The sequence below is a fragment of the Muscardinus avellanarius genome, assembly GCF_963383645.1.
Source record: "Muscardinus avellanarius genome assembly, chromosome: 11".
NCBI classification, from domain to species: domain Eukaryota; kingdom Metazoa; phylum Chordata; class Mammalia; order Rodentia; family Gliridae; genus Muscardinus; species Muscardinus avellanarius.
The window spans coordinates 7,170,167-7,294,882 of NC_137797.1; the positions used below are offsets into that span (position 1 = coordinate 7,170,167).

Consider the following 124,716-nt stretch of genomic DNA (forward strand, 5'->3'; position numbering starts at 1 on the left):
GTAACAAAGTCTGTCAGTAAAATCCAGTTTATGTGGGAGTAAAACAGTACATTAAAGTTGTAGAGTTGAAGTATACTGAAGTCAGGACCTTCATAGAGTTTGGTTACATTGTACTCAGGCTGGATAGCTTTTCAGTTTTAGACTCTCAAAGTCTTCCCCCTCCTGGGGGTGGAACCCTGGGCTTCCTGCAGGCCAAGCAGGTACTCCAGAGCTAATCCTCAGCCCTCTGAAGTTCTCTAATACGCATGGTGCCTGCAGTCTGAGTGAAAGGTCCTCGTGAGCACCCACAATCAGTTCTTCCTGCATTAGAGCTATGCTGTTTTGCAGGTCATGCACAGGACCCAGCAGGAAACACTACATAATATGAGTTGTCGGTATATCTGTGGCTTATTATCTGATGCCTCTTCGTGTGGAATTAAGAGAAAACAGCTACTGGGGAAAATAGCCTTATTGCAGTTTGTACGTGTAAGCTGTTTTATGAGAAAGCGTAGAAGTTCCTTGGAACACTTGACTATCGTCTTAGTGGGAAGATGGTTTTGATGTCACATCCCTGAACGTGGTATTAGGTCCTCATTTTCGATAACTGATGTTTATAGATGCTGCTGTAGCATGGGAGGTACAGTGGTGGGCAAGATAGAGAAGGCGCCTGCTCTGGAAACAGTCTATAAACAATAAGAATGCGGGTTGGTAATGATATCTATAAAGAGAAGAAAAACACGACAGTGACTCTGAGAGGTGCTTTAGATTGGTCTCAAAGACGTTCCCTGTTCTGAAGTCTTTTCTGCCAGCAGAGAAGTTAAATTTGATCTGTGGAATTAATGAAAATAGCATTAAAGTAAATAGTTTGCTTTAGCTCTGAATCTCTGGAGAAGGTAACCCAAGGATGGAAGTGGGCTGGTAGACATCTTCTCTGTTTATGTAGTTACGGTTTGTGGACAGGGACCTGGTCAAAAGAGCCTAGGGGGAGCCCGGCGTGGTGTAATCTCAGCCTTTGGGAGGCTGAGACAGGAGGAAAAAAAAGGGCTTAAGGGGAACCATTAGTGGTGCCTTGTAAAAGGGTAAGAATAAGGAATATTGTCTCCTTTTAAACAGCTGTCTTGATTAAAAAATGCAGAGGTGTGTTATAAAATTGACGAGTATTAGATAATGTAAGAAACATCCTTTGTATGTTTCTCTCCTGGTACTAAAGAGTGAATCCAGGGGCATTCTACCTCCAAGCTCCACCACCAAGCCCAGTTTTATTTTTATTTTATTTATTTATGTTTATTTATTTATTTTTGGTACTGGGGTTGGAACCCAGGGGCATTCTACCTTTGAGCTATGCTCTCAACCCTATTTTTTATTCTTTATTTTGAAAGAGGACCTCACTGAGTTGCAAAGGGCCTCACTAAGTAGTAGCTCAGGCTGTCTGCAAACCACGATTCCCCTGTCTCAGCCTCCCAAATGCTGGGATTACAAGTGTGCCCCACCACACTGGGCTTATTTTTATTTTTGAAACAGTGTCTTGCTAGGTTGGTGATAGTTTTATTTGCTGAGGCTGGACTTGAACCTGTGATCCTCTTGTCTCAGCCTCCCAAGTACTGGGATTACAAGCGTGTGCCACCATGCCTGGTTTAGTGACATAATCTTGTAGGCATTGCTCCAAATAGAGGCTCCCAGGTGACGGAGTGGAGCGTGAGTGGGAGGATGTTGAGGAAAGCAAGGGTATCTCTAAAAGCAGAGGCTCTGGTAGGGGAGGGAGCAGTGCGGGTCAGACGGGGTTGGTTGACTGTAGCTTGGAGGGTTCGTCCTCTGTCTTTCCCGCCAGCTGGCATCCAGCATGCCTTCTCTCACCCTTCCCATGCTCTGATTATAGAATTTTAGAGCCGGAAGAACCTTAGCAATTGTCTAGTCTAACCCTTTGGCTTTACAACTCAGGAAAGTCACTGAGGGGGTGGTGTCTTTGCTAAAGTAGGACCGAGGTGGAGCCCTGCTCTTTGCCAGCTGGGCTAGCATTCTTTCCACAGCACCCCCTGCTCCCACCAGAGCCTTGAAGTTGACGGTGGCTCTTGAGTGTCAAAGGAAGGACACTTCTAGGTTCTAATGTACTTTGGAAATAAAAAAAAAGCTCGAGTAGTTTCAATCTTAAGAAATCAAGAGAGAGACAGCAGGGACATCAATATAAAGCAGAGTGTGGACAAAGAAAATTGTGCCCCTGTTACTCTTCACAGAGATGTTGGCTTCTGAGGCCCCAGTAGGTTCTCCCATCCTGATTATGTCGTCTACAATGGATGGCATGGAGAAACTTCCTCCGTTATCTTCAGCAGTTGTTGTTCAGTTAGATTGAGGACTTTGAGATGTGAGGGCAACTTCTGATATGTGGTTAAAATTGGGTTCTAGAATTCAAAAGAGTTAAGGTCCCATCAGGCTTAAGTTCTTTTCCTACAGACTTCAGCTTTAGGGAAGTCCTGATTTCACCTCTACGATTAGAAGTGCCCAGAGAGCTGGGCGTGGTGGCGCACACTTGTAACCCCAGCATTCGGGAGGCTGAGACCGGCGAATGGCAGTTCGCGCACAGCCTCCCCTACTTAGTGAGGCCCTCTGCGACTCAGTGAGACGCTGTTACCAAGTGAAGAATAAAAAATAGAAAAATAGGGCTGGGGGTGTAGCTTGGAGGTAGAACGCTCTTGGGCTCCATCCCCAGTACTGCAAACAAACAAAAAAAGTGCCAGAGCACAAAGCATTACTTTGGGGGCCTGAAATGTTCACAGTGTCTGACGAGAGTCAGGTTCTTGAGAAGAGCAGGAGTGTCCCGAGGCATTCTCTGAGGTAGTGCTGTGGTGGCCGGTACCTGGGGACGGGTGCCGTATGCCTTGGGTAGTAGTGTCAGCGTGCTTGCTGTGGAAAGGCACCTACCTCATGGGGCAGCCGGGCTCGGGAGGAAGAGGTGCACCTTCATCCGCACTACATCACTGCTTGGCAGTGGCCTTGGGCATCTTGCCTGAACCATAGATGCGTCTCCTCATCTGTAAAATGGAGATAAAACTTCTTGGGCTGTTGGGAAAGGAATTCTAGTAGCAGTATAGAAAGGAATTCTAGTATATGCTGGCGCACTGTGGGTGGTGCTCAGAGTTGGCTGTCCATTAACACACACTCCATGTTGAGCTGTGTACTGCCAAGATGTGGGATTAAAACAGGGCTGCTTCCTATCGATCCTATTGATTTTTATGTCCTTAAATATCTGTTCAGTAGAGAAGGGCAATTAAACAAGGCCATCAGAAGTGCTCTGCAGGGGAGTACGTGGTGCCATCAGGTGTGTCACTGGAGGCTTTCCAGGAGAGGACTGTGTGCGTCCTTCTCCAGCCCCTTCTCTCTCTTGTCTCTTCTTACCTCTGGTTTCCCGCCCTGCTTCTGAACATTGACCCCTGGTGAGCTCTGGACCCTTTTTGTCAGCGTATGTGCTCCCTGGGTGAGCTCAGGCACCTGGGCTTCTGCAGTTGTTCCTAAGCTGGGGATGGCCACAGCGTGCCTCCCTCTCAGCTCCTACATCTCCTTTCTGTCAGCTGCTTAGAATTCTCACTGGTATCTTGAGCATCAGAAATCCAAAACTGACTGCTCTTCACGAATTCTTTCTCCATTTGTCCCCTTCTCCATAAATGGCGCAGCCACCAGTCCAACTTCTGGAGTCAGAACCCTTCTTTTCTCTCACTACCCTTGAGTCTATCACCAGGCCATCAGTACTGTTTTCATTTGACCTCCATAATGGGCGTGGAGGTGCACTGGGTATAATCCCAGGACTTGGGAGGCTGAGACAGGAGGATTGCAGGTTTATAGCAATCCTCGGTTACTTAGTGAGGCCCTCCGCAAATTAGACCTTATTTCAAAATCAAGAATAAAGAACAGGGCTGGGGGTGTAGCTCAGAGCTGGAATGCCCCTGGGTTCCTCCCCTAGTACTGCAAAGCAAAACAAAACAGAACCTTTGTAATGACATTCTTTAATGTTTACTGCCACTCTCCTGAGCTACCCTCCTTTCCTACTGGGACGCTGGGGTGGCCTCTCAACAGGGCCTCCCCAAGTCGGCCTCTTTTCCACTTTGCCCAGAGCAGTCCAGACTCACCTGAAGAGAATCTTATTCTTTCTTGTGCTGCACAAGGCCCTGAATAACCTGGCCCTTGTTAACGCGGACCACCTTCTCTACTTCTGCTCACTGTCCGCCAGATGCCTCCAGTTCTCTGGAGGTGCCAAGCCTTTTCCCACTTCAGGGACCTTTTTATATGCTACTTTCTCTCTTCAGAGCAGTGTAGCCAGCCCAGCCTTTTCTCGTCAGAGTGTTGAGTGAATAAATACCAGGGTAGCAGCTAAGGTGATAGGGTGAGAAGTGTCCTTGGAATGCGTCTACAAAGTTTAAATCAATCTCTCTCTCTCTCTCTCTCTCTCTCTCTCTCTCTCTCTCTCTCTCTCACACACACACACACACACACACACACACACACGTATAAATTGCTGAAAGAATGTGAGTTTGGTTGTGTCTAGGTGGAGTTATTCAAGCAGAACACCTAAGGGCTAGGCAGCTGAACTGATACCCTGCTGGTGGGAGTATGAAATGATTTAACCACTTTGGAAAACTGTTTGACAGTTACTTAAAGCATTGAATATACATCTCCTCCATGACCTGGTGTTTTTCCTTTAGGTCTTTATGCAGGATAACTGAAAATATGCACAAGTAAGCCTTATACAAGGAGCTTCATAGCAGTTGTATTCCTAGAATCCAAGCTCTGAGGCAGTCCAGATGCCTGTCAGCGGGAGAATGAGGAAAGGAAAGGCTCTGCAAGCAGGGAAGGTTGCTCAGCAAGAAAGTAGCCACCCGCCGTGTAGGACGGTTTCATCTTATTTATAAGACATCCTACAATAGGCAATGCTGCTTCTTGCGGGGAAGGGGACTCGCTGGGAAGGGGACTGAAGGTAACTTTCTAGGGTGATGGGAAAGTTTGGGTCCTAATAGGCATTCATCAAAACCAATTCAATTATATGTTGTATGAATTGTACTATTTGTGAGACCTAAAAACTACCTAGAATTATCCTGGATTTGAAAATATATTCTGCATTTGTTCCCTCCCATCTCAAGCACCCCCTTCTCTGGACTGTTTTTTTTTTTTGTGGTCCCGGGGTTCCTGGAAGCCCTTCTACCTCCGGGCTACACTCCCAGACCTATTTTATACTTTTTATGTGGAAACAGGGTCTCTTAAGCCAGCGCGGCTGGCTTCGAACCTACGCGATCCTCCTGTCTCTGCTTCCCAAGCGCAGGGATTACAAGCGTGCGCCACCACACCTGGCTGGACTGTTTATTTTCCACTGTTTTTCCTACTCTTTTGTCCTCCCAAATCGTTATTTCCCACTTATCAATTGAAATGATTTTTAAGAAATTCAAATTGTATTATAGCAGTTGCTTTCCTAAAATGTTCCAGGGGCTTTCTCTTTATTGTGGTCAACAAGGTCCCATCTGACTCAGCCTCCGTCTAAGCCCATCTGGCCTGGTCCCTTGTTCCCTGAATTCTGTTCTTCTCTCTGTTTCTTGATCTCCCCAAGTTCATTTCTACCTTTTCTTATTTATTTATTTATTTATTTATTTATTTATTTATTTTGCGGGTCTGGGGATGGAACATAGAGGCATTCTCTGAGCTACACCCCCTGTCCTATTTTTAATTTTTTTTTTTTTTGAGACAGGGTCTCACTAAGTAGTGGAGGGCCTCATTAAGTAGCTGAGGCTGTCCGCGAACTGCAGTCCTCCAGTTTCAGCCTCCTGAATGTGAGCGTGCACCACCACGCCCGGCTTCATTTCTACCTTTTCACGTGGCTTCTTCCTCTGCCTGGCACACGCTGCCTCTCCCATCTTACTCATTTCTGTTTATTATTAAGGTTCCGTTTAAATGTAACCTCCTTGAAAAGGTTTTTCTTCCACTTCCTAGGTGTTGTTTTGTTTTATATTTCTGTGGTGGTGGTACTGGGCATTGGACCAGAGGCATTCTACCTCTGAGCCACATCTCCAGCCTGATTATTTCTTATTTGGAAACATATTGCTGAGAACCTCACTAAATTGCTAAGACTGACCTTGAACCTGTGATCCTCCTGTTTGAGCCTCCCAAGTACTCCAGTACAGGGATTACAGATGTGCCCACCACACCCTGCTCACCCTCCGGTTTAAAGTAGTTCCCGTCCATTACCCACCCTTGTGCTCTAGGTTTTATCACCATCTGAAATCATCTTGTCCTTTTATTGTACTGTTTACCCATGTCCTCTAATTTAACTTGAGAAGTCTTGATCACGTGTGTGTGTGTGTGTGTGTGCGCGCGCGCGTGTGTGCACACTACTGGTGATTAAACCACCCAGGGACATTCTACCTCTGAGCTATACCTCCAGCCGGATTTTATTCTTTTATTTTAAAACAGGGTCTTACTAGGTTGCAAAGACCCTCACATTTTGGTGAGGCTGGCCTTGAACCTGCGATCCTGCTGTCTCAGCCTTCCAGTGCTGGGGTTACACGTGTGTGCCACCCTCGTGCTCACTTCTGCACACTTCCTGACGCACTGGCCAGGCGGGTTGACTTGAGCAGAGCCGCTGCTGAGGGTGGCGGTTGTGGGGTGAGCGCTGTTGCTGGCGCAGCAGGGGCGGGAGTCCAGGAGAGTCAGGACTCCTGTGGAGGCCAGGTGGTAGTGTGCCGTTTGCTGGCGTAGAGAGCACGGTGGAGAGAAGACCTGGTGGGTACACATGGGATTCAGCTCAGAGCTTGTTTGAGATGCTTGTAAGGCATCGCGTCTGGTCGTTTGGGAGAAGGAACTGCGCTGTACGTTACGACTTGGCGGCCAGGCCTGGTGGCACACACCAGCCCCGGACTTGGAGGTGCGAGAAGAGGCTTGCAGGGTCGCAGCCAGCCTTGGCAAATTAAAATAAAAAGAACGGGGGGTACAGCTCAGAGGTAGTATGACTCTAGGTTCTTTCCCCAGTACCAAAAAAAAGCACTTGGAGTAATTGCAGCCTCGGGAAACGAGCTTGCTCTTGGGCGAGTAGAGTATGAGAACATAGAGAAATGACCGCGCGGTTTCCTGCCTGAGCAGCCGCCATCCAGCTACTCGTGGGACTTAGATCTAGCTCCGTCCTTGGGAGGGTTGGTAGTTCCAACGTGCCCTCACCCCAGTGCTCTTGCTGCTCATGGTGACAAGTGTTCAGGAGCGCAGGGCAGTCCTCTGAAGACTGTGAGCATTTAAGGGAGCAGGAGGAAAACCCAGAGAGGAAAGAGGGTGGTAGATAAGAAATGGCAGCTGAGGGGAGAGGGCATCATCTAGGGTGAGGCGGTAACCTAAGCCAGGTCGTCAGGTACTATGAGAGACCGTGGACACGGAAAGGCTGGCATCAAAGCATCCTCAAATTTGGTAGCTAAGGAAAAATTAAAAAGAACTTCAGGGAGACTCTAGGGTCAAAAAAAGATTACTTAAAAATATATGTGAGAAACTCAAGCTTGTTTAAATCCTGAGGGGAAGGAGCCGGCACAGAGGACTGTTGGAGATGGAAGAGGGGCATTGCATCCGGGACCTTCTTGGAGAACCCGGGTTCCGGGCCGGGCGATCCAGGGCAACTGGCTTAGTCTTAGGAGTTTCTCCCTGTGTGCAGGCGGAAATGGCTGGGGGAGCCCTGCGCCCAGACGCCCTGCTCCGTGTGTGAAGGGAGCTCTGCTGAGGGAGGAGGGGGAGGCAGGGAGCTGGAGGTTTGAACAATGTGAAAACTGCTATGGCAGCAGAATTGCAGGAGAAATTACAAAGTTAAGATGAGCTTTGTACGTCCTGAGATTTTGGAGAAACTGATCATTGTTACCATTCTTTGTCTGGTTTTGGTTTCGGTGATTTGGACTCAGCTTTTCCTGCTTGTTCCGGCAATTTATCCCTTGTTCATGCACCTGCCACCCCCATTTATTAGCTTGGTGACTTTTAGGTTCCTGAGCCCTCATGTTTCAGCCAACACTTTTGTGGCATTCACTCTCAGGTGTTTGCACTGTTGCTTGTTGTATCAAGACAGGTGGGGTGAGGGTCCTTCCTCCCTCTGTGCTGGGCTGCCGAGGGCAGCGGGGTATCCCGGAGCCGAGGGTTCAGGTCCAAACTGAGTCTTTCTCATCCCAGCGCCAGCCAGAGAAACTCTTTGTCTTCTCTTTGTTGTCTCTTAGGTACCCAGATTTTTTTCTGCAATAATCCTTCTAGGATATTTTCAAACACCACGTCACTAGGCTCTGAGGTCGGGGCTATTCTAGTTTATTTTGTAGCCCCAGCATCAGTGGACCAAGAGTGGATGGACTTTATTGCCTGCGAGCTCTGCCCTGGAATTACCTGCCGTCCTCCTCTGTCTTCAACCGTATCGCAGTTAGTGCAGGTCGCACCATCGTTGAACAGGAGGCATCTGCGTCACCACAAGTGTGTGTAGTCCTGATGGCCCTCGTGCCGTGTTTATGTCTTTGTGAGTGTGTGAGGTACTGGGGGTAGAACCCAGGATATGGTACCTCTGAGCCACACCCCTAGCCCTCTCTTTTACATGGAAACAGGGTCTCACTAAGTTGCCGAGGGCCTCACAAGGTGTTGAGGCTGGCTGCGAGCCTGTGGTCTTCCTGTCTCAGCCCCCTAAATAACGAGATTACAGGCGATTACAGGCGTGCGCCACCACGCCCAGGTATCCTTTTGTCTTTATGCTCCTTCATAAAGTAGCTGTTAAAGGAATGTTGAATTTGGGTTTGTTGTAAAAAACACACCATGTGTTCCTAAGAGTAACAGAAATAAATTAAGAATGTGAAAAAATCCAGAGGAAATATAAGCTAAACCACTGAGCTAATTTAGCCTGATAATGTACTCTAAGCAATGAGTTGGTGGGAATCTTGGTCTTAGTATCCCGGTACAGTAAGAGCAGTGGCAAGCTGGGTGATGTGGTGCACACCTGTAATCTCAGTACTTGGGAGGCTGAGACAGGAGGATCATAAGTTTGAGGCCAACCTCAACAACTTGTCAAGACCCTGTTTCAGAATAAAAAAAGAAGATATGTGTGGTGAATGCCTGTAATTCCAGTACTCTGAGGCTGAGACAGGAGTATTGCAGGTTCAAGGCCACTCTCAGCAATTTAGCAAGACCCTGTTTCAAAATAAAATAACTGTATGTGATGGTGCATACCTGTAATTTCAGTGCTTAGGAGGCTGAGACAGGAGGATTGCAGGTTTGAGGACAGCCTCAACAATGTACTGAGACTGTTGGCAACATAGTGAGACCTATATCAAAATAAAAAATAAAAATGGCTAGGGGTAGCCAGGCATGGTGGCGCATGCTTGTAATCCCAGCATTTGGGAGGCTGAGACAGGAGGATCACGGTTCGCGGACAGCCTCAGTTACTTAGTGAGGCCTTTGCAACTCAGTGAGACCCTGTTTTCAAATAAAGAATAAAAAATGGGTCTGGGGTTGTAGCTTGGAGGTAAAATGCCCCTGGATTCCATCTCCAGCACCACACACACACAAAAATGGCTAGGGGTGTAGCTCAGAGATAGAATGTCTCTGGGTTCCATCCTTGGTGCCACAAAAATAACAAATTAATAAATACAAAAAAATAGGGCTTGGGGTCTAGCTCATAGGTACAGTGCCTTTGGGCTCAACCCCTTGCTCCAAAATTAATGAAGTTAAAAATAAAATAGGGCTGCAGTATAGCTTGGAGGCCATCATCCCCAGCTTTCTTTCTTCTTTTTAAAATTAACCAAATCTCACCAGGTGTAGCACAGCCCTATTATCCCAGTACTTGGATAGCAGGTTCGAGGCCAGCCTCAGCAACTTAGTGAGATCCTCTACAACTTTCAAAATAAAAGAATAAAATCATTCTTTAATAAGCCAGGTGTGGTGGTGCACGCATGTAATCCCAGCATTTGGGAGGCCGAGACCGGAGGATCATGGTTCCGGACAGCCTCAGCTACTTAGTTGAGGCCCTCTGCGACTTAGTGAGACCCTGTCTCAAAATAAAGAATTAAAAATATAGGACAGGGGTGTAGCTCGGAGGTCGAATGCCCCAGGTTCCATCCCCAGACCCCTCCCCCCCCCCAAAAAAAAGAAAAAGACAATGGCAGCTAAGTGATGTGGTCCACACCTGTAATCCTAGTACTTGAGAGGCTGAGACATGATCGCAGGTTTGAGGTCAACCTCAGCAACTTAGACCTTATTTCAAAGCAACAAATAAGGGCTGGGGTGTAGCTTGCCAGCTACCCAGGTAGGATGCCCCTGGGTTCAATCTCTAGGGCTCTCATCTTCTGGTTGAAGAAGACTTTGTGGAAGAAGGCTTAAAGTTTAGCATGCTCCATAGGAGGAACTCAAAGGGTATTGCAACCTGCGCCAGTTACCAAACGTCTTAGAACAATTCAGAGCCTGCTGCAGTGGCTGGCACCTGCGTGTCCAAAGGTTGGCTTTCCCTAAAGACAAGTGATACAGGCCAAATGGAGCCTATGAGAATGGGACAGCAGAGAAAACCAAAAGAAACAAAACACTACCTCAGCCATGGCTTCTAAGTATCAGGACAGGAACAAGAAATGGAAAACAAAAACAAAAGCTTTCACTTTCCCTAGTGTCTGGGAGTCAGTCAGGGGAAATCAGCATTTTACCAATCTCTACAGGATCTATCTGTGGGGCTGTAGTGGTGGTATAGCCTCCTAGCTGGGGCCAGGAAAGAGCAGATGCTCCTGATCATGGCGGCTGTAGAGGAGGGCGCTTTGGGTGGGCCTTGCAGGAGGGAGAGAGCCCAGTGGGAAGCGTGGAGGTGGAGCGTTCCAGAGGTCCTTCCGAGCCGCGGCTGATGCCGAGCCCTGTGGGGCATCTCTATAATCTCAGTGCTTGGGGTGCAAAGACAGGATTGCAGGTTAGAGAACACCCTCAGCAGTGTATAAAAGCTGGGTGTGGTGGTGTAGGCCTGTAATCCCAGTACCTGGGGGGCTGAGACAGGAAGTTCACAAGTTCCCATCCAGTCTCTGCAACTTAGTGAGATCCTGTTTCAAGATTAAAAAAAGTAGCTGGGCGTGGTGGCACACGCTTGTAATCCCCACGCTTGGGAGGCGGAGACAGGAGGATCAGGCAGATTCGAAGCCAGCCGTGCTGGCTTAAGAGACCCTGTTCCCAAATAAAAGTATATTAAAAAAAAAAAGGTCTGGGAGTGTAGCTCGGAAGTAGAAGGGTTTCCAGGAACCCCAGTACCACCAAAAAAAAAAGATTAAAAAAATATAGGGCTAGGGGTGTAAGTCAGAGGTAGAATGCCCCTGGATTCAATTCTAGTACCCCCAAAGATATAAACAGGGTAGGTAGGGTATGTAGATCAGAGGTAGAGCACCCCGGTTCATTCCCCAATAATACCCCCCACACAAAACCAAGGCACAGACGTATGTGGCATACTACACAGCCCAGCTTGGGCTTTGGCACAGGGTCCCCGCAGTGCCAGGGAGGAGGAGGTGGAAAGGGAGTGGCAGGGGCAGCACAGGAGCGAGAGGGAAGCTCGGCCATGGCCTTTGGCCTGGGCTCCTGTGTCCGCTTCTGTGAGGAGAGGCATGACCTAATCTATGCATGAGCGAATTGTTCTGTGAGGACGGCAAGAACCAAATGATAATCATCTTTCCTTCCTTCTGTTCTGGTTTTCCCCATTTCCAAAACCTTAGTTTGCAGAAGAACAATCTGTAAAATGTAACAATTTAAATAAAATGGACTTGAAGGAGATTTTGGCATCAATCTGTTTTGATACCAAAATAAGCAAAGATATATTATTTACCTAAAGCTTAAATAATAGAAGTTTTACATAAAAACCCAAAGCAATAGGCAGCCTAAATAATTGACAAATATTAATAATTTCTATAAAAGCTAAGAGGTAATGATATCTTCACTCTTTAGCCAAGAAAGCTGAATCATGGGCATGGTAGCACACTTGTAATCCCTGTACTTGGGAGCTAAGACAGGAGCATCACAGGTTTGCAGCCAGCCTCAGCAACTCACGAGGCCCTCTGCAAAGACCCTTTCAAAATAAAACATAAAGTCAGGCTGGGTGTATAGCTTAAAGGTAGTATGCCCCTGAGTTCAATCCTCAGTACTACAAAGAAGCAGAAAATGGAATCATAGAGAGGTTGGATGGCGTGTCCAGGGTACCCAGCGGGTAACGGCCAGCATTTGGAGCTAGGCACGTGCTCTGGACCGTGCCCCAACCTGGACTTGGTGCAGTTCTGTTGGTTAGAACAGCTGAGGATAACTTGCAGAGTAAGACTGGCCCCTTGGAGGAAAAGAGCTGCCTGGCATTTAGAGCGAAGCCTAGGAGCGGACGTCCGAGGACCTGCCGGGCAGGCACCCAGCACTCATGGCAGCCCACATCGAGGACTGTGCGCGTACTCACAGCTCAGCAAATACTGGACTGGCGCACACTGACTGCCATCTCTCCAAGGGACGTACTGTGGAAGACTGACAGAGAGAGAGGGAGAAAGGGAGAAAGATTTGTTGATGCTTTGGTTTTTCATATGCCTATATTTAAGGTATAAGCCTTGAAAATGTTATTAAAGAATTGGAACTGAATTCTAATTTAGTAGCTAGCATTCATTTAATTCTTTATAGAAGTTTTTTTTGTACTGGGTATTTTTTTTGTTTTGTTTTGTTTTGTTTTGTTTTTGGTGGTACTGGGGGTGGAACCCAGAGACTTTCTACCTCCGGGCTATACTCCCAGACCCATTTTATATTTTATTTGGAAACAGGGTCTCACTAAGTTGCTGAGAGCCTCACTAAGTAGCTGAGGCTGGCTTCGAACCTGTGCGATCGTCCTGTCTCAGCCTCCCAAGCGCAGGGATTACAGGCGTGCGCCACCACGCCCAGCTCTTGTACTGGGTATTGAACCTAGGGCCATTCTACCTCCAAGCTGTATCCCCGGCCCTATTTTGCTTTTTGTTTTGAAACAGGGTCTTACTAATTTGATGAGAGCCTAAGTTGCTGAGGCTGGCCATGAACCTGCAGTCCTCCTGTCTCAGCCTCCCAGATACTGAGGTTACAAAGGTGTGCTACCATGCTTGGCTTAGAAAAGTTTAATAAGCATTTTTTTTTTAAACAGACTAAGCACTATCTGGACTCCCTTTTGTTTTTAGTGTTTTGGTTTCTTTCCTTCACCAGTATTCTTGCTCTTTAATACTGGCCCATATCCATCTTGCTCAAGATGCTTTTGCTAGTGAGTGGTCCATAGGAAGTGCCTTCCAGGAACCCAGTGGTGTGTAACTCGGAGTGTCTGCTGTTGTGCGTGCTGGCGCACGCTTGTTATCCCAATACTTGGGAGGCCGAGACAGAAGGATCACAGGTTTGCGGCCAGGCTCAGCAACTTAGTGAGGCCCAACAAAACTCAGTGAGACCCTGTTTCAAAATAAAGAATGAAAATTAGGGCTGGGGGTGTAGCTCAGAGGTACAATGCCCCTGGGTTCCATCCCCAGTACTGCAAAAAAAAAAAAAAAGTCTCTGCTAATGTAAAGTCACAGCATTGATCATATAGAAGTCATGTATCTGATTTCATCAGCAAATTAATAAGTGAGGTTAGAATGCTGGAATTACAGGTGTGCACCACTACGCCCAGCTTTTTTTATTTTGAAACAGGGTCTCAATAAGTTATTGAGGCTGGCTGCAAACCTGTGATCGATCCTCTTGATTCAGCCTCCCAAGTACTGGGATTATAAGTACTGGAATTATGACTGGCTTAAAATAGTTATATTTGATGAGCTGGGCATGGTGGTGCACGCTTGTAATCCCAGTGCTTGGGAGGCTGAGACAAAGAGGATTGCACATGTTTGAAGCCAGCCTCAGCTACTGAGTGAGGCTCTCAGCAACTCAGTGAGACCCTGTTTCCAAATAAAATATAAAATAGGTCTGGGGGTATACCCCAGAAGTAGAAGAGCCTCTGGGTTCCACCCCCAGTACCACACACACACACGTTATATTTGCTGAAATAGTTATACACAAAAATAATTGTATATATTAAAGAAAAGCCATGAATTGTGTGCCATCATGCCCAGCTTCTCCAGTTTCTGTTGTATGTCTCCCCAAGACATACAGCTGGCTCTCTGTGGTTGGTTCTGCATCTACCAATTAACCAATCCAGATAAAAAGTTTTTTTAAAATTGCATCTGTAGCTGGGCGTGGTGGCGCACGCTGGTAATCCCAGTACTTGTGAAGCTGAGACAGAAGCCTCGCAGGCTTGCCGCCAGCTTCAGCTAACTTCCTGAGGTCCTCCACAACTTAGACCCTGCTTCAAAAGAAAGAATAAGAAAAGAGTGCTGAGGATGTAGCTCAGAGGTAGAATGCCCTGAATTCAATCTCCAGTACTGCACAAAAAAAAAAAAAGTATTTGTACTGAACATGTGTTGTGCACACTTTTTTTCTTTCTCCCCAAATAATACAGCACGTTTGCATGGCATCTACACTGTACGAGGTGTCATAAGCAATCTAGAGACAACTTAAAGTTTACTGAAGAACGTGTGTAGGTTATATCAACTCCGTGCCATCTTATGTAAGGGACTAGAGCACCCACAGATTTTATATCCTTGGGCTCCTGGAGCCAGTGTCTGACAGCTGTGTCCCAGACGTGTCCACTTCCCGTTTGTGGCTCATGGCTCAGGTCTTTTGCCACATTCACCATCCCCCAAGACTGCTACCTTTCAAGGCCTTCTCTAGGTGTGCTTTCTTCATGAAACTGAACATTTTTTTAAGTTTTTTATTAACAATTAAGTATTTCCATACTTAATTGGAATTTTCTTGCACACACTTCCCACTTTTTTCCCCAGCCCAATTTTTACTTAGTATTATATCTTTATGTGTATGTGGTACTGGGGATTGAACCCTGTACAGTCCTATGTCCAAGATACACCCCCGGCCTTTTTTACTTTTTGTTTTGAAACGGGGTCTGACTAGGTTTCTGAGGCTGGTCTCCAACCTTGGAGCCTCCTGTCTCAGCCTCCCAAGTAGTGGGATTGTAGGTGCGCACCAGCACGCCTGCCCGCCTGCCGTTTCGCGTGCCCCTGCTGTCCTTCCTGTCTCAGTCCTCTTTGAGAACAAGATTCGGTGTTACCATCTGAATCTTCTGCGGTACATTAAGCACCTGAGCAAACTGCATAGTCTTTGAAGAAGAAAAGAACATGTGTAAAAACTGATAAAATGAAAGAAGTTTATAGGGGTCTCACATTTTGAAGAGGACAGAAAACTGGATGGGGAAATAATTAGGTAAAGAGTCCACAGTGCTTAAGAGGCAGAGACGGAAGCAGTGAACGTCAAGTCCAGCCTTAGCAGTATAGTGAGCTGGCAACTTAGAAAGTTCACAGATTTTTAAAGGAAGCTGGGGTTGGGGTATAGCTCTGATGTAGAAGCTCCTAGGTTCAATCCTCAGCATAAATTAAAAATAAAAATGGAGCCAGGCTTGTAGTGTGTGCCTGACTTGTACTTGTGAGGCTGAGACAGGAAGATGGCAGGTTGACAGGCAGCCTTAGCAACTTGGCGAGGCCTTCTACGACTTAGTGAGACCCTGTTTCAAAGTAAAAATAAAATAGGGCTGAGTGTATCTCCCTATGCAGGGCCTCTTGGCCATTCCTGAGGATCAGTAAATGCCCCAGGTCCTGCTGCTTGCAGGACTCGTTTTTTCCAGGGCCTTGACTCGGTAATTCATAATATCTTGTCAGTTCTTAATTTTTATATTTATTTATTTACTTCCTTTTTGTGGTACTGGGGATGAAACCCAGAGGCTTTCTACCTCCAGGCTACACTCCCAGACCTATTTTTATTTTATTTGGAAACAGGGTCTCACTGAGTTGCTGAGAGCCTCACTAAGTAGCTGAGGCTGGCTTCGATCCTGCGCGATCCTCCTGTCTCAGCCTCCCAAGAGCGGGGATTACAAGCATGCGCCACCACGCCCGGCTAGTTTTTGATATTTTTTTAAAAACATAGTTTGCTGAGTTTTTTTTTTTTATCAAATTATTGGAAGTAGAAAATGAGCTCTTATTTTCAGACTCATGTTATTCTAACATTAACTTCAAAACAAGTGGCTATAAACCAGGTGTGGTGGCACAGGCTTTTTTTTTTTTTTTTTTGTGGTACTGAGGGTGGAACCCAGAGGCTTTCTACCTCCGGGCTATACTCCCAGACCTATTTTCTATTTTATTTGGAAACAGGGTCTCACTAAGTTGCTGAGAGCCTCACTAAGTAGCTGAGGCTGGCTTTGAACCTGTGTGATCCTCCTGTCTCAGCCTCCCAAGCGCTGAGATTACAGGCGTGCGCCACCACACCCGGCTGGCACAGGCTTTCAGACTCAGTACTTAGGAGGCTGAGAGGAGAATCCCAGGTTCGAGGACAGCCTGAGCAAGTAGTAAGACTCTCATTGACCTAGCAAGACCCAAGACTCTGTTTCAAAATACAAATGAAATAGGGCTGACGGTGTATCTCTTGAGGCAGAATGCTCCTGAGTTCAATCCCTAGTACCAAAAAATAAATAAATAAATAAATAAATAAATAAATAAATAAATAGTGACCATAAGGTGAGAGAGATTAAACTAGATCTCATTTAGACCTCAGGATGACAGTAGAAGCCAGCTGACCTAGTCAGGCAGACCATGTGTGTGTGGTGTTCATTGGTACCAGAAGTCTGATTTGGGTTGTTTTCTACCAAGTACTGGGGATTGAACCCAGGGTCTTGCACATGCTATATGTGTTTCACCATAAATTATAAATCCTTATTCCTTTTTAAATTTTACTTTGAGGCTGGGCATGGTGGCGCACGCTTGTAATCCCCGCGCTTGAGAGGCGAAGACAGGAGGATCGTGCAGGTTCGAAGCCAGCCTCGCTGGCTTAAGAGACCCTGTTTCCAAATTTAAAAACAATATAGAAATAGGTCTGGGAGTGTAGCTCTAAGGTAAAAGGGCTTCCAGGAACCCCAGTACCACCAAAAAAAAAATTTTTTTTTTTTTTTACTTTGAGACGAGGCCTAGCTAAGTTGTCCAGGCTAGCCTCTGATTTGTTATCTTCTTTGGTGGCTGAGATTACAGGGTGTTTGCCAACTTCATGCCAGTGATCAGAGAAGGAAGAGAAAGTCTTGCGTGAGGCCTGAGTGGGCTCTGACAGCTGGGCCGCTGCTCCTCTCCGGGAGGGGAAGGACAGGGCTCTGGCAGTGGCTCTTGCCATGTAGAGTTAGAATGTATACAGTTACCTTTTTTTTTATTGTGAATTAGTAGCCTGATGAGGATTTGGCCCTGCTTTTTTTTTTTAACGAATGGACTGTAGATCCTAGGGTATAAGAGCTTTTTCACTTGAGAATGACATAAGAATGAACTGTTACAGAGGCTTATGTTTATTATCTTTTTAGGATTTGTTTTACGGTTTTGTTTGATTGATTATAGCTAGCCTACTTTCTAATCTTTTTCCTTCTTGCTTGTCTTTTGCCAGTTTTGTTGTTGGTTCCAGTGTTTACCGAGGAAAGGGGAAGTGGGTGAGAGTACTGCCTATTGGTAATTTTAATTTACATGGTACTTAGCAGTTCAGATAAAATGTGGGACATATCTGTGAGGTAGCAAAGTAACTTAATTTCTGCAAGTGAGAAAAGTGGGACTTGTAGATTCAGTAACTTGTCCAGGTCACAGAACAAGTGGCAAAACTAGGAAGCGTTTAAACTTAGGTTTCCTGATTCTAAATATAGTACTTTTTCCAATGCATCATCCAGGAGAATCAATAGAAAACAAGTATAATAGGGAAAGCAATTGTACCTTGCTAAAATAAAAGTGCGTTTTTGTACATTTTGTTTACTTAAATAAAAATTCTGTTTCCAGATGATTTTTTTTTTTTTTTTTTTTTTTTTTTTTTTGCAGTATTAGGGGTGGAACCCAGGTACATTCTACCTCCAAGCTACATCAACAGTCCTATTTTTTTTTTCAGTACTAGGAATGAAACTCAGGGGCATTCGACCTCCAGGCTATACCCCCTTCCCTATTTTTTATTCTTTGTTTTGAAACAGGGTCTCACTGAGTTGCAAAGAGCCTCACTAAGTAGCTGAGGCTGTTCGTGAACTATAATCCTCCTTGTCTCAGCCTCCCAAATGCTGGGATTACAAGTGTGCATCACCATGCCCAGCTCCCATCCCTATTTTGTATTCTTTATTTTTGAAACAGGGTCTCACTGAGTTGCCAAGGGCCTCACTAAGTAGCTGGCTGCATCTGCGGACTGTGATTCTCCTGTCTCAGTTTGAAATCCCAAATGCTGGGACTACAAGTGTGTGCCACCACACCTGGCTTCCAGGTGGTTTTTTATTTTATTTATTTATGTATGTATTTATTTAGTGTGGTACTGGGGGTGGAACCCAGGGGCTTTTCTACCTCCAGGCTATACTCCCAGACCTATTTTCTATTTTATTTGGAAACAGGGTCTCACAAAGTTGCTGAGAGCCTCACTAAGGAGCTGAGGCTGGCTTCGAACCTGTGCAACCCTCCTGTCTCAGCCTCCCAAGCGCGGGGATTACAGCGTGCATCACCACACCTGGCTCCCAAGTGATTTTTGTTTTGTTTTGGTTTTTGTTGGTACTGGGGTTCCTGGAAACCCTTCTACCTCCAGGCTACACTCCCAGACACCTATTTTTTATATTTTTATTTGGAAACAGGGTCTCTTAAACCAGTGAGGCTGGCTTCAAACATGCGCAATCCTCCTGTCTCCGCCTCCCAAGCCCGGGATTACAAGCCTGCGCCACCACGCCCGGCCCAAGTGATTTTTTTAAACCTGCTTTTGTTTGTTTGTTTGGTGACACTGGGGATTGAACCCAGGGGCATTCTCTTCTACCTTTGAGCTACAGGAGGGCCTTGCTTTGTTGCTGAGGCTGGCTGTGAGCATGCAGTTCTCCTGTGTCTCAGCTTCCCAAGACCAGGGATTACAGGTGTGCACCACCATGCCTGCCTTGGTCTCTTAAAGCCATTAATTTGACAGGTAAGAGCAGCGCGGGGCTTCCCAGGACATCACATCATCAGAGGCGACCTCAGTTGAGGGCAGAGCCTTATGTCACTGCTCCTCACATCTCTTGGAAAAGACAGCAACACTGTCAGGAGTTCCCTGGCCGCTGTGTGTTACATTTATACTTGGTGCCTCCTTGCTCTGCTCATGCCCTAGCCCAGATGAGAACCCAAAATAGGGCCTAGAAGGAAGGCTATTCAGAGACGTCAGGGCGCTGCAGCCACCGGCCTTTGTGTTTCTTTAGTGTCTTCGAGTGCTAGGTTAATTTGTTGATTCTTGGTTCTCTACTTGGGCACTCAGAGGTGACTATTTTTTTCTTAGTTTGGAATTAGAGTTTTCATTTGTGCGACATGTTTGAAAAAAATCCTTTGAACTTACAGGTGTGGACTTCTGTGTTTTTCAGTTTTAAGTAAGAAGCTCAGTCTGTAGAAGCATGGCTAGATATTTAGAGATATTCCTAAAAGACTTAGACCTAGCACGTTGATTCTCCACATTTTGGAGATGAGGTGAGTTAGAAGCAACAGTGGGGGTTTAGAGCGAGTCCGCTCAGCTTCGCTTTCCCTAGCTCCTGTGTTCACAGGAGCTAATCATCCAGGAGTCTGCCTCCCATGTCGCCATCCTCAGCCATACGGAGAGGACCCCATAAACTGTAAAAAGGGCCATTGGTTTTTATCTGAAGTGGACTAGACCCATAGAACTCGGCTCTGCCTTTTGCTTCATTTGACAGGTTGACCTATGGTGTTGGTGCCTCCAATAAAACCAAGTCTGACTGCTTTGGTTGACGGCCTTTCTCATTGCTATGCCCAGGGAGGCCAAGGACATAGTAAAATTGGTTTGTCCTTCCCGTATTTCCTTTCTGAGGTTGCTAGCCAGTGTTTTTGTTTTACAGTGTGTTATTTGTTTGAATTCCAACTTCTTTTCATAAATTCAGATGTGATCAGTTGGTATTAAAAGAGCTTTATGAATTCTAAACGTTTCTGATTCACTGGTTCTATATATTTCCATATTTGACTATGTAAAGTAACTTAATTTTTTTCTTTTTTTTTTTTTTGGAGGTACTGGGGGTGGAACCCAGAGGCTTTCTACCTCTGGGCTACACTCCCAGACCTTTTTTATATTTTATTTGGAAACAGGGTCTCACTAAGTTGCTGAGAGCCTAAGTAGCTGAGGCTGACTTTGAACCTGTGTTATCCTCCTGTCTCAGCCTCCCAAGCGCTGGGATTACAAGCGTGCGCCACCATGTCCGGCAAAAGCAACGTAATATTTTTACATTTTGTTGAGCTAAACCTAGGTGTTTTCTTTGGGAAGTAATTTTAAACCTCTTAAAAGCTTTTAAAAAGCCTTTTGATTGTCATTGTTTATACTTTTTATTGTAAATTAAGCAGTTTTTATTTATCAGAAGTGGTGATTCATTATGTTCAGCCACTTTTGAAAAAGGCAGAAATTTTTTGCCTTTCCTTTTCAGTGGGAAGAGAGACTTGAAGCAGATAATGGGGAAGAGATGATTAATTTCCTTCACAGATTAACATTTGGTTGTCCTGTGTGTGTGAGTGTGCACACATGTACATGGAACTAAGTCCGTGGGATTGAGCCCAGGCCTTATGCATGCTAAACTTGGCTTTAGGACCGGGCTGATCGCCCTCTATCTTAGAGGTATACCTGTATACCCCAGCCCTAAACTTTTGGTCTTCATCTATTTTCTTTAGTCATAGGAGAATTTATATTGTCAACCTAATTCACCCATTGAGTGCTTGCTGTGTGTGTGGCCGTAGGAGAAGCAAGGCCCCACACTGGGGGGAAAGGAGAGGGATAGCTGACAATTCTTGACCGTGGTTTGTGGTTTAGGAAGGTATTGGAGGGAGAGTGGGATTTGCTCTGAATGGTGTGCCAGCAAAGCCAGCATTATTCAGGCAGAAGGGCAGCTGGGGAGACACAAAGCTCAGCAGGCGCAGTAGAGGCTTGGGGCACTGTGTGTTAGACCTGGGCTTCATCCCAGTCTGTTTTCTGTGTAAACTTGCAAAAGTTAACTGTCGTGCTCGCTCGCTCCTCTCACGCACTCCGCGCTCTCTCTCCTCTCTCCCTCTCCGCCCCCCCCCATACTGGGGCATTGTATCTCTGAGCTACACCCCAGACCTGTTTTATTTTTTATTTTGAAATGGGGTCTTGCTGAGTTACTTAGGTTGTCTTCGAACCTGTAATCCTCTTGTCTCAGCCTCCCAAGTGCCAGGATTACAGGTATGCGCCACTGGACCCAGCTGTGAATGTTACTAAGCTTTCTGAGTATCAGTTCCTCATCTGCAGAATAGCTAATTTTTAAGATTAAATGAAACTATAAGATACTGCCTCACACACTTTAGGCACTTAACTAACTAGTTGCAGTTTGGGCATGGTGGCGCACATGCTTCTAATCCTAGTACTTGGGAGGCTGAGACAGGAGGCCACAGGTTCGCTGCCAGCCTCGGCTGCTTAGGACATTCTACAACTTAGTGAGACCCTGTTTTAAAACAAAGAATAAAAATAGAACTGGGAGTGTAGTTCAGAGGCAGAATGCTGCCGTGTTCCATCCCTAGTGCTGCAAAAAAAAGTTGCAGTTATTGTGTAATTATGTAAATTCCTTTTAAACTTTATTTGTTGTCTTAAAATTAGTATGCTGGTGTTAAGCCAGCTTCTCAAAGGTGAGTGACTTACGTAGCCCTCACCCGCACAAGTGTCTAACGTCATACTCACCTGTTTCTGGGGTCACACTTCCTTTCCTCCTTCCTCGTTTAACTTCCTTTCATGCTCCTTTTTTGACTTCTTTTACTCCTTCAGCCTCTGACCTTGTTCAGAGAGTGAAACATGGCAGTGTGAGGGGTTTCCACTGGCCGAATCCGGGAAGCGAGTCCGCCTGTTGTAAGTGCAGAGGCAGTGATGGGTGAAGAGCACCACCGTTTGGCAGCCATCACAGAGATGATGGGTTCTTGTGGCATCATATGTTGGCTGTCGGTGGATATTTGATAGAGGACAAGATATTGGCAAATTCTTAGAATTTCTCCAACCAAGTATTTGTTAGGAAGAAGGAAATGGAAGCATTGCAGTGAAGAAACCTCTTAGATGTGGACTTGACCAGTAAAAACGTGATTAACACCACCAGTGGTGGGATGGATTTTCTTCAGTCTCCTCCTGAGGCTGTGTGCCAGGAAGAAAAAACACAGCATCGTGTCGGGACTACTTCTAGGAAAACACTGTATGGCCCAGGTCTGTTCCTGAGGAAATATAGACTTAATCTCAGGCCAAGGATTTCCCCACAGAATGAAAGAACACATTCCAGCAGGTACTTGGAAGTCAGGTTCAGAGACTGAGGAGCTGCTGCAGGTAGACAGGCACTGATAGAGATGGGGTACCTGGACCAGAAAGGTAAAAGAGACGTTGTTGGGGCAATTGACAGAATTTACAAGCGGTCTGTGGGTTATTTTGGTTAAATGCATTATCATACGTGTTGGTTTTTTGATATGGAGACTTGTTTACTGGTTATAAATGAGAGTATTGAAGCAGGCCTGGTGGCACACACCTGTAATCCTAGTACTTGGGAGGCTGAGACAGGAGGATCTCAGGCTTGAGGCCAGTCTTAGCAACGTGGCAAGGCCTGTTTGAAAATAAAAGGGGCTGGGATGGGTGCAGCTTGGAGGTAGAATGTGCCTGTGTTCAGTTCCCAGGATGGGTGGGTGGGTGGGTGGGTGGGTGGATGGGTGGAAGAAGAGTATTCTTATTTGTGGAACTATTCAGTGGAGTGTTTAGGGCGATAGGGCTGTGTGTCTTCCGTCTGCTCTTGGAGGGGATCAGGGAAATGCGTAGTGGCATTGGGCAGGTGATGGAGCAAGTGACGTAAACCGCTGGCGGGTAATGTCACTGAAGGGCATGTGAGCATCTCCAAATATTTTTCTACTACTGTGTACATTTGAAATCACTGTTGTGGCACCAGGGCCTCCTGCGTTCTAGGCATCTAGGCAGGCGGTCTCCCACTGCGCTCCGTCTCCAGCCCCCCCAGTACTAGAGGCTGAACTCGGGACATTCTACTTCTGAGTGACACCCCAGCCTATTCGTTTTGAGTCAGGGTTTCACTGGATTGCGGAGACTCTTGCGCTGACCCTGCTCTCTCAACACTGGGTCACAGGCCTGTGTCTGTCATCACAGCTGGCTTCTTGCTTCTCTCACCTTTTAAGTTTGTTTTGAGACAGGATCTCACCAAGTTGCCCAGCCTGGGTGTCCCATGTCCCTGGGTTTACAGGTGTGCACAGCACGCACATGCTAGTACTGCTTTATTTTGACTGGGACCCTGTTAGAGTTTATAAACTAATCCGGGGAGACGTGATACTAGCACTTTTTGTTTAGCTACATTGTGTGTTCTTTGAATTTGTTTTATTTTAAGCTCTTTCTTTGGGCCCTTCAGTAAGTTTATAATTTTCACCATTTAGCTTTTGCCCACTTCTATTTCGGATTAGTCCATAGTATCTTGAATTTTAATTCAGATTTACATTTGAATGAATTATAAAATGAAGCAGAGCTGGGCATGGTGGTGCATACTTGTATCTCAGTATTTGGGATGCTGAGACAGGAGGATCGCAGGTTTGAGACCAGCTTTGGCAACTTAGTGAGACCCTGTTTCAAAATAAAAAATAAAAAATAGAGCTGGGGTTGTAGGTTGGGGGTAGAATGTCCCTGGGTTCTATCCCCAGTACTGCAAAAATAAAAATAAAATTGGGCTCAGGTATAGCTCTGAGGTAGAATGTCCTGGGTTCAGTTCCCAATATCATCAACCCCCCCCACACATTTGGCTTATAAGCAGTGACACTAATTGCTATCTGTGATCCTTTTGTCTGTAAAGACTTAGAAATCACATACTCATGATCTTTAAATAAGCAGATTGAATGACATCTCAAAAGCCATGAGACTCAACAGTTAATGAATCCTGCAATGAGCCCAGCCAGCCCTTGAGATGCCATTGCCCCACCCTTCTGGGCACTGATCTGTCATCCTGAGCTGATGCGGTCATCTTAAGTGATCTTGGGGTGCCCCTGAACAAAAGACGGGTAGCCATTGAGTGGCACAGGGCCAGGATTGACCATGCAGACTGTCTAGGAGCAGATTTATGGCCCTTTCCTGCAGAGTTACAGAGGCATGTAGTTGATGGGATGCTTCAGCCTGTTGGCTGGGATTATGTCTAAAAATAGACCTGCCTGATGTGAAGTGGAAGTTAGCTGTTTTTAGGTCTGATTCAGAAAAATGGCTCTGAGCCAGTGATTCTGTGTGTACACCTGCTTGGGCACCTCGGTGTCTAAGTGCCTGTGGTGTTGGCTCCTGGTCCATGGAGCAGTGGCTCTCCCTGGCAAGTTCTCCCCTTCCCTCCCTCCTTCTGGGCTTGTGGGGTTTCTATACTTCGTTTTCTTCCCCTTGAGCAGAGAAGCTACCGAGGTAGTATAAAGTCACTAGTGTAAGTGTAAGGAGTGTAATTCTGTGTGTGTCTGTGTGCATGCGTTTTACTGGTGTTTGGCCCCAGGGATATTCTACCTTTGAGCTATGTCTCTGGACCTATTTTATTTTTATTTGAAAACAGAGTCTCACTAGGTTGATGAGAGACTGTACTTGCTGAGGCTGGCTGTGGTCCTCCTGTCTCAGCCTCCCAAGCACTGGGATTGCGAGCATGTTCCATCACGCCCAGCTTTTTAAGAGGTGTAATATCTATCTATCTATTTATTACTCGGGGGCATTTGACCTCTGAGCTACACCCCTGCCCTAGTTTTTATTCTTTAATTTGAAGCAGGGTCTCACTGAATTGCAAAGACCTCACTAAGTAGCTGAGGCTGTCCGTGAACCACAATCTTCCAGTCTCAGCCTCCCAAATGCTGGGATTATAAGCGTGCCCCACCATGCCTGGCTTTTATTTTTTTAGTTTTGGTGGTACTGGGGGTGGAACCCCGGGGGCTTTTTACCTCCAGGCTATACTCTCAGACCTATTTTTTATAATTTATTTGGAAACAGAGTCTCACTAAGTTGCTGAGAGCCTCACTAAGTAGCTGAGGCTGGCTTTGAACCTGTGCGATCCTCCTGTCTCAGCCTCCCAAACACTGGGATTACAAGCATGTGCCATGGCCCACACCCAGGTTTAAGAGGAGTTATTTTATTTTATTTATTTATTTTTTTGATGGTACTGGGGTTCCTGGAAGCCCTTCTACCTCTGGGCTACACTCCCAAACCTATTTTCTGTATTTTTGAAACAGGGTCTCTTAAGCCAGCGCGGCTGGCTTCGATCCTCCTGCCTCTGCCTCCCAAGCGCAGGGATTACAAGTGTGCGCCACCACGCCCGGCCTAAGGGGAGTTATTTTTAAATACAGGTAATAATGAGAGAGAGGGGGGAAATAAGTATGTAGGTAGGTAACCCAGGTGTGCTCTCCCACTGATCTACATCCCTACCCCTTTTTATTTTTATTTTTTATTTTTTTATTTTTATTTTTTTTTGTGTGGGTCTGGGGATGGAACCCAGGGACATTCAGCCTCCAAGCTACACCCCTGCCCTATTTTTTATTCTTTTATTGAAGCCAGGTCTCACTGAGTGGCAGAGGGCCTCACTAAGTAGCTGAGGCTGTCTTTGAACCGCGATCCTTTGGTCTCGGCCTCCCGAATGCTGGGATGACAAGCGTGCGCCACCACGCCCGGCTTTATTTTTAATTTGGAGGCAAGATCTCACCAAGTTGCTATGGTTGGCCTCGGAACTGCGCTCCTCCTACACCTCAGCCTCTTTGAGTTGCACCCGCTGCCTGGCAGGTTAATGAAAAATTTTAAGAGATTATTTTCTACACAAACACTAATGTAAATAGAAATGAAAAGAGAGAAAAATGCACCCACAGTTCTGCCACTGTGGACAATGAAAGGTTTTTGCGTTTTTCACTTTATCCCTTTGGCCTGGGTCTCAGTGAATGCTGAATTTGCAGATAGCTGGAGTCCTAGTGCAGGTGTGAGGCACGCGCTGCCCTTGCTCGTCTGACCTTACCTGTATTTACATGATGTTAGAGTCTGCGGTCATTTTTAATGTCCGTGGGCTGTTTCTTTGGATAGATACAGCATAATTTGCTTGGTCATTTTCAAGTGACACATTGTTGCCATTTTTCCCCTTGTAGAGATCACTGAAGCATTCCATTGATACCTTGTTTTTTGTTTGGATGGTTTGAGATTTTATTAGCAATTTGCTATTGCAAAGAGTTGTAATACTTTTTGCTGCTTGTTATTTCTTTTGTAGTACCTTCAGCCCAGTCTCACCAGATGAGATGTCATCTCATAAATGTATTTGGAAAATTTCGTGGCTATAAGTTCATGCCTTCACTTTCCTCACTGCATGTGTTTGGTCCTGGTTGAACATGGGGATATTTTTGGAGCTCACACAGCTGTGGATGGATTTTGACCCTTAGAGAGCAAACTTCTGGTGAATGCAGCATTCGGGTGGGTTTCTCTTCCTAGACGAGAATGGATGAGAGCACTGGCAGAGTGTGTTCCTTAAGCTGCCTTCAGGCTTCTGCACTCCCAGCACAGGAAGCGTGAAGCACCATCAGCACATCGCCGTGCGCCCGCGCGCGTGTGTGTTTACCGGCAACTGAACCCGGGGGCATTCTATCTCTGAACTATACCCCAGCCTTATTTCACTTTTTATTTTGAAACAAGGTCTCACTAAGTTGTGGAGAGCTTTGCATTGCTGAGGCTGGCTGAGAACCTGTGCTCCTCCTATCTCAGCCTCCCATGTACTGGGGTTGCAAGCATACGACACCAAACCTGGCCACCACATCATCTTATTTTAAAGGCCTAATTGTATTGGGACACTTGAGGGGCACTGAAGAAAGGCTAAGTTCTGCCATGTACAAGCAGGACATAGAATGTGTAATATCAAGTCACCGGCAGATCTGTGTCCCTGGTGTACTTAGTTTACACATACCCACACAAAACAAATGATAGAAATATATCTAGGTACACACAGGTCAACCCAACTCCAGTAAATATCAAGATCCCTCCCTCCCTCCCTCCCTTCCTCCCTCCCTCCCTCCCTCCCTTCCTCCCTCCCTCCCTCCCTCCCTTCCTCCCTCCCTCCCTCCCTTTCCAGGTCTGAGGATGGAACCCAGGGGCATTCAACCTCTGAGCTACACTCCCTATTTTTGAAACAGGTTCACACTGCACTGCAGAGGACCTCACTTAAGTAGCTGAGGCTGTCCGCGAACCGCGATCCTCTGGTCTCAGCCTCCCTAATGCTGGGATCACATGCGTGCCCGCCACGCCCGGCTGAGATTTCTTTCTAAAATGCCTTAGATAGACATGGTGGTGCACACTTGTAATTCTAGTACTTGGGAGGCTGATGCAGGAGGATTGCTGGTTCAAGATTAACCTCAGCAACTTAGTGAGGGCCTCTACCGCTTAGTGAGAGACCTTGTTTCAAAATAAAAAAAATAGGGCTGGGGATGTAGCTCAGAAGTAGAACACCCCCAGGATTTTTTTTATCCTAATTACCCCCCCTTAAAAAAATGCTTCAGTCTGTAAGAGTAGCAGCTCTGTCTTGCTGCTGTCTTGAGGAGATCTGTCAGAGTACAAGCTGGCTTCTGGGGTGGGAACATCATAGCCATCTTTGTACCTACCGTGAATGTCTTGCTTATTTAACTTATATGAGACGCATTTTCCAGAGGGCTGTGCGGACGCGGCTTAGATCATGGTGAGGACTGAACGCGTTAGGTTTATGTAAAACACTTGGTACAGAGTGCATGTAGTACGAGTTAAGCGTGTAAAATACAAGCCATAGCCACAGTCATTATAGTCTGACCAAGTTTTGTCACAACTTTCAGAAACATGGATTTCAGTGTTCCTCGCTCAATTTGTGGCACGGTAAAAGAAAAGATCATGGGCTTCAGACTTCAGCTTCAATGTGTCCTAGAAGTGTCACCTTTGGAAAACGACATAATTTATCAGGGACCCCCCCCATCCATTAATTAAGACATGTAAAACCAGACAGCATGATGTACAGAAGTTTACTTAATAAGTGGTAATTATTATGTCAGTAGTTTATACCTTAAATATTGGTTATAGATAAATGCATTTTAATACTAGGTTTGTTTTTGCTAAGCAAAGTAAAGCCATTGAATTCTCTGCTTTAAGGAAGACTTATAGAGAAGATCGTATTTCAGCAGCTCTTATGATTCTGAGGACTGTGTGACCCCGTATCAGGAAGGACCTAGGGTGCTTCAGAGAAGGCTCCAAGGTGAGGGCAGCGGCACAGAGGAGCCTGAGCAGGCTTCTCGGGAAGGGTGGGAGGAATGAGCGGGGTAGGGGCTGTTGTGAGAGGCTGGCACTCAGCGTGGCTGGTGAAGGGAAGCTCTTTAGTGCGTGCCTGGTGCTGGAATACAGAACTCTGAGAGGTGTTCTTCTAGGCCGGAAAGATGAAGATGGCCGTGACAGGAGGAGAGGAAAAGGGCAGATACAGGAAGGAGGAGTATGATCAGACAGCGTTCTAGATCAGAGTTAAGCGACGCCCTTGGGCTTGTTCTGGAGCTCTGGCTTAGGATGCTTGTGATTTTTCTTGAGGATAGAAAACTGGGCAGTTGAAGAACAGCATTCTCTGCCATTGAAAGTGGATTGGTGATTACCTGAGATAAACACACTTGTCTTTTTGTGTGTGTGGTACTGGAGATTGAGCCCAGCCGAGCTATACCCCCAGCCCTATTTTTTATTTTTATTTTGAAGCAGGGTTTCACTAGGTTGATGAGAGTCTCACTACTTGCTGAGGCTGTCCTTGAACCTGTGATCCTTCTATCTTAGCCTCCCAAATACTAGGATTAAAGGCGTGTGCCACCATGCCTGACTCACTCATAATAGAAATTTTTCCCACTGCAGCACTGCTCAGAGTCGTTGTGTACAGAAATGACTGGTCTGTCTCCCCATTTCTACTAAAGAGGACTGGAGGCCCTACCTTCTGTTTCTGTCTGGCCATGAAAACCCTTCCTGCGGAGTTCTGAGTCCTGCAGACCCAATCCCTCTGCACCCCTGGTTCAGAGCCTACCTCCCGCTGTTTGCTTCTGTTTTTTGTATCCCTTCCAATTTTGAACCTTGGGCGTTTCTTGCAGCTTGGCCGTGCACTTTGTTTGACATTTCTAGGTATTGTGTAGAGGGAAGAGTTTTGGTCCCTGTTGTATGCCATATTGTATGGAATGGAAGTCTCTCATCCCCCAAGCGATAATAGTTTACTCTGAAATCCTAGGAATGAGAGAACTTTATCAGTGAGGCTCCCAGTAGAAAACAGATGGCACATCCAAACCGGTAACTTGAGCTTTTAATTGTATCATTGAGAGTTCTTTCAGGAAAAGGGAAGCTTTGTATTCCAGGTACAAGGGTTTTGATACAGGAATTAAAGGTTGCCCCAGCCTTGGAACCACCAGGAATGGGGCGGTCAGTCAAGCTGCTCTTGTGGCCTCATGCTGAAGCACCACCGTGGGTGTGCTCATGAGCCCTGGGGAAGGCGGGCCGCTGTCTGCCCAGCTGACTCCAGGGAATAGCCCAGTCTTCCTGTCTGCAGAGGACAGCACGGGAGGGAACAGTCTTGATGTTGAGCTGCCAACAGTACAGAAAACTTTTTCTTTTAATGTGTGGTTCTGGAGATTGAACCGAGAACATTCTACTTCTGAGCCCCCCCCCAGCCCTATTTGATTTTGATTTTGATTTTGACATGGGGGTCTCACCAAGTTGATGAGAGTCTCACCACTTGCTGAGGCTGGTCTCACCCTGTGATCTTCCAGTCTCAGCCTCCCAAGTACTGGGATTATAGGCATGCGGCACATGCTCAGCTGGAAGATTGATGGTAAGGGGACTGCTGGCAAAGGGTGAGGCAGAGTTGAGAATGAGCAGGGAAAGCGGAGCCTGTGGCCTGGCAGTGGCAGGGAGCCGCTGCTGCTTCCCAGGCTCGGGGGCAGTGAGGAAGGTGGTTCTTGGAATCAGGAGGAGGTGGCCAACGCTCAGCCTGCTGAACAGCTGACAGTCCAGCCTTCAGTAGAAAGTCTCCACCTGCCTCGGCAAGGGCAGAACCCGGAAAGCAAATCTGTCCAGCTGTTCTCAAACCGAGCCAGGAGCCTGAGGTCCTCTCCACAGGGCACAGCGTAGGTTAGAGGTGGGTGGGAAGTGAGTCTGGGGGGCGGCAGAATATCCCCCACACAGAGGCCACAATCAAAAGCATATAGGTGGTTAATTTCTTGAGAATTGAAACATATCTTTGAGCGGGAGGGGGTGTACTGGGGATTGAACCCAGAGATGTTCTACCTCTGAGCTACACCCCAGCCCCATGTTGTTTTCTGTTTGGAAATAGGTTGCTAAGGTAAGGGCCTTGCTGAGGCTGGCCTCAAACTTAAAATTCTCCTATCTCATCCACCCAAGTATGGGGATTACAGGCATGTTCCACCATGTCTGGCAGGATTTTTTATTTTTTTTATATTTTTATTTTATTTTATTGGTGCTACTGGGGGTAGAACCCAGGGGCTTTTCTACTTCTGGGCTATACTCCCAAACCTATTTTATACTTTATTTGGAAACAGGGTCTCACTAAGTTCCTGAGAGTTTCACTAAGTAGCTGAGGCTGGCTTCGAACCTGTGAGATCCTCTTGTCTCAGCTTCCCAAGCACTGGTATTACAAGCGTGCGCCACCATGTCCAGCTTTAAGGCTGGTCTTGAACCTGCGATCTTCCTTTCAGCCTCCCAAGTACCACCATGCTTGTCTTGAAGCACTATTTTTTTTTTTTCAGTACTTAGGATGGAACCCCAGGGGCATTATACCTCCAAGCCTTTTTTTTTTTTTTTTTTTCCTGTTTCCTTTATTAGGAAACAGAGTCTTGCTGAGTTGAGGAAGGCCTCACTAAGTAGCTGAGGCTGGCTGCGAACCTGCGGTCCTGTCTCATCCTCCCAAGTACTGGAATTACAAGCGTGCGCCACCACACTCGGTTTGAAGCACTTTTAAAGCCAGGAAAGGGGAATCGTAAGAATGTCAGTGATAAAATTTGCAACAAAAGAGGACTTGGAAAGAGGAGAGGAACTTTCTTGAGGCCAATTTGGATAACTTTGGGGAGAAGAAAACGGATGTGGGAGTGGGGCAGTGTTGGACATGTGAAGGCAGAGTATGAAGTAAGTGACTCTTGCTCTGCTCGGCCTCCTGGCAGGTGGAAAGCCGCCACAGCTGGACGCTTGGCCCGTGGACTCGGATGCACGGGCTCCAAGTGCCGGGCCACACTTACTGCCCCGCAGGCCTGTGCAGAGCACGCAGAAAGATGGGCATAAGTGCGAAGACCAGGGAGGGAGCGGAGAGGAAGTGTCTGTGAGCCTTTTCGAGTGTGTATGGAAACTCCCTAAGGGCGACTGGCAGCCTCTGAGGTGTCAGGCTTCCTTTACTACTTTATATTCAAACCATGTAGGAGTGTTAATCATAATGCTTTAAAACAGATCACACTAACGCTTTTTAAAAAGTGATGGGATAGTATTGAGATGATTTCTACTATTAGCTTATTTTATATGCTAATGGTAAAATTAAAAATATTCCAGGTTTAGCCGGGCATGGTGGTGCATGCATGTAATCCCCACGCTTGGGAGGCTGAGACAGGAGGATCGCGCAGGTTCGAAGCCAGCCTCAGCTACTTAGTGAGGCTCTCAGCAACCTAGTGAGACCCTGTTTCCAAATAAAATAGAAAATAGATCTGGGAGTACAGCTGGAGTTAGGAAGCCTCTGGGTTCCACCCTCAGTACCACCAAAAAAAAAAAAAAAAAAAATTCCAGGTTTGTGTTCTGTTGCTGGTATATTTGACTTCTAATTGCTTTACTTGGAACTCCTAAAGATGAACCTCCACCAACCATACGCTACTCATACTTCATGTGTACTAAGAGTGCTTAGTTTTATTGGACTCTGCAAAAGGCATTGCGTATTGATCCCCCATCTAGTCCATGAACTATAATAATAGGAAGAAGGGCATCGTCCAGGATGGGGAATGCACAGGGAAGGGCTGAGGACAGACCTGAGGACGAATTGCTCCCACAGGACTCGCAGTAACCGGCCGCCCCAGGGCCCCAGTGTCTAAAGTGGTCTTTAGTGCACAGGCCCCTGTTTAGGAGTGATATGGAGCAAGCAGCACCGTTGTTTATACAGCCAGGCCTCCCAAAACCTGATTTATTCATAGAAGAATTATTGAACAACACATAAAATATTCATAGAGAAATTCTAGAGGCAGCTTCTCATTCTGTCAGCTGTCAGATTTAGTGTTTTTGCTCCATTCTAGCCCCCATTCAGCCTTTTTTAAATATATAATCTAGAGAAGACCACCAGCAGTAAGAACTAGTAGACGTGCTACAGCCAACAGGACAGATAATGCACGTGGGCAGAATTGTTCTCAACAGTCCTAGAAATGACAGGAGGCAGAAAACCAGCCAGAACAGCCTTAGAGGTCTTGTGAGGCCGGCCGCTCACTCTCAGGCCACCCCAGGGCACAGTGGCGTCTGCTGCTTTCTGTGTGGAAGGCCCCCTGGGGGTGTAGTACTAAGATCGTGGGCCACGGGAACTCACGCTGGCCACTCAGCCGTGCTGCCCTAGGGGCTGTGTGAATTCCGTGCCTCAGTCCCCTCATCTATAAAATGGGGTTATTATTGTTGTGAGGATGTTACCATGTGTGAGAGCTGAAATACTGCCAAGCATTATAATGAGCACTTGAGTAGCTATTAAATAACTGTTTATATAAGTAGCACTAAATTATATTATATATTAGTTATATTAGTAGCTGTTTAGTAGCCCAGCACATTCAGCAGTCCATTATAGAGACATCTGAAAAGGATGAAAAGCAGTTTTCTTTAGGCTCTGACAGTTTTGTATGTGAATGTTTAAAGGTGGATTTGGGTCATGTGACTTAGGAAACATCAAAGAAATCGCCCTGCCTAAGTGTTGCAGATGTAAGATGTTTCAGGAAGAAGCACCTCAGCCTTTCAGAGGCTGGCCTTACTGATGATCCGCTGTGGCCGTGTGTGCGCTGAGGTCTTCCCTTATTTCTCATGTCGGCCCAGGTTGGGTTTCCCTTAGAACTGGATGCGGAGGCAAATCTTCAACATGTTAGCTCTGCTGTCATCACTATTACTATTATTGCTGTTATTCTGAAGATTGAACTTAGGGGCATTCTCCCTCTGAGCTATATTCCCAGCCCTTTTTATTTTTAAAGAAGATCTTGCTAAGTTTTAGCACACTGGCCGTGGATCTTCCGTCCTCCTGTTTCAGACTCCCGAGCCCTGGGCTGGCGGGCATGCGCCACAGTGCCCAGCTCAGCTCTCCTTTTTGATCATGTTCTATTTTTCTCTTCCTGCAATTTCCTTCTTTCACCCCATCATCATCTCAGAATTAGTGAGTTCTAGCCTAAGTCTCTAAGGCCAAGATCTTATGCCATGTAGTCATTCATACAGAATACCTGCCACATGCTCCTGTTTTAATGACATGAAAATTACAGCAATGATCAGGCCGACTCTGTCCTTAGGAATTTATATTCTAGTCGGGGAAAACAGCAAATTAGTATATGTGCATCTATTGGGAAAAGTATTGGTGGGGGGATAAAATAGGGGAGGAAGATGATCCTGGAAAAGGGTAGGGTAGGGTAGTGTGTGTGTACACGTATGTACGTATGTATGTACATACTGTACATACTAGAGATGGAACCCAAGGATGTTCTACCTTCAAGTTATAGCCCTAGCCTTTTTTTTTTTTTTTTTGGTGGTACTGGGGTTCCTGGAAGCCCTTCTACCTCCGGGCTACACTCCCAGACCTATTTTATATTTTTGAAACAGGGTTTTTTACACCAGCGCAGCTGGCTTCAAACCTGTGCAATCCTCCTGTCTCAGCCTCCCAAGCTCTGGGATTACAAGCGTGCACCACCACGCCCGGCTATTTTTTTTTTTTTAAAGTGATCTCACTAAGTCATTGATGGCTTCTCTAAATTGCTAAGGCTGACCTTGAACCTGCAATCATCCTGTCTCAGCCTCCCAAGTCCTCAGATTACATGTATGCATCACCATGTCTGGCTGAGCTAGCTGTTTCCAGTAGGATGGTCAGGAAGTTCTTGCCAATCAGGTGACACCTGCCCCGGTGACTAGGAAGAGGCAAGAAAGACAACCCATGAGGCTGGGGGAGAGCACGGCAGGCGCGGCAGATGACCTGTGTGGAAGTGTGGTGGTCCAGTCCAGGAGCAAGGATGATGAATCTGACTTACTTTCAAAAGAATCAGCGACTTCTCCTGCAGCCAACTATTTCAGCTTCCCTTGAAAGAGACGAGGAAACTAGCTTCATAAACCATTGTAAGAAGACTGGCTATTAGGACCTGTCTGCTAGCTCATATGTGTTTCATAACTTTTCAAACAATTTGATTTTTAAAGTCATTTAGAGTAGTATGACCTTGTCCCGTTCGTCTCTAGGAGGAGACAAGTCTAGGCAAAAGGAAAATTAAAATTAGCTGTCAGTTAACTGTTTGGGAGTGATGTATTAGCAGAGGTAATGCAAAGTGCTGGCCCAGCCAGATAACTCCGACAAGAGTCCGGGCCCTGGGCTTTAGATTCTTTTCTTTCTTTTTGTTGTCCTCCCAAGTGATTGTCCCAGTTCCTTCTTCCATAGTGATAACTTTGTGAATGGTTTGTCAAAAGATAAATAACATGGTTAAAGGTGTTAGAACTTCTTGTAAATCTCCAAAAGAGTCTGGACAAATAGTCACTTCCACTGTCTAGCTTAAGTCTGGTTCTTTGTACCTGGAGACTGAGGGTGGGTGGTTGAGGAAGACTGCTTTGGACATAATCATGTGTCAAGAAGAGGCTGACCCCGGAGTTTGTGGGGAATCCATGCAGTGGTAAGGACTGCACGTCTTTGGGTCGCCAGTCCTCGTAGGTAGTTGGTATTGTAATAAAGTGCAGTAATGCTCATTTGGACATGAGGAGCTGGCTCTAGTTCACAGCCAGGTCTCAGTCGGGGGACGGAAATGGGCAACTAGCAGAGTGACTACTTACTGAGACTCAGTTCATTGATCAGCCTAATACATGAAAGCATAGAAACAAAACTGGTTTCTCACCCTTCCCCACCATAACGGAGACTAGTTTAAAATTTTGTTTTTCTTTGACAGCAATAATGGCCCCAGATTTAACCCAGTTGAATCTGGGGACTCGTTTGTGTAAGAATGAAATTCTTCTTTTAAAATTATGTTGAGCCGGGCGTGGTGGCGCACGCTTGTAGTCCCAGCACTTGGGAGGCTGAGACAGGAGGATCGTGGTTTGTGGACAACCTCAGCTACTTAATGAGGCCCTTCGCAACTCAGTGAGACCCTGTTTCAAAATAAAGAATAAAAAAAATAGGGCTGGGGGTGGAACTTGGAGGTAGAATGCCCCTGGGTTCTGATCCCAGTACTGCCAAAAAAAAACAAAAAAAAAAAAACTTAGCGTTTTTGTTTTTCTTTCATTCTACCACAAACTCCTTGTTTCATTCTTGAGGCCATTTCTTTGCTTATTTTGCATTATTAAAAATGGGTAGTATAAGAAAAAAGGAGGTAAAATTCATCTGGGCATCTCAGTTGGCTTGGACTTGACTTTGTTTGCGCCAGGGCGATACATTTCAGTTTCTGTCTTCTCTTTGCAGGAGGGCTGCTGGCCTGCCGCAGTGCTGCTGAGCAGTATGCAGTCCTTTCGGGAGCAAAGCAGTTACCACGGGAACCAGCAGAGCTACCCACAGGAGGTGCACGGCTCCTCCCGAATAGAAGAGTTCAGCCCTCGTCAGGCCCAGATGTTCCAGAGTTTTGGGGGTGCAGGTGGCAGCAGTGGCAGCAGTGGCAGCAGCAGTGGTGGCGGACGACGAGGAGCAGCGGCTGCTGCAGCAGCAATGGCTAGTGAGACCTCTGGCCATCAAGGCTACCAGGGTTTCAGGAAAGAGGCTGGAGATTTTTACTACATGGCAGGCAACAAAGACCCCGTGGCAACAGGAACCCCACAGCCTCCTCAGCGAAGGCCTTCTGGGCCTGTGCAGAGCTACGGCCCCCCCCAGGGGAGCAGCTTTGGCAGTCAGTACGGGAGTGAAGGTCATGTGGGCCAGTTTCAAGCACAGCACTCTGCCCTTGGTGGTGTGTCTCATTATCAGCAGGATTACACAGGGCCCTTCTCTCCTGGGAGTGCTCAGTACCAACAGCAGGCTTCCAGCCAACAGCAGCAGCAGCAAGTACAGCAGTTGAGACAACAGCTTTACCAATCCCATCAGCCTCTGCCACAAGCCTCTGGGCAGCCCGCCTCCAGCTCGTCCCATCTACAACCAATGCAGAGGCCCTCAACACTGCCATCCTCTGCTGCTGGTTACCAGATAAGAGTGGGTCAATTTGGCCAGCACTACCAGTCTTCTGCTTCCTCCTCTTCTTCCTCCTCCTTCCCTTCTCCACAGCGTTTCAGCCAGTCTGGACAGAGCTATGATGGCAGTTACAGTGTGAATGCTGGATCCCAGTATGAAGGGCACAATGTAGGTTCTAATGCACAGGCTTATGGAACACAATCAAATTACAGCTATCAGCCCCAGTCTATGAAAAATTTTGAACAGGCAAAGATTCCACAAGGAACTCAGCAGGGGCAGGGCCAGCAGCAGCAGCAGCAGCCGCAGCAGCAGCAGCAGCAGCAGCAGCCGCAGCAGCCACAGCAGCAGCAGCACCCCTCTCAGCATGTGATGCAGTATCCCAACGCTGCCGCCAAGCTGCCCCTGCAGAGCCAGGTGGGGCAATACACCCAGCCCGAGGTTCCTGTGAGGTCCCCCATGCAGTTTCACCAGAACTTCAGCCCCATCTCCAACCCTTCCCCAGCCGCCTCTGTGGTCCAGTCTCCAAGCTGTAGTTCTACTCCATCTCCTCTCATGCAGGGCGGGGAGAGTCTCCAGTGTGGGCAAGGCAGTGTGCCCATGGGTTCCAGAAACCGAATTTTACAGCTGATGCCTCAGCTCAGTCCGACCCCATCGATGCTGCCCAGTCCTAACTCTCAGGCTGCAGGCTTCAAAGGGTTTGGGCTAGAAGGAGTGCCGGAGAAGCGGCTGACGGATCCGGGCTTGAGTAGTCTGAGTGCCCTGAGCACTCAGGTGGCCAATCTTCCTAATACTGTCCAGCACATGCTACTTTCTGATGCCTTGACACCTCAGAAGAAGACCTCCAAGAGGCCCTCCTCATCATCTAAGAAAACAGATAGCTGCACAAACTCCGAGGGCTCCTCCCAGCCTGAGGAGCAGCTGAAGTCCCCCATGGCAGAGTCATTGGATGGAGGCTGCTCCAGCAGTTCAGAGGATCAGGGTGAGAGAGTGCGGCAGCTGAGTGGCCAGAGCACCAGCTCCGACACCACCTACAAGGGCGGGGCCTTGGAGAAAGCCGGCTCGTCACCCGCACAGGGTGCTCAGAATGAGCCCCCCAGGCTCAGTGCCAGTCCTGCAGCTAGAGACGAGGCAGCCTCTCCAGGCGCTAAGGACGCAGCACTGTCATCTGAGGGGAACCCAAAAGTCAATGAGAAGACAATTGGGGTTATTGTCTCCAGGGAAGCCATGACAGGGCGTGCAGACAAGTCCGGTGGACAAGACAAAGGCTCCCAAGAGGATGACCCTGCAGCCACCCAGAGGCCACCTAGCAACAGCGGAGCAAAGGAGGCCGGTCAAACACCACTTCCACAACCAGAGCCTCCAGGGGGAGGGAGCAAAGGAAACAAGAATGGCGATAACAGCTCCAGCCACAATGGCGAGGGGGATGGCCAGAGCGGCCACTCCGCACCGGGCTCTGGGTTCACAGGCAGGACTGAGTCGAGCAAGTCTCCTGGAAGCCTGCGCTATAGTTACAAAGAGAGTTTTGGGTCAGCTGTGCCACGGAATGTCAGTGGCTTTCCTCAGTATCCTACAGGGCAAGAGAAGGGGGATTTCACTGGGCACGGGGAACGGAAGGGTAGAAACGAGAAGTTCCCCAGCCTCCTGCAGGAAGTGCTTCAGGGCTACCACCACCACCCCGACAGGAGATACTCCAGGAGCGCTCAGGAACACCCAGGGACGGCCGGGGGCCTGGAAGGATCTTCGAGGCCCAATGTCTTAGTCAGTCAAACCAATGAATTAGCCAGCAGGGGCCTTCTGAACAAAAGCATTGGGTCCCTGTTAGAAAACCCCCACTGGGGCCCTTGGGAAAGGAAGTCAAGCAGCACAGCCCCTGAAATGAAACAGATCAATTTGGCTGACTATCCAATTCCCAGAAAGTTTGAAATAGAGCCTCCGTCATCAGCCCATGAGCCCGGAGGCTCCCTCTCTGAAAGGAGATCAGTGATCTGTGATATTTCTCCACTAAGACAGATAGTCAGGGACCCGGGGCCTCACTCATTGGGACATATGGGTGCTGACACCAGAATTGGGAGGAACGAACGTCTCAACCCAAGTTTAAGCCAGTCGGTCATTCTTCCTGGTGGGCTGGTGTCCATGGAAACAAAGCTGAAGTCCCAGGCTGGGCAGATAAAAGAAGAAGACTTCGCACAGTCCAGATCTCAAGCTAGCTTCAACAACAAGAAGTCTGGGGACCACTGCCATCCTGCTAGCATCAAGCATGAGTCCTCCCGTGGCAATGCCAGCCCTGGAGCAGCAACCCAGGATTCCCTTTCAGACTATGGCCCGCAAGACAGCAGACCCACACCAATGCGGCGGGTTCCTGGCAGAGCTGGCAGTCGGGAGGCTATGAGGGGTCGGTCCCCTTCTCAGTATCATGACTTTGCAGAAAAGTTGAAAATGTCTCCTGGGAGGAGCAGAGGCCCAGGGGGAGACCCTCATCACATGAACCCACACATGACCTTTTCAGAGAGGGCAAACAGGAGTTTACATGCTCCATTTTCTCCCAACTCAGAAAGCCTGGCCTCAGCCTATCACGCAAACACTAGAGCTCATGCTTACGGGGACCCGAACGCAGGTTTGAATTCTCAGCTCCATTATAAGAGACAGATATACCAGCAGCAGCAGGAGGAGTACAAAGATTGGAGCAGTTCTGCTCAGGGAGTCATTGCTGCATCACAGCACAGGCAGGAGGGGCCGCGGAAGAGCCCACGGCAGCAGCAGTTTCTTGACAGAGTACGGAGCCCTCTGAAAAATGACAAAGATGGTATGATGTACGGCCCACCAGTAGGGACTTACCATGATCCCAGTGCTCAGGAAGCTGGGCGCTGTCTCATGTCTAGTGATGGCCTGCCCAACAAAGGCATGGAATTGAAGCATGGGTCCCAGAAGTTACAAGAGTCTTGTTGGGATCTTTCTCGGCAAACTTCTCCAGCCAAGAGCAGTTGTCCTCCGGGAATGTCCAATCAGAAAAGATACGGGCCACCGCATGGACCTGATGGACATGGACTAGCTGAGTCTACACAGTCATCCAAACCTGGTGATGTGATGTTAAGGCTTCCAGGTCAAGAGGATCATTCTTCTCAAAACCCCTTAATCATGCGAAGACGTGTTCGTTCTTTTATCTCTCCCATTCCCAGTAAGAGACAGTCACAGGATGTAAAGAACAGTAATGCTGATGATAAAGGGCGGCTCCTTCACCCTTCAAAAGAAGGCGCCGATAAAGCATTTAATTCCTACGCCCACCTTTCTCACAGTCAGGACATCAAGTCTGTCCCTAAGAGAGAGTCCTCCAAGGAATTTCCAGGCACAGATAATAGAAACTGCCCTGCTGTTGCCCTCACGAGCCCAGCTAAGACCAAAATACTGCCCCCACGGAAAGGAAGGGGGTTGAAATTGGAAGCTATAGTTCAGAAGATCACTTCCCCAAATATTAGGAGGAGTGCCTCGGCAAACAGTGCCGAGGCCGGGGGAGACACCGTCACTCTGGATGACATCCTGTCTCTGAAGAGTGGTCCTCCAGACGGCGGGACCATGGCTGCTCAGGAGGCCGAGATGGAGAAGAGAAAGGGCGAGGTGGCATCTGACCTAGTCAGTCCAACCAACAAGGAGTCAAATGTTGAAAAGCCTCTTCCGAGGCCTTCAGAAGAATGGCGTGGCACTGGGGATGACAAAGTCAAGGCGGAAACGCACCCAGAAATGGTTACTGCTGGAAAGGAACCCCCTGGTGCCATGACATCCGCAACCTCACAGAAGCCTGGCAGTAACCAAGGGAGACCAGATGGTTCCCTGGGCGGGGCGGCACCTTTACTCTTTCCTGACTCAAAGAATGTAGCTCCAGGGGGCATATTGGCCCCTGAGGCCAACCCCAAGGCTGAAGAGAAAGAGAATGATACAGTGACAATTTCACCCAAACAAGAGAGTTTCCCCCCAAAGGGGTATTTCCCATCAGGAAAGAAGAAGGGGAGACCCATTGGTAGTGTGAATAAGCAAAAGAAGCAGCAGCAGCAGCAGCAGCCACCACCCCCGCCCCCCCAGCCCCCTCAGATACCAGAAGGTTCTGCAGATGGGGAGCCTAAGCCAAAAAAGCAGAGGCAAAGGAGGGAGAGGAGGAAACCTGGCGCCCAGCCACGGAAGCGGAAGACCAAGCAAGCAGTTCCCATCGTGGAGCCCCAGGAGCCCGAGATCAAGCTGAAATATGCTTCCCAGCCACTGGATAAAACCGATGCCAAGAACAAGTCTTTTTTCCCTTATATCCACGTAGTAAATAAGTGTGAACTAGGAGCCGTTTGTACAATCATCAATGCTGAAGAGGAGGAACAGACCAAATTGGTGAGGGGTCGGAAAGGTCAGAGGTCTCTGACCCCGCCTCCCAGCAGCACCGAAAGCAAGGTGCTCCCAGCTTCATCCTTTATGCTGCAGGGACCAGTGGTGACAGAGTCTTCTGTTATGGGGCACTTGGTCTGCTGTCTCTGTGGCAAATGGGCCAGTTACCGGAACATGGGTGACCTCTTTGGACCCTTTTATCCCCAAGATTATGCAGCCACTCTCCCGAAGAACCCGCCTCCTAAGAGGGCCACGGAAACGCAGAGCAAAGTCAAAGTACGGCACAAAAGCGCTTCGAATGGCTCCAAGACGGACACTGAGGAGGAGGAGGAGCAGCAGCAGAAGGAGCAGAGGAGCCTGGCCGCGCACCCCAGGTTCAAGCGGCGCCACCGCTCGGAAGACTGTGGCGGAGGCCCTCGGTCCCTGTCCCGGGGACTCCCCTGTAAAAAAGCAGCCTCTGAGGGCAGCAGTGAAAAGACTGCTTTGGACGCAAAGCCCTCCATGCCCACCACGTCAGAAGGTGGCCCCGAGCTGGAGTTACAAATCCCTGAACTACCTCTTGACAGCAATGAATTTTGGGTCCACGAGGGTTGTATTCTCTGGGCCAATGGAATCTACCTGGTCTGCGGCAGGCTGTATGGCCTGCAGGAAGCGCTGGAAATAGCTAGAGAGATGGTGAGTAGGAGGAATCTCTTACCAGCTTGGGGTTTTGTTACTTTACTTTGGTTCTGAATCTTCTACTAATCTTTATTCTTGCATGTACGAGCTCCTAGGCCCAAATGATGGACAGAAAACAGTGAGTAGTTTGCAAGATTTGTTTAGCGTTTATTTTCATCATGAACACATGTGCACAGATTACGAAGTCGTGCCCGTGGCTCTAGAGGGGCCCTGCTCTAACCCTCCTCAACCCTGATTGGCTTTGAACAGTGCAGCTCCTGGAAGTTGCTGCCTCTGCTAGTTTCTTCTGTTTCTGAATATAGCCTTTTACTGCCATCTGTAAGACCCAGAGTACTATGGTTATATTCCCTCTCTTCTAAAATATTTCGTTGCTCTAGGCTTACTAATTCCTGTTTTCATGTGCTTTTTCTTGAGGTACATCTTCCTGATCACATTTTTCAATTTGGATATTGATTCTCTAAGTGTTTTATAACTCATCCCGGGACAACTCAGCATCGTCACTTACTCTGCTGTTGAGTACTTTGTCCCTCGTCCCTCTGTCTTCCTCTTCTTAAAATATATCTTCATTTAGAAAGGGAGTGCATCATCCCTCAGCAGTTTGCTGAGAAAGATCCCTGGGTGACGTGTGTGTTGATCCTCTCTGTGGCTGTGTCTTTATTCCACTCTCATGCTTAATTGAGGACTGGCTAAGTTTGGGATTCTGATTTGCAGTAGTCTTCTCTCAGTATCTTGGATTGATAGCTCCTGAGCATCTCAGGCTTCAGCAAGTTGGGAAGGTTGTTCCAGTTTCCGGGCGTTTTGAGAGTGCTCTGTTTTCTCTTCTGGAAGGCTTGATCTCCTTTGCCCTGGAGTTTGAAATCTCGGCGATGGGCCTTGAGTAGATCTCTCCATCCGTCAGGCTGGCCACTCAGATCTTTCCATCTGTATGCGTGCATCTTTGAGCTTAGGAAGTTTGTCCTCAGTTATTTCTTCTTCGATAAATTTTTCCCTCTGTTTCTTCTCATTTTCTGTAATTCCTATTAGTAAGGAATGTACTTCCTGGATTTTTCCTCTGGCTTCTTCCATTCTGTGTTCCATGTTTTTGTCCTTGTTTCTTTAATTTCTCCATGCTTTCTACAACTTTATCATCTAACCTTTTATTTCCTTGTTTTGATTTCTGATATTTTTAAGAGCTTTTTCTTCCCTGAATGTACTGATTTTTAAAAAAGAGTCCGTTTGAGCCAGGGGTGGTGGCACGTGCTTGTAATCTCAGCATTCGGGAGGCTGAGACCGGAGGATCGCGGTTTGTGGACAGCCTCAGCTACTTAGTGAGGCCCTCTGCAACTCAGTGAGACCCTGTTTCAAAATAAAAATACAAAGTAGGGCAGGGGGTGTAGCTCAGAGGTTGAATGCCCCTGGGTTTCATCCCCAGACACACACACACACACACACACACACACACACACACACACACACAAGAATCAGTTTGGTCTATGGCCTTATGGTTATAATTATCTTTGAGCACATCATAAATTCTTCTTTAAGCTAGACATGGTGGTGCACACTTATAATCCCAGTACTTAGGAAGATGAGACAGGAGGATCGTGGGTCCACAGCCTCAGCTACTTAGTGAGCCCTCCACAACTTAGACTCGGTTTCAAAATAAAGAGTAAAAAATAGGGATGAGGGTGCAGCTCAACAGTATAATGCCCCGGGTTCAATCCCCAGTAACACACGCACGCACGCGCGCACAGAGAAAAGTTCTTTTTTTTTTTTTTTAAACTTTAAATCCTTTTATCTATTTCCTGTTTCCCCCTTTCTTGAGTTAGAGTTCCTTCAGAATGCTTGGCTATCCTTGGCCATCCATTCAGATTTTTAGGAAACAAAGAGATGCTAAAAAATAATTATTCCAAGTTATATGTTAAGTGTGAGTCTGACCTGTTGGGCTGAGGTCCTCTCTGTAGAAGGCAGCGTATCAGTATCTACAGATCTTTCCTCTGAGGTCAATTTTCCCAGAGAAAATTCTTGCGCTCTCCTGTGTAGAGGCGTCACGCTCTAGAGCCAGGTGGAGAAAGGGAAGGTCAGGCTGGCAGTGGGATGCGGTCCCTTCTCTCAGTGTGCAAACTTTGGTGTCCTCCTGCTTGTTTTCAGGATGCCCCGTTCCCCTATGGCAGGCAAACTGTTATTGGGGTGTGAGTTGGACTGAGTTGAGCATCTGATTCCTATTATAAACTGAGCGAAGTTGAGCATGGTGGCACACGCTTGTAATCCCAGCATTTGGGAGGCTGAGACAGGAGGATCTGGGTTTGCGAACAGCCTCAGTTACTTAGACCCTCTGCAACTCAGTGAGACTCTCTTTCCAAATAAAGAATAAAAACTAGGACTGGGGGTGTAGCTCAGATGTAGAATGTCCCTGGTTTCCATCCCCAGTGCCGCAAAAAAAAAAAAAAAAAAAAAAAACCACAGCTGAGCAAATGCGTCCTTCCTTCCAGCCACGTCTTACACCCTTTCTTGAGGCCGGGCCTTCCGAGGCCCTGTCCTTCATGGAGGGGCCTGCAGTGTGGTGACAGCTACACTGTACCTTATCCCTGCTTCTACAGCCCACGAAGCACTCTTCCTCTGGCCTCTTTTCAGCTTCCAGAATTCAGTATCTCTTCTCCCGTTCTTCATGAATCTTACAAGTGTCTCCCCCCTTTTTTTATGGGAAGGAAACATAAATTTATGTATAGACAGTCATATTTAACCGAAGAGACATTTTTATTCTCAATATCTAAAACGTGCTTGACGAATAAGTAAATGACTTTCAGTCATAGTTAATTAAGGATTTTATTTATTTGTTTGTTTATTTTGGTAGACTGGGGGTGGAACCCAGGGGCTTTCTACCTCCGGGCTATGCTCCCAGACCTATTTTTTTATATTTTATGGAAACAGGGTCTCACTAAGTTGCCGAGAGCCTCACTAAGTAGCTGAGGCTGGCTTCCAACCTGCGCGATCCTCCTGTCTCAGCCTCCCAAGCGCGGGGATTACAAGCGTGCGCCACCATGCCCGGCTGTTAATAAGGATTTTAAAGTGAAATATATTTCATGTATAGTGTGAAATGAGAATATTCTCATTCACTCACAGAGGAGCTTGCCCTTCCCTCTTTCTCTCTCCATGGGCTTTTTGTTTTCTTCTTCTCCCTCTCTCTGTTATTAATGTCACTCTGAAATAGCCAGTTTGAAATACATGTACTTCCTCTAATAAGTTTAAACACAATGATTTTTATTTTGTAGGGGTGGGGGAGGTACTGAAGATTGAACTCAGGGCCTCACCTATACTAGACAAGCACTCTGCCTACCACTAAGCCACACCCCCAGCCCCACAGTGATATTTTAAAATACAAGATCTGCTGAGCATGGAGGCGCACGCTTGTAATCCTAACATTTGGGAGTTTGAGACAGGAGGATCGCAGTTCGAGGACAGCCTCAGCTACTTAGTGAAGTCCTTTGCAACTCAGTGAGACCCTTTTCAAAATGAAGAATAAAACAGGGCTAGGAGTGTAGGTGGAAGGCCCCTGGTTTCCATCCTCAGTCCCACTAAATTAAATATATATATATTCTTATTCATATTCCTAGCTGGGTGTGGTGGCGCACACCTGTAATCCCAGTACTTGGGAGACTGAGACAGGAGGATCACGGGTTCAGGGTCAGCCTCAGCAAGTAACGTGGCGCTCATCATCTAGAGTACAAGATCCTAAAGGGGTGTAACGTTTAAGAACCTGAAGCACAGAGTTTTTTAAATAGTCAAATGTGAGCACTCAGGGATTCTCAAACCAGCTTTTTTCTGACATTTACAGTATGCGTTAGATTTGCTTGTTTTATTTGTTGCTTTTTGATGTATGTGCCCATCTGCACGTGTTTGCTTTGTCTCAACATTTAATGTTAATATCTTTCAGTGTAATTTTTGTGTAAAGTGTTGAGCACTCTATAGCAATAATTGGTAACAAGTATTCAGGCTAAATCTTGCCTAGCAAATCCCCAGACCTCATGTCTCTTCACATCTGGCTGACGAGAAATGCACCCTCTGAGCCAGGTGTGGTGGCACGTGCCTAAAATCCTAGTACTTGGCAGGCTAAGGAGGATTGCAGGTGCAGGGACAGCCTTGGCAATTTAGTGAGGCTCAGCAACCTATTGAGACCCTGTTTCCAAATAGATAAAATTGTCTGGGGTGGAGGTGGAGGTAGAATGCCTCTGGGTTCAGTTCCCAGTACCACATAGGCATGCACAGCGGCACCCTGTAACGATACAGCCCCTCAGCCACACCTCCCCTGAAAGGGCAGTGAGGAGGGAGTCGGTAGTGCCCGCCAGGTGTCTGTCTCTTCAGTAAGTGACTGTTTAGTCTACTGTGCATCAGATTTGATCCTAGAGTGATCTGGGATGTTGTCGTTGGAACAGATGTACCAAATACGACAAATTATTCTCTTTCTTAAGCCCTTGAGCCCCCTTTCACTGACTGAATGGTTAAAATAACCAAGCACTTAACAAATATTGAAAGTAATTTCTACCGGGCATGGTGGCGCACGCTTGTAATCCCCGCGCTTGGGAGCCTGAGACAGGAGGATCGCGCTGGTTCGGAGCCAGCCTCACTGGCTTAAGAGACCCTATTTCCACATTAAAAAAAAAAAAAAAGTAAAAAATAGGAGTGTATCCCGGAGGTAGAAGGGCTTCTACCTTTGGTGGAAACCCAGTACCACCAAAAAGAAAGAAAGAAGAAAGTAATTTCTGCTTTTAAAAACACTAGTTGAGCCGGGCGTGGTGGCGCACGCTTGTAATCCCCGCGCTTGGGAGGCGGAGACAGGAGGATCGCGCAGGTTCGAAGCCAGCCGCGCGCGCTGGCTTAGGAGACCCTGTTTCCAAAAATGAAAATGTAAAAATAGGTCTGGGAGTGTAGCCCGGAGGTAGAAGGGCTTCCAGGAACCCCAGTACCACCAAAAAAAAAAAAAAAAAAAAAACACTAGTTGAGGCCAGGCGAGGTGGAGCACACTTTTAATCCCAGCATTGGGGAGGCAGAGACCAGGGGATCGTGGTTCACAGCCAGCCTCAGCTACTTAGCGAGGCCCTTCACAACTCAGTGAGACCCTGTTTCAAAACATTAAAAAAGACTAAAAAGTAGGACTGGGAGTGTAGCTCAGAGGTAGAATGCCCCAGTACCGCAAAAACAAACAAACAAAAAACACTAGTTGAAGCCAGGTGTGGTGGCACACACTGTAATCCCAGCATTTGGGAGTTCAAGACAGGAGGATCATAGTTTGAGGACAGCCTCAGCTACTTGGTGAGACCCTTTGGAACTCAGTTAGACGTTTCAAAATAAAGAATAAAAAATAGAGCTGGGGGTGTAGCTCAGAGTTAGAATGCCCCTGGGTTCCATCCCCAGTACCACTACTTGAAGCCAGGCATGGTGGCTTGTGCTTGTAATCCCAGTACTTGGGAATCTGAGCCAGGAGGATCACAGGTGTGCAAACAGCCTCAGCTACTTAGTGAGGCCCTCCACAACTTACACCCTGTTTCAAAATAAAGAAAAAATAGGACTGGGGGTATAATTCCCCTAGGTTCAGTCCCCAGTACCCAAGGCCAGGGAATAGGAGGAAGGGAGGGGAACACTAGTTGCAGCCAGGCATGGTGGTGCACGCTTGTAATCCCAGTACTTGGGAGACTAAAACAGGAGGATTCAGGTTCAAAATCGGCCTCAGCAACTTGGCAAGACCCTGACTCCAAGTAAAAAATAAATAGGTCTGGGAGTATAGCCCAGAGGTGGAGGGCCTTTAGGTTCCGTCCTCAGTGCCCCCCCCCACACACACACACATTATTTGTAGTCATGACTGTTTCAGAAGTGCTTCAGATTAATCATATTCTCTGCCCGGGATGTAGCTCAGTGGCAAAGCGCCTGTTTTGCAGGTGCTGCGCTCTGGGCTTGATCCTCTGTTCCAAAATGACAAAAGAACCCCATATTCTCTAAGGGATTAAAATATTGTAATGTCTTCTTTAAGGCAAATGACAAATTTTAATCAGGTGTGGTAGCTTACACCTATAACCCCAAGTACCAGGAAATTTAGGCAGAAGGATTGTAAGGTCAAGGCAAGCAACCCTGTCTCAAAATATAAGTAAAAAGGGCTGGGAGCTGGGTGTGGTGGCACACACTTTTAATCTCAGTACTTGGGAGGACTTGGGAGGCTGAGACAGGAGGATTGCAGGTTCACAGCCAGCCTCAGCTACTTAGGCCCTCCACAACTTAGTGAGACCCTGTTTCAAAATAAAGAATACAAAATAGGGTTGTGGTATATCAGAGGTAGAATGCCCTGGTTTTCACCCCCAGTTCCACATACAAATTTTTAAAAAGGGGGTCTGGAGTAGTGTAGCTCAGTGGTAGAATGGTTATGTTCATGTCCTTGAGGATTAAAGTCCCAGTTTAAAACAAACAAAAAACTGGTAATTTTGACCCTGCATGTTTCTAAATAGAGGCTCTAAAATTAGATTTTGAGGCTCTGCCAAAAATCAGGGGCTGCACATTCCACCGTCTTCTGTAATCGCACTAACAGTTTACCAGTGTTATGTCTCGTACTGCAGCTTTTAGCTTATTTCCTTTCCCTTTCATCGATCCTCTTCTGTTTATTTTAAATTTCTAAGAATAGAATACTAGCTTTATATTTGGAACTTAATTTTTCAAAATACTTGCAAATCTGTTTTATTCTTGCAAGTCACTAAGTGAAATAGAAAGGGAAAAGATACAGTTTCGTTACTCTAGAATAAGAGATAACTTACTGGCTTTTATGCACATGCTAGTTAGTATAGCTGTATGATACACTGATTTTTAAATGGCTTATAAAAATTATGCTTTTTAGCTCCTTGAGCTGATATTTCACTATGACTGCAAGATCCTTTTCTGTTTTATTTATCTAGCTTTTCTTTTCTTTTTCTTTCTTTACTTCCTTTCTTTCTTTCTTTCTTTTTTTTTTTTTTTTGGTCTGGGGATGGAACCCAGGGGCATTTGACCTTCGAACTACACCCTCTGCCCTATTTTGTATTCTTTATTTTGAAACAGGGTCTCACTGAGTTGCAGAGGGCCTCACTAAGTAGCCTCCCAAATGCTGGAATTACAAGCGTGCGTCACCACACCCGGCTTATCTAGCTTTTCTTAATATATTCAAGAACAAATTAAAATTACACTTAAGTTGCCTTTTCTTTAATAAATGTTTCAGTTTGTGAAGGCCACTTTGAATCTTGTTATCTTAGGTTTTAGCATATACATTTAATTTTGCTCTTTGTTTAATGAGCATGTTCTCAATCCTCTCATAAAAGCTGAGGCCACATATATTTCATTAGAAATCCATTTTGGCCTGTATATTTATCAGGTGTCTTGACAAGTGTGATATCACTTGTCCTTATATCACCACATTGATAGCATTGATAGATAACAGAATAACATGAGTCCTTGTGAGCTCCTCTCCCTGTGTCACACTAGTCTGAAAACCAGAATGTTCCTGTATTAAAAAATGGCCTTTGCAGCCAGGCGTGGTGGCGCACGCTTGTAATTCCAGCATTCGGGAGGCCAAGACCAGAGGATCGCGGTTCGCGGACAGCCTCAGCTACTTAGACCCTTTGCAACTCAGTAAGACCCGGTTTCAAAATAAAGACTCAAAAGTAGGGCAGGGGGTGTAGCTCGGAGATAGAATGCCCCTGGGTTCCATCCTCAGACCCGCAAAAAAAAAAAAAAAAAAGGCCTGTGCTCCTCCCCTCTTTACAGGTGGGAACTATGCGTGTGCCCATTCTTGCAGTGCCCCCTTTGCCGCTTTCTCCCTTGGCCTCTGTTTATCTGCCTTGGTAAAATTGTGTATGTGACTTGACAGTGCCCGCTGACATGAGTGGTTACAGAGGTCCTTGTCTCTGTATAGCTCATGTATAGAGAGATCGTGCCTGGGGTGTGTAGGACTGAGAGTTCGTGGTATCATGGCAGAAGACCCAGATCTGTAGCCATGGATCCCTTGGGGTTGCACACCCCAGGTTGCCCTACAGATGGGAGAGCTGCCTGCTCTTATTTCCCCCCTCCCAAATCTAGTTTTGCCAACTCCCTTGGGGAATTTTTAATCTTTTTTTTTTACCCCACAGTGTTTAAATTTTGAATCAGTGTATATTAAAGATCATATCTTTCAGTACTCCCACCCTGCACACTTAAGCCTCCATGATGGCTCCTGCTCTGTACCTTCTCCCTAGTCCGCACTCCTCTCCTCCATTTGTCGCTCCGCCCCAGCCTGTTTCCATCAGCCACTTGGTCTTTCTTATCTCGGCTCATATTCTGTCCCAGCCCATCCACATAACGTACTGTCTAAAGGCCAACACAAGACCTGCGCGTCTATCTGTTCCCATGGCTCTGAGCACGCGCCTAAAGCTCTAATGATCTCATTGCCTGTTTGCCGCAACACTGTGTGGTATCTCCTTATATCTCTACGTTGATAGCACTGATACTCTACTTCTTCCAAAGAGTTCATTTTTCTTTCGTGTGTGTGTGTGTGTGTGTGTGTGTGTGTGTGTGTGTGTCGGGGAGTACTAGGGAGTGAATAATCCAGGGCATTCTACCTCCAAGCCCTCCAGCCCTATTTCTTCTTCTTTTTTTGTTTTTTCTACGGGTCTGGGGATGGAACCCAGGGGCATTCAACCTCCGAGCTACACCCCCTGCCCTATATTTTATTCTTTATTTTGAAACAGGGTCTCACTAAGTTGGAGGGCCTCACTAAGTAGCTGAGGCTGTCCGCGAACTGTGAGCCTCCGGTCTCATCTCCCGAATGCGGGGATGACAAGCGTGCCCACCGCGCCCCGCTTCCCTAAACCTCTTGAGGAAGCTTTGCAAGGAGGCTCATGGCAGATAGTTGGACCAAAGGTAGCTCCCCTCCTCCCAGGCTGCGTCAGGGGGCCCAGGCAGACCTGGGGCGACCTGGGAAGGTCTCAAGGGGGCAGAGCAGGGGCATAAAGCCAGGCTCCGTCCTCCCAGGAACCTCTCCCGATCCCAGATTCTTTATTTTGAAACAGGGTATCACTAAGTTGCAGATGGCTCACTAAGTAGCTGAGGACAGCCTGGAACCTGTGATCCTCCTGTCTCAGCCTCCCAAGTACCATGCCTGGCTAGGAGTTTTGTTTTTCTGAGTTCTAAGGAACTTTAGGTGGAATTTTATTGTGTATGTTACAGAATAAGAGTAAATCATGGCTCTAATTGAAAGACTTAATTTTTCTTCAATCTACTTTTTTTCAGTACTAGGGATAGAATACAGGGGCATTCTACCTCCCAAGCAAAACCCCAGGTCCTCTTTTTTTATTCTTCATTTTGAAACAGGGTATCCCTGAGTTGCAAAGGGCCTCACTAAGTAGCTGAGGCTGACTGCGAACCCTGATCCTCCTGTCTCAGCCTCCCGAATACTGGGATCAAGAGCGTGCACCCCCACTCCCGCTTGCAATCTATTTCTTAACGTGAGCAGATGATGGAGGGAGTGTTATAGCTGATTCTGAAGTAAGACTTCACTGAATGTAGTGACGCTCTCCTGTAATCCCAGCACGCAGGAGGCTGAGACTGCAGGTTCACAGGTTTGAGGACAACTTCACTCTCATCTGTAAAATATGCAAACTTGTAGCGCCTCCTTAGAAGGGGGTTGTCTTGAACATTGACTCCCTCTTTGGGACTGGGATTTTAGCTCAGTAGGATACTTGCCTGGCATGTACATAGCCCTGGGCTTGCTCCTCAGGGCTGCCCTTGTGTTTGGGACATTTCAGCAGTTGATTTAAAAGAAATATGGGCCCTGGGCTAGTGCCTGCCCTCGCGTGGCGCAGGCGCTTCCACTGTATTTCCAGTAGGTCGGGGCTCAAGTTACTTTAGCGTGCTTTAACAGGTCTTCCCAGGAATGGCCAGAACTTAATCTCTAATAGGAAATTTGTCTGCATATGTAATAAAAAATTTTCTTCTTGGTGGTGGGGGCAGGGTAAGGTATTTCAGGTGCAATATTAATCTAGGTCTTATGAAATAGCATCTGACAATAGAAACACTCTCAGGAATTACATTCTTCAAAGGAGAGGAGGCAAAAGGAAGGGAATAAAATATTTAGCTTTGCACATTAAGTAAAAGCTTTAAGCCTGAGGGTGTAGCTCAGTGGTAAAGCACCTGCTTAGCATGTGCGAGAATTGGGTTCCATCTTTAACACCCCTCAAAAAAAATTAATAGTCAAGCCAGTCGTGGTGGCACACTCTTGTAATCCCAGCATTTGGAAGCTGAGACAGGAAGATTGGGGTTCGCGGCCAGCCTCAGCTACTTAGTGAGACCCTTTGCAACTTAGACCCTGTTTCAAAATAAAGAATAAAAAATAGGGCTGGGGGTGTAGCTTGGAGGTAGAATGCCCCTGGGTTCCATCCCCAGTACTGCCAAAAAAAAAAAAAAAAAAAGCCTTGTGAGTTGGCACATTTGGGGTATTGATTACATTAAGCCAAGGTAAAGAGTCTACCTGATAATAAAAGGTGTTTGTTTTATGGTACTAAGGGTTGAACCCAGGGCAGTCTACCTCTGAGCTACATTCCCAGATCTATTATGTTTTTTATTTTGAAACAGGGTCTTGCTAAATTGCTAATGTCCTCAAACCTCCCAAATACTGGATTATATGCGTGCACCACCACACAGGGCATAAAGTTGTATTTATTTTATTTTGTGGTGCTGGGGATTGAACCCAGGGGCATTCTACCTCTAAGCTACACCCCCGGCCCTATTTTTTAGTGTGTGGGGGGGGGTACTGGGGGTGGAACCAGGGGCTTTTCTACCTCCAGGCTATACTCTGAGACCTATTTTATATTTTATTTGGAAACAGGGTCTCACTAAGTTGCTGAGAGCCTCACTAAGTAGCTGAGGCTGGCTTGGAACATGTGTGATCCTCCTGTCTCAGCCTCCTGAGCACTGGAATTACAAGCATGTGCCACCACACCTGGCTCCTATTTTTTATTCTTTATTTTGAAACAGGGTCTCACTAAGTTACAGAGGGCCTCACAAAGTAGCTGGGGCTGGCCACAAACCTGTGATCCTCTTGGTCTTAGCCTCCCAAATACTGGAATTAAAAACGTGCGCCACCACACCCAGCATTAAGTTGTTGCTAAAGTAACCTTTGGACATATCAGCACTGTGAAGGGATCTTAAATTATTAACTTCTCTGATTTTTTGTACTACAACAGTGGGATAATTCAGAGCAAATACTTCCATAATTGCATTCCATCTCTTCCCCAAAACCAGAGTTAATATACAAAGAACATGTGTGCTACACAGAGCTACGTTTTTGGTTGGTTGTTTTGTTGTTTGTTTGTTTGTTTGTTTTTGCAGTGCCAGAAGTGGAACCCAGGGGCATTCTACCTCCAAGCTACACCCCTAGCCTTATTTTTATTCTTTATTTTGAAACAGGGTCTCACTGAGCTATAAAGGGCCTCACTAAGTAGCTGAGGCTGTCTTTGAACCGTGATCCTCCTGTATCAGCCTCCTGAATGCTGGGATTACAAGTGTGCGCTACTACGCCCAGCTAGGGCTGTGTTGTATTTTAAAGATTTGGACAATACAAAACTACTAAGGATTTTGAAGCATGTAGAACATGAGATCAGGGTTGTGTTTCATAAAGAAAGCTCACAAAAGAGGTAGAGAGCCAGGCTATCCCGGGTCGTGGACAGCCTCAGCTACTACTTAGTGAGGCCCTTTGCAATCAGTGAAACGTGCTTTCAAAATAAAGAATAAAAACTGGGGCTTGGTGTAGCTCGGAGGTAAAATGCCCCTGGGTTCCATCCCCAGTACGAAAGAACAAGAGAGAGGGAGATAGAGGTGGGAGAGAAGCAGAGCAGTTAAGAAATTATGGTATTAATTTAGACAAAAGCAGATTGAGGCTAAATACTCTGTGGAAAAGGGAATCAGAAGCAGGGGAAGATCCAAGAACTGTCTTAGGATTCAAAGTTGATCATTTAAACACTGATCAGACACGGCAGGTAAAGGGTGAGACTGCTGGTGAGGTCGGGAGGATCAAGACACCATGATGGAGAAGGGTTGAGGGAGAGGAGGAAGAGCTGGAGTTTGCAGTCACTTATGTGGCGGACAGAAGAAAGTCCTAGATAGAGAAGCAGTTGATTTAATGTATGTGTAGGGCAGTTGCCACTAGGTTCCATACAGTACTTTTTAATAAGGACTGATTTTTATTTAAATTTTCAAGTAGAGGCAAAATTAGTAAACTTTTTTTTTTCAGTACTCAGATTGAACCCAGGGGCATTCTATCTCTGAGCTATACTCGCAGCCCTAGTTTTTTTTTCTTTATTTTGAAACAGGATCTCACTGAGTTGCGGAGGGCCTCACTATGTAGCTGAGGCTGGCTATGAACTGTGATCCTCCTGGCTCAGCCTCCCAAGTACTGGGATTATAGGCATGCACCACCACGCCCTACTGTGATTTTCTTTACTAATAGTTGTTAGTTTACAATATGAATAAATGTTATTAGTTACTTTTATGTAAGTAATGATTCCTTTGTGAAAGAATCATAAAAAAGATATGTCAAGGCTGAGACACGCAGTAGGTTCAAGGACAGTCTCAGGAGTAGTAAGAATTTCATCAATTTAGCAAGACTGTTTAAAAAAGAAATAGGGCTGAGAGTGTATCTTGGAGGTAGAATGCCTCCTGAGTTACACCCCCAGTACCAAAAAAGAAAAATCACGTCTGAATAACCCAACACATTTGGCTCTTTTCCAGATTTTATCCTTATGCCTAATTTTTTTGAGATGTGATAATAGTGTATTAATGACTACTAAAGTCTATTGAGGGTGTTCCAAGCCCAGTACATGAATAGGCATATTTAAACCTCAAAGTGGCCCTCTAAGGATGGAGGTAAAAAATTGTAAATCATAGTCTGGCATGGTGGTGCAGGCTTGTAATCCTAGTAAGTGGGAGGCTGAGACAGGAGGATCGCAGGTTCACGGCCAGCCTCAGGTACTTAGTGAGATCCTGTTTTGAAAGAAAGAATAAAAAATAGGGCTGGGGGTGTAGCTTGAAGGCAGAATGCCCCTGGGTTCCATCCCCAGTACTACCAATGTTTGCCAGTTGTAAACCTTGTTGGTGTTTGATAGGCATTATTTCATGTTTTAACAGAAAAGGGTCATGTCATGTATGATGATCCCCAAGATATGTGACCCTATGTTTATTACAACCTAAATGGCATTTGAATTTTTAAATTTCACTCCTTTTATTAGTGGTTAGTATTGTTACCTATTTTACGTTTGTTGATTATTAATTTGGAACTTCGCTGTCCCTCCTCAGTTTATTTTCCAGTATGTATTTTACTAGTCTGAATAACTTCACTTATCTGGAAATTTCAGATGGCTCAAACTCCCCTAAATGAGGTGGTAGAAGAGCTCTTAAAGTTTTTCATCTATAGATGATGATAGAGGACTGTAAGAATAAATTCAGCCTTGAGGGTGGGTACTAAACTACACCTAGAGTCTTTTAGTTGAGCTGGTTTTAAAGGAAATAAATTATTATGGGTTGGTGTCGGCCCTAAATTGGTATTCTTCCATCTTGTTTTAGTAAAGGTGTTCCTGTCATTAAAGTTAGTGGGTAAAAATCAGAATGAAGCACAATCCTGCCTTGTTAGACCCTGACCAGTAAACCCTGTTCAGTGGTGTGAGGTTGGCTGTACGCAGTTAAAGAACTGACACTTGGCCAGGCGTGGTGGCGCACGCTTGTAATCCCAGTACTTGGGAGGCTGAGACAGGAGGATTGCAGGTTCGCGGCCAGCCTCAGCTACTTAGTGAGGCCACCTGTAACTCAGTGAGATGGTGTTTCAAAATAGAAAATAGAAATCGGGCTGGGGTGTAGCTTGGAGGTAGAATGCCCTGGGTTCCATCCTCAGTACCACCAAAAAAGAAGAAGAGGAAGTAGTAGTGGTGGTGGTGGTGGTGGTGGTGGTAGTAGTAGTAGTGGTGGTGGTGGTGGTGGTGACGGTTTATTTAAGAATGTTGGCATCCTCCTGCTGTCATGAACGTAAGCTGAAGGACTGCCCAGAGCAGGTACTTAGGACCAAAGGCAGCAGGAGAACAGATTCCGGCTGCAGCTGCTCCTCTGTGGGAGGGCCCTGGAACCTATTTTGTTTTATTTTTGTGGTACTGGGAGTGGAACCCAGGGGCTTTCTACCTCCGGGCTATACTCCCAGACCTATTTTGTGTTGTATTTGGAAACAGGGTCTCACTAAGTTGCTGAGGCTGGCTTTGAACCTGCGTAATCCTCCTGTCTCAGTCTCCCAAGCACTGGGATTACAAGTGTGCGCCACCACGCCCAGCTTTTTTTTTTTTTTTTTTTTTAATTGAAACAGGGTCTCACTAAGTTGCTGAGGGCCTCGCCGTGTTGCTCAGACTGGTCTTGAACCAGTGATCCTGTCTCTGCCTCCCAAGTGCTGGGATTACAGGTGTGCACCACCACACCCTGCTTCTCCACTCACCTTTCCCTTGCACAGCAGGTGCTTTTCCTTGGTACTTTCACATACCCCATAGCATCCGGAGATGCTGGCCTCACATACCTACACCAGTGCTGATCTAAACTAAGCCAAGCTGCAGTCGCAGTTAAGATGTGCTTACGTGTAGTGTGTGTGTGTTGCTGGGGATTGAACCCTGGGCATTCTACCTCTGAGCTACATCCCCTAGCCATTTTTACTCTTTAGTTTTTAATTTTTGAGATATTGGGGATGGAACCCAGGGGCATTCTACCTCCGACCTATACCCCCAGCCCTGTTTTTTATTCTTTATTTTGAAGCAGGGTCTCCCTGAGTTGCAACGGGCCTCACTAAGTAAGTGAGGCTGACCAAGAACCATGATCCTCCTGTCTCAGCCTCTTGAATGCTAGGATTACAAGCTTGAGCCACCACACTCAGCTTTATTCTTTATTTTGAAACAGGGTCTCACTGACTTGCAAAGGGCCTCACTAAGTAGCTGAGGCTGTCTGCGAACTGTGATCCTCCTGTCTCAGCTTCCCATGTACTGGGATTACAAGCATGCGCCACCACGCCCGGCTTATTTTATTTTGTTTTGAATCAGAGTCTCACTACATTTCTGAGGCTGTCCTCAAACCTGCCATCCTCCTTCTCAGCTTTTCAAGTACTGGGATTACAGGCATTGGGCACCATACCCAGCTATAGAAACTTTTTTTTTTTAATGGTGCTTTGTAGTTTCAGGAAAAATAATGCATGAGAGAGGGACAGCCATGAGAATCTCCACTGCTTATCATGCGGTTCTTTTTGAGGCACAGCATGCCAGGGGCCATTGCCACAGTTCTTCCCTTTTTTCCAGGGACATCTGGGCACGGTTTTGTTGGTGGTGTGTTTAGTGCCTTCCTGAGGCCTCTGAGTGGGCACCATCACAGACTGCCAATCTAGAGAACAGCCCCCATGGACTCAGGAGGAGGAGCGGAAGAGGACCTGCCTGAGTTGTGACTTAATGACAGTCAGAATTCAAGTTCCAAATTTCTCTATCCAGCTGTCCCCTGGTCTCACAAAGAGCCAGAAATCGCAGGGCCATCTTGGGCTCCTCTCTCCTTCCCTGTCTCTCTTGTCCAGGGAGTCATTATATCCCATTGACTTTGTTTCCTGGATAACTGTCTCCTCTCTTCCTGTCACTCACTCCGTTCAGTCCTCGTCTGGCTCAGCAGAGCAGCATCTCAGTGGTTGCCCTGTCCTTTAGTCTGACCCCTTCAGACCCTCCTCTCCACTGACATGATCTTTCCAAAACTCAGGTGTGGCCATGTCAGTCCAAATCAGTGCAGGTAAGTAACATACAGAGCATGACAGAGTGGCCATGGCTGCTTTGAGCTTGGGAATCAAGGGGAGTTTTGAGAAACAGAAGTGCTAAGAGGATCGCAGGTTCGCGGCCAGCCTCAGCTACTTAGTGAGGCCCTCTGCAACTAGTGAGACCCTGTTTCAAAATACAGAATAAAAATGGGGCTGGAGGTGTAGCCCAGAGGCAGAATGATCTTGAGTTCAATCCCCGGTTCCACAAAAGAAAAGAAAAGAAAAAACTGAAGTGGGAGTAGCAGAAAGGGCCAGCCTTGGAATCGGAACGCAGCTTAGGCCATAGCAAGGGTGGCAGACTTGACTGACAGAAAGAAGGCAGGCGCTGAGGTCTTGTGGGCTCTGCGAGCCAGGGAACAGCTCACCATTTGCCGTGGATGAATGCCGCGTCGTTTCTCCACAGGAGCCCTGGTGGGGAAACGAGGAGTTGTGTTCTGTCTGTGTTAGTGTCTAGGATGCCTCATAGGCCTGAGTGAAGTGTGGAAGTGTGCCTATTTCAGGAGGAAGGTTTCTGAAGGATAGTTCATAGGTCTTGCAACTGAGCCCAGCTCCGAGCTGTCCTCCCTGGCTGCTGCAGGGTCTGTAAGCACCAAGAAGCAGCACGGGATTTGAGCAAGGGAAGGCCGAATGGGGAAGGCTTCAGAGGCATGGCCTGCCCGAGTCCTGATACACTTGGACCTGCCACTACTGACATGATTTGGGCTATTAAAAGCCTGAGTGGCTAGGCGTGGTGGCGCACGCTTGTCATCCCCATACTTGGGAGACTGAGACAGGATGATTGCACAGGTTCGAAGCCAGCCTCAGCTTCTTAGTGAGGCTCTCAGCAACTCAGTGAGACCCTGTTTCCAAATAAAGTATAAAATAAGTCTGAGCTGGGCATGGTGGCGCACGCTTGTAATCCCCGCGCTTGGGAGGCTGAGACAGGAGGATCACACAGGTTCGAAGCCAGCCTCAGCTGGCTTAAGAGACCCTGTTTCCAAATAAAAAAATGTTTTTTTGTTTGTTTGTTTGTTTTTTTTTTTTTTTTTTTTTTTTGGTGGTACTGGGGTTCCTGGAAGCCCTTCTACCTCTGGGCTACACTCCCAGACCTATTTTTATATTTTTATTTAGAAACAGGGTCTCCTAAGCCAGCGCGCGCGGCTGGCTTCGAACCTGCGCGATCCTCCTGTCTCCGCCTCCCAAGCGCGGGGATTACAAGCGTGCGCCACCACGCCCGGCAAAAAAATATTTTAAAAATAGGTCTGGGAGTATAGCCTGGAGGTAGAAAAGCCTCTGGGTTCCACCCCCAGTACCACCACCAAGTATAAAATAAGTCTGGGAATATAGCCCAGAGGTAGAAAAGCCTCTGGGTTCCACCCCCCCAGTACCCCCCCCCCCCCACACACACACACACACACACACGCAGCGCATGAGTGGAGAAGCAGGCTCGCGTCCATGTCCACACCTTCCTGCTTTCCCATGCCCTTCCAATGTGCCTCAGAAACTCAGGACACTCCTGACTCTGGCGCTCTCAGTATCACTCCCTCCGCCTCCCATGTACCTCACAGGTAGAAGCAAAGGTTTTAGTGGTTAGCCTGTGGGCCAGGTGCTCTCCAAGACACACGTGTGCCTTCCTCGTGACTTAACACACGACGAGGCTGCGTCCGAATCCTGGCTGAGGCTGCGGTTTGCCACGGTTGTTGCTCAGTCTCTTAACTCCTGTTGTTTTGACTTCGCCTCCTGGCAGGGCGGCCTCAGCAGTGCTGCAGAAACCCTTCTTTTCACCACACATTGCCTCCCAGCAGTGGAATCTCAGGGATTGCCGACCAGCATTCTACCCCAAACCCCTCCTCCTGTCCCTGCTTCAGGAAGAACCAGGCTGCATTGAAGTTGACTATGAACAGACCTTGTTGCTCAGCTCTAGAAGACTTTCCTCTTCTCTAGAGAACTCTAGGAAGTGGTCCAGACACACACACCCCGTGGGCCTTCAAGGGTCTCTGAAACCACCAGCAAGTGCCAGTGTTGCCTTTATCTTCTGAATTTGAGACCCTTTAATCATTGATACATTTTCAGACAGTTGTGATAATGTGACTAATCCCACTCTCTGCTTGCTGCTTCTCTGTTGTACTCATGAAAGAAAATCCCCATGATAGGACCACCTCTCCACACATAGCCCTGCACCGGAGGTGCCGCCCAGAGGGACACGCGGGGCTTTGGGGTTTACCCGACAGGTGGGCTTCAGAGACGGTGGGGAGGTGGTTGTCAAGCAGTGGTGATGGCAGGTCTTAGGTACTGTGTTGGCCTTCACTGCACATCCCCAAGAATTGACTCTCATGGTACTTGGCCTCCCGGCCCAGTCACTTAACCTGAAAAATGAACAGTAACTGGACTGCCTGACCAGTTGGATGAGATCTGTCCTGACGGGGGAAGAGAAGCACTGAAGTCACTCCAGCCTTCTGATCTCGATTATGTTACCTCTTACCCTCCACCTCCTTCACCTGTTGAGTGAGGACTGGCATCTTGCCGTGTATCTTCCTGCTCTGGGAGTGATCTTCTAAAACCGAAACTTTAAAACAGAAACTAGGGCCTGGTATGGTGGTGCAGAATTGCAGGTTTGAGGCCAGCCTCAGTAACTCAGAGCCTGTTTCCAAATAAAAAATGTAAATAGGCTGGGAGTGTAGCTCAGAGGTAAAGGGCCCCTGAGTTCAATCGCCAGCAGCACTGAGAAAGAAAAGGGGAGGAGACGACTAGAAACAAAGAAGAAAGCACATCCTTGAAGGTGCAGGGACCTGGAGTTCTCAAGCTGTGAGCCACCATCGCAGTCTTCCCAGGTGGAATGCTCAGTCTTTGTAACGCATTCACATGGGGGGGGGGGCGCTAGTGTGGGCGGCAGAGTTATGCTTTGAGAAACGCGAAAGTCAGCCCTGGGAACTCAGTGTAAGCTGGTCACAGGTCTGGGTGCCACAGTGCCGTTCTAGGTCTGAACCAAGCTTTTCCTTCCAGGAAGAAAGGGCCCCAGCTTAAGCATGACCTATATGGGAATGACCTGCAAAAATGCACTATGTCTGGCCTTACTACTTGCTGTGGTCCTCACTAATGCCTGGCTGGGAATCTAGGGGGCTGGCTATAGGATGTGGAGACCAATAATCCTATGGGTCATTGCACTGGCAACAACTTTTTGTTGGAATTTAATCCCCATTGTGAGGTATTGAGGGGATGGAAACTTACTCTGAATATGTTTAGAAGCAGGGCTTTCCGGAAGGGATTAGGATTCAATAAGGCCATTAGGGTGATCTCCCGTTACTGAACCCTGACTGCTTTATCAGAAGAGAGAGAGAGACAAGAAGAGACTATGTGTGTGTGTGTGTGTGTGTGTGTACATGTAAGCCGGGCATGGTGGCGCACACTTGTCATCCCAGCACTTGGGAGGCTGAGACAGGAGGATCGCACAGGTTCGAAGCCAGCCTCAGCTACTGAGTGAGGCTCTCAGCAACTGAGTGAGACCCTGTTTCCAAATAAAATATAAAGTAGGTGGGGGGTGTAGCTCAGACCGAGGTAGAGGCCCCTGGGTCCACCCCCGGAACACACACGCACACACACACGTGCTCTGCATCTTGCCGTGTGATCCTTTTTCCACCTTGGACTGTGACAGCAAGAAGCCCGTTACTAAGATGAGGCCCCTAGACCTTGTACCCCCAGAACTTTGGGCCAGAATAAGTTCCTTTCTGCTGGAATTGTGCCCCCTTGTAAAGGGCCTTCTCAGCCTATCCTTGTCCAGTTTTCCCCACCCAGGGAAAACTTGCCACCTGCAGACTGGGCCGTCCTTCAGAGGATGCTGACATGTAGAGGCGCAGTCGTGCAGTTGAGAACACGCACAGGTGAGAGCATCGTGCGCTAGTAGACCTGAGCGAGAAAAGGGAGTTGAAACGCAATAGAAAAAGGCAGCGAAACCGGGCAGACTCTGAGTCAGTTGTTTGGAACATCTTTGGAGATTGGAGTTTCAGTAAGATCTCCATATTTGATTTTTTTTTCTTTTTTTTTTTTTTCTTTTTTTTTTTTCAGTACTGGGGATTGATCTCAAAGGCATTCTACCTCTGAGCTACACCCCAGCCCTATTTTTTCATTCTTTTATTTTACTAGGTTGTGGCAGCTGTCTTCGAACCTGTGCGATCCTCCTGTCTAAGCCTCCCAAGTACTGGGATTACAAGCATGCACCACCATGTCCAATTACAGATTTGAAATTTTGTTAAAAGAATTTGATTGTGGTATTGAATTTGTCATCTCTGTTATAAAAACCTAAACATTTCAGTCTGAGAGCCTCTCAGATAAGCAGCTTCCAGTAATTGGCTTCCAAGGACACACAGACCCAACTCCCCAGTGGGATGAACCATGGGGAGGAGTGAGTTACACCAAGAGTCACTTCTCTGGCAGGTAATTTCTGTAAAAAAGATGCCTTTGTAAATTCAGAAAGCATGAAATATAATTTCTCTGTCAGCCAATCCACTTTTTGAGCAAAGGGTAAAATAAAAATAAGCTAGAATGTGGTTTTGTGCAACTTGATTTTCAGTGTTTAGAACCATCTCTAAAGCTGGGTGTGGCAGGGCAAGGTAGCCCACGCCTGTCATCCCTGCCCTTGGTAGGCGGAGACAGGAGGATCCGCAGGTTTGAAGCCAGCCACGCTGGCTTAAAAGACCCTGTTTCCAAATAACAAAGTATAAAAATAGATATTGGAGTGTAGCCCAGAGGCAGAAGGGTTTCCAGGAACCCCAGTACCAAAAAAAAAAAAAGTCGGGCGTGGTGGCACACGCTTGTAATCCCAGCACTTGGGAGGCTGAGATAGGAGGACCCCACGGGTTCAAAGTCAGCCTCAGCTACTTAGTGAAGCTCTCAGCAACTTAATGAGACTCTATTTTCAAATAAAGTATAAAATAGAGCTGGACGTGGTGGCACACACTTGTAATCCCAGCATTTGGGAGGCTGAGACAAGAGGATCGCGGTTCGCAGACAGCCTCAGCTACTTAGTGAGGCCCTCTGCAACGCAGTGAGGCCCTGTTTCAAAATAAAGAGTAAAAAATAGGATTAGGGGTAAAATGCCTCTGGATTCTATCCCCAGTACCACAAAAAATAAAAATATAAAAAATAATATAGTCGCCGGGCGTGGTGGCGCACGCTTGTAATCCCCACGCTTGGGAGGCGGAGACAGGAGGATCGCGCAGGTTAGAAGCCAGCCGTGCTGGCGTAAGAGACCCTGTTTCAAAAATATAAAATAGGTCTGGGAGTGTAGCCCGGAGGAAGAAGGGCTTCCAGGAACCCCAGTACCACCAAAATAAATTAATAATAATAATAATAATAATAATAATAATAATATAGTCTGGAAAATAGTCTGGAAGTATAGCCTGGAGGTAGAAAAGCCCCTGGGTTCCACCCCCAGTACCACACACACACACACACACACACACACACACAATCATCTATAAGCATTTATCTCTCTATACTTGGAGCAAAAGCTGTTCTCTTTATCACAGGACTGCCGCAGGGCTCCTTCTCCTGCTGGGTTCAGCCTTTTCTCAGGTCCTGGCTTTTATTCAGAGGAAAGTGCTAATTACTAAACCTTAAACCTGTTCAGAGTCCCCCTTTCTAATTCTTAAAGGGTACAGTCTCTTCTTCACATAGAGGAACTCCTTTAGAAAAAATATGTAATGTTTTCAACCAAGTCACAGTTTTCTTTTGGAGCTGTAAAAGGAGCCCTCCGATTAGAACTATTTTAATGGACTATATAGATGTATGGATAAGATCCAGACTGTTTCAGAAGTCCTGTCAGCCCAAAGAAACACTATTAGTGAGGCCTTTGATGACAGTTTGGTATTTAGAGCACTGAGACTGGATTCATTAACATCACGACGGCATGTATACATCGAGTGCAAGAGAAGTGATTGAGCCCCTTTGAGTAACGCGCTAATAGCCAGGACTTGCTGGAGACGCCCGTCCCTCCTGTCTTCTTCATTTCCTGTTTGTCTGTTCTCACACTGCTGTGATTGAGTTAGAAACCAAGAGAAGTGTCCCCTGAATATCAGGAAGGCGGTACCCACAGGAGCGGTCAGTTAAAGTAACTGGAACACTTACTCAACTGGAGTTTTTTTCTGCCCTCTAGAAGAAACAGAATGATGGGAGGTGGAATCTTGCTAGCAGAGATCAATTTTATTTTTATATTATTATTATTTTATTATTATTATTTTGACAGTACTGGGGTTCCTGGAAGCCCTTCTACCTCCAGGCTACACTCCCAGGCCTATTTTATATGTTTTATTTGGAAACAGGGTCTCTTAAGCCAGTGCAGCTGACTTCAAACCTGCGCGATCCTCCTGTCTCTGCCTCCCAAGCGCGGGGATTACAAGCGTGCGCCACCACGCCCGGCTACAGAGATCTATTTTAGAAAGCAAGTTTTAGATTATATCCTGTGTTTGCTTTGATAAAGCCTCTTCTCCTATAAAACTATTCTTAATGTAGAGTCATAACTCTGAGTCAGTAGGCAATAATACATTCTTCAGAGTCCTGAGCATGTATTTTCAGACAGGCCAGTGAACTGTGTCCTCTAAAGGGTTCAGAAACTTTCCTTCAGTAACCTAGAGAGCATCATTTGAAAATAAACCCATTCCTTAGCCAGGTGTGGTGATGTATACCTGTAATCCCAGGATTTGAGAGGCTGAAACAAGAGGATCACAGATTTGAGGCCGACCTCTGCAACTTAACACCCTATTTCAGAATGTAAAGGGGGGGGCTGGGCGTGGTGCCCACACTTGTAATCCCAGCGCTTGGGAGGCTGAGACAGGAGGATTGCACAGGTTCAAAGCCAGCCTCGGCTACTTAGTGAGGCTCTCGGCAACTTAGACCCTGTTTCCAAATAAATTATAAAATTGGGCTAGGAGTATAGCCCGGAGGTAGAAAGCTCCTGGGCTCCACCCCCCCCCCAAATACCACATACACACACCAAAAAATTGTGTGTGTGTGTGCGCGCGCGCATAGATAGATAGATAGATAGATAGAGGGGGGCTGCAGGTGTAGCTAGAAAGTGGAATGCCCCGGGGTTCAGTCCCCAGTGCCATAGAAGGAAACTCAGTCCTGCCCATTCCAGGTGAGGTTCTCGTGTTGGCCCTGCTCCTTCACACTGGCCACCCACCCTTCAGAACTGTGCTCCCCTGCGTCAGCCCCCTGCACCCTGTGTGTCCCTCCACAAGGCATGTGTCCCCTCTGCCCAGACACCAGTCTCTCCCCCATCCCTATTCACTCAGCACGACTCGGCTCAGATGACATCCCCTCCAGATGCTCTCCTGACCCCCTTCACCAGGGCGGGCGCTGCCTCAAGCCCTACAGTTCTATTCCTGGCACGGGCTTGGGCTTTGCTTGGCCCCAGACCGTTCTGAGCTCCCTGAGGACGGACAGTGGGTGGATGTTGGCTAGGTTGCTGAGAGTCTCAAGCCGGTGGTCCTCTGTCTCAGCCTCACAAGTACTGTCGGCGTGTGCCACCATGCCCAGCTGAAGACACCTGTGTCATACAGTCCTCTACAGTTGGTAGGGAAACCAGCAAGTTGGAGGGAAAAACAAGGAGTGGAGAGACTGGATAGAGAGAGGCCAGTCAAGTGCTTTTGAATTTTCTTCCAGCCTACGTTCCTACCACCTGGGCCTTGCAGATTGATGCCTGGAGTCAGAATTGCCTTGTTAATGAAGCTAATAAATATCCCAAGGAACAGCCCATGGGGAAGGCAGATGCTCTCCTCCTCATACTCCATGGAATAACTTTTTTTTTTTTTTTTTTTTTTTTTTGGTGGTGGTATGAGGTTCCTGAAAACCCTTCTACCTCCAGGCTACACTCCCAGACCTATTTTTATATTTTTATTTGGAAACAGGGTCTCTTAAGCCAGCGCGGCTGGCTTTGAACCTGTGCGATCCTCCTGTCTCTGCCTACCAAGCGTGGGGATTACAAGTGTGGGCCGCCACGCCCGGCGAATAATTTAGATTTTAAGCCGGGGTGTAGTGGCGCAGGCTTGTAATCCCCGTTCTTGGAAGGCGGAGACAGGAAGATTGCACAGGTTCAAAGCCAGCCTCAGCTACTTAGGCCCTTCGCAACTTAGTGAGACCCTGTTTCTAAATAAAATGTAAAATAGGTTGGGGGTATAGCTGAGAGGTAGAAGACCCCTGGGTTCCACCCTCAATACCACCAAAAAAAAAAAGAATAACTTAGATTTCATGACTGAGCCGCACCAGCTCGGCCTTTCTGCTGCTGTCAGCCAGTGGTGACATTCACATCTGGCGGAGGTGCTGCAGACGTGCCTTGCTTTTCACATACCTATTGTGAAAATTCGGATTAGTAAAGGAGTAACATTTAAAAAGGGGGTGTGCAATAGAACCTTCTAGAGAAAGACCTCAGCTACATCTTTAAAATTGTTTATTTATTTATTTATTTTGCAGTACTAGGGGTGGAACCCAGGGGCATTTCACCTCCGAGCTACATCCCAGCCCTATCTTTTATTCTCTGTTTTGAACAGAGCCTCACTAAGTAGCTGAGGCTGTCTGCAAGCTGTGATCCTCCAGTCAGCCTCCTCTGACTGCTGGGTTTACAAGCGTGCGCCACCACGCCCGGCTCTTCAGCTACATCTTTGATAACTTTTTTGTTTGCCAAATGATAAAAAGAAGAAAACCTATTACATAAAGCCAGGTGTATTCTAAGTATAATCTTTATCTGCTGAGGGTTGTTGTATAAATTCTAGTCTTCCGTTTGACAAGTGGAGCACAGAAAGTTAAGTAAAGACATCGTTTTTGGTTTTTGAGGTACTGGGGATGGAACCCCAGGGGCATTCTGCCTTCGAGCAACACCCCAGCCCTATTTTTTTTTTTTTTTTTATTCTTTATTTTGAAACGGTCTCACTGAGTTGCAAAGGGCCTCACTAAGTAGCTGAGGCTGTTCGCGAACCATGATCCTCCAAAAAGACGTTGTTAATGAAGGGAAAGGTCTTTAATTCCAAGCCTCTAACCTGCTTCAAAGCATGACTTCACTGTAAACTGCAGACAGGCTGGTCCCACCTGTGCTTGGAAGACAGTGGGAAGGGGATTAGGGACCAGATTCTTCTATTGGATTGAACAGAAGCCAGGAATGTAGCGGGAGCTGCTGCCAACACATCTGTGCTCGGTTTGCCCTCGGTGCTGTTTGCAGTGCATCTGCACGCTTCCGGGCCAGTCGCCCCTCAGGCCTGCTGCCCAAGCCCTAGAGTGGCGCACGTACCAGAGGTGGTCTGTACTGTGTGAGAAAGGCTTTCCTAGAGAATGCTGCCTGGTGCCATCAGAACCGCCAGTTTTGATAGGCTTTATGGGGAAGAGGATGCAGGTCCAGAGGGGTGGTTTTATTAGGGATTGGTTTTGTATTCGGAAGATGATGAGCGAATTGAAGCCAGTTTGTGCAAGCGTGCTTTCCTCTGCTCAGTGAAGGTGAGCTGCTGGGCTCGGGGGTATACTGTGCGAGTCAGACATCTGGTGAGCCTCAGGCCTCTGGCAGTGGGGTGTCCAGAAGCTGTGGATTCTTCTCTCCAGACGAGTTTAGCATGAGTGAGCAGGGCTGTGTAAGCAGAGTAGGACAGGCTGGAAGAGTTGTGCAGGGCCCACGCAGGCGGCAGACACCAGGGCGCAGAACACAGGCAGAGGAGCCTGCAGTTGCTTCCCGTGGTGCTGTGCGTTGTGCCTGGCTAGGCAGTCTCGGTGTCTTTGGACCCCTGCTAGCGTCTCATTTGTGGACGGTATGTGAAGCGTTAGTTTCCATGTATTTAACACCTTTCCTTCCAACGCAAAGAGCTCCAGAGAACCTTAAAAACGGTTCCTGTTCATCTGCATTGGTCAAGGGTGGAAGGACCGTAAAAGAGTTGACAATGAAAGTGAACAGTAAGCAAGAGCCAGGCGGCGCGGCACCCAGAGAGTCGGCGGGAGCGGCCGTCCTCCGCGGGGAGGCAAAGCGCCACTTAATACTGCCCTCGCCTGCCGTGGGAGCAGGGTCGTCCACCTCGCCCAGCTTGGGTGAGTGTGTGTGGTGGAGCCCAGGGTCGTTCTGCCTCCTAACTACACCCGCAGCCTTTTTTTTTTTTCTCAGTCCTGGGGATGGAACCCAGGGGCATTCTACTTTCGAGCTACACCCCAGCTCTAGTTTTTTATTCTTTATTTTGAAACAGGGTCTCATTGATTTGCAAAGGGCCTCACTAAGTAGCTGAGGCTGTCTGCAAACCGCAAACCTCCTGTCTCAGCCTCCCGATGCTGGGATTACAAGCGTGTGCCACCACGCCCAGCTCTTATTTTTTATTCTTTATTTTGAAACAGGGTTTCACTAAGTTGCAGAGATCCTCTCTTAAGCACCTGAGGCTGGCCATGAACTTGCAGTCCTCCTGTCTTAGCCTCCCATGTACTAGTAGTGGACTGAGCGTACTTAGCCCCAGTCTGCTTACTTTAAGCAATAGTCTATAGAGGAAAAATGAGTTCCAAAAATAACTTTTGTTTGTTTGTTTTTTGGTACATAGAATTGAACTCAGGGACATTCTACCTGAGCTGCACCGTCAACCCTATTTTTATTTATTATTATTTTTTTTCTCCCCCCCCTTTTTTTTTGGTGGTACTGGGGGGTGGAACCTTGGGGCTTTTCTACCTCCGGGCTATACTCCCAGACCTTTTTAAAAATGTATATATTTTATTTGGAAATAGGGTCTCACTAAGTAGCTGAGGCTGGCTTCAAACCTGCGCAATCCTGTCTCAGCCTTCCAAACTCTGGGATAACAAGCGTGCGCCACCACACCCGACTATTTTTTATTACTTTGAAGCAGGGTTTCCCTAAGTTGCTGAGGCTACTTGTGAACCTCTGATCCTCCTGTCTCGGCCTTCTAAGTATTAAGATTACAAGTGTGCAACACCACACCCTGCTTCAAAAAATACAGCTTTTAACATAGCTTATATTAACTTAGTAGCATCTGTTTGAGGCATATAATGTCTAATTTTAAAATCAATAACTGCTAAAAATATGACACTTATATGTAAAGATATGTTTGCATGTAAGTCCTAATAATTCTATAACATTGTAGTTTATAGAACAGTTTTACAGTTATTTCACACAGCTTTATGAGGGAGGCACAGCAAATTTCTCCATTTTACCAAAGAAATGGCTGTGGTAGGTTTTGGCGCTCACACCTGTGCACACACCCTCAGCTTCCTTTCCCAGTGGACCTGAGTCATGGTTACTTTAGACCAAGCATGTATATTCTAGAAAGCCAGTCACATCTGGAACTTTTTTCCCCTCTTTTTGCAGCACTAGGAATACTACTCAGGCATTCTCCCTCCAAGGTCCTGTTGTATTTTTTTATTTTGAAACAGGATCTCACTAAGCTGCTGAGACTGGCCTGGAATCTGCTCCTCCTGCCTCTGCCTCCCAAGTGCTGGGCTTACGGGCACACCCGCTCAGGCCTGGAACTTTTGTCTTAAGTGCGGCACACTTGCCGACTGACTCGTTGGCTGGTCCTCATACGTGTAGCATCATACTTTGTTAAGAGGCATGTTTAACAGGTGCAGGTTCTGAGAGCGACACCTCTCTGAGCCGCTGTGGACGTCAGTGTAGCGCTTACATCTGCACCGCGTCTCTAGAGGCGCCGAGTGAGTGGACCTGCAAGGCGCTGGCGTCTCTGGCCCGCTCGGGCGGGCCGTGGTGTGGGTCCTGAGACAGGTGTGGGTGAGAGTGGCAGGCACAAAGTGCTCCAGCGGCTGCGTGAGGTTTTCACGAGGAAACCTGAGAGTGTAGCGCCAAGGAAGTGAGGACCAAAACATGGGTTGCTGTGGCCAGCACTTGAAGTGCTCTTGGAAGAAAGCGGATAGGGTGCGGAGCTGCATCAGAGAGGTCCTTGCAGGGCATTCAAGGGTAGGTCCTTGGATGTAGACTGCATCGCTGCCACGCAGCTCGGGTGGCAGATAGAGGAGGCATAATTAAAAGGGCAGAACCTCTTGCTGGTAGCCAGAGATGAGCACCTTGTCCCACGTTCTCCAAGCTTTCCCAGCAGCAGCTTTTCAACTCCTCATTAACGTCCTCTACACTCAAAATGAACCCTGCAGCCTTCCCTCAGCCCAGTGTTTCGTGCCTTCGTTGTGCCAGGCCGTGGGGAGGACGAGCAGATCTGAGTGTCACGGTGCACAGACGTGAATGAGTGAACACTGGAAGCAGGAACAGAAGTGTGTGTGTGCCGATGGAGGCACGGGGCACGGCGGAGGCAGTGTGGGTCCCAAGGCTCTCAGAGCCAACACCATCACCGCGCCAGTCACTCTCTGACCCAGCTGCTGCGGTGCTCGCATTAGGCAGCGGGAGGGAAGAGCTGAAGATGCAGGCCGACCTCTCCCTCAGAGCTCCCTCAGAAAGGGCTGGGCAGCACCTAGTTGATTCAGACCCTGCAGCTGACCACTCGAGTCAGTGCACCTGGCCTCTGAGCCGACGACCAGGGCTGGCGAGAGGGCCAGGCTGGGTGTCTGTTGAAACCTGCCCAGAAACTAATAATACATTTCATAATTTATTTCCCAAGTTTCCAGTGTCAAAAATGCAAGGTTCTTGTCAGAGTTACTTGAAAATAGCTTTTCTAGCCAGGTGTGGTGGCACACACTTGTTATCAAAGTGCTTGGGAGGCTGAGACAGGAGGGTCATAGGTTTAAGGCTAGCCTGAGCAACTTAGGCTTTCAGCAACCTAGCGAGATCCTGTTTCAAAGTAAAAGAATAAAATAGGGCTAAAGATGTAGCTCAGAGGTATACTGCCCCTGGATTGCATGGCCAGTACAAAAAAAAGAAAAAGAAAATAAAGACTTTCTCATTAAGAGGTCATTCTGCCAGGTGTGGTTGTACACACCTGTAACCCCAGTACCTGGGAGGCTGAGACAGGAGGGTCACAGGTGTGAGGCCAGCTTCAGCAACTTAGCAGGACTCTCAGCAACCTAACTAGACACTGTGTAAAAATAAAAATTGACTGGGGGGGGTGGCTGTGGCTTGGAGGTAGAATGCTCCTGGGTTCAATCTCCAGTAACAAAATAAAAACAAACAGTCCATCCGAAGTTTGCGATGAGCCGGGCGTGGTGGCGCACGCTTGTAATCCCAGCATTCGGGAGGCCGAGACCGGACAGCCTCAGCTACTTAGTGAGACCCTGTTTCGATGTAGCTCGGAGGTCAAATGCTCCTGGGTTCCATCTCCAAACCTGCAAAAAAAAAAAAAAGTTTGGGATGTTGCTTGTTGGAAAATGTGCCTTGATTTAGAAACCATGTCTGAAGCCCCTGCTGTGTCTCGTGTTGGGCTCACCTCCCTAGCAATGAGTGTCGTTCAGCCTGGAGGCACTGCAGTCAGGAGCCAAGGGCATCCATGCAGCGGGCTTACTATACTAGTCTCAGTGTGGGAGAATGAGAGTGCAAATTGTTTCTTCAGATGAAAAGTAAGCCTCTAATTAGAGATGATACTGGCCTGAGTATTGATAGGAAGGTTTTATGGAGTTGGTTTGTTGGTTTTCATCTTCGGCCTGTGGCTCCTGGCACGCAGGAAGCACTGTTGGAAGTCTAGATAGTGGGCAGAGTGAAGGGGATGATCGGGTGCGAAGAACGCTGAAGTTGGGTCAGGAAAAACTGCCGTTACTTCCTGGCTCTGTGGTCTCCAGCAGGACCCTTTGCTATCACCAACTCTGTTTCGTCAACTAGAAAAAAGGACATGGAGACAGACCCAGTGTCCCTTCTTCTGGGATCTCGTGATTCCAGAATTGGCCTCAAGAAAAGTGAAATTATAGGCATTCCCATGAGGGAGAAGTTTATTCCACTGGAGAATATAAAAGGAAAATGAGCCAGGCGTGGTGGCGCACACTTGTAATCCCTGCGCTTGGGAGGTGGAGACAGGAGGATCGCGCAGGTTCGAAGCCAGCCTCGCTGCCTTAGGAGACCCTGTTTCCAAATAAAATATAAAATAGGACTTGGGGTGTAGCCCGGAGGTAGAAGGGTTCCATCCCCAGTACACCCCCCCAAAATGAAAATGAGCCACCATTTCTTCTTCAGAGCTTTTCAGGAAGCCCTTGTGTGTTGGTTTCTGTCGTTGCCGTGGCAGACCGCCACACGCTGTTGTCGTGCGCTTCTGCGGGCCAGAGCCTGCATGGCTCCACGGCGCTCCGATTCAGGCATCTCCTCTAGGGAAGACTTTGTCTGCCTTTTCCAGCTTCACGTTCCTTGGCCTGTGCTCCTTGCTGCTGCTTTAAACCTTGCAGTGCTGTCCCCACGTCCAAGTCTCCCTAAACTGCAGCTGTGGCCCTCTGGGGAGGCCTTTGCTTTCTGAGCTCTTGTGATTAGATTAGCCCACCACACTCCCTGCATCACAGCCTTGACCCAGTCCCACCTGCAGAGCTCCTTTGGTTCTAGGGAGGAGGAAAAGAAATAGACAGTGGTTCTGAAGTGTCACCAGGCACTGCATAGCCTTGAGAGTGGCAGTGCAGCGGAGGTGGGGCCAAAGACTTGGTATTTCCAGGAGTCCCTTGGTGCTGCTGGTCCCAGGACTCCACTTTGAGAACGCTGAGCTCAGCTGTCTTTAAGGTGCTTTCTCTACAGCCCGACTGTCCCCTGCAGGGTCTTTCCCAGTTGGGTACGACATAGGTCATTAATCCCACTCTTTAATTGAAAGGAGCAAACATCCTTTTTTTATGTGATGTCCTGGTGAGTGGTGAGTTTACGTCATGAAGAAGGTGAGCCGCGGGCGAGCTCCCTGAGGGGACAGAGGTGGGAGGGGAGCGGATGTGTTCAGATCCGCCCCGCGCCTTCTCTGCCCTCGCCTGTTACCTGGGTGGTGACAAGGCCAGCTCTGGGGCTGTTCCTCGTCCCTGGCATGGGTCAGCCTGGGTCACTCACAGCACTTTTGACCCAGCCGCTGTCCCAAGCCTGGGTTGACGCATTCAGCCTCACACATTTCTGTGAGGTAAATGCTGGAAGTCCCACTTTTGCAGGTGGCGGGAACAGAGGTTAGAATGTGTCCAGAATGGCAGAGCAGATGGTGGTGGAGTCACCAGAGCCTGCACGCTGAACCCTCTACCCAGCGGTACCTCAGACAGTTGGGCCCTTCCATATCCGCTAGGATATTTTGACAACAGGTTGTAAATTGAACAAAACAAAGGCTTTTCTTGAGGTTTTTTAATACCTTGTCCTGTGATAAACCTGGAGGTGGTGGTTTGGAGGTGGCTGTTGGTGTTCAGCAGTGTCCTGTGGGTCCAGAGTGCTCCGCCCTGCCAGCGCTCTGCCTTTCCCCGTGTGACAGTCCTGCTCTCCTGCATCAGAAGCTGAGCAAGAGGTGGCCTGTCCTCCCTCCTGTCCCTTCATAAGGGGGCAGAGCCTTCACGGGACCCGCAGAAGTTCATGGCACACCCATTCCTAAATCGCTGCCTCTGAGGTGCCCCAGGGTTGTGCGTGCAGATACCCTCGGTGCGAGGCATCAGGATTCGCCGCCAGCCAGTCACATGTGGCAGCCACGCTTCATTCCCTGCGTTGCTGATGAGCCCTTGTTTCTTGAAGGTGCTCTGGCACAGAGAGAAGTGGTGGACAGCACTATTGAACGTGCCGTCCACTCTCCTTGGCTTGTTCCACGTGATGTGGCCTGCTTTCTTGGCAGGGGCACGAGGGAACAGATAAGCACCTACTGGATCTGGGTACCTGAAAGGGTCCTCATCTTCTGAATGGAAGGCAGAGATCTTGAGGGGCTTGTCTTACAGCCCTCTTCTGCCCCATTTGTCCCTGGAAGATGCTCTCTGCTCTTACCTGGAATAAGGTACTTGCCCTCTGGTGCCTCAGCCATCTCATCTGTGGAGTAGAGGTGTTAGAAGCAAATTACCAGGCAAGTGTTAATCGTGCCATCCCGGCAGCCGTCCTGACGCGCAGTGAGCACCTGCACTCTTCTGTTGCCAGCTAGTGTAGCTGGCTAACCACATGTTTAGGCTTGAGCCGGCTCAAACGTGACTGCTTAGGGGACACTTTTTTAATAGAGAGCCAGGAGCAAGTGTCTGTATATTCTGGTTAGCCTTCCTGGGTGTGCCGCAGCACTGAAGAGTCTGTATCCTTCCTCAGTACGTCTTGTGTGGTTGAATTTTACAAACATGTTACTGATTGGACACACATCTCCTATGCTGACGGGATGAGCACTCAGCCCGCATCACAGGATGACAGGGCTGTGCCCCACTTTAAGAAAACCTGACCATATAAGGAGGAACCTTGCAATTACAGAATAATGTCTTAGCCTGAAATCTATGGCCGGTTTCCTAGTGTGTTTAAAATAGTATTCATATATAAAAATATCATTTGCAGACAGGAGCCCATATTCTGAAAAGAGAAGTATATTTGTATTGGGCATTTGGGGTAAGTAGATCAAAAATAAAAATAAAGTCTTATAAATATAAGAACTAGAAACTAAATTCTGCTTTTAATTCTGAAAGCTTAATATATATCTCTACTACCTTAACCCTCTCCTACCTCAGATTTCCACAGTAGCAGGAAGTGGGCAGGACCTGCGGCAGCTCACAGTTACGAGAGACCCACAGAGAATGCAAGTGGGTGGCCCCCGGGACGCCAGAGGCAGGGCCGGGTGCCTGCCTCTACTGCATCAACCGCACAGCGTCGCTCGCCTCGCCTCAGTGTGCTGGTCTTTTTTTTTTTTTTTTTTTTTTTTTTTTTTAATTACCTGTGAGGCCTGGTCTTAAATGTGTTGCCAAAACCTGGCATGGTGGTGCACACTTGTAATCCCAACATTTGGGAGGCTAAGACAGGAGAGTCACGGTTCATGGACAGACTCAGCTGCTTAGTGAGACCCTGTTTCAAAGAGTAAAAAATAGGGGTGGGGCCAGGTGTGGTGTCGCACGCTTGTAATCCCAGTGCTTGGGAGGCTGAGAAAGGAAGATCACACGGGTTCGAAGCCAGCTTCAGCTACTTAGGCTCTCAGCAACTGTTTCCAAATAAAATATAAAATAGGTCTGGGAGTATAGCTCAGAGGTAGAAAGGCCCTGGGTTCCACCTCAGTATGAAAGAAAGAACAGAGAGGGAGGGAGGGAGAAAGGAAGGAAGGAATGAAAAAATAGGTCTGGGAGTATAGCTCAGAGGTAGAAAGTCCCTGGGTTACACCTCAGTATGAAAGAAAGAGAGGGAAGGAGGGAGGGAGGAAAATAGAGCTGGGGGTGTAGTTTGGAGGTAGAATGCCCCTGGGTAGAAAGTCCCTGGGTTACACCCTCCATCAGAAAGAAGGAAGGGAGGGAGGGAGGGAGGGAGGGAGATAGGGCTGGGGGTATAGCTCAGAGGTAGAATGCCCCTGGATTCCATCCTCCTACCCAAAAAAAAAAAAAAAAAAAAAAAAAAACCATTGTTGCCAAGTTCCTTCCCATGGTGTGGTCAGTGAGGAGCAGCTAGAGATCAGCCAGCCCTCCTGCACCAGCGGCGCCTCCAGCACAGACACGGGCTGCGGTCTGACCCAGGGCCTCCCGAGGCCGGCAGGAGAGGGCGGATCTGGGTGCTGACGTGCCTCGCTTGCTTTTGCCTTCCAGAAATGCTCCCACTGCCAGGAGGCCGGCGCCACCCTGGGCTGCTACAACAAAGGCTGCTCCTTCCGATACCATTACCCGTGCGCCGTCGACGCAGGTAAGCCGGCCCTCACCCTGTCAGGGCGCCTCGAAGGCCAGGCCTGCGAGCCGGCCGGCCCCTCTTCGTGGTGGTGTTGTTCTGGCATTCTACCTCCGAGCGGTACCCACAGCCCTATTTTTTGTGTGTTTTGTTTTGAAACAGGGTCTTGCCAGGTTTCTGGGAGTCTCATGACATTTATGAGGCTGTCTTCAAACCTGTGGTTCTCTTGTCTCAGTCTCCCAAGTACGAGGATTGCACATGCACCATCATGCCTGCTTTGTCTCTCCTGATCTTCCGTTTGTAAATTCTGAAAGAATACAAAGGAGATAATAGGAAGGAGTGAAATAGGGTAACTTATTTAATAACCGTTTTATTCATCTAATTCAAACGTGATTTGCCGATGTAAGTGTACAGTTTGGTGGCTTTTGTATACTCACATTTAGTATATTGTGCAGCCCTCACCCTCGCAGATTTTAAAACATTCTGTCATCTTGTAAGAAAAACAAACTACCCATGAGCAGTTATTCACCTTCCCTCCCCATTCTCACCACCACTAAAACAGGGTTTTTGTTATTGTTGGTTTTCTTTGTGTTTTGCAGTACTAGGGATGGTCGGGAATCCAGGGGCGTTCTACCTCTGAGCCACCACCCCCCAGACCTATTTTTTATTCTTGTTTTGAAACAGGGTCTCGCTGAGTTGTGGAGGGCCGCACTAAGTAGCTGAGGCTGTCCACGAACTTCAGTCCTCCTGTCTCAGCCTCCCGAATGCTGGGATTGCAAGTGTGCCCACCATGTCTAGCTTTCCGCTTTCGTGTCTGTGGTTCTGGGGATGAACCTAGGAGCAGTCTACCCCTAAGCTACACCCCCAGCCCTATTTTTTATTTTTTATTTTGTAACAGGGTCTCACTTGCAAAGGGCCTCACAAGTTGCTGAGGCTGGCCTTGTACCCGTGATCCTCCTATCTCAGCCTCCCAAGTATAAAGGATATCCTATGTTTTATTTATTTGTTCACCAACTGATGAACATTTGAGTTGTTTTCTTTTTTAATTTTATGACTAATACTTCCATTGAACATTCGTGTATGGTCTTTGTGTGGGCCTGTTTTCAGTTCTCTTGAGTGTATGCCGAGGAGGGGAGTGCTGGGTCACACAGTAACTCCAGGTTTAGCCTCTTGAGGAGCTGCTGGGCAGTTTTCCGAAGCAGCTGTGCCGTTTTACATTCCTACTAGCAGTGTATTAATATTCTAATTTTTTTTTTGTGTGTGTGGTACTAGAGATTGAACCCACAAGTATTTTTTCTCCCTGCTATACCCCCAGCCCAGTTATTATTTTTATTTTAAAACAGGGTCTCGCTAAGTTAATAAGAGTCTCACTACTTGCCGAGGCTATCCTCGAACCTTTGATTCTCCTGTCTCAGCCTCCCAAGTACTGGAATTACAAACATACACCACACACCCAGCTAGAATTCTAATTCCTCAGCATTCTTGCTGACACTTTTTGTGTTGTTACTGTTACTACCACTACAGTTATTGCAGCCATCCCAGTGGATATGAAATGGTATCTCGCTGTGGTTTGGTTTGTATTTCCCTGATAGCTAATGATGCTGAACACCTTTCCATTAGCACACCTCCTTTGGAGAAGTGTCTGCTCATAGTTAAATATGGTTGTCTTTTAATTGTTGAGTTTTAAGACTTCTTTGCATTTCTGGATTCAAGTTCTAACAGTGCTTATGATTTGCAAATATTTTCTCCCATCCTTTGAGTTGTTGGTGTGTGTGTGTGTGTGTGTGTGTGTGTGTGTGTGTGTGTTGTGTTTCTGGGAACAGAACCCTGGGGCCTTCTACCTCTAGGCTACACCCCTAGACCTATTTTATTTTTTATTTGGAACAAGACCTTGCTAAGTTGCTATGGCTGGCTTTGAACCTGTGATCCTCTTGTCTCAGCTTCCAAAGTACTGGATTTCAAATGTGTAACACTATACCCAGGTAGTTTTCTTTTCTTTTTTTTTTTTTTTTTTTTTTTTTTTTAATGGTAGATAGTGTTCTCCAAAACACAAAAAAAATGGGGGCGGGTTTGTGGTACTTAGGATAGAACCCAAGAGCATTCTACCTCTGAGCTCAACCAGCCCTGTTTTTTGTTTGTTTGTTTGGTTGGTTGGTTGGTTTTTGTTGTTGTTTTTGGTTTTGGTTTTGTTTTTTTTGTGGTACTGGGGATGGAACCCTTCTACCTCTGGGCTACACTCCCAGACCTATTTTATATTTTATTTGGAAACAGGGTCTCTTAAGCCAGCGTGGCTGGCTTTGAACCTGTACATCCTCCACCACACCTGGCCAAAAACTTGAATTTCAGTAAAGTCTCATATATGTTTTTTCTTTTGTTATTTATGCTTTGGTGTCATAACAAAAAACTGTTGCCTATCTAATTCAAAATTACAAAGATTTATGCCTGTGTTTTCTGAGTTCTTTAGGTTTAGCTCTTACATTTAAGTCTTTGATCCATTTTAAGTTAATTTTTGTGTCTTGCATGAAGGATCACGAATTCATTCTTCATCAGGTGACATCCAGTTGTCCTAGCACCATTTGTAGAAATGACTGTTCTTTTCCCATTGAATGGTCTTGGGACAGTGGTTGAGAACCAGCTGACTGTGGGTGTGAACTCATTCCTGGGCTCTCCTCAGTACCCAACCATCTTCATTAATAAAAGCTTTGTAATAGCTTTTGAAATCGGGAAATGTGTTTTGTTCCTGAAGATTGCCATGCCATATGAATTTTAGGATCAGCTTACTCATTTCTGTTGTTTAAAAAAGCTGCTGAAATTTCAACAGTGATTAGCCAGTTGTGGTGGCACACACCTGTAATCCCTGTACTTGGGAAGCTGAGACAGGAGGATTACAGGTTCAGGGACAGCCTCAGCCATGTAATAAAGTTTTCAACAACCTAGCAAGACCCTGTTTACAAACAAAAAAAAGGGCTGAGGGTGTAGCCCTGAGATAGAGAGCTCTCAACTCAATCTCTCAATACCACACACACCCCCAAAAAACTTTATTTCCCATGGGAAACGGGTTACTGGGGATTGAACCCGGAGGCATTCTGCTTTTGAGCTATACGCTCAGCCCAGTATTTTTGTTGTTGTTGTTGTTGTTTCTTGTTTGGAAACAGGGTCTTGGTAGGTTGGTCACTCTGTTACTGAGGCTGAGTTCAAACCTGTGGCCCTCTGCCACAACTTCCCAAGTACTGGGATTACAGGTGTGTGCCACCGCACCCGGCATAAAAATTTTTTTGGTTAGGGAGAGTGGTTATAGTGAACCTGTAGATGAATCAGCAAATATTATCTTAACAGGCCAAGGGAGGTGGCACGCTTATAATCCCAGCATTCAGGAGGCAGAGACCAGAGGATTGCGGTTCGTGGACAACCTCAGCTACATAGCGAGGCCCTTCCCAACTCAAAAAATTAAAAGACTTGCCGGGCGTGGTGGCATACTCTTATAATCACAGCATTTGCAAGCCTGAGACTGGAGAATCATGGTTCGTGGACAGCCTCAGCTACTACTTAGTGAGTGAGGCTCTTTGCAACTCAGTGAGACCCTGTTTCAAAATAAAGAATAAAAAAAAATAGGGCTGGGATTGTAGCTCAGAGGTAGGATGCCCCTGAGTTTCATCCCTAGTACTGCAAAAAAAAAATTTTTTTTTAAATTAAAAAAATAAAACGGGGCCAGGAGCGGTGGCGCACGCTTGTAATCCCCGTGCTTGGGAGGCAGAGACAGGAGGATCGCACAGGTTTGAAGCCAGCCGCGCGCGCTGGCTTAGGAGACCCTGTTTCCAAATAAAAATGTAAAAATAGGTCTGGGAGTGTAGCCCGGAGGTAGAAGGGCTTCCAGGAACCCCAGTACCACCAAAATAAATAAATAAATAAATAAAACTAAAAAATGGGGCTGGGAGTGTAGCCCAGAGATAGAATGCCCCTGGGTTATATTCCCAGTACTGTAAAAAAAAAAAAAAAAAAAATTAACAGTATTCTTTCAATCCATTATTAAGGGATTAGAATTTCAACTGAGGTCGCCGGGCGTGGTGGCGCACGCTTGTAATCCCCGCGCTTGGGAGGCGGAGACAGGAGGATCCCGCAGGTCTCTTAGGCCGAGCTTGTTTAAGAGACCCTCTTTCCAAAAATAAAATAAAATAAATAGGTCTGGGAGTGTAGCCTGCATATAGAAGGGCTTCCAGGAACCCCAGTACCACCAAAAAAAAAAAAAAAGGAATTTCAACTGAGGTCTATAATTTCTTTAAACCTTGTTTAAGCCAGGTATGGTGGCTCACTGTAATACCAGCATTTGGGAGGCTGAGACCGGGGGATCCTGGTTCACAGACAGCCTCAGCTACTTAGTGAGGCCCTTTGCAACTCAGTGAGACCCTGTTTCAAAATAAAGAATAAGAAATAAAGTCTGGCGTGGTGGCGCATACTTGTAATCCCAGCATTTAGGAGGCTGAGACTGGAGGATCACGATTCGTGGACAGCCTCAGCTACTTAGTGAGGCCGTCCACAACTTAGTGAGACTGTGTTTCAAAATAAAAAATTAAAAATAGGCCAGGGGGTGTAGCTTAGAGGTTTGGAGGTAGAATGCCCCTGGGCTCCATCCCCAGACACCCCCCACACACACACACACACACACATACCCTGGTTTAGTAGTTTTCAGAGTATTTTACATTTCTTTTGTCAATCTTATTTCCAGCAGGGCTTGGTGGTGGCCCATGCTTGAAATCCCAGGGGAAACTGAGACAGGAGGGTCACAGGTTCAAGGACAGCCTCAGCAACTTAATAAGACTTTCAACCCTAGTGAGAACTGTTTCAAAATAAAAAGTAAGCTAGGATGGTTGCACACACTTGTAATCCCAGTACTAGGAGGCTGAGACAGGAGGTTTGCACAGGTTCAAAACCAGCCTCAGCTACTTAGTGAGGCTCTCAGCAAATTAGTGAGACCCTGTTTTCAAGTAAAATATAAAATAGGTCTGGGGGTTAGCCCAGATGTAGAAAGCCCCTGGGTTCCATCCCCAGTACAAATAAATAAATAAATAAATAAATAAATAAATAAATAAATAAATGAAGTAAAATAGGGCTAGGAGTGTACCTCAGAGGTAGCATGCTCCTGAGTCCAATCCCCAGTACCCCCCACACATACCCCAAAATTCCCAAGTATTTTAACACTATTGTAAATGGAATTATTTTATTTGTTATTGCATTGTTCATTGAGAGTATATAGAAATAAAGTGGATTTTTAAAATACTGATTTTATATCCTGCAACTTTACCCAACTTGATTTGTTCTTTGTAATGAATTTCTGTATACAAAATCATGACACCTACTATAGAGATCGTGCTACTTTTTCTTTCCTGATCTGATACCTTTTCTTTTTCTTGCCTAATTACCTCGTTAGAACTGTCAGTAAAATTTTGTGGTACTGGGGTTCCTGGAAGCCCTTCTACCTCTGGGCTATACTCCCAGACCAATTTTTTTTTTTTTTTTTTAAACAGGGTCTCTTAAGCCAGCGCGGCTGGCTTCGAACCTGCGCGATCCTCCTGTCTCTGCCTCCCAAGCACGGGGATTACAAGCGTGCGCCACCACGCCCGGCACTCAGTAAAATTTTGGATAGAAGCAAGACCTGACATCCTTCTGTTGTTTCTAATATAAGAGATGTGATGTTAGTTCATGGTGTTCATGTGTTGTGGGCAGTGTCCTAGGGACTGAGCACAGGGGCACTCAACCTCTGAACTGCACCCTCGGCTCTATTTATTTTTTATTTTGAAACAGTCTTCCTAGATTGCAGAGGATGGCACAGAACCTGCGATTCTCCTGTCTCAGCCTTCCAGTACTGGGATTGCAGGCCTGCATCGCTGCCCCTGGCCCTCGGTGCTCTTGATAGAGCCGGGGGGGTTCTAGGGTTGTAGAGTGCTCCGAGCAGGAGGGTCGTGTGTGGCGTAGGACTGATCTCTTGCTGTCCACCACCTGCTCCGTGCTCCTTTTCTCTGCATACCTAGGAACCCTCCAGTGGGCGCCAGCTGAGCACCCTACAGTTTATTTCAGCTCTGGCACTACCGAGTTAGTGTAGACTCCACAGGAAGAGGTTTAGCCCCACAAGGCTGCCCCCTAGACGCTGCCTCAAGCCTATGCTTCTGAATTGGCCAGCTGAAATCACAGGTCCTAAGACCCCACCCCGTACTCAGAACTCTAGGAAACACTATGTGAAGCTCCTTATTATAACGAGTGCTGATGAACAACCCGGAGGAGAGGTGCAGCCCACCCGCCCTCCAGGCACCTCCTCTGGCAGCAGTGGAGGTGTCCTCAGGTAGCATGACTGATTACCTTTCTAGAGGATAAAGGGGAGAGCTGAAAGTTTCAAGCTCCTGACCATGGATTGGTCCTTTTGGTGACCAGCACACAAAACACAGTTCTATCACCCAATCCAAGATTGGGGGCTATGTGTGAGGAACCCAGGTCACGACCAAATATTGGGGGGGGAAAGACTCTCCTAATACCTGTTTCAGGAAAGCACAAGCATGTTAGGAGCTGTGCCAGGAACCAGCAGTGGCAACCACAGTGTGCTCTTACTGTAAGCGCAGTGCCCTGGGGTGCTGCGTGTCATCTGTTGAGGTGGGGAGGAGAGGGGTATTGTGCAGTATGACTCCGCTTCAGCAACCTGGGAAACACCCTTCTTCCTCTGGACTTTAGTCTCTTCAGTGGATGCTTTTATTGTTACTTTTGGAGGTCAGATGTACTTAAAACCTTCAGCCAGCCAGCTCTCATAATGGCTGCAGTCTGGATGGAGGGGAAGAAAAATGGAGAGAGACAGGAATGCCCTGAGCAGTAAGTAGGGTGCCCTCTTCTCTGAGGAGGGAAGAGCGGCTTTCCTTTTCCTCTGGCTGCTGCTCTGGCTAGGAGGTGAGGTTTGGCAGGGAAGAGGGACAGGGTGTGGCTGATCAAACGCAGGGAACAGGCTCAGGCAAAAGACAGGTGGAATAGGGGCCTTAGGGCTCGCAGAGGGCCTCAGAGTCGGCCCTGCCCACCCTTCCTTCTGTGCCTCGCACAGCCTTGGCAGCTCCCTTCACTGTTGCGCAGGCAGACCCCTCCTGACATCCTCCTCTCTGCCTTCCTTTCCTCCTTTCGTCTTTCTGAGTTTCTGTAGGAGGAGCAGCTGAAAAGAACAAGAAGGTACAGAGGGTAATGATCGTGCCAGAGTTAGATTCTCGTGAGTGTTGTGTGTGCACGTGTGTGCTTGTGCTGAGGCGGCACGGTCGCCAGGGTGCTATCGGACCAGGGTGAGAAGAGGTAGGCAAGAAGTAGAGAAGGCCAGGTTGGTGCACGCACCTGTAATCCCAGTACTCGAGAGGCTGAGAGAGGAGGACCGCAGGCTCAAGACCTGCCTCAGCAACTAGCAAGACCCTCTTTCAAAATAAAAAGGGCTGGGGCTCAGAGGCAGAATGCCTCTGGGTTCCAACCAAATGCCAGAAAGAAGCAGCAGCAGCTGGCCCCGCCACCTCTGCCTGGAATGTCCATCCAGGGAGTTTGGGGTTAGACCCTCCCTCCCTTTCTCTTTCTTGCCCCAAAGGTTTCAGGTTCAGGCTGAGCTGTGGCTCACGGTCGGCCAGGTTCAGGCTGAGCTGTGGCTCACGGCGGCCGTGGCCGCATCCTTTGGTGCAGCTGCCGAGAGCTCCAGGCGCCAGCCAGCTGCCTCACATTGATTTCATTGCATCGCCCCGTTACATCAGAAAGCTTTGTTTTCTTTTTCCACTCAAAGCTTCCTGGTTTTAAATGCAGATTCTAAGTGTTAAATTTGGGGTGATTGTCTCTTTTAGAGGGGGAATCCTGCAAGAGTTCTCTCTCCCAGTCAGTGGCTGGGCAAGCAGGAATCTCCCACACTACGGTTCTGTTGAGAAACACTCGGCTGAGCAGCCAGGCAGCTAACCGTGTCCTTCCCTGACACACCCGTGTGCGTGGCGTGGAGCTTGTTGCTCATGGACGTTCCATGATGATGACACACTCGGGGTCTGCTCTCCTGTGGTAGCCGCAGCCAGATGTGACCAGTGAGCACTCCTCAAATGTTGGGAATGGAACCAAGTCGATGAACATTTCTTATTATATTTAAGGGCCACGTGTGGCTCATGACTAGACAGCCCACCTTGGAGCCGCCTCGATGAGGCCTGAGCAGTGTGGTTGGGATTCTTAGGAGAGGGCTGAAGAGTGGTGGGGACATTCTCTGTCCTAGGGAAAGCTTGTCCACACCGCCTCCAGCCAAGAGCAGGGCCTCCCATAAGCCAAGGGGACAAGGGAACAGTGCCTGCCACCTCCTGTGCTCCAGCCTGCACATGTCACCAAAGCGTCGCTAGCAGGAGGCTCCGGGCTGGGGTGCACGGCCCTCTGCCCAAAGCAGCAGCTTCACAAGATGCAAGCTGGGCTTTCTCATGGCTCAGGACTGCACTGCTCTGTGGGCAGGGGTGTCTGTGTTTATTCCATGGTCTTCTCAAGTCAGGAGTTCTGTACTGAGATGTATCTTATATCCCGTAAAGGTGTTCATTGATTGACTTTCTAATCATAAACAAGATAAGTCCCTGGGTTTAAGAGGCCCTAATCTCTTGGCAGAATAAGAAGCAGTGAAACATTTTCATCTTTGCCTTGCTGTCAGCCACCTAAACCTTTAAAGAGCTGTCGATGTCTCGGGGAAAACTTTTATTGCTGGGATGTCTCCATGGAAACAGTCCTTGTCTTAGGATGATCCGTGGCTCCTGCAGCTTCCCTCGCCTGACGCTGGTTCTGCACTCTGCACCTCCTCGCTAGCTCTGAGCCACTCACTGTATCAGGCACGGGATCTGGCTCCAGGTAGAGGACGCAGTCATGAGAACATGAGTGCTCAGCTTTGTTTGGGTTTTGTTTTTTTTTTAATGTGTTTAATGCAATGAGCCACAACAATTAAGACAGAGGAAAAAAGGGTTGTGGTAGCTCATTAATAATTCCACTGTGCATAAAGAATCTTGCCTAGAGGGGATTTTTCTTTTACTCTCATAAAGAGACACAGCTGGGAATTCCACTCTGCAGCCACCTTTGCAGCTGCTCTTTCTGCGGCAGACTTTGATCTGGCAGTGGTGGGGTCAGAGCCTGGATGGGTCATTATGGAACGCTGGGAGTCTTGGCCCTCCCAGGAGTCTGCGGCCCACCATTCCCCTCCAAGCCCGCCCCTCAGCAAGGCCCTGCCCCAGCCCTGTGCTGTGCTGAGCTGTGAGGGTGAGAGCCATGCAGAGCTAGATTGCGGCCGAGCAGAGACAGCGCTGCTGCCCAGCAGGTGCAGAGGACATTAGACCCCTCTTCTTGACCTCTCACCTCATTCTTGAGATCTCCATCCTCAGCCTGAGGTCCATACGGATACATACTGTTGAGTATCTGAAGCCTATGGGACATGCTGGAGCTAGGCAGTCTGGCCGGTGTTTAAGCAGAGAGAGAAATGGAAGCACAGGCTCCCCGGGGCTGACCTTTGTCTCTAGAGGCACCTTGTTGACGGGGCTGCCTGTGAGTCTTTCCCGGCTGATATGATGATCCAGCTAGCTGCTTGCTTTGACTTGACCTTGGACGTGCTGGCCAGGCCCTCTGGAGAGCGTAGGATAGTGCCAGGGCCTTAGAGAAAACCAATCAGAAGACTGGCTGCCTGGCTGGCCACCTAGGGCCAGGCGCCTCTTCAGGCCTCAGAAGAGATCTTAGCACACTTCCTCCCTCTACTTCTGACTTCAGCGCCTGGGCAGGGCAACGGAGAAGAGGCTCGCCTGTGCTGTCCCAGGCTCTGCGCTCCCTCGCTGTGCCAGGGTGGGAATCACAAGTCCTGGCCCCTGTGGGTATGTGTGAGGACACGCATCCAGGAGCAGCCATCTGCAGGTGCTCCTGCCTGAGCAGAGGTAGACACTGTCCTCAGGAGATTTCTCTAGAAGGCTCTGTTCCAGAAGTACCCAGTGCTGGTCCAAGTTGCCCTGAAGATGTACTTACATTGACATTTTGTTTTGGTTTGGTTTTTCTGCTTTTTCTCTCTCAGAGAAGGCAGTTATTAACATTACATAGATTTTGCCATTGGTCTGTCACAGCTAGCCCCTGTTCCATGGTCCCCTTTGCCGTGAACGTGGCCCCCATCCTTGTTCCTGCAACCCCTGGGGCATGAGGGTGGGCGGGTTCTACGACCCGTCTCTCTTTGGCCCAGGCTGGAGACCACCAGCACAGTGTGGCGGAGCCCAGGTGAGGAGGGCTCGCGTCCCTGAGCCCCAGTCTGTCTCCTGCTGCTCGTAAACTCTTCGGCAGATTGGAGCAGCAAGAGCCTCGGTCACGCTGTGTACTTGTGGGCTTTAAATGAACACATTTCACTTACTGCCATGCTCGTTGCCTGCTAGAGGAGGGGCCTGGAGGCTAGTGACAGTGACTCGCTGAGTTCTTGGGCCCTGGGAGCGAGGAAAGGCTGCCAGCCTGCCCTCCAGTCACAGCTGCGGAGGCAAACAGCGATGCTACTAGTTTGGCAGATTATGAAAGGGTCTTTTCAGTTTGTTGATGCTGTTGCAGACCTGAAGTTTTTATTTGTGTTCCTTTGCTTATTACTATGTCACTTGAAATCTGTGGATGTTTAGGCCGCTAATCTGTGTCTCAGTTCAGTTAAGTTTTAAACTTAACAAAGGTAAGTGCCATGGCTGCCTGCTGCCACAGTGCTTTGGGGCGTCCTGAGAATGTGTGATCTGTCTGCTTCCATTCCGCCACCATGTCCTGCACTGATGACCTGGCTGCTGGCCTGCAGAGCTGTGGTGTGCAGAGAATGGTCCTGGCTGCCCTTGCTCACTCAGCTCCACATAAACTGCCTGGTGCCTGCAGCTTTGCTCACGGGGAGGCAGATGCATCCTTGCGGTCCTGGAGAATCCTCCAAGGACTAAAAGTACCCTAAAGAAATTCCACTTTCTGTGAGGTACTTAGTGCAGATAATGTGATTTGTGGGGGGCATCTCCTGTGTCTTGAGGGACTGTGGGCTGCAGGTGACAGACAGCAGGCTCTCGGGCCTGGCTACCTTTCTGTCTCAATCACTATCCCCTCCCTCATCCCCTCCCTCTGTACAGAGAAGAAAAGGTGCCTCTGGACTTAAAGTGTTTTTATGAAGAGGCTTTGCCTTGAGCCTGTGGCATGGGGTTAGCCTAGAAGTAAGGATTAGTAAATAGCATTATTTAAGAGATTGTCTCAGATCAGTAAATATGACCCATCATGGACATATAGAAAAAAAAATCACCTATAATCTCACACACACACACCCCTGCTGGTCTTGGGATGGAACCCAGGGACATTCAACCACCAATCGACACCCCCTTCCCTATTTTTTATTCTTTATTTTGAAACAGGGGCTCACCGAGTTGCAGAGGGCCTCACTAAGTAGTTGAGGCTGTCCGTGAACCGCGATCCTCCTGTCTCAGCCTCCCGAATGCTGGGATTACAGCGTGCGCCACCACGCCCAGCTCAGTTATATTTCGATAAATTTTCCTTCTGTCTTTTTTGGTGGTACTGGGAATTGACCCAAGGATAGTCTACCTCCAATCTATACCTCCAGCCTTATTTTATTTTTTATTTTGAAACAGGGTCATTAGATTGTTGAGTATCTCCTGTTTGCTGAGGCAGTCCTAGAACATGCGGTCCTCCTGTCTCAGCTTCCCAAAGTACTGGGAATAGAAGGGTGCTCCAACATACCCAGCCATATAAGACATTTTAATGAAGAATATACTTATATATTTGTATATTCTGGTTGTTAAGTGGTTTTGTATCATGTATATTTACCAAACTATTAGCTAGTTTAAAGTGTTAATTTGAGCCAGGTGCAGTGGCATACAGTTATAATCCCAGTACTTGGGAGGCTGAGACAAGAGGATCACATGTTGGCAGTCAGCCTCAGCTACTTAGGCCTCCTCAACTTAGACCCTGTTTCAAAATGAAGAATAAAGAATAGGGATGGGGATGTAGCTCAGAGGAAGGCCCTGGGTTCAATCTCCAGTGCTGCAAGCCAGGCGTGGTGGCACACGCTTGTTATCCCAGTACTTGGGAGGCTGAGACAGGAGGATCACGGTTTGTAGACAGCCTCAGCTACCTAGTGAAGCCCTCTGCAACTCAGTGAGACCCTGTCTTGAAATAAAGAATGAAAAATAAGGGTGGGGGGGTCGCTTGAAGGTAGAACGCCCCTGGGGTTCCATTCCCAGTACAAAAAAAAAATCTTTTTTTTTCCCCCGGCACTGGGGATGGAACCCAGGGGCATGGGACATTCTGCCTCTGAGCTATGCCCCAGCCCTATTTTTTATTTTTATTTTGAAACAGGGTCTCACTAAGTTGCAAAGGGCTTCACTAAGTAGCTGAGGCTGTCCACAAACCATGATCCTCAGCCTCCCAGATGCTGAGATTACAAATGTGCACCACCACGCCCAGCTCCTATTTTATTTTTTATTTTGAAACTGGTTTTCACTGAGTTACAGAGGGCTTCCCTAAGTAGCTGAGGCTGGCTGCAAACCTATGATCCCCCTGTCTCAGCCTCCCAAGTACTGGGATTACAAGCATAAACTACACCACCATGCCCCCAACTAAAGTGTTAATTTTTAAGTGACTGTGGTTCCAGCGCATTTAGGCACTAGAGTTCATTTGCGGTATCATTAATGTCTTCCTATTAGAAGTCATAGTGTAAGCTGGGTGTGGTGGCGCACACTTGTAATCTCAGCGTTTGGGAGGCTAAGACAGGAAGATCAGGGTTCACAGCCAGCCTCAGCTATTTAGTGAGGTCCTTTGCAACTCAATGAGACCCTGTTTCAAAATAAGAATTAAAACAAAGGGCTGGGGATGGAGCCCAGAGGTAGAATAGCCCTGAGTTCCATCCCCAAAAAAAGAAGCCATACTGTGAGGTCGTCTTTCCTCCTTGTCTAACACCGTTGAGCCCGGGCCGTGGTGCAGGCTTGGGTCTGGCAGTGCCAGCACACAGGTTCCACCTGACTGTCCTCTTCTGTCTTGCAGATTGCTTGCTACACGAGGAGAACTTCTCGGTGAGGTGCCCCAAGCACAAGGTGGGTCAGAGGCCCTGGCAGCCTGTGTTTCTGGTGGGGCTGGGGTTGGAGTGGCTCTGAGAGCCCAGGGGCGCATGCCTGTCCCTGTTCGCTTTTTGGGCTGCTGGCCTTCTCCTAGGCCCTGGGAGGTGGACAGGCACCATGCTTAAGGGAGACCCAGCACCTGGGGCCCGCAGCTAGGAGAGGTGTTTTTTGTTGTTGTTCTTGGTTTTTATTTTTAAGTGGGGTTGTCTGTTGATTAGGGAAATCAGAAGAGCAAACTTAATGCAACCGCTGACTTCCACTTGAGTTCACTAGAACCCCAGGTCACGGTTGGTGTGTGTTGCGGTTGGTGTGAGGCCTGACACTGAAGCGAAGGTATTTTCCCAGACTACAGAGGTAGAGTTGAGTCCAGGGCTTTGGGGAAACGTGCAGTCTCTTTCAGGCTGCGGTGCTGCAGAAGTGGCCCGACAGGGGTCGGTGAGCTGCCGCTGCCACACCTCACAGTCGGCTTAAGAGCTGACCTGGTGTTCGCCTCCCTTAGGAAGCGTAGGTGATGAGGAGGTGGTTGGCCTGTTTCTGGGACACCACGGATGCGTGTGGAGAGGGGATGCAGAAGGCGCCGGGGAAAGGATTGGCTGGAACCCACGGCCGCCTGATGTTCCTGCGGTGGCTGCCCTGTGTGGCTGAGGTCACACTGACACCTGGTGGTCACTGGCTGCTCAGTCTTCAGTCTCCAAGTGCGGCGAGAAAATACTAGAAAGAGGTTGCCTGGAGAGGTCTGTCCTCAAAACATTCCTGAAAAATGCTTATGATTTACTTTAAACATTTTTTTTCAGAGGTGGATCGTAGGATCTGACAGTATTCTCTTTTTATTTATGGTCACATTTGCCTCAGAAAGCCCTTTTCTGGTGTCTCCTGTGTGTCCTTCAGTACTGACTCTGCTTTTTCTTTCCTTTTCCGTGTGCCGTTCCTGTCCTCACCTCTACCCTCCCCGACTCCCACACGCTCTCCTGTCGTCCCGTCTCCTTTGGCTCTGCCGGCACCAGCCCCCCCTCCCGTGCCCTCTCCCCCCCTTGCAGAACAAGACCGCAAAAGGCAGCCTCAGCACAGAGCAGTCGGAGCGGGGGTGAGGGGGGAAGGTGCGCGTGGGAGTGGAGAGGACAGCAAGCACAGGTGAGTTGGGGCCGGCTGGGCTCCCACTGCCATGCCTGGCTCTGCCCTCGGCCGGCCCAGGCTGCAGCACCAGAATTTAGTCGCATGGATACCAATGCCAGGTGGAGAAAATGGCTTTTCATGTCGCCCCAGGATGTCTGTGGGAAGGTGGCTGGGGCTTCAAAACTGTAGAGCCTGTTGGGGTTCAGAGTGGCTTTCTGAAGCCGTGGGGTGGAGCTGGCGAGTGGGAGCTCCTGCCAGCCGCCGGCTGCTCCCTCCGCCTCAGCGTAGACTCCAGCCAAAGGTCTCCTCCTCTCCTTCTCCTCCTTCTTCTTCTTCTCCTTCTCCTCCTTCTTCTTCTTCTCCTTCTCCTCCTCCTTCTTCTTTTCCTTCTCCTGCTCCTCCTCTTCCTTCTTCTCCTCCTCCTTCTTTTTCTTCTTCTTCGGGTCTGGGGATGGAACCCAGGGGCATTCAACCTCCGAGCTATACCCCCTGCCCTATTTTTTATTCCTTATTTTGAAAGAGGGCCTCACTAAGTAGCTGAGGCTGTCCGCGAACCACGATCCTCCGGTCACAGCCTCCTGAATGCTGGGATTACAAGTGTGCGCCACCACGCCTGGCGGGTCTCTTCTTTTTGACTGACCACATTTCTGTAAAGCTTATAGTGTGTTTCCCTTTGAAAAGCACAACCGTCTCCAATTTTTTTTACTTATAATTTCCTTTTCCCTCCAAACCATGAAGAATTCCTTTTTGCAGAAGTATAAAGGAAGGAAAATCCTTTCAGAGATTTAGTAGACTTGAATGTCCAATTACTCTTAAAAACCTGGAGTGGCCAGCTGCACTGCTGCCCGTCCGCGGTGCTCGGCGCGTGCTGTGAGGACAGGATTAGAGAAGGTAGGGCTTGGGAAGCCTCACCCTCCCTGCCCCGCTCAGCCGCTGAGGGCCGAGGAAAAGTAGCACGTAGAGAAGAGAAGCGAGCGTGACTTGTGGCTGGGGATGAGCTGGCTCAGAGCTTCTGTCCGAGGGCCACGTCTCTGTAAATGGGGACTCTAAGCGCCTGACCCCCACGCCACACTAGACCCTGCGGTTCTCTAGAATGTGACCTCCCCAGGTTACATCCGGGACTTTTTTTTTTTTTAAGTCAGGGCCTCACTAGGTTGATGAGAGTCTCACTACTGACTGAGTCTGTCTATGAACCTGTGACGCTCCTGTCTCAGCCTCCTAAGGACTGAGATTACAGGCCTGCTCCGCCATGCACTGCTCAGCCAGGAGCTTTCTGCCTTTCTGTGAAGTGCTCTGGTAATTTGAGGGCATCGTCAGGTTCCTCCCAGAACGTGGTGGTCTTCTTCCCCTGGGGAGGTGTTTCGAAGGCGCACTGGCTCTGCCGTGGCCTCGGGGTGCCGGGTGTTTGGCCATAATGCTTCTCTCGCGTCTTCTGGGGAGCGGTGGGCAGGAGAGGGGGGCATGGAAGCCATCTCGGTGTTCTCGAGCCGCAGGAGCCAAGGGAGCGGGCATCTCTGTGGACCTTCACAAAGACCCTGCTGGCTGCTGCACCTCCAGAGCCGCTGCCACGCTCTGCAGCCCGCCCTCCATCCGCCCTCAGGGAAAGCTGGGGTGTAGGTTCCTAGGACTGTTGGGGCTTGGCTGGCCTTTCTGCAGACTCCTGAGCTGAGCTGATACTGGGCCTCATCCCAGCAGGGTCAAGTTCTGTAGGGGTCTTCAAGTCTTGCTCCTGAAATGTGTCCTGCAAGGCCTGGGTAAGGAAAGAGCCCATTGTCCTTTAGTGCTGTTTGGTTTTATCCTAAATTCCAGCCTGGGCCCTGGTAGGCAGACTCTGGGGGATGTGGGCCGTTGCCTCTACCCGTTCTTGGTCCCTCCCCGTTGGCAGGGCCTAAGTCTGAAGCCCTGGGTCGGCATCACCCTCCGTCTTCCCAGGCTGGAGTGGCCTGACCCATCACGTACGACCGTCTCGAGTCTTGATACTGGAGCCGTCGCCTCTTGCAAGAAAGGGTCAACAGTGTGTCCAGTCTTGTCCGCCAGTAATGCTCTCTTCAGTGATCCCACGGGGTGGATTTCCTAGTTTCTCAGTTCCACAGTCGTAATGAGGGCAGTCACTGTCCCCAGGCCTACAGTGGGCCACAGAACTGTGTGTGGAAGCCCTGGTGATCAGGGTCAGAATAAGCCCCTGCTCTCAAGGAGTGCCCATCCAGGAGTCTGACCACCATTATGGGGACCCAGACAGACGGGTGGGACTGATGTCTGTGTGCTCCCTGCACCCCTCTTTATCACACAGTGGTATGGAAAGTCCTGTGTGACTGGGGTCCATCCACTTAATATCTCTCTGCTTTAGTTTCTCCAAAAGAAAAAAACCACGCCACCATGTGAGGATTTGGTTAGGCCTCAGCAAGTGCTGGGCGTCTGGCTGCCGTGCCGGCTGTGAGCTCCTTAAAGCTGCAGCGGGAGCAGTCGAGCCGCAGCCGCCCTGTCTACCAGAAGAGGCCCAGAGCTGGAGGCTGGATTTCGCCCCCAACACCCCCATCCCTCAGCACTGGGGTACGTGGAATGGCCGAGGAGAAAGGCCTTGCACAGCCAGAGGCAGCATGGTGGCTGTGTGCCCACCGTGTCCTTGCCAAGACAGTTTTCATCTCTGTGGCTTCACTGTAGCGAGTGAGCAGGGCAGGCCCCTCCACCTGGCTCTCCTTCTTGTCACGTAAACAAGGGGACCCTCGGCTTTCCTGCCAGGCCCCATGAGCTAGTGGCTGAGGAGCAGGAGCCTCCACACTGAGGCCTTGCCTGGGTGCAAGAGGGTGCGCCTGCCCAAAGGCCCTGCACAGCCCGGCTGAGGACGGCATGGCCTCATAGCCCGTCCACAGATGATGTGTGACCCTGTGGAGTTCCCGTCACCCCCGCCTTGCCCGGGGAAGTCCTGGATTGCGCCTCCAGAGGAGGGCCCGAGTCTGTTCTCTTCCCCCACTGACACCAGACCAGCCTTGTGCCACTCCTGCATTAGCCACGTGTTCTGCTTGAAGCCCTGCCTCACAGCAGCGGGCAGTCTGCCAGACACTGCTCCTCACCCCCAGTGTCTTCAGAGATCCAGCCAATCCCCTCTTCAGGGCTTCTCGTCTCATTTGCCTCCGAAGGCGGCGGGCGGCATGCGCAGGCTTGCAGATGCCTGGGCCAGTGGCTTTCCACCGGCCTCTGCGTGTGTGTGCTCCGTGCTATGGAAGCTCCTTGTCTGCCTGTCTTCGTGCGACAGACGCACTTCCTCGGCGATCCCTCCCTTTCCAACTCTCTCTGCTTTGCCCTTCTCTCTCCCCCTTTGGGGCATTCCAAGCATCACCATGTTTTCCCTCCATATGCTGTTTGACCAGAGGCTCTGAGGGCCAGGGCTCCTCTGCAGCAGCATGGCCAGCTCACAGCCGGACACAGAGGCCCTGGGTGATCTGCCGGGGGGACCAGCACAGCAGAGGAAAGGCTCTGGCCCTGGCTGTCTCTGCCCTACATCAGCGCCATTCAGAATTGGTTTCTCTTGCCCCCCTCCCTCTCTAGGTAGGAGTCACATGCCTGTTCCAGAGCTGTGGAGACAGAATCTGGGCAGGATAGTGCTGACAGATGCCTGCCACAGGTGGGAGCAGCAGGCTGGAGTCTGGCATGGAGGAATTCATGGGCTGTCCCAGGTTCCAGCCACAGAATGAGAGGCTGGACACAGCATGGGGACACCCTGCACCCTGGCAGCTGAGCATTGAAATGCCTTTTTGTTTACTTATTTAATTTTACTAGGGATTGAATCTAAGGGCATTCGATCTCTGAGATATATCCCTAGCCCTTTGCCCTTTTTTTATTTATTTACTTGTTTATTGTGGTGCTGGGGATTGGACCCAGGGGCATTCTACCTCCAAGCTACACCTCCAGTCCTATTTTTTTTTTAACAGGATACCACTAAGTTGCTGAGGCTGGCCACCAACCTGTGGTCCTCCTGTCTCAGCCTTCCAAGTACTGGGATTACAAGCGTGTGCCACCACGCCTGACTTTAGTTTTTATTTTGAAACAAGGTTTCACCAAGTTGTTGAGATCCTTGCTGAATTGCTGAGGCTGGCCACCAACCTGTAGTCCTCCCGTCTCAGCCTCCCAATTCCTGGGATTACAGGCAGGCACCACCACCATACCTGACTTGAAATACCTTTGACATCCTCTGCGAGACCCGCTCAGCCCGGGAGGCTCTCTAGTTGCCTGGGCCGTGCAGTGGACAAGAGTCCCTGGGGCTAGTCGGGAGAGCCCACCTGGAACACATGGTCTGGGCCACTGCGAACTTCCCTGGGCTTCAGCTCCATTACCTTGAAGATGGGCTCAACGTCTTACCAAGAAATAACATCTTCACAGCATGTAGCTCAGTGCGTGGCACATAGGAAGAGATGACAGAATTGTCTTTCCCTCCTGCTCTCCTTGCTGAAGGGATTGTTTGGGTTTTTTATTTTTTTTTTAATTTTTTAATTTTTTTAAACTTTTTTATTTTCTTTTAGTGGGTCTGGAGATGGCACCCAGGGGCATTTGACCTCCAAGCTACACCCCTGCCCTATTTTTTATTCTTTATTTTCAAACAGGATTTCACTAAGTTGTGGAGGGCCTCACTAAGTAGCTGAGGCTGTCTGCGAACCACGATCCTCCTGTCTCAGCCTCACGAATGCTGGGGTTACTAGTGTGCGCCACCACGCCTGGCTTGATTTTTATTTTGTTTTACAGTAGTAGGGGCTAAACTTGGCACGTGATAGCATGTGCTAGACAAAGTCCACTGAGCTACATTCCCCAGCCCGTGTGTGTGTGTGTGTGTGTGTGTGTGTGTGTGTGTGTGTGTGTGTGTGTTATACAGGAGACTAAACCCAGGGGAATTGTACCTGTGAGTTACACCCCCAACCCTGTTTTAACTCTTTATTTTGAAACAGGGTCTCACTAAATTGCAGAGGGCCTAAGTTGCTGGACCTGGCCACGAATCTGCAGTCCTGTCTTAGCCTCCCAAGTACTAGGATTACAAGTGTGTCCACCACGCCCGGCTCATCTTCAGCCCTTTTTAAATTTTATTTTGAGACAGGCTCTCACTAAATTTCCCAGGCTGGCCTTGAACTTGCAATCCTTCCTTAACCTCCCAGTATCTGTTATAACAGGTGTGTGCCACCCACCCAACCTGATAGAAGAGCCATTAAGAAGTGAATCTGAGGCCGGGCGTGGTGGCGCACGCTTGTAATCCCTGTGCTTGGGAAGCAGAGACAGGAGGATCGTGCAGGTTCGAAGCCAGCCACGCTGGCTTAAGAGACCCTGTTTCCAAATAAAACTATATAAAAAAAAACAGGTCTGGGAGTGTAGCCCGGAGGTAGAAGGGCTTCCAGGAACCCCAGTACCACCACAAAAAAAAAGTGAATCTGGAGAAATGGGGTCTCACTGTACATTCAAGAGAGTTTGTGTTGGGGTGGTCTAATCAGCACAAAGGGTGTCCCCGGCTGGAGGTGCAGACACTGTGAGCCCTGTGGCGCCCAGGGCCACAGCCCACAGAACCTGCTCACTGCACAGGCTGAGGGTGCTGGCGGGCCTCCTCATCCTGCCGTCGGGGGCTGGTGTGGGGCCTCTGTTCCGAGTGGTAAGCAGGACTGGGTGCAGACCAAGCCAGCAGAGCCCTCAGAGGGTGTGTGGGCGCCTGAGGCCAGTCCACACAGGCATCCTGCACCCCAGCACAGTTGGCTGAGTGCCCGCTAGCTTAGCCCTTGCCGTGCCTGTCAGCCACAGGGCTTTTGCTTTCTGGGCATGGCATCAGAGAAGGTGCCAAGACTACCCTCCAGTGCTGTTTCTCTGCCTTTCCTGTATCCTGGCCTCACGAAAGCCAGGACGCAGTGGTGAATGGGCTGGTGGTGGCCATGGGAGGCTGGGGGCTGCGGACCCTGGGCTCAGAGCCCCCTTCAGCTGTGAGGGCAGCTGCGCCCTGCTGTGTACATGGATGGCAGGATGGCAGCCACTGGCCCACGTTCAGGGACCTGGCAGCCAGCTTCCTGGGGTGGTTTTAACCCGAGCGTTGTGTTGCTGTCTCTGCACAGTATCTTCCTGCTTGTTGATGTTTTCTGTTGAGCAGGTATGAGCCTCCTTTTAGCAAGATAGGCAGGTGAGCGCGTGTGCTTGTGAATGGTATATTCTTAGCTCCTGCACACGAATCGGCTTCTCAACGCTTTTGTATGTTAATAAGCTTTATGGAGGCAGGGAGACCACCAGGCTCTTGCTGAGGTTAGTCACTGGTGGAAGGCACCAGACAGCATGAGGAAGGAGCAAGGGAGCCCCGGGGCTCTGGTGCTGCGAGTGTGGGACAGGACAGGTGGGAAGCAGGGGTCGGGGAGGCCTCGCCGCAGGCTCTAGTTTGTTGTTTTTTGTTTTTGTTTTTGTTTTACTAATCCCTTGAGAACCTCGGTGTCTCTGTGAGACCTTCACTCCTGGGATGGCCCATGAGGCATCCGTAAAGGCCACCGTGGGACCATCTGCCCTCCGTAGATCATGAGCACCTCCTTTCTGAACTGGTTTTGCAAGAGGACTCAGGTTCTCAGGAGTACACAAGCTCCAGCTCAGGACAAGCCCCAGAAAACAGGCTGAAAGCTGCCCTCCCCATCAGAGGCCCTGGGAAGTATTCTCTGCGTGTGTTAAAAACTGGCCATAGGCGCCAGGCATGGTGGCACATGCCTGTAATCCCTATACTTGGAAGACTGAGACAGGGGACTGCAGGTTTGAGGCCAGCCGAGACTTGCAGCAACCTAGAGAGACCCTGTTTCAAAACAAAAAGTTTAAAAAGTTGGGGATGTAGATCGGAGGTAAAATGCCCCAGGGTTCAATCCCCAGAATCAGGGAAAAAAGAAAAACTGGCTGAACCAACCAGAGGCAGCTGTGAAGTGGTCTGGAGGAGCTGGGCCTCTCCGCACCTCTGTGAGGTCTGGCCCAGCTGCAAGCCCCTCTCGCCACACCCTGTGCAAGCAGCGCCGGCCTGGAAGTCTCGGGACCCTTCTTTCTGGTTCCTTTCATGCACTGGGAGGTGGACATGCCCTGAGAGGCCCTCAGTCCACCCCACTGCACGGCTGCCTTCCCCCGTGGTCCAGGTCCACAGCCACACGACAGCCAGCATTGGTTTGGACGTGTCGCGAGTTGGCAGCGCGTCTACGAGGCCCAGCGCAGCGCCGCCACGGAGCAGGGCTGCTGGCTGGGCCCGCGTCAGGTGCCTAGCTCTCAGGGGCTGTTGCTTGTTTTCCAGGTTAGACTGTGGAGATGAGAAGGTGGTGGACACTTGTGATGGAACGGACACCACCCTACCGCGCAGCCCGCCCGCCCGCCAGCACTTCCTCCCTAAGCTCTCACATCACATGCAAACGGTGACACCACAGCAAAGAGACCCAAGATGTCGAATGGCTGTTTCCATGGACACGATCTCCATAGTGACTATGTGGGGGGGAGGGGGGCTGAGGGGAAAAGGGGGAATAAGGGGAGGGATAAAAATATATATATATAAATCTATTTTTAGTCTGGAAAGACTTTGTTTAAGTGAAAGGTGCGCTATCCCTTTTGATTCTATTTTAAAATTATCTAGTTAACTCCAAATTTGTTCCAATGACAGTAAAATTGAACTGAACAAACTCATCTCATAAAGGACAGGGTGTGGCGTTGATCTTAGCCTGTCAGGCCAATTCCAAAACACTAGATCCAGGACTGAAAGAGCAGACAAGCCACGCCCAAGCCGTCCTTTGGCGTCGGGTTTTGGGGTGGGAAGTGGGATGGTCCACATTTCCAAGCGTGGGGGGAAATGACATTTAAACGCAAAATTAAATTTTTTCCTTTCCAGAAACACTATTTATTTATTTTTAAATTTTTATCTTTTTGGGGGTGAAATTGGCAGATCCCCAAGGTCATGGCTGTTCCTGGGTCATGGCGGCTGGTGAGATCCTCGATGCCCAGCATGTGGGCACGGAGGCAGAGTCAAGGGATGGCCATCTCGGTGACCTCTGTCCTCGGCACATTCCAGACAGCTGAGCCCTGACCACCGGAACCCAGGGAAGAGGAGGAGGCCCCGCCTCTGCTGCCAGGGCGTGGCTGGGAGGGCGTGTCGCACGAGCCAGGCAGGTGGTGGGACGTGACCAGGGGCACCACCGGACCTTGTTTTCTTTTCTTTTCTTTTCTTTTTTTTTTTTTTTGCTTTCATTTTTATAATGGAAAAGGGGGCTTGTCCGAAAGGCAGCCCCATGCTCTGTGATTCTTTATGTTGTTTGTTTTGTTTTGTAAATTGTATAATTTTTAAATATCTGAGTTTTAAAAAAAAAAACCAGAAGAAAAAGTACAAAAAAAAATCTTGTTAAGGCCTTAAGAAGGGGTTAGTGCATCTTTCAGGGGTCACTCTGCCATGGGGATAAAATAGCTGTTTCACAAACAGTTTTATTTAAAAAAACAAAAAACAAAAAAAATCAAAAAATCAAAAAAATAATAAACTTCATTTTAACCTTGTTTCCATTTTCATTTACTTTAACATGAATGCGTCTCTTCTTTTTCCCATTCCAGCCCCCAAAAGGTAGCCTTGGTTCCCCCCAGAGGAGGCCTCCTCCAGGGCTGGGTGCCACCTGTGGGGACAGTCAGGTGCACTTCAGTGGGTGTGAGGATGTGTTTTCAATCATTAAAGACTGTAAAAAAAGATTCAATGTTAATGGGCTTTTTTAGAGAACAGAAATATTTGAAGGAATGTAAAATAGAAGTGGGTAATTATAAATGAGTTCTTTCTGCTCATCGTTCTGGGGCCACAGAGTGGCAGATGGACTCGTTTTGGTGGCTACATCGAGCAGCGTGCTCCATGTCTCACTTGGCCCCGCCAGGATCAGGGTGTGGGCGGGTGCGCTGGGCCAGCCCTGGACCCTACTCAGGCAGCTGGACAGGACCTGCCTGGAAATAGAGGCCTCGGAGCTGGTTGGCTTTCTCTTCTGGTGTTGACTGGGCGCCAACACAGTTAAATGAAATTGACAGCTTTCAAACATCAAGGGCTAAACTACAAAACTTGAAAAATGGCCGGGCGTGGTGGCACACACTTGTAATCCCAGCATTGGGGAGGCGGAGACGGTTCCATTCCCAGTACCACAGACAAAGAAAAAAAAAAAAACTTGAAAAATGTGTAAATGAAAATATTTCTCTGCCAGGAAGTGTTTTTCGCTTTGCCGTTTGGTCTGTTGGTCTGTTGTCCCCTTCTAACCTGCTGGCAGCCCGAGAGCGGGGCTCCCTTGTGAGGGTTCTAGGTCTTTAGCCAATTTCATTGAGCCATTGAGCTGGGGCGTGGCCCTCCTCACTCTCATCTGTCTGGATTCTCCCATACCTCCACTGCTTCAAAGTCAGTGTTTGAGTCCAAGACTTGTTTTGGGGTTTTTTTTTTTTTTGGGGGGGGGTTGGGTTTTTTTTTGTGTGTGTGTGGTACCAAGGATTGAACCCAGAGGTATTCAGCCTCCAAGCTACACCCCCAGCCAGCCCTTTTTACCTCCCCCCTCCCTTCTGTACTGGGGATGGAACCCAGGGGCATTCTACCTCTGAGCTACACACCCAGCCCTATTTTTCTTCCTTTATTTTGAAACATAGTCTCACTGAGTTGCAGAGGGCCTCACTAAGTAGTAGCTGGGGCTGTCCTCGAACCTGTGATCCTCCTGTCTCAGCCTCCCAAGTACTAGGATTACAGGTGTGCACCACCGTGCCTGGCTTAATAGATTTTTTCTTTAAGGCAGTTTCAGGTTCACGGCAATGTTGAAAGGAAGAGAGTCCCCACATACGAAACCTCCCCACGATTGGCCTCCCCATCCCCATCAGAGTGGGACATTTATAACTGATGAATCTATGTGACACCTTAAAATCACCATCAAGTTCACAGTTTACATTAGGTAAACTTTATACTGTACATTTTATGAGTTTGGACAATTTGTAATGACATATCCTTCATTATAGTCTCATCAGGGTAGTTTTTCTATGCCTGAAAGAACTGTGTGTGTGTGTGTGTGTGTGTGTGTGTGTGTGTGTGTGTGTGTGACAGACAGACAGACAGGATTGGCCCCAGGGATATTCTACCTCCAGATAAACACCCAGTCTAAATTTTTCTTTTATTTTGAAGCAGGGTCTCACTAAGTTGCTGAGGCTGGCCGCAACCTACAATCCTGCCTCGGCCTGCCAAGTGCTGGATTACAGGGGTGCACCACCACACCTGGCTCGTCCTCTAATTTTCAAGTGTACGTAGTTCCGTGATGTTGGGTGACGTCAGTGTACATGCAGCTGATCTCCAGAACTTTTTCAGCTTGCAAGCCCGAAACTACCCCGCCCCACCCCCACCACTGCTAACTCCCCACGAGTGGCCCTGCTGCCCAGGAGCTGCCATCTGGGGCTGGAGTATTGCACAGCCCATAATCTCTTGCGCCCCCCGGTGGCTTCCCGTGGAGCGACAGCTCTGAAGACAGCCAGCCTCGCCTGTGAGAAGTTTGAACAGACCGCTTTGGGAAGAGCTGGAACTTGGAGTGTCCTTCCAGTGATGCAGCTCTGCCTGGCGGGGAGAAGGGTAAAGGCCTGCAAAATGTTCACTTCCCTACCCTTCCTGAGTCTGCCGGCCGGGGGCAAAAGCTTCCTAACTGATCTCTAGAATTCTCGGCATATACACAGCTCTCGGGTCCAGGTCCTAATCCACCTGCTTGCTGCCGGACTTGGAAGTGTCTCATGCGGCAGCAGCGGAGGGCCGCCAGTGCACGGTGCGTTTTGTCATCTAACACGTGTGGTCCCAGTGTCGGAGGAGAGTGGGGTTTTGTTTTGTTTTGCAGTCCTGGGGATGGATCCCTGGGCCTTCTACCTCTTTGCAATGCCCCCTAGCCCTATTTTTTTTTTTATTCTTTATTTTGAAACAGGGTCTCACGGAGTTGCAGAGGGCCTAAGTAGCTGAGGGTGATATCCTGTCTCAGTCTCCCAAATGCTGGGATTATAAGCGTGCGCTGCCACACCTGGCTGAGTGGGTATGTTTTAGTAAAGTATTAAGTCCTGCAATTTCTGTACTGGCCATTAATAGAATATCATGTCTAGCCACTGCGGTGGCACACACTTGTAATTCTATAACTTGGGAGGCCGAGACAGGAGAATTGCGGGTTCAAAGCCAGCCCCAGCAACTTAGTGAGACTCAGCAACTTCTTAAGAACCTGTTTCCAAGTAAGATAAAATACAGGGTGTAGCTCGGGGGTAGAATGGCCTGGAATCAATCCCCAGTACCAGAAAAAAAAGAAAGAGAACGCCGTGTCTAAACAGTGCAGAGCTGGAGCTGGCGCAGGGTTTGGACGTGCTCCCGAACGCCGCCCTGGGATTGGCCCTGGTCGCAGGACATCTGGCCCTGGGGACACATCTGGCCCGTGTTCGATGGCCCTGGGAAAGACCGATGAGTTGGAGCGCGCGGTGTGACGGCAGTGCCGGCACGGGAGGCCCAGGCCGCGTCACTGCGGGCTCTCCTCGTGCTGCTCCCTCCTGGGCACGGGCCCTGCAGGAGGGCGACACCACCTAGCCCGCAGACATGTCTGCCCACGTTGTCACCCTGCCCCAGTGCTCAGGCCAGCTCACCAGAGTCAGCTGCAGGGTTTCTGCTCCCAGGTGCCCTCTCTTGCATCCTGGATATCAGCTGGACAGAACAGAGGGCCAGCGACCTCTGCTTCTACCCTGCACAGATTCAAACGTGGACTTCCACTGTAAATGCCTTATCTAAAGCCAATTACTTTCCAAAGTCCCCACCTTTAATCACCATAGTCAGATAAAGTTTCTGTGCCCTTAATAACTCATGAAGGAATTTTTTTTTTTTTTTTTTTTTTTGCAGTATCAGGGATGGAACCCAGGAGCATTCTACCTCCAAGCTACACCCCCAACCCTATATTTTTAAATTCTTTATTTTGAAACAGGGTCTCACTGAGTTGCAAAGGGCCTCACATCACACACACACACACACACACACACACACACACACACACACAGGAGCTTGGCTCCTGGTGGTGTACAGGTTGCCTGGCTCCTCCCAGCAGGGGCCGCCTCCCCTGAGCATCGGGCCCACCTGGTCACTGCCTGCCTGGATTCCCGGGCTCCTCCTGACCCTCAAGTCTCTGGGCGTCAGGGGGCAACAGGGCTGCTCTGCGCTCACTAGTAGCCCTGACTGGGCAGAAGCCAGAAGCCCTTGCCCAGCCTGTGCGAAGCCCTCCAGCCACGGCCTGGGGACCCCGTCATTCTGGCTCCACGTGTGACTAGAAACCACATGTTAGTTGTGGAGGATCCTGGTTCACAGTGAGTCTTCACTGCTTCAGAATTCTCTAGGACTTTCTTCTTTCTTTCTTTCTTCTTTCTTTCTTTCTCTTTCTTTCTGTGGTACTGGGATGGAATCCTTCTACCTCCGGTCCACACTCCCAGACTTATTTTATATTTTATTTGGAAACAGGGTCTCTTAAGCCAGCAAGGCTGGCTTTGAACCTGCGCGATCCTCCTGTCTCTGCCTCCCAAGAACTGGGATTACAAGCCTGCGCAACCATGCCCAGCTAGGACTTTCATTTATTGATATATTTATTTATTATTTTTGTATGTGCCTGTATGGTACTGGGGATTGAACCCAGAGGCATTTTATCTCCAAGCTACACTCCCAACCCTATTTTATTTTTTTATTTTGAAGCAGGGTGTTGATGGGTTGATGAGAGCTTCACTACTTGCCGAGGTTGTCCTTGAACCTGAGACCTACCTGTCTAAGCCTCATAAGTACTGGGATTACAAAGTGCGCACCACCACCCTGGTTCTCTAGGCCTTTTGAGAATTGGTTTTTTTTTGTGTGTGTGTGGTACTGGGATGGAACCCAGGGGCATTTTGCCTCCGAGATACACCCCCAGCCATATATATATATATATATATATATATATATATTTTTTTTTTTTTTGTGGTGGTGGTACTGGGGATGGAACCCTTCTACCTCTGGGCTACACTCCCAGACATATTTTATATGTTTATTTGGAAACAGGGTCTAATAAGCCAGCAAGGCTGGCCTCAAACCGGAACCATCCTTCTGTCTCTGCCTCCCAAGCGTAGGGATTACAAGTGTGCGCCACCACACCCGGCAATATTTTTAATTCTGTATTTTAAAACAGGGTCTCACTGAGTTGCCAAGGGCCTTGCTATGTAGCTGAGGTGGTCCGAGGAGAACTGAGGTCACTGCCTCCCAAATGCTGGGATTATAAGCATGGGCCACCATGCCTGGCAGCAGCTAATTTTTGACAACAACTCTGATTCCTTGCAATGAACTTTCCTGAGAAAGGTGCACTTCTCAGTAGGGGAGCCTCAGGACAACTATGCAGACCTGCAAGTGGGGGCCTGGCATCCACCAGACAGGAAGAGTCCTGAAGAGTCCCAGGGGTGAAGCCGTGACCCTCCTCCGGCCCTTTAGCCACCTCGAGTCCAGCTGCTCTTTGCACGGTCACTGCTGAGCTGGTGTTGGGAGGGGACGAGGGCCAGTGGAGGGGCCATAAAGCTGGCTGTCCCTGTGGAGTCACAAAACCACACAGGCAGAAAGCATAGAGCGCTGCTAATCTGTCACAAACAGGAGCCACAGCAGAGCCAGCAGACCAGCGGGAGCCACAGGCCTGGTTTATTGCGTATCAGAGCTCAGGCTGGGAGAGACTTGGTGCCCCTTTAGCGGGCCACAGCACAGAGCTCGTAGGGCTGTGGGACGGTTATGGTAAAAAAGACCCCGTTATCGCTGGGCGGGGGCTGTCCCGGCGGCACAGAGAAGCTGAAGCGCTGCAGGAGGCAGGTGAAGAAGAGGAAGAGCTCCATGCGGGCCAGCGGCTCCCCGAGGCAGGCGCGGCGGCCTGTGGGTGGGACGGCGCTCAGTCAGGCGGCCTGGCCTCCAGCCCCCCACCCCCACCCCGAGGGCTCAGGCCCCAGCACCTGCTGAGAAAGGCATGAAGGCCTCCTGCTTCACGAAGCGGCCCTGCGCGTCCAGGAAGTGCTCGGGGTGGAAGCGGAAGGGCTTCTCCCAGACGGTCTCATCCTTCAGCACCGATGACAGGTTGGTGAAGAGCATTGTCCCCTGGGAGGGGGAAGCCTGGCGTGAACGCGGGCCGGCACGGGGACACCAAGACCCTCGCACTGGGCACGCGTGGGCAGACACTGGCCCCCTCGAGTGACCACAGCCCAGAAGCCCCTAGGCCCGTCTCTGAGCCCCAGGCAGGGCTGAGTGATGAGGTACCTGACAGCCCTTGCTGCCACCCGCCCAGCTGCAGGGCTCCTGGACGCACCATGGCCTTCCTAGGTTCTCTTCCCACTCCCCAGGCTCAGAGTGGACAGGGCTGGCCCATACACATCAAGACAGCAGAGTCCGCGTCCAGGATCCCAGATTACGTGTCCTAAGTTCCAAACCTGGCCCAAGTATCGTCCATGCTGCGGCCACCAGCCTACGGAGGCGCTGAGCCCGTGGGGCCCAGGCTCACCTTGGGGATGAGGAAGCCCTGCACTTCAACGTCCCGGGACGTCATGTGGGGCACGCCCATCGGGACAATGTCTGCAAAGCGCTGCACCTCGTGAATCACGGCCATGGTGTAGGGCATGCGGGCCTGGTCCGCCATCTCGGGCCGCCGCACCTGCCCTAGCACCTCGTCGATCTCCTCTTGGACGCGGCCTGGAAGGAGGCACGCCCACAGCAGGTCAGGCCCGGCCGCGCTGGCCTCTCCTACCTGCGCTGAGGCTGTGTCCGGGCGAGGAGGACGGCTCTCTTGAGGCCTGAGCCAAGCCTGCTGGGTGAGGCAGGCCTGCACGCAGCCCGGGGCCTGCCCGTCTCCCTCCCTCTTATTCCCTCCACCCCAGCGGGGCTCACGCTGCACATCGGGGTGGAGGATCATGAGCAGGAGGGCCCAGGCCAGCGTGGTCGAGGTGGTCACCATCCCCGCTGTGAACAGGTCAGACACCACCAAGCGCAGGTTCGCATCATTGAAGCTGCTCTCGGGGTTCCCCTTGGCCTGGCCGGGCAGAGGGTGGCTCAGCGGGCCATGAAGGAAGCCACCACGGGCCCCCAATCTGCACCTGCCAGCCCTGCGTACTGTGGATCAGACCCGCCCTGCCTGGCCTCAGGCCTCACGGGACCCTCAGCCCCATGTCTGAGCTCCCCCTCACCTTCTCCATCTCATCCATGAAGGCGTCAGTCAGGTCTCGGGGAGGCTGGGCCGGGTCCCAGGTCATCTTGTGCTTGGTCAGCATCTCATCCAGCAGGGCCATGAAGGCCTTCTGTGTGGGGAAGACTCGACCAGGTAGTCCTGGGATGCGCAGGAGCACTGGGATTGAATTCAGCACCTGTGACAGCCAGAGGGGAGCTGGGTCCTTCCTGTGCTCCGTGCTCAGCTGGACCAGCCTCAGGCCCCGGCTTCCTCCAGCGGGACTCATGGCCTTCTTGTCCCATCCAGGGATCTGCTGCCTTCCCAAAGCCCAGCCTCCATTCTTTCTCGCTTTCTGTCTCTTTCCTGGCCCCGGGCAGTCAGAAGGAAAATATCCTCTCATGTGCTCTGTGGTTTCCAACATGGACAGGAAGCCCAGCTCCTGTCTCTTGGGGCCCTGTGACCCTGGGCTTTCCTCTCCCGACAGCTATCTGAGATCTGCCCATCTCCAAGCCCACGCCCTCCCTTTTTTTTTTTTTTTTTTTTTTTTTTTTTGGTGGTACTGGGGTATTCCTCCGGGATACACTCCCATGGGCTACACTCCCAGACCTATTTTTTAACTTTTTTATGTGAAAACAGGGTCTCTTAAGCCTGTCTCTGCCTCCCACGGCGGAGATTACAAGCGTGCGCCACCACGCCCGGCTATGCCCTCCCTCTTGAATGCCTTCTCCCCGTGCCTTTCTCACTAATCCTCCTCCTCAGAGGCCAGGCTGTTGGAGGCTGGTCCTCTCGAGTCCCCGAGCACCCCACCTGTGGTATAAAGCCATAGTCCTCCTTTATGAAGTCATCCAGCAGGTCCAAAATCCTGGTCAAGTGTGGATCATCATACTCAAAGCGGCGGGCGTAGATGAGGGAGGAGATGACGTTGCTCGTGGCTTTGTTCAGGAGGGTGTTGGGGCGAAAGGGGCGACCTGAGACAGGACGGGGGGTCAGGGTGTGGTCCCGTCCTGGTCCCGCCCATCCTGCGTCCCTCAGCCCATCCCCTACCGTCCTGGTCGGTGAAGGCGGCACAGAGGCAGGACGCCTCCTCCGTCACCCACTGCTCCAGCGACTTCTTGCCCAGGCCGAAGTTGCGCATGGTGGACAAGGAGAAGCGCCGCTGCTCGTGCCAGGCGGGTCCGTAGGGTGCCAGGATCACCCCTGAGGTCGGGCAGGCATGCAGGTTTACCCTCTCTTTCCATGGGTACCTCTGCCCTGATGCCCACAGCCCTGCACAGGCTTCTTTCGCAGGCTCTGCTGCTGCTGGGACTGGCTGGCTTTCCCTCCCGTTTAGTGGCCATGACCTCCTGGCCCCGCCCAGCCCGACATTGGCTCGCCCGCCCCTGCCTGCCTGGAGAGTGCGGCTTGAGGCCCAGGTGCTCGTAGATGGCCATCCAGGGCCGGTCGGCGGTGTCCTTGCCGCACTTCACCAGCACCTCCTGTACGGCTTTGAAGCCACTGATCACCACCACCGGCTGCCAGGCCAGCTGCAGGCCGACCACGTCCCCGAAGCGGAGTCGCAGCTACGGGGGGAGGTGAGGACTGTCCTCAGGCCAGGTCCCCCAGTCTGCAGGACCCACCTCACCGCGCAGGGGCGGAGAACCCGATGGCACGGGCAGGTCAGGTCGGCTGGCTTTCGTGCTTCCCTCGTGGTGCTGGGGACTCAACAGGCCCACACCTGCACAAGCCACACCCCGCCTGAGATGTGGGTGGCCGGGTGTGGAGCTCTGTGGTCCAGGAGTCCCTTTGGACCACCCCTCCAGCTCTGACCTCACCAGCTCAGGAAATTGCCATTGTGTCATTAGCATCCCTTCTTACAGCCCAGGAGACTCAGGTGAGGTGGGCATGAGGCCAAAGCCCCATAGCGGCAAAACAAGTGTCTCAGGCTTCTGAGCTAATTTTCTTTTGTTTTGATTTTTTGCAGAGCTAGGGATGAATCCCAGGGGCATTTTTACCTCTGAGCGACACCTCCGGGTCTATTTTGTATTCTTTATTTTGACACGGGGTCTCAGTGAGTCACAAAGGGCCTAAGTAGCTGAGGCTATCCGTGAACCACGATCCACCTGTCTCAGCCTCCCCCAAAATGCTGGCATTACAAGTGTGAGCCACCACGCCCGGCTTCTCAACTAATTTTCTGAATGAAGGACGGGGCAGAGGGGGTGGGGAGCTCTTCCCACATCCCTGCACATTTCCTCTGATGCAATCACAGGGACTTGGGGCTGACATAACTCATGTCTTGTGTAACTGAATCCCAACAACTGGCAAATGCTGTCCTACCGCCTGCCCCCGCCTTCCACACCTTTGACCCTGAAAGGTCCCCACATGTCCACAGTCATGCCCTGCCCTCCCCCAGGTAGCCCCTCAAACCTGCTTCCCCAGCCACCCACCCTGTGGCTCCACCCACCACCCTCAGCCTGCTCTGGGGGGTCACCGCCACCTCCTTCACCTTGTACATGCTGTACGACATGTTCTCGAAGTTCACCTGCAGCAAGTTGCCCAGCCCGGGCACTGGCATGGGGCCTGGTGGGTACCGTGCCGTCCAGCGTTGGCGCCGGTGCATCAGGTCCACCAGGAGCAGGAAGGTGGCCAGGCCCACGGCCACGGGCCACAGAGCATCGTCGGGCAGCAGCCCCATGGCGGCCTCCCTGCCTGCGGGGCTCCTCTGTGCACACCTGGGCCTCACACCTAGGCACCTAGGACCAGGTGGGACACCCTTAGCACACCCTGAGCACTTGTCCAACCCGGGCCCTTCCCTTATATAGGAGCTGAGGCTGCCCTTTGCCCTGGGAGCCAGCCTGCTCTGTTGACAGTGCAGCTGGAGGCAGAGGTTGCTGGCCCTCTCTTCCGTCCAGGTGATATCCAAGATGCGGGAAAGTGGATCTGGGAGCAGATCCCTCTGCAATTGGACTCTGCTGTGCTGGCCCGAGCACTGGAGCAGGGTGACAATGTGGGCAGATCCCTGCCGGGCGTGGTGGCGCACGCTTGTAATCCCCGCGCTTGGGAGGCAGAGACAGGAGGATCGCGCAGGTTCGAAGCTAGCCCCGCGCGCTGGCTTAGGAGACCCTGTTTCCAAATAAAAATGCAAAAATAGGTCTGGGAGGGTAGCCCGGAGGTAGAAGGGCTTCCAGGAACCCCAGTACCACCAAAAAAACAAACAAACAAACAATGTGGGCAGATCCCTGTTCATAAGCACATGGTCGGTAAGAAACGCAGGAAGACGAGCGGCTGGCATGCCAAGCCAGCAGCGCTGAGGCATGGGGCCACAACCTCAGGCGGGAGCAGCCTTTTTTGGATGCTTGGTGGAGGATGTGTTTGGCAGAGACACAGGGACTGGCACTGCAGGCCATGCCCACCTGGCTGTGGGACCGAGGTGCCACTGCCTAGTCCTTAGGGGCAGCTGGAATCTGGGACTCTGCAAGTCTGGCCCAAACTGGAACCCTGCTTGAGGCCACTCAACTGACCCTGGGAGTACGAGCCTCTCAGGCCCCAGGGATGCCCAGATCTGGCCTGTGGCCTCCATCTGGCCTCTGATAACATTTCTGCCCAGTTGACAGCAATTTCCTGCTGATAATGGCCACAGCCTCGTGGCCAGCTGTGTCTGTCTCATGCCGGCCACTGTCCCCACACGGTCAACCTAACGGGGGTGGGAGGGTGGGGCACGCATGTCTGCGGGCTAGGTGGTGTCGCCCTCCTGCAGGGCCCGTGCCCAGGAGGGAGCAGCGCGAGGAGAGCCCGCAGTGACGCGGCCTGGGCCTCCCGTGCCGGCACTGCCGTCACACCGCGCGCTCCAACTCATCGGTCTTTCCCAGGGCCATCGAACACGGGCCAGATGTGTCCCCAGGGCCAGATGTCCTGCGACCAGGGCCAATCCCAGGGCGGCGTTCGGGAGCACGTCCAAACCCTGCGCCAGCTCCAGCTCTGCAGTTTAGACACGGCGTTCTCTTTCTTTTTTTTCTGGTACTGGGGATTGATTCCAGGTCATTCTACCCCCGAGCTACACCCTGTATTTTATCTTACTTGGAAACAGGTTCTTAAGAAGTTGCTGAGTCTCACTAAGTTGCTGGGGTTGGCTTTGAACCCGCAATTCTCCTGTCTCGGCCTCCCAAGTTATAGAATTACAAGTGTGTGCCACCGCAGTGGCTAGACATGATATTCTATTAATGGCCAGTACAGAAATTCCAGGACTTAATACTTTACTAAAACATACCCACTCAGCCAGGTGTGGCAGCGCACGCTTATAATCCCAGCATTTGGGAGACTGAGACAGGATATCACCCTCAGCTACTTAGGCCCTCTGCAACTCCGTGAGACCCTGTTTCAAAATAAAGAATAAAAAAAAAAAAATAGGGCTAGGGGGCATTGCAAAGAGGTAGAAGGCCCAGGGATCCATCCCCAGGACTGCAAAACAAAACAAAACCCCACTCTCCTCTGACACTGGGACCACACGTGTTAGATGACAAAACGCACCGTGCACTGGCGGCCCTCCGCTGCTGCCGCGTGAGACACTTCCAAGTTCGGCAGCAAGCAGGTGGATTAGGACCTGGACCCGAGAGCTGTGTATATGCCGAGAATTCTAGAGATCAGTTAGGAAGCTTTTGCCCCCGGCCGGCAGACTCAGGAAGGGTAGGGAAGTGAACATTTTGCAGGCCTTTACCCTTCTCCCCGCCAGGCAGAGCTGCATCACTGGAAGGACACTCCAAGTTCCAGCTCTTCCCAAAGCGGTCTGTTCAAACTTCTCACAGGCGAGGCTGGCTGTCTTCAGAGCTGTCGCTCCACGGGAAGCCACCGGGGGGCGCAAGAGATTATGGGCTGTGCAATACTCCAGCCCCAGATGGCAGCTCCTGGGCAGCAGGGCCACTCGTGGGGAGTTAGCAGTGGTGGGGGTGGGGCGGGGTAGTTTCGGGCTTGCAAGCTGAAAAAGTTCTGGAGATCAGCTGCATGCTACACTGACGTCACCCAACATCACGGAACTACGTACACTTGAAAATTAGAGGATGAGCCAGGTGTGGTGGTGCACTTGGCAGGCCGAGGCAGGAGGATTGCAGGTTGCTCACCAGGAGCTCACTAAGGACCCAGACAAGCTCGGAAGGACAGCGGGGAGGTGAAGGCCTGAGCAGTAGCCGGGGAGTTGAGCAGGGCAGGGCGTGTTCTAGATGAAGTCCCGCCACATTGAGGGGTGTAGGTTTGTGGGAGAGGTGGAGTCAGGGCCAGTTCCGTCCATGGACGTATGATTAGCCCAGACCTAGCTCAGAGGTTTAACAACAGAGGCAGTTCTCTGTTGGGTCATGTCCACCTCCCCCCTGGGTATTGATGGAGGACATGGAAGAAGCCTGAGGAACAAAAGGTTCCGAAAGAGTTAAGCCAGTTTGGCGAAAGGTCAAGCTTTCCGAGACTCTGGGTGACTTCTGGTCTTTCTGGAATTTCTTACCCCCAACCCCACTGGTGAGAGCGGGAACTGGCCGCAATCATGTTCTTAATAATCTTTAACCAGGCCTCTTTGTTTCTCCTTGTTTTGTAATTTTCCCTTCTTGATTGTATTCTGCAAGCATATGACGTATGTTCTACATCAATCATTCTGCATTGTGTTTGAGATTGTACTTTGATGTTTTTCTTTCTTTTGAAGTTGTGGTTTTGGTGCAGGGGAAAAAAGTATAAAAACTTAGTTCTAAAGAATAAAGTTGTCAGTGGTCTAAGAGACAACTGTCCAAGTCTTCATTTCAGGTCTCTCCCTCCCAAGTCCCGGGGAGGAATCCCCACAGGTATCACCTGGACAGAACAAGAGAGTCAGGAGCATACCTGCCGCTGGCTGCACCTGCCCTGCTCCCTCTGGCACCTCTGTCTGCACAGTCAACACAGCAGGCTGGCTCCCAGAGCAGAGGGCAGCCTCTGCTCCTATATAAGGGAAGGGCCCAGGCTGGACGAGTGCCCAGGGTGTGCTTTGCAAGTCAGGTCCTTTGCAACTCAGTGAGACCCTGTTTCAAAATATAAAATAAAAAATAGGGCTGGGGGTGTAGCTCGGAGGTAAAATGCCCCTGGGTTCTATCCCCAGTACAGCAAAAAAAAAAAATTTAAAAAAAAACCTCTCAAAAGGCCTAGAGAGCCAGTGTGGTAGTGAGTGTTTTGTAATCCCAGTACTTATGAGGCTGAGACAGGCAGGTCTCAGGTTTGAGGACAACCTCAGCAAGTAGCAAGACTCATCAACCCAGCAACACCCTGCTTCAAAAGAAAAGAATTAAAAAAAAAAAAAAATATATATATATATATATATATATATATATATAATAAAAAAAAGAAAAGAATAGCTGGGGGTGGTGGTGGCGCATGCTTGTAATCCTAGTGCTTGGGAGGCAGAGACAGGAGGATCGCACAGGTTTGAAGCCAGCCACACTGGCTTTAAGAGACCCAGTTTCCAAATAAAAAGTATAAAATAGGTCTGTGGAAGTGTAGCCTGGAGGTAGAAGGGCTTCCAGGAACCCCAGTACCACCAAAAAATAATAATAAATAGGTTGGAGGTAAAACGCCTCTGAGTTCAATCCCCACACAAACACATCCAAAAATAAAATCCTAGAGAATCTGAAGGAAATGGAAAGATTCATCAAGACGCTGTGTAGATTACAAGGAAGTGATCAGACAGCCATGAGTGGGATCTGCTTTAATCCAGCAAGGAGCTCACCCCCCTCAGGATGGGGGCCATTCATGGTGGGAAGGCACCAGTCCCAGTCGGCCAGCGGAACCTCCTGCCCGCCAGAGCAGAATTCTGCTTTTTACCTGGTGTTCTTGGGGGTGGGACTAAGTGTGGGAACGCTGCTTCTCTCGCGACATCTGTAGTCTCACGGAGCCGACTCTGCCTCCGGGTTCCGCCTCCTGCCCCAGCTGTGAGATCACGTGGGAGAGGCAAGGGACGCAACTTATCATCCCGGCCTTTTGGTGATAATGGGCAGAGGCCGAGTCTAAGCTACTTCCTGCTCTCAGGGGGTGTCGTAGCAGGGCCCCTTGGCCGGGAGAAGTCGGGTCCTCCGGAAGTGGGCAGGTGGGAGTATGGCTGCAGTGGGAGTCGGGGGTTACCCTGGACAGCTTGGTGATGTGTGTTCAAGGAGACTTTAAAAGGCAAGGAGCTATTAAAAGAAAAGGCAAATCGTGAGAGCGGGTTCCAGGTAGGGCAGGAGCTTGCCTGGAAGGGAAGGAGCCCAGCAGCTGCTGGCCCTTGGAGCCCTTCGAGATATGCGGTAGATTGTCACTAGAATTATTAATATGATAGCAGCATTCCCTGAGAAAGACGTACACCACTCTTTTAGCAGTTTACTTTATTAGACCAGAGTCATTAACAGCGGCATTCTCCCTGAGGGAGACACACGCCACTCTTTCCAGCAGTGAGTGGGTTGGGTCAGTCAGGTCAAATGAGAAACATGCTATTGGGTCAGAAACATCAGTAACGGATTTTGGAGAGTTTAATACTTATGGCAGTCTGGCATCTGGAGAGGGAGAGCACCGTACTATGTAAACAAGTGGACCTGCTAAAATAAAAACATTAAATTATGCCGAGAAAAACGAAGCTTAGTAGGCCCCAACACTGTACAAGGGGATTTGTCATGAGGCTGTTTTAACGGAGCCCCTTTCAGCCGGGTAAGATGGTGCCAGTTGGGGTCCCCCAGCAGTTTGGCTGCGGTAGGTGTGGTGGGGATCACTGTGAAGGGCCCGGTCCACCGAGATATCATCCCTCGATTTGGACTCCCTAATTCAGTTGGAGATGTTTCCGTTGAACTGACCGGAGGAGGACTTGATCCCCTGGCTTAAGGGCCTTGACTGCCGGGTGCGGAGCTGCTTCTTCAGTCCTGGGTTGGGGAAGATATCGGTCAGCATGTTCCCTAAGAAGGTGCCTGAGAAAAGACAAGTAAGGGAGACAGGAAGCCAAAGGAGGGGGGTCCGAAGGGAGAGTGTGATTAAGTAAAAAAGGGCGACCGTATAGCAATTCAAAGGGCTCGTGAAGGTGGGGCTTTGAGGGGTGGCCCTCACACGGGCCAGAGCTAGTGGTAGGAGTCTAGGCCACGATACCCACAGCTCAGGGAGAGTTTTCTTAGGTGGTTAAGGATCCCATTCATTTTTTCTACCTTTCCTGATGACTGTGGTCGATATGGGATATGGAGCTTCCATGAAATGCCAAGAGCTTGTGCCACCTGTTGAGTAACCTTAGAAATAAAAGCTGGTCCATTATCAGACTGTAAGGAATTAGGGAGTCCGAACGGAGGCATGATGTCTGAGCATAGAACATTGGCCACCGTGCTGGCCGTCTCGCCCTTTGAGGGGAAAGCCTCTACCCAACCTGTTAGGGTATCGACCATGGGAAGATGTTTTCGTTATTTGTGAGGTGGCATATGGGTGAAGTTGATTTGCCAGTCCTGTCCTGGCAAGTGTCCTCTCATTGGGTGGGTAGGAAAGGAGGGGAAAGGCCTCCTTGGGGAGACACAGCAGCGCAAGTGGAACGGGAGGCACTGACTCTCCTAATCAGCTGCTGCAGGAGAGGAGAACAAAACAAGGGGCTTGAGCGCCATAGGTCCCACGTGGAGGGAGTCGTGTATTAGGCTAATGACCCTTTCAGCCTGAGCCTCAGGCAGAGCAATCTTAGCCTGTATCATGAGCCATCCAGCCCTGAGCTGGACGCCCCAAATTTGATCAGGTGTTTCCGTTCAGCCAGGCTGTAATTAGGCACCATTACGGGGGGGGGGGTTTAAAAATAGTACAGAGGCCGATGGGCTTGGTTGAGGTTGTTGTGTCAGCTGTCTCGCTGTATAATCAGTTTTATTATTCAATTTGACCACTAAGGAGGATTCTGCCTGGTGGCCCTGACAGTGGATGATGGCCAGCTCAGATGGTAAAGAGAGGGAGTCTAGGAGCTTCTTAATTAAGGTGGCATTAGCAATGGGTGGGCCCTTCGTGGAGAGAAATTCCTGTTCTCTCCAAATTGAGGCATGGCAATGTGCTATTAAAAGGAATATTTAGCCAGGTGTGGTGGCGCACGCTTGTAATCCCCGCGCTTGGGAGGCGGAGACAGGAGGATCGCGCAGGTTCGAAGCCAGCCGCGTGTGCTGGCTTAGGAGACCCTGTTTCCAAATAAAAATGCAAAAATAGGTCTGGGAGTGTAGCCCGGAGGTCAAAGGGCTTCCAGGAACCCCAGAACCACCGAAAAAAATAAAAATAAAAAAATAAAATAAAAAATAAAAGGAATATTTAGAATTGGCATATATGTTCACCTGCTTGGGTTTTTTTTTTTTTTTGTTTTGTTTTTTTTGTTTTTTTTTTGCCAGGTGTAGAGCTCGAGTTAGGCCAATCAGTTCAGCCTTCTGAGAGGTAGTACCATCCGGTAACCTGGCAGCCTCAGTGACTTGAGTCAGGGTGCCCACTGCATAGGCTGCTCTTTTCTTACCTCTGGTGTCAGGAACAGAGCTGCCATCAACAAAATAAGTAGCATCTGAGTTAAGAAGGGGGGCGTCCTGGAGGTCCACCTGAGGTTTAGCTAAAGTTTCAATCACATCAACACAAGAGTGAACATCCTTAGGTGAACAAGAATCAGGGCCTGAACCCTGGCTCACTGGCAAAACAGTGGCTGGGTTGAGGGCCAGGTGTCGGGGTCCAGCCCTAGCAGAGTCGAGGTTCGTGTGTTGATGAGGGGAAGCCGAGGTCAAAAATGAAAGAAGAATGACCACACGAAATAGATTCAACCTTCTTCATTTTATTCAGGGTTTGTTACAGTTTTTATACTTCTTTGTTGGCAGAAAAGCAAGAGCATAGTCTTGCAAGCAGGATTGCCGAGGACGGAAAAAAGTTATTCTTTATTATAAGGTTTAGGGCAAGGGTGCCAGACATTTAAACAATCAGAGTGTGTTTCGTCTCACTTCCCAAGGCTGACTCAAACCTGATCTTTTACAGTGGCTCAAACTAAGGTCAGTTTGAACTTAGTATTTGGCCCAATAACCTTATCCTTGGGAAAGAATCTTTGCTGCCTGAGTCTCTCACAAGCCGCTGCCCATCAGTTTTAGTTATAATGTTTATGCATAAAATTTCAATTATACATATTAACCCAAATGATCCTAAAATAATTTTTTGAAGAAAGGAATGCTAGACGTTCTTCATGGGGATCTACGCCATGCGGATCCCCTGACCGAGCTTTCTCAAGATCTGCGTGAGGTGCGGTAGCAGCCAGGGAATGAGACAGTTCAACATCTGGATTCTCCATGAACAACAAATAAAGTTCCTGAATTTGAGAAGGTGACAGAAGAGGGAGTGCTCGAGGAGAGAGCAAGTCCTGGAGCCTATGTGGGGAAAAAACCCGCAGGGGCATCCAGAGACAATTTTTTTTTTTTTTTTTTTTTTTTGGTGGTACTGGGGGTGGAACCCAGAGGCTTTCTACCTCTGGGCTATACTCCCAGACCTATTTTCTATTTTATTTGGAAACAGGGTCTCAGTAAGTTGCTGAGAGCCTCACTAAGTAGCTGAGGCTGGCTTCGAACCCGTGCGATCCTCCTGTCTCAGCCTCCCAAGTGCGAGGATTATAAGCGTGCACCACCACGCCCGGCGACAAATTTTTTTTTTTTTTTTTTTTTTTTTTTTGGTGGTGGTACTGGGGTTCCTGGAATCCCTTCTACCTCCGGGCTACACTCCCAGACCTATTTTTACATTTTTATTTGGAAACAGGGTCTCCTAAGCCAGCGCGCGCAGCTGGCTTCGAACCTGCGCGATCCTCCTGTCTCTGCCTCCCAAGCGCGGGGATTACAAGCGTGCGCCACCACGGCCGGCCTCGGAGACAAAATTTAAGAGCCTCTTTTATGAGCAAGGCTGCTGCCGCCAGAGCCCCAAGGCAGGGTGGCCACCCACGAGAGCGTAGGGTCAAGCTCTTTACATACATAGGCCACTAGTGCTTGGGTTGGTACCGGGATGCAGTGAGCACCCCTGTGGCTATCCCTTGGTGGGATTGGGGAGTGCCGGGGAAGAGATTTAAGGAGGGCTTCCCGGAGCGCCAGGAAGGCTTGGCGGATGACCGAGGGTGAAGTGAGGGGCCAACTGGGGTCTCCTTAATTGCCTCATGCAGTGGCTTAGCTAGAACGGCAAAGTTAGGGACCCAATGCTGGAAAAATCCCACAAAACCCAAGAAAGATTGCATCTGATCAGCCGAGGTGCGGCTGCAAGTCTCATAAGGCCTTGACCCAGTCAACGGTCCTCGGGTGTTTGGGGTGAGATGTAGGCCTAGATACCACACCTCTGTAACCCCTGCTTCTGAGGAAATTAAGGAGAAGGGCAGTGTGCCGTCTGAACGCTTCCAGGGAGGGGCTACAAAGTAAAAGGTCATCCACATATTGTAACAGAGACGTACGCTCCAAGGGCACTGGAGGAGGTCCTGTGCTACAGCCTGTCCAAAGAGGTGTGGGCTATCTCGAAAACCCTGGGGGAGGACGGTCCAGGTTAGCTGTTGAGCAACCTGGGTGTCCGGGTCCTCCCAAGTAAAGGCAAAAAGGGGGTACGACTCAGAATGCAGAGAAATTGTAAAAAATACATCCTTTAAGTCGAGTACTGAAAACTGGGTGGTATTGGGGGGGAATCTGAGATAGGAGGGTTTAGGGATTAGGGACAACTGGGTGGACTGGGACCACCACATCATTAATTAAACGGAGATCCTGGACTAAACGTTAAGTCCCATTAGGCTGGGAGAATGGTGGTATTATACGGGGAATTGATAGGGATAAGCAAACTCTGGGCCAGGAAATGAGAAATAATGGGTTTAAGCTGACGTCGGTGAAGGAGGGATATGGGAAACTGGGAACAGGGAGGGAAAATAGGGGGGTCTTGTAGGACAATCCGGACCGGGGTGTGGTGGGTCACCACAACCGGGTACTGGTTTCCCATACTCTAGGGTCAACTAAATCTATAAGGAGGGGAGCTTTGTCTACCTGGTCATCATCTGTAGCAGCAGCCATTAAAAGTATATTAGAACCGAGCACGGTGGCGCACGCTTGTAATCCTCTCGTTTTGGAGGCAGAGACAGGAGGATCGTGCAGTTTTGAAGCCAGCCATGATGGCTTAAGAGACCCTGTTTCCAAATAAAATATAAAATAGGTCTGGGAGTGTAGCCCGGAGGTAGAAGGGTTCCATCCCCAGTACCAAAATCAAAAAGACACACACACACACACAAAAAAAAAAAAACCAGTGCTGAGCATATAGCGTGGCTGCCAGTTGCATGGCGGGTGTGTGTAGCGGACGCCGAATCCAGGCCAGGGCGAGCCTGGCTCGGGGAGGGTGGAATGGAGTGGCCAGAGGTTTCCAGCGGTGAGTGCCGAGCCTGAACTGCCGTTTGGAAGGTCCAAGTGGTGGGCAAAAGTGGACAGAGGGAACAGGCACCAGTGGTTCTTGGGTCCAGGCTGGCGTAGGGCCAGTGGCTGGGCAGGCGGGGGTTTTGGCTGTGACCGCGGGACACGGACCCCAAACGCTGCGGCGGGAACGGAGAGTTCAAGGAAAATAAATTTTTTTTTTAATGTAATAGTCCCAGGGTAGGCACCACTTGAAAGATCTGTGTAGATGCTTTGTAGATTACAAAAGGGTGCGATCTAACAGTGGTGTATGGAATCGGCTTTAATCCGGCAAGGACCTCTCCCCCCTTGGGGATGGGGGCCAGTCGTGGGGTGAGGGACCAGTCCCAATCAGCCAGCTGCACCACCCACCTGCCAGAGTAGAATTCTAAGCTTTTTAGCTGGTGTTATGAGGGGTGGGACTAAGCGTGGGAATGCCACTTCTCTCAGGACATCTGTAGTCTCCTGGAGCAGACTCTCTGCCTCCAGGGTTCCGCCTCCTGCACCAGCTGTGAGATCACGTGGGGGAGGGGAGGGAACCGACTTATCAAAAAGAAAGAATAATGCCGGGCGTGGTGGCGCACGCTTGTAATCCCCGCTCTTGGGAGGCGGAGACAGGAGGATCGCGCAGGTTCGAAGCCAGCCGTGCTGGTGTAAGAGACCCTGTTTCAAAAATATAAAATAAGTCTGGGAGTGTAGCCCGGAGGAAGGAGGGCTTCCAGGAACCCCAGTACCACCAAAAAAAAAAAAAAAAAGAATAAAAAATATAGGGCTGGGGGTGTAGCTCGGAGGTCGAATGTCCCTGGGTTGCATCCCTGGTACTGCAAAAAAAAAAAAAAAAAAAAAAAAAAACCCAAAACATTAATCCCCTTTGTGAGTTATTAAGAGGACAGAAACTTTATCTGACTATGGTGATTACAGGTGGGCGTACCAGTAGTCAGAATGGCCTAGAAAGATTCGAGAAAGAAGCTCTGATTATTAATATACGTTTCAATAATTGGGTCACAGAAGGTGAAGCTCAGAGCTGTGAGAGGGAAGGCGAGTCAGGACTTGGTTAGGCCAGGAGTAGGTAACTGTTACAATACAAAACACCCTGGCTCAAAGTAATTAGCAAGTCCACAGGGACCAAGCTTGGACTCCCACATTCTAAAGACAGGTTCACATAATAACTGAGGTCGAGTTAAGAGGATGGGAGGAGGGAATTGACATTCCTGAAAGGAGAAACCTGGGCATAACGAGAGTTAGGCGGGAAAATTAAGGGGCGGACTTTACCTACGTCACAGAATTAGGTCAGAGAGAATTGAGTTATATAAAGGCTCTGGTGTGATTTGTATTTCCGGTGACTTCCTTCGAACCACCCTTTCCTGCTGTTCCTGAATGTAACTGTCTTCTGTATTTCTGTCTTTTTAAGACGCCCATTTAAATCTCCAGCAAGAGTCCAGGCTATTTATTGCATACTTACCAGTAGTCCAGGACAAGAACCTGCAGTTTTATGGGAATTGTTTCTGGGAGCCGAACCAGGGTCAACGGGGACAGTTCCCCCAAACAATTACAATCACCCCAAACCGCAACAGGAGGACTTTGGAAAGTAATTTGCTTTAGATAAGGCAGTTAGAGTGGAACCCCGGGTTTGAATCCTGTCGACTTTATAAGACGACCCGCATTCTGCCATAAGAAAGCTATCACCAGATGTGAACCTTTGAACCTCTCTCTAGACTCATAAAGCAAATGAACCTTTGTGTGTGTGTGATACTGGGGACGAAACCGGGAGCCTTCTACTGCTGAGTGACAGCCCCAGCCCTAATTTGTATTCTTTATTTTTAAACAGGGTCTCACTAAGTTGCATAGCACCTCACCAAGTAGCTGAGGCTGGCTGTGAACCTGCGATCCTCTTGTCTCAGTCTCCCAGATGCTGAACCCAGCTGAACCCTGTTCTTTGTAGGGTAGCCTGCTCTGGGTAGTTCAAAGCAGTCCTAGTGATGGATGCACACAGGAGGAGAAGCTCATCTGCTCACCAGGAGCTCACTAAGGACCCAGACAAGCACGGAAGGCAAGAGGGGAGGTAAAGATAGCAGGCTGGGGATGCGAGCCGGGAATGAAGTCCCGCCACATTAGGGGTGTAGGTTCACAGGAGAGGTGGGGTCAGGGCCAGTTCAGGCCATGGATTTATGATTAGCCTGGACCTAGTCAGAGGTTTAGCGACAGGGGCAGTTCTCTGTTGGGTCACGTCCACCTCCCTCCCTGGGTATCACCTGGACAGAACAAGAGGGACAGGAGTGGTAAAGGACAAGGGACAGAGGATATTTTCCTTCTTTTTTTTTGCGGGTCTGGGGATGGAACCTAGGGGCATTTGACCTCCGAGCTACACCCCCTGCCCTGTTTTTTATTTTTTATTTTGAAACCAGGTCTCCCTGAGTTGCAGAGGGCCTCACTTAGTAGCTGAGGCTGTCCACGAACCGCGATCCTCCGGTCTCAGCCTCCCAAATGCTGGGATTACAAGCGTAAACCACCACGCCCGGCTGGATATTTTCCTTCTGACTGCCCGGGGCCAGGAAAGAGACAGAAAGGGAGAGACAAAGAATGGAGGCTGGGCTTTGGGAAGGTAGCAGATCCCTGGATGGGACAAGAAGGCCATGAGTCCCCCTAGAGGAAGCCGGGGCCTGAGGCTGGTCCAGCTGAGCACGGAGCACAGGAAGGACCCAGCTCCCCTCTGGCTGTCTCAGGTGGCACATGCTTGTAATCCCAGCATTTGGGAGGCGGAGACCTCAGTTCTCCTCGGGCAGCCTCAGCTATATAGAAAGGCCTTTTGCAACTCAGTGAGACCCTGTTTTAAAAAATAAAAAGACTAAAATAAGATAGGACTGGGGGTGTAGCTCAGAGGTAGAATGCACCAGGGTTCCATCCCCAGTACTTGGGAAGCTGAGACAGGAGGATCTGGATTCGCAGCCAGCCTCAGCTATTTATGTGGCCCTTTGTAAATAGTGAGACTTTCAAAAAAAGAATAAAAACTGCCGGGCGTGGTGGCGCACGCTTGTAATCCCCGCGCTTGGGAGGCAGAGACAGGAGGATCGCGCAGGTTCGAAGCCAGCCGCGCGCACTGGCTTAGGAGACCCTGTTTCCAAACAAAAATGTAAAAGTAGGTCTGGGAGTGTAGCCCGGAGGTAGAAGGGCTTCCAGGAACCCCAGTACCACCAAAAAAAAAAAAAAAAAAAAAAAAGAATAAAAACAGGACTGATGATATAGCTCGGAGGTAGACTGCCCTGGGATCAATCCCCAGTACGGAAGGAAAAAAAATTAGCGGCTGCCGCATGTGATAACATACTATAATCCCAGTACTTGGGAGGCTGAGACAGGAGGATGGAAGGTTTGAGCCCAGCCTTAGCTACCTAGTGTGGCCTCTGCAACCGTACCCCCTGCGGTCACCACCACCAACTCCCTCAGCTTTCCTAAGCAGCGTGGCATGTTCTGGAATTCTATCTGCAGCAGGTTGCCCAGCCCGGGCACTGGCATGGGGCCTGGTGGGTACCGTGCCGTCCAGCGTTGGCGCCGGTGCATCAGGTCCACCAGGAGCAGGAAGGTGGCCAGGCCCACGGCCACGGGCCACAGAGCATCGTCGGGCAGCAGCCCCATGGCGGCCTCCCTGCCTGCAGGGCTCCTCTGTGCACACCTGGGCCTCACACCTAGGCACCTAGGACCAGGTGGGATGCCCTTAGCACACCGTGGGCACTCGTCCAGCCCGGGCCCTTCCCTTATATAGGAGCTGAGACTGCTCTCTGCCTGGGAGCCAGCCCGCTCTGTTGACTGTGCAGACAGAGGTGCCAGAGGGGGCAGGGCAGGTGCAGCCAGCGGCAGGTACGCTCCTGACCCTCTTGTTCTGTCCAGGTGATACCCAGGGAAGGAGGAGGACGTGACCCAACAGAGAACTGCCCCTGCCGCTAAACCTCTAAGCTAGGTCCGGGCTAATCATACATCCATGGACGGAACTGGCTCTGACTCCACCTCTCCCACAAACCTACACCCCCTAATGTGGCGGGACTTCATCCAGAACACACCCTGCCCCGCTCGCCTCCCTGGCTGCTGCTCGGGCCTTCACCTCCCTGCTTGCCTTCGTGCTTGTTTGGGTCCTTAGTGAGCTCCTGGTGACCATAGGGGCCGTGGGCCCCGGAGTCCAGGGCATGAGCTTCCCCCGTGTGCTTCCACTGCTAGTACTGAATTGAACTACCTACTTTACAAAGAAGAGGGTTCAGCCAAGCGTGGTGGCGTGCGCTTGTAGTCCCAGCACTTGGGAGGCTGAGACAGGAGGATCACAGTTTGTAGCCAGCCTCAGCTACTTAGTGAGGCCCTCCACAACATAGTGAGACCCTGTTTCAAAATGAAGAATAAAAAATAGGGCTGGGGATGTTGCTCGGAGGTAGAATGCCACTGAGTTCCATTCCCAGTACTTCAAAAAAAAAAAAAAAAAAAAAAACAACAAAAAACAACTCTCAAAAGGCCTAGAGAACCAGGGTGGCGCTGCACGCTTTGTAATCCCAGTACTTATGAGGCTAGGACAGGCAGGTCTCAGGTTCGAGGACAACCTCAGCAAGTAGCGAGATTCTCATCAACCTAGCAACACCCTGCTTCAAAATAAAATAAAATAAAATAGGGTTGGGAGTGTAGCTTGGAGGTAAAATGCCTCTGAGTTCAATCTCCAGTACTGCACAGACACAAACAAAAATAAACAAATAAAAGTCCTAGAGAATTTTTTTTTTTTTTTTTTTTTTTGGTACTGGGGTTCCTGGAAGCCCTTCTACCTCCGGGCTACACTCCCAGACCTATTTTTTACATTTTCATTTTGGAAACAGGGTCTCCTAAACCAGCGCGCGCGGCTGGCTTCGAACCTGCGCGATCCTCCTGTTTCCGCCTCCCAAGCGCGGGGATTACAAGCGTGCGCCACCACGCCCGGCAAGTCCTAGAGAATTCTGAAGCAGCGAAGACTCACTGTGACCCAGGATCCTCCACACATTAACATGTGGTTTCTTTTTTTTTTTTTTTTTTTTTTTTTTTGGTGATACTGGGGTTCCTGGAAGCCCTTCTACCTCCAGGATACATGCCCAGACCTATTTTTACATTTTTATTTGAAAATACGGTCTCCTAAGCCAGCGCCCATGGCTGGCTTCAAACCTGCGCGATCCTCTTGTCTCTGCCTCCCAAGCGTGGGGATTACAGGCGTGTGCCACCACGCCCGGCAACATGTGGTTTCTAATCACACATGGAGCCAGAACAACGGGGTCCCCAGGCCGTGGCTGGAGGGCTTCGCACAGGCTTGGCAAGGGCTTCTGGCTTCTGCCCCTCGTTGACAGGTCAGGGCTACTAGTGAGCGCAGAGCAGCCCTGTTGCCCCCTGACACCTATATGGAGACTTGAGGGTCAGGAGGAGCCCGGGAATCCAGGCAGGCAGTGACCAGGTGGGCCCGATGCTCAGGGGAGGCGGCCCCTGCTGAGAGGAGCCGCAGGCAACCTGCACACCACCAGCAGCCAGGCTCCTGTGCTGGGTGTGTGTGTGTGTGTGACAGTGTGCCTGGACTATACATTTGTGTCTGGGCTGTGAGAGTGCTGCCTGAGTGTGGGTGCTTTGGTGTGTGTGTGTTGTGCATGGGGTGGTGTCTGAGCAGGTCATGTGTCATGTGTCACGTGCAGTGTGAGGCGCAGGGAACCGCATGGCTAGAGTTTGGATGTTTGCGAGTCCCGGGTGTCATGTGTCAATGAGGAGATAGAAAGGAAATAGGCAGATAGGGAAAAGGCCTTGGTAGAAAAAAAGTTAATTTCCTGAGTTTCCTGAGGGGCGACAAGTACCTGAAACTCCAAAGGCTCAGAGATAAGAAGGCCAGAGCTTCACAAAGCCATCCTGAGTTTCCTAATCAACAAACCCACCGAGCAAGTCTGGCATTCCTGAAAGGAGACCCTTCAAAGAACTTGCAAATGCCCTATGCAAATTCTCCTTGGAATCCCAAAAGTCACCCTAACCACAAACGAATTTGCAAGCGGTCAGGCAAGGCCAGTCGGATGGCAAAGCGGGGACTTCCCGCTCGGGACCCCCTCCCCTTTTGGGGAGCTGTTCTCTCTCTCACAGGTCAGGTCGTGTTGGCCCTGAGAGAAGGCAGAGTGCATCCGAGGGCACGTGGCTCGGGTGACTCTCGAGTAGTGACCTGAAGGCCTCTGCTGGACATCATGGCTGACCAGGCCCCTAGGGGTGACCTGCACCTCTTTTCTGGTAGATCGCATGGACTCTGGGAGAAAGTAGTTTGCAACTGACGGGCACTTGGCTCGGGCGACACTCGGGTAGTGACTCTGAAGGCAGCTACTGGACCCCGGAGTTCCGACAGCCCCTATGGGGTGTTCGGCCACTTTTCTCTATTCCCTTCTGGCAGATCGCGTGGACTCCGGAAGAAAGCAGCCTGCACCTGAAGGCAATTCGGCTTGGGCTACTCTCAAGTATTTTCCTGAAGGCAGCTGCTGGACCCAGAGTTCCAGCCCCTTTGGGGGTGTTCAGCCACCCTTGCCCCAATCCCTGCTGCTTCCAATAAACCTTTTACTCCCCTTCCTGAGGTCTGCGGGTGTCATTCTTTGCTCTCCGTAGACAAGAACTCGCCAGGGTTTTCTCTCAAGAAACCCCCATTTCATCAACATCAAAATTGAATCCCCGCTGGGCTGGTGGTGCACACTTGTAATCCCAGCATTCCGGAGGCTGAGACCAGAGGATTGTGGTTCGCGGATAGCCTCAGCTGAAACGGGGTTTCTTGAGAAGGAACCCGGCGTTTTTTTTAAGATGAAAGGGAGTTTCTTGAGAAGAGATTTGGCATTTCCTTACCGGGTTCTTGTCTACAGTGAGCGAAGAATGACACCCACAGACCACAGGAAGGGGAGTAAAAGGTTTATTGGAAGCAGCAAGGAATAGGGTAAAGTGGCCGAACACTCGGAAGGGCTGTCGGGTCTCTGGTGTCCAGCTGCTGCCTTCAGGTCACTACCCGAGTGTAGCTCGGGCCAACTGCCTTCAGTTGCAAGCTGCTTTCTCCCAGAGTCCACGCGATCTGCCAGAAAGGAGTGCAGGTCACCCCTAGGGGCCCTGGTCGGCCTTGATGTCCAGCAGAGGCCTTCAGGTCACTACCTGAGTGTAGCCTGGGCCAAGTGCCTTCAATTGCACTCCACCTTCTCTCAAGGCTAACGTGACCTGCGAGAGAGAAATGCTCCCCAAAGGGGAGGGGTTCCCAGAAGGGGTAACCCGTCCTGGTGACTGTGCTAGGGGTTTATATATGTCTGCATGTCCTCTATGCTTGGAGTTTGGGATTCTGGGAAGCAGCTCTCAGAATTTGCATAGGGTACTTGCATGTCCTTTGAAGGGTCTCCTTTCAGTAGGAGTATCAGACTTGCTCCAGTGATGTCTCCTGGGTTTGTTGATTAGTAAACAGATGGTTTTGTGAAGCTTTGGCTGTTCTTATCTCTGAACCTTGGAAGTTAATTAGTATTCGTTGCCCCTCAGGAAATTACGTTTTTTCTACCTAGGCCTCTTCCCTATCTGCCTACTTCCTTCTACCTCCTCACAGCTACTTAGTGAGCCTTCTGCAACTCAGTGAGCCTCTGTTTCAAAATAAAGAATAAAAAATAGGGCAGTAGGGTGTAGCTTGGAGGTCGAATGCCCCTGGTTTCCATCCCCAGACCTGCAAAACAAAAAAGACTAAAAAATAAGGCTGGGGGGTGTAGCTTGGAGATAGAATACCCCTGGGTTCCATCCCTAGTATCGCAAATATTAATAATAATAACAACAATAATAATAATAATCCCTCTTGTGAGTTATTAAAAGCACAGAAACTTTATCTGACTATGGTGATTAAAAGTGGGGACTTTGAAAAGTAATTTGCTTGAAATAAGGCCTTTAGAATAGAACCACATGTTTGAATCCTCTTGACTTGATGAGACACCGAGTGAGCCTAGATAAATATTTTCTATCTCTTGGCCTGCACTTTGCCATAAGAAAGATATCAGATGTGAA

The 124,716-nt window shown here is 49.2% G+C and overlaps 2 protein-coding genes across 2 annotated transcripts; one reads left to right on the plus strand and one right to left on the minus strand.

Annotated features, from left to right (window-relative positions):
* Window positions 1-35,734: 35,734 nt before the first annotated feature.
* On the plus strand, window positions 35,735-89,119 carry TCF20 (transcription factor 20; the record flags this gene model as incomplete). Its single annotated transcript, XM_080706647.1, has 4 exons — window positions 35,735-41,431; window positions 74,844-74,937; window positions 87,958-88,007; window positions 89,036-89,119. 4 exons carry the CDS (start codon window positions 35,735-35,737, stop codon window positions 89,117-89,119), a joined length of 5,925 nt encoding a protein of 1,974 aa, XP_080562773.1.
* Window positions 89,120-102,857: 13,738 nt separating this feature from the next.
* On the minus strand, window positions 102,858-106,988 carry LOC308270217 (cytochrome P450 2D17-like; the record flags this gene model as incomplete). Its single annotated transcript, XM_080706016.1, has 9 exons — window positions 102,858-103,036; window positions 103,116-103,257; window positions 103,658-103,845; window positions 104,041-104,182; window positions 104,337-104,513; window positions 105,125-105,285; window positions 105,362-105,514; window positions 105,705-105,876; window positions 106,800-106,988. The coding sequence occupies 9 exons, from the start codon at window positions 106,986-106,988 to the stop codon at window positions 102,858-102,860; spliced, it is 1,503 nt and encodes a 500-aa protein (XP_080562142.1).
* Between the last annotated feature and the right edge of the window lie 17,728 nt (window positions 106,989-124,716).